We start from the raw sequence: 141141 nt of genomic DNA, 5'->3' as shown, positions 1-141141 counted from the left end.
CTCCCTGGCATCCCAGCTGGGAGAGCTCTGGGAAGGGAGAGAATCAATTTTCCTGGCAAGAAGTAGGTCACATGGCAGCATGTTTTGCCCATTTTTTCTCTGCCAAGCCCCATCCTAACATACCCTTGTCCTCTGCCGATTCTGATAGGCTGGTCTTTTTCCAGAGTGGACTGGGAAACTAGCTAAAAAAATAAAACAATCAACCAGCTTCTGCTCAATGCCAGATGCTGTGCTTTGTAAAAATGGCTCAGGTGAGATCCTGCTGGCCAAGTCAGTAGGAGATTTGCCAGTGGTGTACAGGATGCCACATCAGGCTTTTCCAGCAAGAAGCAGTCTTGGAATTTATTACAGAAAGTATCCTTTCATACTAACAACAACCACCCGCAAGATTTGGTTCCAAAGGAGTCCAAAATGCAGTGTACAGACTGGATGTAGAGGTGTAATGGATTAAGGATGGGAAATGTTTCTTTCGGATTCATTTTCAAGACAGCAGTTTTCCTATTTTTTTATGCCAGGCCAGACACTTCAAAAACTACAGGCATAACTGCTTCATGCTGTAGCCTGAATCGCTTCAACCATTCTGTCAGAGACATCCTCCCTGCACTAGTAATTTTCATCCCTCCTCTACCTCAGTTCACCTATATGCAGAATACAGCTAATAACATCCCCTCAAGTAAAGCACCTTCCATTGACTGTCTTGCTGAATATCGTGGTCAGCTGTTTTGGTCGTGGACTATTTTTTACCCCATGAATTACTGGGCAGCATCCAGCATAACTGGGAACTCTCAGTACTCCTATAATAAAAGAAGTACTTGTAACACTGGCACCATTCATAAGGCAGCATGCCATCCTAACCACCAGCTTAACCCATCAGCTCTCGGCACATTCCCAGGTTTAGGCTTGGAATCTTGATGACTATGACAGACCACCAGGATACATGTCCAGCTGTTAGGATGTGCTTCTTTCCCCTTCCTCTGACAGGTACCAGGCTACCAGAGTCTAAGCAGCAACCTGCAAGATGGCTCAAGGCTTCCACTGGGAGACCATTTCCTATGCCAGCAAGCAGTGCCTGGCATCTTCCATGGCTCACTCCTGCTCACTGTCATTTGTATTCCAAAATTAAGCCTCAAAATTAATGAGGAGATTAACTTAGAGAATAAGATTCAAAGTTCTAGGTTGCTGCAAACAAGACACCTTGGATTAATCAGCATACATGTTTAAAACAGATTATAATGACTGGTGGTGTCAAAGTGGAGCTGAAAAATACAGTTTATAAAAGCGCTGGATTAAGCAGGCAGCTTCATGGCATCAGGCAAAGCAGAGGGAATAACTGCATCACTGAAAAGCATACACGTCTGCTTAACTCTGACTCAAAAAGATGCATATGCCTGTGTCCAAATTTGCATCTGATTGGCTTTGTTCTTAAAAAAGATACTCGAGTGTTTTGCTGTACTTCAGCATGACACAAGAAACAGGCGTGCAGTACCAAAGCAAGCACAAGCCACATCAATGCATGTGCAAAAGACCAAAGGCTTTGCACTTATTGTGTGAAATATGATTATTACCAAAAGGCAAGTGCACATGCAAAAAGATTTCTAGTGCACTCAATGTGATTTGCCAGTGTGTCGCATGCTGATCAACACAGCACACTGCAGTCCTAATTCTGGAGTCCTTAAAATCAACTGTGCACTACAGCTGCATATGATAAGTGCTTCACTGTCGGATTTTCCTTACTTCAGATTTGTTCCTCTTTGGACATCTTTCTAAGTTGGTTTTATTTTATGAACTGTTTTAGTTGCTTGAGTCTCTTTTCATTCATGTTAGCAGACCAGTCAGAGCAGGGACTAGCAATGGGGCTCTGGTCTTCCCTATGACACTGACTTTCCAGCAATCATTGGGCAAGCTACTGAAACTCTGGGACTACTGAGGATTAAAGGCGCTTTATGCTCTCCTGCCAAAACTGGGGTGACAGGAAGTGGATGTGACTTCAGTTTGCTGTAAAGTTTCTTTTGCTTGTGAAAAGGGCATTTCTAGGTCTCCCTCTCTCCCTGCCTCCATTTATCCAGGTCCCTGTTGATTGTGGGAAGTGTGGTGGGTTTCCACTAGCGCTTTTGTTGTATTTTCTTCCTCTGGTTGAGGAAAGGAAGTGATGGAGCACCTTGGTGGGCACTCAACAGCCAGCCAAGGTCAACCCATGGCAGTTTGCTTCTACTGGGCTCTCTGTTCCTGTTTTTTCCTTCTTGCATGTTTCTTGTACCCCATCGCTTTTGAAAGTTTCTACCTCTCCGTTCCTGTCTTTTAACTTCTCACTTAAGTCTCTTGAACCCAGTCGCTTTTTAAATTTTCTTGCAACCTCTCTCTTGCTCTCCCCCTCCCTGACCTAATTTTAATTTCTTGCCTATGTTTCTCGTCTCCTGTTGTTTTTCACATTTTTGCCTGCATCCCTTTACGCAGGTCCATATACCTATTCTTTTAATTCTTGTACCCTTTCACATTTAAAATATTCTTTCTGCTTTTCCCTCTGTCCATCTCCCTGTCTCTAGTTCTTAATTCTTCCCTCTGTGTCCTCTACCCAACCACTTCTTCAGTTTTGCTTCTTCCATCTGTCACCCTGCCCCCATGTGTTATTTCTTGCCTGTGTTTCCCGTACTCCATCGCTTTTTGAAATATTTGTTCTACATGTGTTTCTATTTGGCTCCCTGTTTCTATTTTTAATTTCTTGCCTATGTTTCTTTTCCCCTGTTGCTTTAGAATTTGTCCCTGGCCCTTGTTTTGCCTCTGTCTCGTCAGTCCCTTCTGCCTCACTCCCCATCTCTCCCATTTGTCTCTCAGTCCCTATTTTCTGGTGCAATCTCTCAGCTCTCCTCTCTACACCCTTGTCCCCCTCTCCATCCCTCTCTTGTTCATGGTGTCCCATTTTCTGGCTCCCTCTCCCAATTTCTTAATGCTTTCCCGTGTTTCTTGTGCCTCACTGCATTGCAATTTCTCTTTCTCATTTTCCCTCCCTCTGGCACCCTGTCCCTCCTTTTTTAATTCCTCTCTCTGTCCTGTATGCTCTCACTTAAAAAAAAAAAAAATTCTTCCTCAATTTTCTTCTATCCACCTCCCCGACCCTATTTTTAAATTATTTCTGTTTCTTGTACCCTGTTGCTCTTAAAGATTTCTATCTACTTTTATCCCACATCCTGTCTTTATTTTTTAATTATGCCTTATCTTTCCTTACCACCATCCTTTTAAATTTTTCTTTCTCTGTCTCCATTTTTGTTGGCTGTCACTTTCTGTATTTTTATATCTTTCCCCTTTATTTCCCTAATCCCTATTGCTTACACTGTATTTTCTACATCTACTCTTTGCTTTTTGATATCTTAAGTTTTAACTTTTTCTTTTTCTTCAGTGCCTTTGCTTTATAGATTTTTCTTTCTACTTCTCCATTACTATTTTTATTTTTTTCCCTTATTTCCTTAATCCCCATCACTTTTAAAAGTTTCTGTCTACAGACTTGCTTGTCTGTGTTTCACTGTCACGGTTTGGCTGGTCCAGAATCACAGCCCAGCAATGCTCAGCAGGCTGTTAGCAGTTTGAGTCAGCTACAGGTGTAGCCCGGACCATTGTGTCATGCTCAGTATAAAGCGGGAAGGTTTGCTGAGGAAGGGGATCTCCCGCGGGGCTCCTGCAGGGCTCTCTCCTTTCCCTGCTTCTCCTTGCTCCCGAGGACCCCTCTCCTGTCGATCGTGGCTGCTGCACGTTCATTTGGCCCAGTGTAACTTTGCATGCCTCTGTTGGTAGTGGTGCTGTCTCGTTAAACCCGATTTCACTTCGACCCGCAGGTCTCCTCCCCTTTTCTCGACGCCCCTCCCTGGCTAGTGAGGGGTCATCGGGGGACAGGGCAGCTGTTGCCGTGTAGCCCCGGACACGGGCTGGAGGGGCACGTTCGCTGCCTTTTCTGTCCATCGCCCCCGGATTTCCTCAGAGCCCGCGCTTCTTAAATGGGCTTTCTGCGCGTTTCAGTTCGCTTTGCGGCGCTCTGCTGCCACCATGCGGCCAAGGGCAGGTACTGCAGCCCCGACCCGCGCATGCGCGGTGTCGCTCGCTGTTTCCACGCTGCCGTTCGCCCGCAGCGGCCATGCGAGACCGCGGGGGCTGCCTGGCGCCGTCTGCTGCCTCCCGGTAAGGCAGCCCCGCTGCCGCTCCGCGGGCGCGGGGCCGGCGCTGCCGTTCTGCCCCTCGCCCTCTGCCCGTTCGCGCGCCGGCTCCGGCCCCTCCGGCGCGTCGGTGGTGGGCGGGGCAAGCGCGTGCCGGGCAAACGCGTGCCCGGCAGCAGCACGGCGGCGCGCCGGGGGAGGGCCGAGGCCACCGGTGAGGCGAGCGAGTCATCCCTTTCGGCGGGTGCGCGGGGTCTCCTGGTCGGCGGCGGCCCGGAGGTGCCGTCCCGCTCCCTTCTCCCGCCCCTGGTGCGCGTGCTTTGGCGCTGCCCAGCGGTGCTCCCGCCCGCCCAGGGGTGTGTCTTCCATGCTCCCCCCGCCCGGCAGGGGGCGCGCTTTGCCGCATCCCCCCGTCCTGGTGGGCGCGTGTTCCTGCATCCTGTCGCGCCGCCGGAAGCGTCACTTCCGCCTCTCTCCCCGCCCCTCCGGGGCGCGTGGCTTCCTGCACTCTCCGGTGCACCGCCCGGCAGTGCGAGTCGCGGCAGGAGCGGCGCGGTCACCGAACGTTGCGGGGCTGGGGCTGGGGCTGCGGCTGGGGCTCTTCTGGCTCGGGCTCCGCCGGGGGAGCGGGTGAGTGGGGAGCGGGCGATCGACCGGTGGGTCCCGGGGAAAGCCGTGAGGCGGGCGGCCAGGCCGGCGGGGCCCGTGTCGGAGGCGCGGAGCGGGGGGGGGCTGCGGGCGGAGCCGCGCCGTGTGGGAAGGAGCGGGGGGGAGCCGCGCCGTGGGGGGGAGGGTGGGGAGGGCGATGTCCCCGCAGGGCCGGAAGCCGGGCAGGCGCCTCTCGCGACACGGCGGGAGCGGCGGTCCCGGGGCGCGGCGCTGCCGGGCTGCCCTGCCGGTGCGCCGGAGCGGGCCGGGCGGTGCTCGCCGGTGTCTGGGGCGGGGCGGCGGGGCCTGCTCGGTGCCGGGCAAAGGGGACGGAAAGGGGCCGGCTGGGGCTCCAGGGGGCCCTGCCCGGCCCCTCGGGCAGAACCTTGCTCGGTCTTCTCGCCGCTGGCCGGGCGACCTGACCAAGAGGTTCCTGTTCCGCCGCCTCTTCCCGGCGTCGCGTTCCGCGTCCCACGAGGGAGATCCCGCGCGGGCGGATGCGGTCGGTGCTTGGGCGATGGCCCACGTGGGGCTGGGGGAGCGCGGAGGGGCCAGGGCGAGTGGAAGGGCCCCGCCGCCCCTCCCCACCCAAGCCCGGGGCAGAGAAGCTGGAGACAAAACGCCGTTAATGGAGCACGGTTCGTTCCCCGGGAGGTCTCTTGGGAGTCGAGAGTGGTTTTTTTTTCCGGGCCGAGGAACAGACTTTCCTCCGTGGTAAGTGCAGAGCTGCCTGTTGCCGCCTTGAGAGTTTCTCTTCTCGTGGTTCACCCTGATTTTATGGGTGGGGTGGAGATGGCTTTTTATTTTTAGATGCCCGAGTACATTGTCAGTAACCTGTGGTGTGAGGACAGTGAACTCTTGAGCACCTAGATGCCGGTAGAAATGTAACCAAAGACACAGGATGGACAGTGATGTTTAAACTTGGTTTATAGTCGATTTGGTTTTTTCATTAGAGTGTTGATGACTGCTTGTCCTGTGGTTCAGTCCACATGCTATTCCGTGGAGCCCTCAGTCTGGGACTTTTATGTGTTAAAAAAAAAAAGCTTGTCCTTCAAAAAAAAGAACTAGTCCTTCGTAGGACTGAGGTATAGACTTGGGGAGTCTCTTAAAGACGTGATCAGAATTAAAGCTGGATTTCACTTAACGTTGCTGCTGTTTGTCTTTGCTTTTGTTACTGTCCCCACCGCTCCGTCATGATTGGGAGCTCCGAATCATGCCCTTTTTTTTTTTTCCAATTTGTAATGCCTTTCTCCCCCCTGCCCCTCTCCTAGGACTGTAGCGTACAGACCCTTCATTTAAACGTTAGTTTGTTTCCTCACAATTGAGTTCTGATGATTGAAATCACAGAAATTACACCTGTCTGTCTTACAGATTCGGAGTATTTCTGAACATGTACCCTCACAGACAAATGCTGTGGGGATACGCATCTTCTGCACTTCATCCTCCAGCAGGACAATCCGCCGAGACGGGGACGAGCTGTGAAGGGGCAGTTTCTGCAAGGAGGCGGTTGACAAGGACAGGTGGGTCGCTGTACATTTTAAGGATAGTATTCGATTTGGGATGTCTAGGGTGAGGAAACCCTGGCTCTGTGTAGGCTTGAGAAAAGGTGCGTAGTTATCTGTGTCGATCTAAGGAAGGGAGTTCTGGTGAGACTGAAGCTGCCAATGAGTCAGAAGGAGGAAAAAAAAGAAAAAAAAAAAAAAAGGCAGAAAGCACCCAGTTTTCTATGAAAACCAAAATCTCTAGTGGCCTGTCTCAACAGCTGTACCAAAGATGATGCAAAATGCTTTTTCCTCCACTCGGTTGTAGTCATTGCAAACCTTCGCCGAAATAGGAAGCTTTTGATTCCTAGCCCGCTTTGTGCTAAAAGGTGGCTTGTTTTTTTTTTTTTTCCTCTCTCAGCAGACTATCAACTGGCATCATTTCACCATGGTGACCCTTTCTTCTGCCCTGGAGGTACAAGACTGGCCCAGAGGATCCCGAGTGGCCTGCAAGGACAAGGTACATCTGCCCCGTGCGTCTGCATTTTTCCCCAGGTACTTGTAGTACGGACTTTAAAGTGAACGTGAAGAACGTGCCAGCTCTCCTTCTCTAGTTTTGATAGGAAGTGCTTCAGCAGAAACACTCAAAATAAGATCTGTTCTGGAGCACGTTGTGCCTGTGTGAAGTGTACTCCCCTCCGTTTATTTGCTCTTCCTGAGAGTGTGCGTAGCTTTCTGTTTTGTGTGCTTGCTGAGAAACGATTCTGTGAGAATCGTGTGGTGCTGAAAGGGGAAAGAAACTGTGTGTCAGAGTTTGGATGTTCTGAAGAAATGGACTGTGTTCCAGATAAAAGCTTTCTCCTTTTTCAGTCCTTAAGTGTTTAAAATATCTCATAGGGGTACGTGAAAACCTGACTGAGATACTGACATCTGTACTAAGAGCAATCAAGGTCGTGGGTTGGGGTTTTTTTTGTGTTGTGTTGTTTTGTTTTGTTGTTTGGGGTTTTTTTGCTTGTTTGGTGGGTTTTTTCCCCCCACCTCTCTCTGGCAAATCTTCCAGTCCTGTTTGGTAGCCTTAAGCATTGCAGAACTGGGTAGTTGATTTCTGCATTGTGTCGTCATCCCTGTCCGTCATCGTCCCGTCCGTGTGTGTGTCGTGTGTGTGTGTGTGTCCCAAAGTAAAATAGTATGGGGATCTCTTATCTTACTAATTTTTTATAAGTTTCATTTCTGATAGGAAAAAACCCCAAACAGTTCATGTTGTGTAATATACAAATGAACTTGCCTTGTTTAAACTGTAACCGCCCGCGAGCTTCAGGGTACAATTGAAGAGGGTGTTTAAGCAATTCGGTATTTCTTCTATGTGTTTAAAAAGAGAGGCTGCTGAATGTTATGGGTGGTTTTCCCCATATTTGGAGGGAGCACTCCAAAGTACTTTATTTCTGTCTGGCTTTCGGTGGTGCATTTCCCTGGCCATTTGGTGGCATCTCTCCTGGGCGGTGCAGCTGCCCAGATGTCCCTCCTAATGGTGTAATGCACAAGAAACCCCCCAGTCGGATGGGAGCGGTGTATTTTGGAGACAGGTGATTTAATGGTATCTGCTTGCAGCTGGGTGAGTGCAGTTAACGCAAACATCAAATCAAATACTTTGGTAGTGTAAGCATTTTTGTTGGATGTACATGAACATCCACGTGCTTTTTCGGTATAAAGTGAACGACTGAGATTTGTTCTTTCTTTAAAGAACGTTTTAAACATGACTTTGTTATGTTTATTTAGAGTTTTACACTTCACTCTGCAGATTTATTGACTGAGCAAGCGAGACGTGCAGCAGCAGCGGCGGTGGCGCAAGGGCTGTAGCTGTTGTGGTGAGTCCGAGGATGGTACGAGGTCTTCATGCGGTCTCACGGGCGGGGGGGGGGGGGGGTGTGTATCTCCCCCCAGGGGTGCTGTGAGAAAGGGACGAGACGTTTTCCAGCACTATCAAGGGTGTTTGCTTTTATGCTGAGAATGCTTTCAAAATTGTATTGATGAGTCTTAGTATTGATTTTTTTTTTTTAAATTTTTTTTTAAGCGTACCGATGGCTCTGGCTTTGAACAGATGTGTTGTAGTTTGAGCTGACCTCCTTTAGCTCAACTGCTATCCTATCCCTCATTCTCACTGAATTCTTCTGCTTTCTCCTGTGTTACTTTTCTCATATGCTGAGACATAACTTGGGATTTTTGTTCTTGAGCTGCCGTGTTGTGTCTGGTGCTGCTCGGCAGCTCCCCCTGCCCAGGTTTGCCTGCCGGCCGTTCAGCGTGCTCGCCCGGCGGCGCCAGCCCTGCGGCCGGAGGCTCCTGGCTCTGTCTCCAGCGGGGACCTGCGGGTGCTGCAGCCGGGGCTGTCCGGTGGGGAGAGTCCGGGGCCCAGAGGGTCTCCTCCCCGCTGTTCTGCCCGCCCCCGCCCCCCCCATCCCTGTCGTCCGTCGTGTCGTCCCGTCCCGTCCCCCCCGTCCCCCCCCCAAGTGATTCCCATGGAGATGTTGCCCCATGCGAGGTTTTTGCGGGACGTGCCCCCGAACCCCCTGCCCTCCGACCTTGTGCCCCCTCCGCCCCACCATGCTCGGCACCGCCCTCCCACCGCCCCTCGGGTGCCGCCTGCACCCGCCGACTTGCCCCTCGCCCCCAGCCCAAGCTCAGACCCGCCCCTTCCCCGCTCCCGCCCCGCCGGGGGCGTGTCCTCCCGCCCCAGGGGCGCGGGGCCGGCGGGCGCTCGGCGCGCAACGCGCGGGGCTGCAGCGTCGGGGCCGCCCCGGGCACGCGCCGCCCGGCGGGCACTGCTGCCGCGCGGCCAAAGCGCGGTCCCGCAGCGCGGCGGTCGCGCGCCGGGCGTGGACCTTCCGGCGCGCCGGCGGCGGCTCGCGCATGCGCGGTGCGCGAGAGCAGCATGGCGGCGGGTGAGGGGCGAGGCCGGCGGTGAGGCGAGCGAGCTCCTTCGGCTGGTGCGGGAGTCTCTGCTGGCCGCTGGCCGCCGGGGGTGGCGGGACGGGAAGCCTCAAGGCCCGTGCTGCGGCGGGCAGCCCCGGGGAGCTCCCGGGAGCTGGTGGGAGGGAAGAGGGGAAGGAGGCGGACGCCCCTCCAGGCGCCGGGTGCCTTCCCAACTCGCCAGAGCTCCCCTTGAGCCTTCCCCGGCCCCGCTGGCCCTGCGCAGCTGCCTCCAGCTCCAGCACCTCCCCTGCAGCCTGTCTCCCCAGGTCATCCTGTTGTGATGGCAGCAAGCTGGCCCTCGGATGCACTTGATTCTGCCTTAACGTGGATGCCATTAGCTGCAGTGCAGGGAAAAAGTGGCATCTCCAGAAGCTGCTGTGGAAGGAGGCGATTTGGCCGGGGATGATCGACGGTCATAATGGTCACTGATTCTCCTTGTCTCCCAGAGGCTGCACTGAGGGCACAGGTGTCCCTTCCTCCCCTGAGGATGCTGTTGTCTGCACCCGCCTCGGTCTTGCCTGGGTTGTCTCTGCCTGACCTCGCTCTCGTCGCGGCGTGGGGGCAAAAAGGGGCGGGCGGAGCGCTTGCTGGCTGTGGGCAGTGGACAGGAGCTGCTGCGGCTGAAGCTGGAGAGGCCAGAGAAAGGTAAAGAAGAAGGAATCAGAGGCCGGCCGGCCGGCAGCTGCCTCCCACCGCAGGCAAGCGGAGAGTCCATGTGCGTAACCCACGGCGTGGTACGGCCGTGTGACGCATGAACGAGCGAGGCTACATGTCTAGGAAGCCTTGTCTCGCAAGAGTTGAGACAGCCATGTAATCTTTTAGGTGGAGAACCACCATGTGACCGGAGCTGCAGAAGAGGAAGGGAGGAGAGGAAGAGAAGGAAGCGTCTGAACGGGCAAATTCTCCTGGCAGCACTGAGAACAAGGGATGCGGTGAGTCCTGGGCCCTCGGGGCCCCATCGCCCCACTTGTGTGTCCCAGGCCCTCCCTATCCCCCTCCCCTGGCCCCCTGTCTTTCACATGGTGCTGTGATTTCCCCCTTGCCCGCCCCCGTCTTTTTTTTTTTTTTTTTTTTTTTCCCTCCCCTGTCTCAGTCTCTCTCTGTCCAGCTCCTGGTCTCTAATTTTAAATTCCCCTCTCTCTCTGGAAGCCTGTCAGGACTTTTCTCTGTCTGGCTCTCTGTCCCTGTTGTTTAATTCCTTCCTGTGTGCCCTTTTAGGCCTCACCATTTTTATTTGCTCGGTCTCTCTTGGTCCAGCACAAGATCCGGATTTTTTAAAATTCCTCCCTCTCTGCCCTGCAGCCTGTCGCTTTCGAAGTTCGTGTTGCGATTTCATTCCTTTTGCCGTCTCTCCCTGCTGGGATTTTTCAATTCCTCCCTGTCTGTCTCGCAGCCCGTTGTTGCTTTCTTGTTCTCTCTGTCTCTGTTGGGCTCCCTGTCCCTGTCTTGACCCACTTCTAAAAATGCCTTCCTCTCTGCCTCGTATGCATTGTTCTTGAAACTTCCGTTTCCCGACGTCTCTCTGTAGGTTGCTCCTGGTCCCAGATGTTTATTTCTTCCCTCTCTGTCCTGTGGCCTGTTGCGATTTGGTGTTTCTGCGTGTCTCCTGTTCCCGGCTCTCGGTCCCCGTTTTTCAGTTTCTCTCTCTCAGCCCTGTAGCCCACTGCTGTTATCTGTCTGTCCTCATCTCTCTCTGGCCAGTTGCCTCTCCCCACATATGTGGTTCCTCCCTCTGCCCTGTGGCCCGTCACTGGTTTTCCGTTCTCTGTCCTGCTCCTTTTCCCCGAGTCTTCAGTTGCTCCCTCTCTGTCCTGTAGCCCATCAAGGGGCTTTGTTTCTTTCTCCATCGCTCCCTGTCCGTCTCCCTGCCCCATCTTTTTAATCCTTCCCTTGCTGCCGTGTGGCGGCTCCCCGCTATCTTCCCTTTCTTCATATCTCTCTCTGGACGGCTCCCGCTTCCCTGTTTTTCAGTTTCTTCCTTCTGGGCCCTGTAGCCTGTGGTGATTGTGCTGCTTTCTCCTTCTCTCTGTCCGGCTGTGGATCCCATTTCTTTAATTCCTCCTGCTTCTCCCTGTAGCCTGTCTTTCTGTCTGCCCTCTCCCCCTTTATCTGTCTCCCCACTCCACCTCTGGCGCCCTGTCCCTGTGTTTTAATTCTTCCCTTTCTGCCCTCCAGCTGTTGCTGTGCTTCCTGCGTGTGTCACACTGGGTCCGGCCCCTCATCTCTGTCTTTTCATTCCTCCCGCTCCTCCCTGGAGCTTGTCGCTGTCATTTTCTTTTGCTGTTGCTCTGTCTGGCTCCAGATCCTCGCAGCTTCCCCCCACCCCTGCCCCGCCTCGTTGCTCCTGGCTGTTTTTTCTGTCTCGATCTCTCTGTGCCTGGCTCTGGCTCCCTGTTGTTTCACTCCTCCCTCTCTGTCCTGTAGCCCATCGGCACATTTTCTTTCGTTGGGCTCTCTTTGGCCGTTTCCCTGTCCCTGTTGTTCAGTTTCTTCCTTCTCAGCCCTGTAGTGTGCCGTGATTCTTTTTCTTTCTCCCCCTCTCCCAGCTCCCAGTCCCTCCCTTTTAATTCCTCCCTCTCCGTCCTGTTGCCTGTCAGGAGTCGTGTGTCCTGGAGTCCCCGGCCCACCCCCCCCCCCCCCAGCCCCTTCTCACTTTCGCACTTCCTGTCCGTGTTTTTTAATTCCTCCTCCTTTGCTGTGTAGCCTGTTGCTTTTTTCTTTTCTCCATCTCTGTGTCTCAGTGCCCCCATTTTTTAATTCTTACTCTCTGCCCTCTACCCTACCCCTATTTTCACCTTTCTCTGACCCTCTGTATCCAGCTCCCTGTCCCTATCGATTATTTTCTCCCTCTTACTCCTGCACCCGCTGCTATTCCCTGCTGTCGCCATCCCTCTCTGTTCAGCTCTCTGTCCCCAGATTTTAATTCCTTCTTCTGCCCCTCCGTAGCCTGTCTGGATTTTCCCCCTGCTCTCTGTCTGGCTCCCTCTCTCTGCCTTTTCATTCCACATTCTCTGTCCCATAGCCCCAGGCTATTTGTCTGTGTTTCTCAGTCTCTTCTGTCTGGCTCCCTGCTGCTGTTTTTTCTTTCCTCCTTATTTGTCTCATAGCCCATCACTGTTTCGTGGTTTGTTTTTTTTTTTTCTGTCTCTTTGTCCAGCTCCCAGTCCCTGCTCTTGAATTCCTCTTCCCTGTAGCCCGCTGCTGTTTTTTTCTGTTCTCGATCACGCTCTGTCTGGTCCCCTGTCCCTGTTGGTCAATTCTTCCTTCTCTGCCCTGCAGCCCCTGCAGTCTTGTACTTTTTTCTGTCTCTCTCTGGCCGGAGCTCTGTTGCTGCTCATGAGTTCCTCCCTCTCTGCCCTGTAGCCTGTTGCTTTTGTCCTTTCTCCGTCTCGCTTTCTCTGGCTCCCTGATGACGCTATTTTAATATTCCCTCCCTTTTTGTATGAATCGCTATACTTTTTGCTCTCCAGCTTTTTTTTTTTTTTTTCCTGGCTCCCCGGCTCTATTTTTTAATTCTTCCACCTGTAGTGTGTAGCTCTGTGGTTTGTACCGTGTTGTTGTTCCCCCCACCCCCGCCCCTTCCCTCCATCGTTGGCTGTCTTGGCTCCCTGTCCCTGTTGTTTCATCCTCCCTCTCTGCCCTGTTCTTTGTTGTCTTTCTCCATGTGTCTCGGTCCAGCTTCCTGCCCCTGTTCTTCTTTCCTTCCTCTCTGTCGTGCTGCCTGTCCCAGTTTTGTCCTGCGTCTCCGTCCTCCTTTGTCGGTCTCTGCCCTGCTCCCTTCTCCCTCTATCTGCTGCCTCTCTTCTTCTCTCCCTGCTGCTTCTTTCTCCACCTGTCGGGCTCCCTGTCCCTGTCTTTCTCTCGCCATCCTGTTCCCTGCCTCAGGCGCTCTCGCTGCATCCGCTACCTGCGTGACTGAAGAAACGTTCGCAGTCTCCTTTGCCCTCCCAGCTGCGTTTGCAGTCCCTTCACAGCAGGCGAGGGGCTGTGAGGGAGCCCAGGGGAGGAGGTGCTGCGCTGCGGGGGTCGAGTGATGGCCCCCCGCTCCTGCGGCACGGCCCAGCCCTCGCCACAGCCGCCGCACGAGCTGTGGGCTCGTTGCCAGGGCCGCATGGCTGCCTGCGGGCGTCCGGCTCGGGCACCATGCTCAGCGCTGCATCCGGCGAGCAGCAGGCTGTCCTGCCGGCGGGCGCCGCCGGTAACGGCCGCGCGATGCTGCAGGGCCTGTGGGATGGGGCCGCCGTGCCCGCTGCCACTTCCCCGTGAGGAAAGGCCGCTGCTGCCCCCTGGGCACAGGGCTGGTGGGCGTGCTCTTTTCACCCACCTGGCTCCCTGACCCCGTTTTCCTTCCACAGACCAGGACTCTGTGTCCTTTCTTTATCTGTGTCTCCCCCTCTCTGTTCTTTTCCCGGTACCTCTCTTTCTCTGCTCCTCAGTTCCTCTCCCTCACCTTATTTTTCTCTTTCTGTTCCTCTGCCCAGCTCCCCATGGCTGTGTTTTCGTTCTCCGTACCTGCTGCCCCAGCGTGGACTGCCGAGCGGTCCCAGGGAAGGGTGAGTGGACGGGCTCTGAGCCCCAGAGCAGGCGTGTTCCTCGCACTTAGATGGGTTTGCAAATAAACCCTCGCTCTGTCTCCTTTGTACTTGCTGAGCAGCGGTCAGAGAGTCCAGGGGAGCAGGTACACAGCGGGGGTAAGGGGCCATGGCTGCAGCTGCGGGCTGGTGCCGGAGGAGCCCCGGAGGGAGCCAGCGAGGCTGATGGCGATGGCCGCTCTGTGTCATGGGGCCGCAGCCCCAGGGGATGGTGCTGCTAGGGCACGCCTGCCCGAGAGTGCCGACAGCAGACGTCGGGCCCCGTCAGGGCAGCTCCCAGGGGTTTTGTGAGCTGGTGGAGAGGAAGGAGGAAGAGGGGCAGATGGCTGCCTCCGGGCACCTGGAGGCCTTCCCACCCCCTGGAAAAGTGCTCCAGCCTGCGCGCCCCATGCAGCTGCCCACAGCTCCAGCACCTGTCCCGTAGCCCCTGACCACCCCAGACCCTGCCCTCGCAGCAGCAAGCTGACCCGCGAACGTGCTTTATTGCCCCATAAGCACGGGTGCCGTTGGCAATGGTCTGGGGCAGGAGGGGGCGTCTCCAGGAGCTCCTGCAGAAGGAGGGGTTCCTGCCTGGGGAAAGGGGTGGCCGTCGCTGTGGACAACAGTTGGCCGTTCTTTGTGTCTCCCAGGGGCAGCGCTGAGGACTTGGTTGCCGGTTCCTCCCCGGGGATGTTGCTGACTGCACCTGGCTCAGGTTTGTGTCCTTATTCTCCCAGTTAAAGCGGTTCCGTTAGTTTAATTCCCTGCCCGGTCACGTTGCTGGTGCCGCAGATACCTGCAGTAGAAGAGCAGGTGTCGGCCTTTGCGGTACGGGTCGCTGTCTTTGCTCAGTGCTTTGTACCCCGTGACACGGAGGCAGGTGAGGAAACTCCCCGCTGCTCCTCCGGCCGCCCTTGTGTCTGCTGGGGGTCGCCCCAGCCCCTTTCCCAGGGGATTGCAGGAAGGGTGGTGAGCAGGGCCCCGGGTGTACGAGCCCTGGCCTCTGCACAGGGAGCCCGTTCTGCTCCGGGGCTGCTGCGGTGCGGGCGCTCCGCTGGTCTGGTCGCTGGCGGCAGCTCTTGGAGCCGGCTGGGCTGCGCGGGCGTCGGGGGTTTGCTCACGGCAAGAAGCGGAGGCGTCGGTGTGAGGGAAGAGTTTCGAGACCGGCCGAGGTTCGGCTGTAGGCATAGTAGGAAGTACCCTTTTATGCAGTTGTTTTTGTTGTTTCAGGCTGGCGGTTTTCCGCTGAGGGTTTGGGGGTGGCAAAATGGTTTAATAGCCTGCCATTTTTTTTTTTTAAATTTTAGATGCATTGCATTTTTTTGGAATTCCTGACTATGGGAGATGGAACCTTGTTTTTTTTCCCCACCGTTTTTACTGTGTGCTGTGTAAGTTGCTGATGTCTTGATCTATGCTCTTTTTTCTCTCTTAATAGGACTGATGGTGAAATTGTCCAGCGAGGGTTAGGGTGAGCATCTTGTACTCGCCTGTATACGGAGCTTGAGAGTTTCTCGAGAAGGCATCTTCCCCAGAACTTCTCAGAGAAGAGGGTCTGCGTTCTTTGCGCTGGTAACAGTCTCCAGCCAGGGTCTGTCTTCTGTCGTAGGCCCGGGCACGCGAGCCTTCCCATGACTCCGTTTCTGACTTTTTCATGACGCGCCTGATGAGACGTGTCGTAGTGCCGGTCACAGCAGTTACGTTTCCGTGTAGTTTTTCACCTGTTGTGTGTTTAGCACCGGTTTCTGTGGTTGTAAGGTGCCTGTGTTAGATCTTTCAGCCGCCGTGGTTTTTCCGTCAGCTGACCGCCGCTGTGATTCCTTGAGGGGTTCAGTGGTAAGGAGGCGGTCGGTGGTGCTTGTTCCGTGTGCGCTATACTGCACATTAATGAGGTCTCGATGCTCCGGAGGTTTATTCTTTTGCGGTAGGCGGGCGCATCGGTAGCCGCACCGAGGGTCTCGTGCTCCTCGACTCACCGGGGTACCGCCGACCGAGCGCTCCCCGTCTCGCGCGAGAAGCTCCACACACAGATCTGTCCAGCACGTCTCGTGTCCGAGAAGGTGACGAGTGGTCCAGGATGCGCTGGGGTATCCGCTGTCGAGCGGTCTGTTCTCACGGAGCCCTCTTCTGGGACGACGACTTCTCCGCGTCCTGTGGATGTTGGGTCTTGGGGCCCGGCTTCTCGCGCGTCCACCGTTGCGGTTGCGGCCGCGGCCGTATCTTTTCGTCAGGGGCCGTGGCATTTGACTTCCGGGGTGGAAGGTGCTAAGGGTCGTACGCGTAGGGCCAGGTGTTGCTTTGGCTTTGGTTTTCTGTGATGGCTGGCTGGCTGTTGTTGGAGTCTAGAGGGTATTCCTACATGGAAAGGAGATCTCCGGAACCGTTAAGCTGTTGCTCCGCAGCCGGGTGACTCGTTCGATGCCGTTTTCAGATGCAGTGAGACGAGCCGTGCACCAAAGGGTTAGAGGAGGGGCGGGGGAGCGGCCATAAGAAGGTGGGTTGGCACGCAGTGTCAGCGGGCAGATGCGGCCGATGGCTGTGTGAGCAGCTGACAGGTCTTGGTAGGTTTGTTGTATTCCAAAGGCACGAAGTAGCGAGCGAAGCAGGGTATCGGCACTGCGGGTGGCTGGGGCGAGGTGAGCTGGGACTGGTGGGCTGCAGCAGAGAAGTTACTTTTCAGGCGTTGTGTCGTTTGTGAAGTTTATAAGCATCCCTTATGGGTTGTGTTTTACAGGTGGTACCGGAGCCTCAACGCGGCAGCTGGCAGAGGTAGGGTGGGTGGGCGGCCGAGGTAGAGGAGGAGGAGAGGGGAATGGGCACGGGCAGGCTGTGGTTTCGGGCGGTATCTCAGCACGTGCCTTTTGTTTTGGCTTTCGCAGGTCACGCACGTAGCCTCGGAGGGGCGAAGCTGCGCGCCGACCAGCGGCCTGAGGAGGCGAGGCGGTTGTCAGCCGGGCCGGCGTCCAAGAGCGGAGCATCCTGCGGCAGCTCGGTCAAGCGTTTCTGTGCGTTTGTGCAGGTGTTACGCAGCTGCCTTTGGAGTTGGGTAAGCTTTTGAGGTGGTGAGCTAAGGAGCAGCAAGGAGGAGCGTGGGGCTGGTGATTTCTCCCAAGCGTGACGGTATTTCTCTGTCTGTTGCTACCTTAGGGGGGCCGCAAGCGATGACAGCTGCAGCGTCCAACACGGGAATCGGTGCGGAGCAGTTGAGCGGAAGACCACGTTCCTTTTGAGGAGGAGGGTGTTTCGAGGAGGTCTGTGGTGACCCGTGTGACAGCTACCACTGTCAGCGGTGTGTGTGGTTTTTTTTTTTTTTTTTCTGTAGGCGATGAGGAGGAACGTGGCAACTGCAGGAGTAATCAGGTTAGTTGATGTGGTTTCTGCTGAGGATGGACGCGGATCCCCAGCCCTCTGGAAATGAAGCTGAGGGACCAGGGACCGTTGTCCTGCAGTGCGTAACTTTGATTTCAGTTGGAAAAGGGATTTTCCTGGAATGGAAATCTTTCTCCTTCAAAGAAATTGCGTTGTACGAACTGCCTGTCGGACTCTGTGTGCTTGGCTGTAGAAGTCATGAGCAGTGAGACTTTTTGCCCTCTTTTGAAAAACAAAACAACAGCAAAGTCAATTTGTTTCCAAAGACTGAAGCACAGCAAGTGTTCCAAAAGTGGATGGCGTCACTGGTCTTTACATTCTTGGTTGCAACGGTCGAGATACGATTAAAAAATGTTCCTCTGCGTGCTTTGGTACAGCCAGAAGCCTTAGTGCATCTGCCAGTCCTGTTCGGTGGCCTTACCTGTTGCAGCCCTGGGGATTTGAATTTCTTTTTTTTTTTTTTCTTTTTAATGAGTAAAACCATGTGGGGGATCTATTATTTCACTGATCTTTTCCTGTCATATATGAAACTCTAGAGAAAGTTAAAATTGTATAATTGGCAGAATGACTAACGCGGTTTAAACTCGCTGCCGAATCAGTACAGCATGTAATGTATGAGGTGTACTTAAGCGGTCAGGGGTTTCTCTAACTCTTTCCAAGCCAGAGGCAGCTGCATGTTACTGAGTTTCTTCCCTGTGTTTTGACAGAGCGCTCTGAAGTACTTGGTTTCTAATCATGTGACATGATAGAACAAGGTGGGGCAGGAGCAGAGTCAATTAACAACTGTGTATTTTGGAGACAGGTGTAAGCATAGATCTAGATGGGGGTGTACAGCCTTGTTCTGCAGCAGCGCTCTAAGGAAGGGCATCAAACATGAGCAAGAGCAGTTGCTTTTCTGCTAAGAAGGGGTTGGAAATCGTATCTGTTTGTCTTTCTATGGAGTGTTAAGTATTCAAATCACTCTGGTTTGTAGAGGATGTGTCTGTATTTCGGGCTGGTCTCCTTCAGTTCGACTGCTCTCCTGTCCCTCGTTCTATTGAATTCCTCTCCTTGCTTCTGTGTTGTTCTTCTAATGTGCTGAACTATGGCTGGGGCCTTTTGTTTCCCGATGTCTTGCTGTGAGTGTCCGGTGCTGCGCAGCAGCTCGCCCCCCCCCCCCCAGGTTTGCCTGCCGGTGGCTCAGCACTCTCGCCCCGCGGGGCCAGCTCTGTCTCTGTCCAAGCTTTCTGCCACGGCTGTCCGGTGGGGAAAGGGGCAGTTGTTGCTCTGGGGAGCCCGTCCGGGCGTGGTCCGAGACGGGGAACGTGGCAGAGCCGAGTGCGAGCAAGAGCCATGGCACCGTCCTTTGGCGGACGCCCTGCCACCCCTCTGCTGTGCGGCAGCCGGCGTCGATGATCTGGCGGGGGGCAGGCATCGAGCATGGATTCTGTCTCGTGGGCTGTGGCAGGTGAGTGCTCGTCTGTGGGTTATGCCGGGGAGAGCCGTTGGTGTCGGTCATCCCCCACCCCTCTCCGGGTCCCCCTGTACCCCCAGTGTCAGAGAAAGACGCAGGTGCTGCTGCGCCGCTGTGACCGCACGGGGGTGCTGCGTGAAACGGCGCTTTGTGCTGCCTGCGCGTGGGGGGTGTGCGGTACTGCAGGCCGGGGTACGCGCATGCGCGCTGGCGGCCGCCCGCGGCGCGCTCTGCTACCACGATTTGACTAGGGTTGGGTACTGGGGCGTGGTACACGCGCGTGTGCGGTGACACCGATTTGTGGCGCTCTCTGCTGCCACCCTGTGACCAAAAAGCAGTACTGCAGCCCCGAAGGCGCTGCCGCGCTCCCTGCTGCCACCCTGTGACCGAAAGTCGGTACTGCAGGCCCAGCGGAGCTTTCCGCGCTCCCTGCTGCCACCCTATGACCAAAAAGCGGTTATGCAGCCCCGGCGGCGCTGCCGCGCACCCTGCTGCCACCCTGTGACCAAAAGACGGTACTGCAGCTCCGGGTGCGCGCTGCCGCGCTCTCTCCTGCTACCGCCTACAGTGAGTGGGCTACGCACCGGACGCTCTCACCTTTGTGCCCCGCGGCGGCCCCTTCCCCTGGGGATGTTTGGAAAGGCAGTGGGCGGGGCCTGGGGTAGATGAGTCCCGGGCTCTGCCCAGGGAGCTCCTTCTGTGCGAGGTGAGAGCTGTGGGATTGGGCAAGCTCCAGCAGCACCCACAGTAGAGAGAGCCCTGGGATGCAGCTTGGGCTTTTTTTTTTTATTATTTGTCAGCAGTTTCATACGGAGTGTTAAGGGGTGATGAGAGGGTTCTAAAACACACAGCTTTTTTAACTGACAGTTTTGCTGTGGTTTTGTTCTAGGTTGTCCTGGGTTACAGTGCAAAATGTGCCAAAAGAAAAAAATATTCTATTACCATCTTCAGGAGCTGTTGAGACCAGGTGGGGCGGTGCTCTCTGCCTCCCCCCCCCCCCCCGGACTATCTCCTGTTACTGGGCACAACAATGCCTTATCGCCTGACTCATCGATAACTCGCTCCTGGACTATCTCCTGTTAATGGCCCATCAAGGAACTGCCTCACGACTCCCCATCCCATTGTGAGATGCTCCGCCCGGGGGGGGGGGGGGGGGGGGGGGGGGCGGGGGGCGGGGGGGAAGGAGCCAAGCAGTCCATGCCAAATAAAAACAGAGATTTTGAACACCCTAGCAGCCTTCTTCCAGTGGATTCCCAGAGGAGCTTTTCCCCCCACTGGAGTTCCAGAGGACAAGAGCTACCTACCTACCACTGGACCTTCGGAGGAAGACCAGACTCTTTTACCTGATTGCTGCTTCCACAGAACTACATCCATCGCTTCAGGAGGACTGCAGCCAGCATCTTATCGGACTGCTACTGCCACCCTAACAGGGTGTCAGGTTGTATTCCTGACTCTGTCAGTGTAAACCAGTGGGTTGTTTGTTTTTTCCCTGCCTTGTGTTATATATATATATATATATATATATATATATTTATATATATATATATATTAGTAAAGAACTGTTATTCCTATTCCCCATATCTTTGCCTGAACGCCCGTTAATTTCAAAATTATAATAATTTGGAGGGAAGGGGGTTGCACTTTCCATTTCAAGGGAGGCTCCTGCCTTCCTCCACAGACACCTGTCTTTCAAACCAAGACATAGGTGCACTGGATTTTCCTGGAATTCTGAACTTCCTGCAGGATGGCAACTTGTTTTTTGTGACAAGGGTTTGTGATCCCATTTCCTTTCCTAGGACTGAAGGTGAGATTATCGAGTAGCATGAGGATGTGCACCACATCTGCACCTGTCTATGCCCCCCCATACCCCTGTCTCTGCCTTCAGGTGGGGTTTTTCCCATGCCACCCCGATCTTTGTGGCCTTGACTCCCGTGTGTGTGCCTGGCCCTACTTGTCATGTCCCTGCCTCCCATGGGCCTGCCTTGCCTGCTTTTTTTCACGGTAGGGATGGACAACGACAAGAGTATATGTAAGAAGGCAGTCTTTATTAAGTTGCAAAAACCAAGATGGCTGAGATGGTGCAGCAGAAAAAGCGTACCCTTTTATAACCTTTCTTATCTGTCCACCTGTTCATGCACTAAGGCTGCTAAAATGATTCGCTCAATAGCTTTGTCCATTCACCTCCATTCACATAATGATTGGCTGGAGCTCCTACTGTATTTCTCACTGTACCTACTGTTCTCTTGCCAAGTTTCTGCTCTGTGGTATTACTTGCTCAGTCTCTTCTTGCTCAATCTCTTATAACTTCCTCAAACTTGTTTACAACATTCTTCATCCACTTCTTCTGTCTTTTCAAGGGTATACTGGAATGCTGTCAAGGTCAACTTCATCTTCCTCAATCAGGTTATCCCTGACAGATTTTTGTACCCACTTTATGGGTGTGCATAGCTCACACCCTATCCTCCCCCTGTGCACCTGCCTTCCTCCCCCCCCCCCCGCCCCCCCACCATGGGTGTGCCTTGCACCTGCCTCCCATTACCATGTTTTGTGTCCCCCCCCCCCCTTGTCCCTGCTCCATGCACCTGCCTTGCCCCCACCGCTACAAGAAGTGCTGCTCCAGATGCAAACTGTTTTAAACAAACTGTTTGCATTCCAAACTTCGCTCTGGCACTTCCTTGGGCCCAAAATGCCATCACCAGTAGATATCAGGGGGAATGAGGGGCACCCAGCAGGGACACCCTGAAGTCTCATGGTTTCCATCAGGCTTTCCCAAGGGCAGGGGTGGGTGGGAGAGTGGAAAAGCAGTATCGCTTTTTACATTTTCTTCCTACATCTCCCTCTTCAGAGCTCCTTGTCCCTGGGTGCTTGTTCTTGCCTGTGGCCCCTGTTCCTGATGGGCTCCAGGTGTGGCCAGTGGGGCTAATAACAGGGCCGGCCCTCCTGTGGGCTATAAAGGGGCTGCCTGAGGGAGCTGATAAAGGGGAACTGGCTGAGGAGGTAGCTGGAGGTACCTCCAGAATGGAATGGCTGGTCCCTGTGGTAAGGAAGGATCCCCCTGAGCTGTCCATGATGGAGCAGACCACCAGCACACGTTGCTGGCAGCTTGGTGCCTGCATCGGCTGTGTGTGTGAGCCGCTGGCCAGCCTGGCAGTGGAGGGGAGTTGAGAGAAAAGTGTTGGGGTGCTGAAGATCTGAGCTGGTGCCAGGAGCTGGGGTGAGTCACACGTTCTCCTGTGTGTGTCCCGGTCCACCTCTGCTGCCCTGCCTGCCGCTCCTTCTGCTGCCTGGGAAAGGGCTGCCCAGGGATGGGGAGGGCCAGCAATGGCTTTCTGTCCTGGCCCCTTTGCTGTGGGAGCCTGATGGACAGCCTAACACCTTCCTGATTGCACTGGGGCTTCCCCTCAAGCCAGGGGGAGAGGCAGGGCTGGAAGAAAGTGGAGGCTGAGATGGGGTGCGAAGTCAGGGAAAATGTGGAAGTCAAGATGGGGGTGGAAATGGTGTCACTTTTTACATTGTCTTTGTAAGGCTCCCTCTTTTTGTCTTCCTGACCCTATGTGTTAGTTCTTGCCTCTGTTTCTTTTCCCCTATTGCTTTACAATATTCCGCTGTCCCTTGTCTTGTCCCTGCTTTGTGGTCCTGCTGGTCCCTTTGGCCTCTCTCTCCTGCTCCTCCTCGCTCTTATGTATTCCTCCATCTCTCCCTGGGTTTTTTGCTCAGTGTCCCAGTACTCCTCTCTCTATGCTACTGTCCTGCTCCCTGTCCCTCTCCTGTTTGCAGCATCCCGTTTACTGGCTGCCTGTCCCCCACCTCTTCTCTACCTTCCTCCTGCTTTTTCCCTTCTCTCCTGCTGCGTTTGCTGTGTTTGCACACCGAGCCTTGTAGCCAGCTAAGTGCCAGGATTTGTTCTGGGCAGAGGTGAGTAAACTTTTCCTGCCTCCTCTGTGCCCCTGGATGGTATTCAAGCCCCTGGGTGCAGAGCTCGTGGCTGTGGGCAGGTGCTGGGGAGGGGGCCATGTGCTGTGGGGCTTTGCCCAGGCCCCTGTTCCTGATGGGCTCCAGCTGGGGCAGGTGTGGCCACTGAGGCTAATGATGGGGCTGGCCCTACTTTGGGCTATGAAGGGGGCTGCCTGGGCATGCCTGCCTGCAGGAGCTGGCTGAGGAGTCAAACCAAGGGGCTTCCACAGGCAACTGTCTCCAGCTGGTCCCTGTGGCAAGGAAGGATCCCTCCCACCCATCCACAACAGAGAATGCCACCATAACACAGCACCAGGACCTTGGCGCCTCTGTTGGCTGCACACGTGTGAGCTGCTGCATGTCCAGGAAACCTCGTGAGAGAAGTGCATTGAGTCACCCACCGCCTGCTCCTAAGGTCAGGCAGCTGGCACTGTGGAGGAGGAAGGGGCAGAGACAGAGAGAAAAGCCTCGGGGCGGTGAAGGTCTGCCGTTGGCACCAGGAGCCACGTGTCCCCTCGTGTGTGTCCAGGGCCATCCCTGCCCCGGTTCTCTGGATCTCTGCCTGCCTCCTTGCCTGTCCCTGCCTCTGTCTGCCTTTCAGGCTGTCTAGTTCCCCAAAGCTTTTTGCTCTTTTGCTAGCATTGCCCTGTAAAGTGTCACCTTCTACCTTTCCTTTCTATGTCGTTTCCTTTCTGGCACCCCACCAGCTCTGATTTCATTCTTCCTCATTGCTTGTGAAACTGGCATTTCTAGGTCCCCTCTCTCCGTGTCTCAGTTTACCCAGTTGCCTATGATTTTGGGAAGGGTGGTGGTTGGGGCCTGGGGTAGATGAGCCCTGAACTCTCCCAGGAAGCTCCTTCTTACGTGCGAGGCAAGAACTCTGGGACTAGGCAGGGTCCAGCAGCACCCACAGTAGAAAGTGCCCTGGGATGAAGCTTGGGCTTTTTTTTTTTCTTGTTTTTATGTCAGCAGTTTCCTAGGGGGTGTTCAGGGGTGACAGGAGGGTTTTAAAACACACAGCCTTTTTTTTAACTGATAGTTTTGGTGCTGTTTTGTTCTAGGTGCACTGGATTTTCCCGGAATTCTGAACTTCCTGCAGGATGGCAACTTGTTTTTTGTGAGGAGTGTTTGTGACCGCATTTCCCTTCCTAGGACTTGAAGGTGAGACTATCGAGCAGCCGTGAGGATGCGCACCACGTCTGCACCTGTCTATGCCCCCCCGTACCCCTGTCTCCGCCTTCAGGTGGGGTTTTTCCCATGCCACCCCCAACTCGGTGGCCTTGCTAAGGGTGGGTGTGCCTGGCCCCAAATCCACCCGGCGCCTCCCCCCCGCCGTGAGCGTGCCTTGCTGCTGTTCTTCGGCACTGGCCACTGTAGGTGTGCCCTGCTTGCCCCCCCCCCCCCCGACCCCCCCCCGTGTGCCTTTTCTGCCCCGGCACCGCCCCCCCCCGTGGGCGTGCCCTGCTTCCCCGCGCCCCGCCCCGGCACCGCTCCCCCCGTGGGAGTGCCTTGCTGCTTTGCACCTCGCCCCAGCACCGCCCCCCCCCATGGCCTCGCCGACAGTGGCTGTGCCCTGCCCGGCCCCCACCCCCTCCCCTTCCCGGGTTTGCCTTTGTTATTCTGCACCCCACCCCAGCACCGCCCCCCCCGGGCGTGACTTTTTTGCCCCATGCCCCACCCTCCTGTTGGCGTGCCTTGCTGCCCCCCCCCCCCCCCCGGCCCCGCCCCCCCCTTGTGTCCCATCCCCACCACTTGCCCGGGGGCGGGGCCTGGGGTATATGAGCCTCGGCCTCTGCTCAGGGAGCTCATTCTGCTCTGGGGCTGCTGGCGCTGGCAGCTCCAGACCCAGCTGCCTCTGCGGGCATGGGGCTTCGGGCGCGGACAGGAGCGCAGGCGGCTGCGGCAGGGAAGAGCTGCGGCCGGGGACACCAGGCCACCCCTGTACTCCTCAGGCCCCCATCGGCTCCAGCCCCTCAGCGAGGACCAGATGTGCTCCTGGGCCTGGCCAGGCCCTGCCGGGACGCGTTCCCCCCCGTCGGGCCCCCTGCCACCAGCTACGCCGAGCGCTGCTGCCTCTGCCCGGCCCCGGGGGCGCCGGGGCCAGAGGTTGTCGTCCCCAAGTGGGGTCACAGCATCTTTTGGGGGGGGTCGATGGCACCGACGCCGAGCCATCCTGCAGCCTGGCTTTGCACCGCAGGCATCTCTGTAAGCTGTCCGAGTTCCTCCCTCCCCTTCGTGTGCCCCTCAGTCCCCTCCATTTCCCATCCAGGCACCAGAATTAATCTGCGTGACAAGTGGCCTTCTCAGAACCACAGGCCTTCAAAGGGCCTTCTCTCACCTGCCTAGTCCTCTCAGAAGGACACGGGCGTTGCTCTGTGTGGACTCATTTGTCTTTCCTGGCACCTCTCCTGAGGTGCCTTGTCACTTGTTTTGGTTCGAGTCGCTTCAGTGTTACTTAAGGTGCTTGGTACAGTTCCTGATGCTGTGGGGTTCTTTTCCCCGACGGTTTTTCCTTGGTTTTGGTTTTTGGTTTGGGTTCGGTTTGGTTTCAACCCTATCCTGAGGTTTTCTGTCCTTTGGGACTTATTTCTGTTGAGGGAGGCAGATGGAGAAAAGTAGGAGTCTCAGTGTCTTACAACTGCTGGTGATCTACAATATTCCCTTTGCAACCAGAGAGCTCTGAGAGGAGGATTCTTGCAGGCTGTCATTCGGCTTTGTCATTCGGTCCCGTCCAGAATGTAGCGCTGGTACAAGTTCTGCAACAGACAGGAACGGGTCTAGCCTTGTTACGCGGGCTTTCTTTTTCCTTGCAGGTCGGACTTGAGACTTGCAATGGCCTTTTCCTTCGCTAAAAAAACACGCCCCGGACTCGCCGCAGACTCGGCAGCGTCGCGGATTTCGCCGGACCGCGCCGCTGGCAGAGCCGGCGGCCGACGGGGTCGCGGGCGCTCGGCACTGCGTCGGCCGGAGGCTCCCGTTGGCGCAGCAGCGACGGTCGGGGGCGGCGCAGCTGGACAGCCGGAGGTTTGGTGTCGCGGCGTATCTGCTGTGCGCGGGTTCGCTTCCCCGGGATTTTGGGCTGCTCTGGAAAAACGGGTGGCGGAGCCGGAGAGAAGAGCGGGCGGTGGCTACAGGCCGAGTCGCCGCTCGGGGAGGTTGCGCTCCGCGGAGCTTCAAGCTTTGGAGACGGAGTGCAAAACCGTCGAGCGTCCCAAGTGGACCGCGGCAGGCGTCCTGGCTCCGGTCGCGTCGAGGCGCTCCGGTGGTTTTTCCTGGGGAATTCCAAAGTGGTCAGTTTCTATTAGTTTAATTTTTACCGCTCGTTTACGTCAAAACGTTTAAAATAAAAATGTCCGTCACAGTAACCAGAATAGTCTTTGGGAGCAAATACTGCCCGTCGTCCGCTCTAGCTATTGCTTCCCGCTTTGCAGACAGTACTTACTCCCCATTGATGTAATCAAAGGGCAAGCAGCAGAATGTCAACAACAGAGCACTAACTGGAAGTAATAGCTGTAGCGAAACAACTCTAACAGGAAAAGAAAAAAATCACGCGTCCTAGTTAATCCACTTTGTGGTAAAGTCACAAAATATTAGAGCGCGCCTAAAGAGAAGAAATATTACCTAGGGTTGAGTAATGACTAAATTTAGTGGCAGATGTTACTTAATGAACCGGGCAGTAATGATTCCCGGTCCGTATTGCAATTCAAAAAATGAATAGTTTAGAGACCCTCTTGAAGTGATAAAGACAGAAAACTAATTGGGAGTCGTTAACAGCTCCATTTAAACATAACCACTGCTAAACCAATTGAACTGGAAACTAATTGGGAGGCTCTAACGCTTAAACGATCACACCGCTGTAAGCAAGCTGGGAGGCAACAGTGACTCCTGCTTAGAACCAAAAGAGTAATCGAAGCTTTAGATCTTTAGATAAAGAGAAATAAAAAAAGGAATCGTTCAATAACGGCTCCGTTTAAACGTAGGTACTAAAAGAATTCCCGGGCGGTGGTGAACTAACATAACGCTAAAAGATTTAGATTTAAAATAAAAGGAAAATTAGAAAACCAACAGGGAGTCACGACTGCCAAAATTTAAACATAGCCGTTGGGGGGGGGAGGAGGGGACGGGTACCAATTCCTTCCAAGTAGAGCTAAAAGAAAAAACCGACGCCCATTAAATCCAACGAACAAAAACTTAGATTTCATTTTAGAAACAGATCGAACGCTAACTGGGCATCATGAATGCCCGTTTAACAATACTAGCCATCTTAAACTGATGCATTAAAGATACCCCCGCAGCACCATCAGATGAAAATTTTCTCCTTGGGAAGCAGAAATAGAATACCAATTGGGAGCAGTTTAGAGTAACGGTCGTCGTGAACGTACCCCTAATTCGTGTCCTAATTCACAATCCGAAACCGTGATTTCCAACGGTAATGAACCTTTTCCTCTTGTGTCAGTCGGGTGCCTGCGCTTTGCTCCTGCTCCCTTCAGCAGCGGTACACGGAGCGCTCACCGGCTGTGAGCCGTTCGTTCAGCGGCTTTTTGTACCAGTCAACTCTTCAATCGGGCCATTTAAATAACAGACTATTCTCTCAAATTCCAGCTCAAACGCGTGGCACGAATTAACGGCGCCCGAGGACCACGCCATTTACTAGTGCCGCCCCGGAGCTGAGCCTGCTTATTGCGAGGCTCTTCTCGCAAGAGCCCCTCACGCACGCACGCACGCCCGCACGCCCGCAGGTCCCGTCTGCGGTGCTCCGCGCCGGCCTAACCGCAGACCGGCAGGGCGGGCGGAGAAACTGCCCGGAAGCCGTGGAGAGCGAGACGGATTCGAGAGCGAGACGGATTCAACAGCGATTCCTGCCGAAACACGCAAGGAACGCAGCTCTGCACGGCGGGGCGGCGGCCTGTCCCCTCCTGGCCGCGCGGCCCCATCCCCGCCGCGGGCAGCCTCAGCCTTCAGAAGATGGCGGCGCCATACCCCCCCCCCCCCCGCCCCCCTCCAAGCACCGGCCGCAGCTCCGGAGAGAAACGACGTGGATGCGGCCCCGAGACAGCGGCGCCGCCACCGCGGCCGCCGTCGGCACTCGTTTCGCGGGGGACTCACCGGCTCCTCCGGGGCTCCGGCAGGCTCCCGCCGCTTCCCCGCGGTCCTCCATGATGCCGGAAGTGCCCCTCAGTCCTCCGAACTTGCGCTCTATGGGCCCGCAGTCCTCCAGGATGCCCAAGTGCCGGTTCGGTGCGGGGGGCCCTGGAGTAGATGAGCCCCGGGCTCTGCCCAGGGAGCTCCTTCTGGGCGAGAGCTGTGGGACTGGGCAGGGTCCAGCGGCACCCACAGGAGAGAGTGCCCTGGGCTGCAGCTTGGGTTTTGGTGGGGTTTTTTTGGTTTGGTTTTTTTTTTTTTTTTACGTCGGCAGTTTCCTACGGGGTGTTCAGGGGTGACAGGAGGGTTTTAAAACACACAGCCTTTTTTTAACTGATAGTTTTGGTGCTGTTTTGTTCTAGGTGCACTGGATTCTCCCAGAATTCTGAACTTCCTGCAGGATGGCAACTTGTTTTTTGCGAGGAGTGTTTGTGACCGCATTTCCCTTCCTCGGACTTGAAGGTGAGAATATCGAGCAGCCGTGAGGATGCGCACCACGTCCGCACCTGTCTATGCCCCCCCATCCCTCCGTCCGTGGCTGCAGGTGGGATTTTTCCCATGCCACCCCCAACTCGGTGGCCTTGCCAAGGGTGGGTGTGCCTGGCCCTACTTCTCGTGTCCCTGCCTCCAATGGGTGTGCTTTGCCTGCTTTGTGTTCCCTCTTTATGGGTGTGCATAGCTCACACTGTTGTCCTCGCCCTGTGCTTCTGCCTTGCACCTGCCTCCCATGGGCATGCATTGTCCCCCCCTTGTCTCTGCTCCATGCAGCTGCCTTGCCCCCACCTCTCCAAGTATTGCTGCTCCAGGTTTACAGCACGAATAAACTGTTAGCATTCCGAACTTTGCTCTGGCACTTCCTTGGGCCCCAAATCCCTAAGACTACCGCAAAATGCCATCACCAGTAGATGTCAGGGGGAATGAGGGGCACCCAGCAGGGACACCCTGAAGTCTCATGGTTTCCATCAGGCTTTCCCAAGGGCAGAGGTGGGTGGGAGAGTGGAAAAGCAGCATTACTTTTTACGTTTTCTTCCTACATCTCCCTCTTCTGAGCTCCTTGTCCCTGGGTGTTTGTTCTTGCCTGTGGCCCCTGTTCCTGATGGGCTCCAGGTGTGGCCAGTGGGGCTAATGGCATGACTGGCCCTGCTGTGGACTATAAAGGGGCTGCCTGAGGGAGCTGGTAAAGGGGAACTGGCTGAGGAGGAGCTGGAGGTACCTCCAGCATGGAATGGCTGGTCCCTGTGGTGAAGAAGGGTTCCTCTGAGCTGTCCGTGATGGAGCAGACCACCAGCATGTGTTGCCAAGAGCTTGGTGCCTGCATCGGCTGTGTGTGAGCCGCTGGCCAGCCTGGCAGTGGAGGGGAGTTGAGAGAAAAGTGTTGGGGCACTGAAGGTCTGAGCCGGTGCTGGGAGCTGGGGTGAGTCACATGTTCTCCCATGCACATCCTGGTCCATCTCTGCTGCCCTGCCTGTCGCTCCTTCCGCTGCCTGGGAAAGGGCTGCCCAGGGATGGGGAGCGCTAACGATGGCTTTCTGTCCTGGCCACTTTGCTGTGGAAGCCTGCCAGGCACCCTGCTGCCATTCCGATGGCACTGGGGCTTCCCCTCAAGCCAGGGGGAGGTGGCAGGGCTGGAAGAAAGTGGAGGCTGAGATGGGGTGCGAAGTCAGGGAAAATGTGGAAATCAAGAGTGGGTGGAAATGGTGTCACTTTTTACATTGTCTTTGTAAGGCTCCCTCTTTTTGTCTTCCTGACCCTATGTGTTAGTTCTTGCCTCTGTTTCTTTTCCCCTATTGCTTTACAATATTTGCCTGTCCCTCGTCTTGTCCTTGCCTTGTGGTCCTGCTGGTGCCTTTGGACTCTTTCTCCTGCTCCTCCTCTCTCTTATGTATTCCTCCACCTCTCCCTGGGTTTTTTGCTCAGTGTCCCAGTACTCCTCTCTCTATGCTACTGTCCTGCTCCCTGTCCCTCCCCTGTTTGCAGCATCCCGTTTACTGGCTGCCTGTCCCCCACCTCTTCTCTATCTTCCTCCTGTTTTTTCCCTTCTCTCCTGCTGTCCTGCTGCGTTTGAGCACTGAGCCTTGTAGCCAGCTCAGTGCCAGGATTTGTTCTGGGCAGAGGTGAGTAAACTTTTCCTGCCTCCTCTGTGCCCCTGGATGGTATTCAAGCCCCTGGGTGCAGAGCTCGTGGCTGTGAGCAGGTGCCAGGGAGGGGGCCATGTGCTGTGGGGATTTGGCCAGGCCCCTGTTCCTGACGGGCTCCAGCTGGGGCAGGTGTGGCCAGTGAGGCTAATGATGGGGCTGGCCCTGCTTTGGGCTAGGAAGGGGGCTGCCTGGGCATGCCTGCCTGCAGGAGGTGGCTGAGGAGTCAAACCAAGGGGCTTCCACAGGCAGCTGTCTCTAGCCGGTCCCTGTGGCAAGGAAGGATCCCTCCCAGCCGTCCCCAACAGAGCACGCCACCAGCACACGACACCAGGACCTTGGCGGCTCTGTTGGCCACACGTGTGAGCTGCTGCATGTCCAGGAAACCTCGTGAGAGAAGTGCATTGAGTCACGCACCGCTTACTCCTAAGGTCAGGCAGCTGGCACTGTGGAGGAGGAAGGGGCAGAAGCAGAGAGAAAAGCCTCGGGGCGGTGAAGGTCTGCCGTTGGCACCAGGAGCCACGTGTCCCCTCGTGTGTGTCCGGGCCCATCCCTGCCCTGGTTCTGCAGGTCTCTGCCTGCCTCCTTGCCTGTCCCTGCTTCTGTCTGCCTTTCAGGCTGTCTAGTTCCCCAAAGCTTTTTGCTCTTCTGCTAGCATTGCCCTGTAAAGTATCACCTTCTACCTTTCCTTTCTATGTCTCTTCCTTTCTGGCACCCCACCAGCTCTGATTTCATTCTTCCTCGTTGCTTGTGACAATGGCATTTCTAGGTCTCCCTCTCTCGGTGTCTCCGTTTATTCAGTTCCCTGTGATTGTGGGAAGGGTGGTGGTCGGGGTCTGGGTCTCTGCTCAGGGAGCTCATTCTGCTCTGAGGTTGCTGTGGTGTGGGTGCTCTGTTGGTGCTATCAGCGGTGGCAGTTTGGGAGCTGGCTGGGCTGTGTGGGTATTGCGGTTTGGACACGGAGAGAAGCAGAAGCATCTGAGGTAAGAGTTGTGGGACTGGGCGAGGTCCAGCAGCACATAGAGAGTGCCATTGGATGCCGGTTTGTTGGTTTTGATGTCAGCAATTTTATACTGAGTGTTCAGGGGTGGCAAGATACTTTAAAAACACAGAATTTTTTTTAACTGAATTTTTTTTGTTCTAGCTGCACTGGATTTTCCTGGAACTCTGGACTTCATGCAGGATGTAACCTTGTTTTTTTCCCTAGTTTGGCTGACAGCTTTTCCCTTAATAGGACTGAAGGTGAGATTATTAGGTATTAGAATGTGCAACATGTATGCACCTGTATATGCCACTCCCTATCCACCTGTCCATGCCTCATTCAGAAGATGGCGGCGCCATACCCCCCCCCCCCCCCCCCCCCCCCCCTCCAAGCACCGTCCGCAGCTCCGGAGAGAAATGACGCGGATGCGGCCCCGAGACGGCGGTGCCGCCACCGCGGCCGCCGTCGGCACTCGTTTCGCGGGGGACTCACCGGCTCCTCCAGGGCTCCGGCAGGCTCCCGCCGCTTCCCCGCGGTCCTCCATGATGCCGGAAGTGCCCCTCAGTCCTCCGAACTTGCGCTCTATGGGCCCGCAGTCCTCCAGGATGCCCAAGTGCCGGTTCGGTGCGGGGGGCCCTGGAGTAGATGAGCCCCGGGCTCTGCCCAGGGAGCTCCTTCTGGGCAAGGCGAGAGCTGTGGGACTGGGCAGGGTCCAGCGGCATCCACAGGAGAGAGCGCCCTGGGATGCAGCTTGGGTTTTGGGTGTGTTTTTTTTGGTTTTTTTTTCTTTTTTTTTTTTTTTTTACGTCGGCAGTTTCCTACGGGGTGTTCAGGGGTGACAGGAGGGTTTTAAAACACATAGCCTTTTTTTTAACTGATAGTTTTGGTGCTGTTTTGTTCTAGGTGCACTGGTTTTTCCCGGAATTCTGAACTTCCTGCAGGATGGCAACTTGTTTTTTGTGAGGAGTGTTTGTGACCGCATTTCCCTTCCTGGGACTTGAAGGTGAGACTATCGAGCAGCCGTGAGGATGCGCACCACGTCTGCACCTGTCTATGCCCCCCCATCCCTCCGTCTTGCGGCTATACGTCGGGTCATCTTCTGAGCTATACGTCGGGACGTCTGTTGGTCTCTACGTCGGAACGTATGTTGGTTTCTACGTCTGGCTTGACGTTAATTTCAGCTCTACTTCGGAATGTCTTTTGGGATATACGTCGGGACGTGTGTTGGGCTCTATGTCGGGACATCTCTCGGGCTCTACGTCAGGACGTCTTTTAGGCTCTACGTCCGGCTGTAGCTCACTTTCGGCTCTACGTCGGAACGTCTGTTGGTCTCTACTTCGATATGTCTGGCTTGAGCTCGCTTTCGGCTCTATGTCGGGACGTATGTTGAGTTCTACAACTGGACATGTGTTGGGCTCTGCGTCGGGACGTCTGTTAGGCTCTATGTCGGGACATCTCTTGGGCTCTACGTCGGGACATCTGTTGGGATCAACGTCGGGACGTTTGTTGGGTTGTAGGTCGGGAAGTCTGGCTTGAGCTTGCTTTCGCCTCTAAGTCGGGACGTCTGTTGGGCTCTACATCTGGTTTAGCTTACTTTCAGCTCTGCGTCGGGACGTGCGTTGGGCTCTGCGTCTGTAGTTAGCTTACTTTCAGCTCTGCGTCGGGACGTGCGTTGGGCTCTGCGTCGGGACGTGCGTTGGGCTCTGCGTCGGGACGTGCGTTGGGCTCTGCGTCGGGACGTGCGTTGGGCTCTGCGTCGGGACGTGCGTTGGGCTCTGCGTCGGGACGTGCGTTGGGCTCTGCGTCGGGACGTGCGTTGGGCTCTGCGTCGGGACGTGCGTTGGGCTCTGCGTCGGGACGTGCGTTGGGCTCTGCGTCGGGACGTGCGTTGGGCTCTGCGTCGGGACGTGCGTTGGGCTCTGCGTCGGGACGTGCGTTGGGCTCTGCGTCGGGACGTGCGTTGGGCTCTGCGTCGGGACGTGCGTTGGGCTCTGCGTCGGGACGTGCGTTGGGCTCTGCGTCGGGACGTGCGTTGGGCTCTGCGTCGGGACGTGCGTTGGGCTCTGCGTCGGGACGTGCGTTGGGCTCTGCGTCGGGACGTGCGTTGGGCTCTGCGTCGGGACGTGCGTTGGGCTCTGCGTCGGGACGTGCGTTGGGCTCTGCGTCGGGACGTGCGTTGGGCTCCGCGTCGGGACGTGCGTTGGGCTCCGCGTCGGGATTTAGCTTACTTTCAGCTCTACGTCGGGACGTGCGTTGGGCTCTAATTTTATTGTTAGCTCACTTTCAGCTCTACTTCGGAACTTCTCTTGGCCTCTGCGTCGGGACGTGCGTTGGGCTCTGCGTCGGGACGTGCGTTGGGCTCTGCGTCGGGACGTGCGTTGGGCTCTGCGTCGGGACGTGCGTTGGGCTCTGCGTCGGGACGTGCGTTGGGCTCTGCGTCGGGACGTGCGTTGGCCTCTGCGTCGGGACGTGCGTTGGCCTCTGCGTCGGGACGTGCGTTGGCCTCTGCGTCGGGACGTGCGTTGGGCTCTGCGTCGGGACGTGCGTTGGCCTCTGCGTCGGGATTTAGCTTACTTTCAGCTCTACGTCGGGACGTGCGTTGGCCTCTACGTCGGGACGTGCGTTGGCCTCTACGTCGGGACGTGCGTTGGCCTCTGCGTCGGGATTTAGCTTACTTTCAGCTCTACGTCGGGACGTGCGTTGGGCTCTACGTCGGGATTTAGCTTACTTTCAGCTCTGCGTCGGGACGTGCGTTGGGCTCTGCGTCGGGATTTAGCTTACTTTCAGCTCTGCGTCGGGACGTGCGTTGGGCTCTGCGTCGGGACGTGCGTTGGGCTCTGCGTCGGGATTTAGCTTACTTTCAGCTCTGCGTCGGGAAGTGCGTTGGGCTCTGCGTCGGGATTTAGCTTACTTTCAGCTCTGCGTCGGGACGTGCGTTGGGCACTGCGTCGGGACGTGCGTTGGGCGCTGCGTCGGGACGTGCGTTGGGCGCTGCGTCGGGACGTGCGTTGGGCGCTGCGTCGGGACGTGCGTTGGGCGCTACGTCGGGATTTAGCTTCCTTTCAGCTCTACGTCGGGACGTGCGTTGGGCTCTACGTCGGGACGTGCGTTGGGCTCTACGTCGGGACGTGCGTTGGGCTCTACGTCGGGACGTGCGTTGGGCTCTACGTCGGGACGTGCGTTGGGCTCTACGTCGGGACGTGCGTTGGGCTCTACGTCGGGACGTGCGTTGGGCTCTACGTCGGGACGTGCGTTGGGCTCTACGTCGGGACGTGCGTTGGGCTCTACGTCGGGACGTGCGTTGGGCTCTACGTCGGGACGTGCGTTGGGCTCTACGTCGGGACGTGCGTTGGGCTCTACGTCGGGACGTGCGTTGGGCTCTACGTCGGGACGTGCGTTGGGCTCTACGTCGGGACGTGCGTTGGGCTCTACGTCGGGACGTGCGTTGGGCTCTACGTCTGTAGTTAGCTAACTTTCAGCTCTACGTCGGGACGTGCGTTGGGCTCTACGTCTGTAGTTAGCTAACTTTCAGCTCTACGTCGGGACGTGCATTGGGCTCTACGTCTGTAGTTAGCTAACTTTCAGCTCTACGTCGGGACGTGCATTGGGCTCTACGTCTGTAGTTAGCTAACTTTCAGCTCTACGTCGGGACGTGCGTTGGGCTCTACGTCGGGACGTGCGTTGGGCTCTACGTCGGGACGTGCGTTGGGCTCTACGTCGGCATTTAGCTTACTTTCAGCTCTACGTCGGGACGTGCGTTGGGCTCTACGTCGGCATTTAGCTTACTTTCAGCTCTACGTCGGGACGTGCGTTGGGCTCTACGTCGGCATTTAGCTTACTTTCAGCTCTACGTCGGGACGTGCGTTGGGCTCTACGTCGGCATTTAGCTTACTTTCAGCTCTACGTCGGGACGTGCGTTGGGCTCTACGTCGGGACGTGCGTTGGGCTCTACGTCGGGACGTGCGTTGGGCTCTACGTCGGGACGTGCGTTGGGCTCTACGTCGGGACGTGCGTTGGGCTCTACGTCGGGACGTGCGTTGGGCTCTACGTCGGGATTTAGCTTACTTTCAGCTCTACGTCGGGACGTGCGTTGGGCTCTACGTCGGGATTTAGCTTACTTTCAGCTCTACGTCGGGACGTGCGTTGGGCTCTACGTTGGCATTTAGCTTACTTTCAGCTCTACGTCGGGACGTGCGTTGGGCTCTATATCAGGATTTATCTTACTTTCAGCTCTACGTCGGGACGTGTGTTGCGCTCTACGTCTGGACGTCTGTTGGGCTCTACATCAGGATTTAACTTACATTCAGCTCTACGTCGGGACGTGTGTTGGGCTCTACGTCGGGACGTGTGTTGGGCTCTACATCAGGATTTAACTTAATTTCAGCTCTACGTCGGGACGTGTGTTGGGAATACGTCGGGACGTGTGTTTGGCTCTACGTCGGGACGTGTGTTGGGCTCTACGTCGGACGTGTGTTGGGCTCTACGTCGGGACGTGTGCTGGGCTCTACGTCGGGACGTGTGCTGGGCTCTACGTCGGGACGTGTGCTGGGCTCTACGTCGGACGTGTGCTGGGCTCTACGTCGGGACGTGTGTTGGGCTCTACGTCGGGACGTGTGTTGGGCTCTACGTCGGGACGTGTGTTGGGCTCTACGTCGGGACGTGTGTTGGGCTCTACGTCGGGACGTGTGTTGGGCTCTACGTCGGGACGTGTGTTGGGCTCTACGTCGGGACGTGTGTTGGGCTCTACGTCAGGATTATCTTACATTCAGCTCTACGTCGGGACGTGTGTTGGGCTCTACGTCTGGACGTGTGTTGGGCTCTACGTCTGGACGTGTGTTGGGCTCTACATCAGGATTTAGCTTACTTTCAGCTCTACGTCGGGACGTGTGTTGGGCTCTACGTCGGGACGTGTTTTGGACTCTACATCAGGATTTAACTTACTTTCAGCTCTACGTCGGGAGGTGTGTTGGGAATACGTCGGGACGTGTGTTGGGCTCTACGTCGGGACGTGTGTTGGGCTCTACGTCGGGACGTGTGTTGGGCTCTACGTCGGGACGTGTGTTGGGCTCTACGTCGGGACGTGTGTTGGGCTCTACGTCGGGACGTGTGTTGGGCTCTACGTCGGGACGTGTGTTGGGCTCTACGTCGCGACGTCTGTTGGGCTCTACGTCGGGACGTGTGTTGGGCTCTACGTCGGGACGTGTGTTGGGCTCTACGTCGCGACGTCTGTTGGGCTCTACGTCGGGACGTGTGTTGGGCTCTACGTCGGGACGTGTGTTGGGCTCTACGTCGGGACGTGTGTTGGGCTCTACATCCGGACGTGTGTTGGGCTCTACTTCGGGGTTTAGCTTACATTCACCTCTACGTCGGGACGTGTATTGAGCTCCACGTTGGGACGTGTGTTGGGCTGTACGTCGGGATGTGTGTTGGGCTCTACATCAGGGTTTAGCTTACTTTCAGCTCTACGTCGGGACGTGTGTTGGGCTCTACGTCGGGACGTGTGTTGGGCTCTACGTCGGGACGTGTGTTGGGCTCTACGTCGGGACGTCTGTTGGGCTCTACGTCGGGACGTCTGTTGGGCTCTACGTCGGACGTGCGTTGGGCTCTACGTCGGGACGTCTGTTGGGCTCTACATCAGGATTTATCTTACTTTCAGCTCTACGTCGGGACATGCGTTGGGCTCTACGTCGGGACGTGTGTTGGGCTCTACGTCTGGATTTAGCTTACTTTCAGCTCTACGTCGCGACGTGTGTTGGGCTCTGCGTCGTGACGTGTGTTGGGCTCTACATCAGGATTTAGCTTACTTTCAGCTCTACGTCGGGACGTGTGTTGGGCTCTACTTCGGGACGTGTTTTGGGCTCTACGTGGGGACGTGTGATGGGCTCTACGTGGGGACGTGTGATGGGCTCTACGTGGGGACGTGTGATGGGCTCTACGTGGGGACGTGTGTTGGGCACTACGTCGGGACGTGTGTTGGGCTCTACGTCGGGACGTGTGTTCGGCTCTAGTTTGGGACGTGTGTTGGGCTCTATATCAGGATTTAGCTTAATTTCAGCTCTACGTCGGGACGTGTGTTGGGCTCTACGTCGGGACGTGTGTTGGGCTCTACGTCGGGACGTGTGTTGGGCTCTACGTCGGGATGTGTGTTGGGCTCTACGTCGGGACGTGTGTTGGGCTCTACATCAGGATTTAGCTTACTTTCAGCTCTATGTCGGGACGTGTGTTGGGCTCTATGTCGGGACGTGTGTTGGGCTCTACATCAGGATTTAGCTGACTTTCAGCTCTACTTCGGGACGTGTGTTGGGCTCTACCTCGGGACGTGTGTTGGGCTCTACCTCGGGACGTGTGTTGGGCTCTACCTCGGGACGTGTGTTGGGCTCTACATCAGGATTTATCTTACTTTCAGCTCTACGTCAGGACGTGTGTTGGGCTCTATGTCTGGACGTGTTTTGGGCTCTACATCAGGATTTAACTTACATTCAGCTCTTCGTTGGGACGTGTGTTGGGCTCTACGTCGGGACGTCTGTTGGGCTCTACGTTGGGACGTTTGTTGGGCTCTACGTGGGGGTTTAGCATACATTCAGCTGTACGTCGGGACGTGTGTTGGGCTCTACGTCGGGACGTGGGTTGGGCCCTACGTCGGGACGTCTGTTGGGCTATACGTCGGGATGTGTGTTGGGCTCTATGTCGGGACTTCTGTTGGGCTCTGCGTCGGGACGTGTGTTGGGCTCTGCATCACGATTTAGCTGACTTTCAGCTCTACGTGGGACGTGTGTTGGGCTCTGCATCACGATTTAGCTGACTTTCAGCTCTACGTCGGGACCTGTGTTGTTCTCTATGTCGGGACGTGTGTTGGGCTCTACATCTGGATTTAGTTTACTTTCAGCTCTACGTCGCGACGTGTGTTCGGCTCTGCGTCGTGACGTGTGTTGGGCTCTACATCAGGATTTAGCTTACTTTCAGCTCTACGTCGGGACGTGTGTTGGGCTCTACATCAGGATTTAGCTTACTTTCAGCTCTACGTCGGGACGTGTGTTGGGCTCTACGTGGGGACGTGTGTTGGGCTCTACGTGGGGACGTGTGTTGCGCTCTACGTCGGGACCTGAGTTGGGCTCTACTTCGAGACGTGTGTTGTGCTCTATATCAGGATTTAGCTTACTTTCAGCTCTATGTCGGGACATGTGTTGGGCTCTACGTCGGGACGTGTGTTGGGCTCTACATCAGGATTTAGCTTACTTTCAGCACTACGTCGGGATGTGTGTTGGGCTCTACTCAGGACGTGTGTTGGGCTCTACGTCGGGACGTGTGTTGGGCTCTACGTCTAGACGTGTGTTGGGCTCTACATCAGGATTTAGCTTCCTTTCAGCTCTATGTCGGGACGTGTGTTGGGCTCTACGTCGGGACGTGTGTTGGGCTATACAACAGGATTTAGCTGACTTTCAGCTCTACTTCGGGACGTGTGTTGGGCTCTACGTCGGACGTGTGTTGGGCTCTACGTCGGACGTGTGTTGGGCTCTACGTCGGACGTGTGTTGGGCTCTACGTCGGACGTGTGTTGGGCTCTACGTCGGACGTGTGTTGGGCTCTAGGTCGGGACGTGTGTTGGGCTCTACGTCGGACGTGTGTTGGGCTCTAGGTCGGGACGTGTGTTGGGCTCTACGTCGGACGTGTGTTGGGCTCTAGGTCGGGACGTGTGTTGGGCTCTACGTCGGGACGTGTGTTGGGCTCTACATCAGGATTTAGCTTACTTTCAGCTCTACGTCGGGACGTGTGTTGGGCTCTACGTCGGGATGTGTGTTGGGCTCTACGTCGGGACGTGTGTTGGGCTCTACTGCGGGACGTGTGTTGTGCTCTACATCAGCATTTAGCTTACTTTCAGCTCTACGTCGGGACGTGTGTTCGGCTCTGCGTCGTGACGTGTGTTGGGCTCTACATCAGGATTTAGCTTACTTTCAGCTCTACGTCGGGACGTGTGTTGGGCTCTACATCAGGATTTAGCTTACTTTCAGCTCTACGTCGGGACGTGTGTTGGGCTCTACGTGGGGACGTGTGTTGGGCTCTACGTGGGGACGTGTGTTGCGCTCTACGTCGGGACCTGAGTTGGGCTCTACTTCGAGACGTGTGTTGTGCTCTATATCAGGATTTAGCTTACTTTCAGCTCTACGTCGGGACATGTGTTGGGCTCTACGTCGGGACGTGTGTTGGGCTCTACATCAGGATTTAGCTTACTTTCAGCACTACGTCGGGATGTGTGTTGGGCTCTACTCAGGACGTGTGTTGGGCTCTACGTCGGGACGTGTGTTGGGCTCTACGTCTAGACGTGTGTTGGGCTCTACATCAGGATTTAGCTTCCTTTCAGCTCTATGTCGGGACGTGTGTTGGGCTCTACGTCGGGACGTGTGTTGGGCTATACAACAGGATTTAGCTGACTTTCAGCTCTACTTCGGGACGTGTGTTGGGCTCTACGTCGGACGTGTGTTGGGCTCTACGTCGGACGTGTGTTGGGCTCTACGTCGGACGTGTGTTGGGCTCTACGTCGGACATGTGTTGGGCTCTACGTCGGACGTGTGTTGGGCTCTAGGTCGGGACGTGTGTTGGGCTCTACGTCGGACGTGTGTTGGGCTCTAGGTCGGGACGTGTGTTGGGCTCTAGGTCGGGACGTGTGTTGGGCTCTACGTCGGGACGTGTGTTGGGCTCTACGTCGGGACGTGTGTTGGGCTCTACGTCGGGACGTGTGTTGGGCTCTACATCAGGATTTAGCTTACTTTCAGCTCTACGTCGGGATGTGTGTTGGGCTCTACGTCGGGATGTGTGTTGGGCTCTACGTCGGGACGTGTGTTGGGCTCTACTGCGGGACGTGTGTTGTGCTCTACATCAGCATTTAGCTTACTTTCAGCTCTACGTCGGGACGTGTGTTGGGCTCTACATCAGGATTTAGCTTACTTTCAGCTCTACGTCGGGACGTGTGTTGGGCTCTACGTCGGGACGTGTGTTGGGCTCTACGTCGGACGTGTGTTGGGCTCTACGTCGGACGTGTGTTGGGCTCTACATCAGGATTTATCTTACTTTAAGCTCTACGTCGGGACGTGTGTTGGGCTCTATGTCTGGACGTGTGTTGGGATCTACATCAGGATTAACTTACATTCAGCTCTACGTCGGGATGTGTGTTGGGCTGTACGTCTGGACGTGTGTTGGGCTCTACATCAGGATTTAGCTTACTTTCAGCTCTACGTCGGGACGTGTGTTGGGCTCTACGTCGGGACGTGTGTTGGGCTCTACGTCGGGACGTGTGTTGGGCTCTACGTCGGGACGTGTGTTGGGCTCTACGTCGGGACGTGTGTTGGGCTCTACGTCGGGACGTGTGTTGGGCTCTACGTGGGGACGTGTGTTGGGCTCTACGTGGGGACGTGTGTTGGGCTCTACGTGGGGACGTGTGTTGGGCTCTACGTGGGGACGTGTGTTGCGCTGTACGTCGGGACGTGTGTTGTGCTCTACATCAGGATTTAGCTTACTTTCAGCTCTACGTCGGGACATGTGTTGGGCTCTACGTCGGGACGTGTGTTGGGCTCTACATCAGGATTTAGCTTACTTTCAGCTCTACGTCGGGATGTGTGTTGGGCTCTACTCAGGACGTGTATTGGGCTCTACGTCGGGACGTGTGTTGGGCTCTACGTCTAGACGTGTGTTGGGCTCTACATCAGGATTTAGCTTACTTTCAGCTCTATGTCGGGACGTGTGTTGGGCTCTACGTCGGGACGTGTGTTGGGCTCTACAACAGGATTTAGCTGACTTTCAGCTCTACTTCGGGACGTGTGTTGGGCTCTACGTCGGACGTGTGTTGGGCTCTACGTCGGACGTGTGTTGGGCTCTACGTCGGACGTGTGTTGGGCTCTACGTCGGACGTGTGTTGGGCTCTAGGTGGGGACGTAGGTTGGGCTCTACGTCGGGACGTGTGTTGGGCTCTACATCAGGATTTAGCTTACTTTCAGCTCTACGTCGGGACGTGTGTTGGGCTCTACGTCGGGATGTGTGTTGGGCTCTACAACAGGATTTAGCTGACTTTCAGCTCTACTTCGGGACGTGTGTTGGGCTCTACGTCGGACGTGTGTTGGGCTCTACGTCGGACGTGTGTTGGGCTCTACGTCGGACGTGTGTTGGGCTCTACGTCGGACGTGTGTTGGGCTCTACGTCGGACGTGTGTTGGGCTCTACGTCGGACGTGTGTTGGGCTCTACGTCGGACGTGTGTTGGGCTCTACGTCGGGACGTGTGTTGGGCTCTACGTCGGGACGTGTGTTGGGCTCTACGTCGGGACGTGTGTTGGGCTCTACGTCGGGACGTGTGTTGGGCTCTACATCAGGATTTAGCTTACTTTCAGCTCTACGTCGGGATGTGTGTTGGGCTCTACGTCGGGATGTGTGTTGGGCTCTACGTCGGGACGTGTGTTGGGCTGTACTGCGGGACGTGTGTTGTGCTCTACATCAGGATTTAGCTTACTTTCAGCTCTACGTCGGGACGTGTGTTGGGCTCTACGTCGGGACGTGTGTTGGGCTCTACGTCGGGACGTGTGTTGGGCTCTACGTCGGACGTGTGTTGGGCTCTACATCAGGATTTATCTTACTTTAAGCTCTACGTCGGGACGTGTGTTGGGCTCTATGTCTGGACGTGTGTTGGGATCTACATCAGGATTAACTTACATTCAGCTCTACGTCGGGACGTGTGTTGGGCTGTACGTCTGGACGTGTGTTGGGCTCTACATCAGGATTTAGCTTACTTTCAGCTCTACGTCGGGACGTGTGTTGGGCTCTACGTGGGGACGTGTGTTGGGCTCTACGTGGGGACGTGTGTTGGGCTCTACGTGGGGACGTGTGTTGGGCTCTACGTGGGGACGTGTGTTGGGCTCTACGTGGGGACGTGTGTTGGGCTCTACGTGGGGACGTGTGTTGGGCTCTACGTGGGGACGTGTGTTGGGCTCTACGTGGGGACGTGTGTTGGGCTCTACATCAGGATTTAGCTTACTTTCAGCTCTACGTCGGGACATGTGTTGGGCTCTACGTCGGGACGTGTGTTGGGCTCTACATCAGGATTTAGCTTACTTTCAGCTCTACGTCGGGATGTGTGTTGGGCTCTACTCAGGACGTGTATTGGGCTCTACGTCGGGACGTGTGTTGGGCTCTACGTCTAGACGTGTGTTGGGCTCTACATCAGGATTTAGCTTACTTTCAGCTCTATGTCGGGACGTGTGTTGGGCTCTACGTAGGGACGTGTGTTGGGCTCTACAACAGGATTTAGCTGACTTTCAGCTCTACTTCGGGACGTGTGTTGGGCTCTACGTCGGACGTGTGTTGGGCTCTACGTCGGACATGTGTTGGGCTCTACGTCGGACATGTGTTGGGCTCTACGTCGGACGTGTGTTGGGCTCTACGTGGGGACGTGTGTTGCGCTCTACGTCGGGACGTGTGTTGGGCTCTACTTCGAGACGTGTGTTGTGCTCTACATCAGGATTTAGCTTACTTTCAGCTCTACGTCGGGACATGTGTTGGGCTCTACGTCGGGACGTGTGTTGGGCTCTACATCAGGATTTAGCTTACTTTCAGCTCTACGTCGGGATGTGTGTTGGGCTCTACTCAGGATGTGTGTTGGGCTCTACTCAGGATGTGTGTTGGGCTCTACTCAGGACGTGTGTTGGGCTCTACGTCGGGACGTGTGTTGGGCTCTACGTCTAGACGTGTGTTGGGCTTACATCAGGATTTAGCTTACTTTCAGCTCTACGTCGGGACGTGTGTTGGGCTCTACGTGGGGACGTGTGTTGGGCTCTACGTGGGGACGTGTGTTGGGCTCTACGTGGGGACGTGTGTTGCGCTCTACGTCGGGACCTGAGTTGGGCTCTACTTCGAGACGTGTGTTGTGCTCTATATCAGGATTTAGCTTACTTTCAGCTCTACGTCGGGACATGTGTTGGGCTCTACGTCGGGACGTGTGTTGGGCTCTACATCAGGATTTAGCTTACTTTCAGCTCTACGTCGGGATGTGTGTTGGGCTCTACTCAGGACGTGTGTTGGGCTCTACGTCGGGACGTTTGTTGGGCTCTACGTCTAGACGTGTGTTGGGCTCTACATCAGGATTTAGCTTCCTTTCAGCTCTATGTCGGGACGTGTGTTGGGCTCTACGTCGGGACGTGTGTTGGGCTCTACAACAGGATTTAGCTGACTTTCAGCTCTACTTCGGGACGTGTGTTGGGCTCTACGTCGGACGTGTGTTGGGCTCTACGTCGGACGTGTGTTGGGCTCTAGGTCGGGACGTGTGTTGGGCTCTAGGTCGGGACGTGTGTTGGGCTCTAGGTCGGGACGTGTGTTGGGCTCTACGTCGGGACGTGTGTTGGGCTCTACATCAGGATTTAGCTTACTTTCAGCTCTACGTCGGGACGTGTGTTGGGCTCTACGTCGGGATGTGTGTTGGGCTCTACGTCGGGACGTGTGTTGGGCTCTACTGCGGGACGTGTGTTGTGCTCTACATCAGGATTTAGCTTACTTTCAGCTCTACGTCGGGACGTGTGTTGGGCTCTACATCAGGATTTAGCTTACTTTCAGCTCTACGTCGGGACGTGTGTTGGGCTCTACGTCGGGACGTGTGTTGGGCTCTACGTCGGACGTGTGTTGGGCTCTACGTCGGACGTGTGTTGGGCTCTACATCAGGATTTATCTTACTTTAAGCTCTACGTCGGGACGTGTGTTGGGCTCTATGTCTGGACGTGTGTTGGGATCTACATCAGGATTAACTTACATTCAGCTCTACGTCGGGACGTGTGTTGGGCTGTACGTCTGGACGTGTGTTGGGCTCTACATCAGGATTTAGCTTACTTTCAGCTCTACGTCGGGACGTGTGTTGGGCTCTACGTCGGGACGTGTGTTGGGCTCTACGTCGGGACGTGTGTTGGGCTCTACGTCGGGACGTGTGTTGGGCTCTACGTGGGGACGTGTGTTGGGCTCTACGTGGGGACGTGTGTTGGGCTCTACGTGGGGACGTGTGTTGGGCTCTACGTGGGGACGTGTGTTGGGCTCTACATCAGGATTTAGCTTACTTTCAGCTCTACGTCGGGACATGTGTTGGGCTCTACGTCGGGACGTGTGTTGGGCTCTACATCAGGACGTGTGTTGGGCTCTACGTCGGGACGTGTGTTGGGCTCTACGTCTGGACGTGTGTTGGGCTCTACATCAGGATTTAGCTTACTTTCAGCTCTATGTCGGGACGTGTGTTGGGCTCTACGTCGGGACGTGTGTTGGGCTCTACAACAGGATTTAGCTGACTTTCAGCTCTACTTCGGGACGTGTGTTGGGCTCTACGTCGGACGTGTGTTGGGCTCTACGTCGGACGTGTGTTGGGCTCTACGTCGGACGTGTGTTGGGCTCTACGTCGGACGTGTGTTGGGCTCTACGTCGGACGTGTGTTGGGCTCTACGTCGGACGTGTGTTGGGCTCTACGTCGGACGTGTGTTGGGCTCTACGTCGGACGTGTGTTGGGCTCTACGTCGGACGTGTGTTGGGCTCTACGTCGGACGTGTGTTGGGCTCTACGTCGGACGTGTGTTTGGCTCTAGGTGGGGACGTAGGTTGGGCTCTACTTCGGGACGTGTGTTGGGCTCTACATCAGAATTTAGCTTACTTTCAGCTCTACGTCGGGACGTGTGTTGGGCTCTACGTCGGGACGTGTGTTGGGCTCTACGTCGGGACGTGTGTTGGGCTCTACGTCGGGACGTGTGTTGTGCTCTACATCAGGATTTAGCTTACTTTCAGCTCTACGTCGGGACGTGTGTTGGGCTCTACATCAGGATTTAGCTTGCTTTCAGCTCTACGTCGGGACGTGTGTTGGGCTCTACGTCGGGACGTGTGTTGGGCTCTACGTCGGACGTGTGTTGGGCTCTACGTCGGACGTGTGTTGGGCTCTACGTCGGACGTGTGTTGGGCTCTACATCAGGATTTAACTTACTTTCAGCTCTACGTCGGGACGTGTGTTGGGCTCTACGTCGGGACGTGTGTTGGGCTCTACGTCGGGACGTGTGTTGGGCTCTACGTCGGGACGTGTGTTGGGCTCTACGTCGGGACGTGTGTTGGGCTCTACGTCGGGACGTGTGTTGGGCTCTACGTCGGGACGTGTGTTGGGCTCTACGTCGGGACGTGTGTTGGGCTCTACGTCGGGACGTGTGTTGGGCTCTACGTCGGGACGTGTGTTGGGCTCTACGTCGGGACGTGTGTTGGGCTCTACGTCGGGACGTGTGTTGGGCTCTACGTCGGGACGTGTGTTGGGCTCTACGTCGGGACGTGTGTTGGGCTCTACGTCGGGACGTGTGTTGGGCTCTACGTCGGGACGTGTGTTGGGCTCTACGTCGGGACGTGTGTTGGGCTCTACGTCGGGACGTGTGTTGGGCTCTACGTCGGGACGTGTGTTGGGCTCTACGTCGGGACGTGTGTTGGGCTCTACGTCGGGACGTCTGTTGGGCTCTACGTCGGGACGTGTGTTGGGCTCTACGTCGGGACGTCTGTTGGGCTCTACGTCGGGACGTCTGTTGGGCTCTACATCGGGAATTAGCTTACTTTCAGCTCTACGTCGGGACGTGTGTTGGGCTCTACGTCGGGACGTGTGTTGGGCTCTACGTCGGGACGTGTGTTGGGCTCTACATTAGGGTTTAGCTTACTTTCAGCTCTACGTCGGGACGTGTGTTGGGCTCTACATCCGGACGTGTGTTGGGCTCTACGTCGGGGTTTAGCTTACATTCAGCTCTACGTCGGGAGGTGTGTTGGGCTCTACGTCGGGACGTGTGTTGGGCTCTACATCAGGATTTAACTTACTTTCAGCTCTACGTCGGTACGTGTGTTCGGAATACGTCGGGACGTGTGTTGGGCTCTACGTCTGGACGTCTGTTGGGCTCTACATCAGTATTTAACTTACATTCAGCTCTACGTCGGGACGTGTGTTGGGCTCTATTTCGGGACGTGTGTTGGGCTCTACGTCGGGACGTGTGTTGTGCTCTACGTCGGGACGTGTGTTGCGCTCTACTTCGAGACGTGTGTTGTGCTCTACATCAGGATTTAGCTTACTTTCACCTCTACGTCGGGACGTGTGTTGTGCTCTACATCAGGATTTAGCTTACTTTCACCTCTACGTCGGGACGTGTGTTGGGCTCTACATCAGGATTTAGCTTACTTTCAGCTCTACGTCGGGACGTGTGTTGGGCTCTACGTCGGGACGTGTGTTGGGCTCTACGTTTGGACATGTGTTGGGCTCTACCTCGGGACGTGTGTTGGGCTCTACATCAGGATTTAGCTTACTTTCAGCTCTATGTCGGGACGTGTGTTGGGCTCTACGTCGGGACGTGTGTTGGGCTCTACGTCGGGACGTGTGTTGGGCTCTACGTCGGGACGTGTGTTGGGCTCTACGTCGGGACGTGTGTTGGGCTCTACGTCGGGACGTGTGTTGGGCTCTACGTCGGGACGTGTGTTGGGCTCTACGTCGGGACGTGTGTTGGGCTCTACGTCGGGACGTGTGTTGGGCTCTACGTCGGGACGTGTGTTGGGCTCTACGTCGGGACGTGTGTTGGGCTCTACGTCGGGACGTGTGTTGGGCTCTACGTCGGGACGTGTGTTGGGCTCTACGTCGGGACGTGTGTTGGGCTCTACGTCGGGACGTGTGTTGGGCTCTACGTCGGGACGTGTGTTGGGCTCTACGTCGGGACGTGTGTTGGGCTCTACGTCGGGACGTGTGTTGGGCTCTACATCAGGATTTAGCTGACTTTCAGCTCTACGTCGGACGTGTGTTGGGCTCTACGTCGGACGTGTGTTGGGCTCTACGTCGGGACGTGTGTTGGGCTCTACATCAGGATTTATCTTACTTTCAGCTCTACGTCGGGACGTGTGTTGGGCTGTACGTCTGGACGTGTGATGGGCTCTACATCAGGATTTAACTTACATTCAGCTGTACGTCGGGACTTGTGTTGGGCTCTACGTCGGGACGTGTGTTGGGCTCTACATCAGGATTTAGCTGACTTTCAGCTCTACGTCGGACGTGTGTTGGGCTCTACGTCGGACGTGTGTTGGGCTCTACGTCGGGACGTGTGTTGGGCTCTACATCAGGATTTAGCTTACTTTCAGCTCTACGTCGGGACGTGTGTTGGGCTCTACGTCGGGACATGTGTTGGGCTCTACGTCGGGACGTGTGTTGGGCTATACGTCGGGACGTGTGTTGGGCTCTACATCAGTATTTAGCATACTTTCAGCTCTACGTCGGGACGTGTGCTGGGCTCTACGTCGGGACGTGTGCTGGGCTCTACGTCGGGACGTGTGCTGGGCTCTACGTCGGGACGTGTGCTGGGCTCTACGTCGGGACGTGTGCTGGGCTCTACGTCGGGACGTGTGCTGGGCTCTACGTCGGGGTTTAGCTTACATTCAGCTCTACGTCGGGACGTATGTTGGGCTCTGCGTCGGGACGTCTGTTGAGCTCTACGTCGGGACGTCTGTTGGGCTCTACGTCGGGACGTCGGTTGGGCTCTTCGTGGGGGTTTAGCATACATTCAGCTCTACGTCGGGACGTGTGTTGGGCTCCACGTCGGGACGTGTGTTGGGCTCCACGTCGGGACGTGTGTTGGGCTCTACGTCGGAACGTGTGTTGGGCTCTACGTCGGAACGTGTGTTGGGCTCTATGTCTGTAGTTAGCTAACTTTCATCTCTACGTCGGGACGTGTGTTGGGCTCTACGTCGGGACTTGTGTGGGGCTCTACGTCGAGACGTGTGTTGGGCTCTACGTCGGGAAGTGTGATGGGCTCTACGTCGGGAAGTGTGTTGGGCTCTACTTCAGGACTTAGCTTCCTTTCAGCTCTACGTCGGGACGTGTGTTGGGCTCTACGTTGGGACGTGTGTTGGGCTCTACATCAGGAGTTAGCTTACTTTCTGCTCTACGTCGGGACGTGGGTTGTGTTGTACGTCGGGACGTGTGCTGGGATCTACGTCGGGACGTGTGCTGGGCTCTACGTCGGGACGTGTGCTGGGCTCTACGTCGGGACGTGTGCTGGGCTGTACGTCGGGGTTTAGGTTACATTCAGCTCTACGTCGGGAAGTGTGTTGGGCTCTACGTCGGGAAGTGTGTTGGCTCTAAGTCGGAACGTGTGTTGGGCTTTACGTCGGGAAGTGTGTTGGGCTCTACATCAAGATTTAGCTTCCTTTCAGCTCTACGTCGGGACGTGTGTTGGGCTCTACGTCGGGACGTGTGTTGGGCTCTACGTCGGGATGTGTGTTGGGCTCTACGTCGGGACGTCTGTTGGGCTCTACGTCGGGACGTGTGTTGGGCTCTACATCAGGATTTAGCTTACTTTCAGCTCTACGTCGGGACGTGTGTTGGGCTCTACGTCGGGAAGTGTGTTGGGCTCTACGTCGGGAAGTGTGTTGGGGTCTACGTCGGGAAGTGTGTTGGGCTCTACATCAAGATTTACCTTCCTTTCAGCTCTACGTCGGGACGTGTGTTGGGCTCTACGTCGGGACGTGTGTTGGGCTCTACGTCGGGACGTGTGTTGGGCTGTACGTCGGGACGTGTGTTGGGCTCTACATCAGGATTTAGCTTACTTTCAGCTCTACGTCGGGACGTGTGTTGGGCTCTACGTCGGGACGTGTGTTGGGCTCTACGTGGGGTTTTAGCATACATTCAGCTCTACGTTGGGACGTGTGTTGGGCTCCATGTCGGGACGTGTGTTTGGCTCCATGTCGGGACGTGTGTTGGGCTCCATGTCAGGACGTGTGTTGGGCTCTACCTCGGAACGTGTGTTGGGCTCTACCTCGGAACGTGTGTTGGGCTCTACCTCGGAACGTGTGTTGGGCTCTACGTGGGGACGTGTGTTGGGCTCTACGTGGGGACGTGTGTTGGGCTCTACGTGGGGACGTGTGTTGGGCTCTACGTGGGGACGTGTGTTGGGCTCTACGTCGGGACGTGTGTTGGGCTCTACGTCGGGACGTGTGTTGGGCTCTACGTCGGGACGTGTGTTGGGCTCTACATCAGCATTTAGCTGACTTTCATCTCTACTTCGGGACGTGTGTTGGGCTCTACGTCGGGACGTGTGTTGGGCTCTACGTCGGGACATGTGTTGGGCTCTACATCAGGATTTAGCTTACTTTCAGCTCTACGTCGGGACGTGTGTTGGTCTCTACGTCGGGCTGTGTGTTGGGCTCTACGTCGGGACGTGTGTTGGGCTCTATTTCGGGACGTGTGTTGTGCTCTACATCAGGATTTAGCTTACTTTCAGCTCTACGTCGGGACGTGTGTTGGGCTCCACATCAAGATTTAGCTTACTTTCAGCTCTACGTCGGGACGTGTGTTGGGCTCTACGTCGGGACGTGTGTTGGGCTCTACATCAGGATTTAACTTACATTCAGCTCTTCGTCGGGACGTGTGTTGGGCTCTACGTCGGGACGTGTGTTGGGCTTTACTTCAGGATTTAACTTACTTTCAGCTCTACGTCGGGACGTGTGTTGGGAATACGTTGGGACGTGTGTTGGGCTCTATGTCGGGACGTCTGTTGGGCTCTACGTCGGGACGTGTGTTGTGCTCTACGTCGGGACGTGCGTTGGGCTCTACGTCTGTAATTAGCTAACTTTCAGGTCTACGTCGGGACGTGCGTTGGGCTCTACGTCGGGACGTGCGTTGGGCTCTACGTCGGGACGTGCGTTGGGCTCTACGTCGGGACGTGCGTTGGGCTCTACGTCGGGACGTGCGTTGGGCTCTACGTCGGGATTTAGCTTACTTTCAGCTCTATGTCGGGACGTGCGTTGGGCTCTATGTCGGGACGTGCGTTGGGCTCTATGTCGGGACGTGCGTTGGGCTCTACGTCTGTAATTAGCTAACTTTCAGGTCTACGTCGGGACGTGCGTTGGGCTCTACGTCGGGACGTGCGTTGGGCTCTACGTCGGGACGTGCGTTGGGCTCTACGTCGGGACGTGCGTTGGGCTCTACGTCGGGACGTGCGTTGGGCTCTACGTCGGGATTTAGCTTACTTTCAGCTCTATGTCGGGACGTGCGTTGGGCTCTATGTCGGGACGTGCGTTGGGCTCTATGTCGGGACGTGCGTTGGGCTCTACGTCGGGACGTGCGTTGGGCTCTACGTCGGGACGTGCGTTGGGCTCTACTTCGGGACGTGCTTTGGGCTCTACGCCTGTAGTTAGCTAACTTTCAGCTCTACGTCGGGACGTGCGTTGGCCTCTACTTCGGGACGTGCGTTGGCCTCTACGTGGGGATTTAGCTTACTTTCAGCTCTACGTCGGGACGTGCTTTGGCCTCTACGTCGGGATTTAGCTTACTTTCAGCTCTACGTCGGGACGTGCGTTGGGCTCTACGTCGGGATGTGCGTTGGGCTCTACGTCGGGACGTGCGTTGGGCATTACGTCGGGACGTGCGTTGGGCTCTACGTCTGTAGTTAGCTAACTTTCAGTTCTACGTCGGGACGTGCGTTGGGCTCTACGTCGGCATTTAGCTTACTTTCAGCTCTACGTCGGGACGTGCGTTGGGCTCTACGTCGGGACGTGCGTTGGGCTCTACGTCGGGACGTGCGTTGGGCTCTACGTCGGGATTTAGCTTACTTTCAGCTCTACGACGGGATGTGCGTTGGGCTCTACGTCGGGACGTGCGTTGGCCTCTACGTCGGGACGTGCGTTGGGCTCTACGTCGGGATTTAGCTTACTTTCAGCTCTATGTCGGGACGCGCGTTGGCCTCTACGTCGGGACGCGCGTTGGCCTCTACGTCGGGACGCGCGTTGGCCTCTACGTCGGGATTTAGCTTACTTTCAGCTCTACGTCGGGACGTGCTTTGGCCTCTACGTCGGGATTTAGCTTACTTTCAGCTCTACGTCGGGACGTGCGTTGGGCTCTACGTCGGGACGTGCGTTGGCCTCTACGTCGGGATTTAGCTTACTTTCAGCTCTACGTCGGAACGCGCGTTGGGCTCTACGTCGGGACGCGCGTTGGGCTCTACGTCGGGACGCGCGTTGGGCTCTACGTCGGGACGCGCGTTGGGCTCTACGTCGGGACGCGCGTTGGGCTCTACGTCGGGACGCGCGTTGGGCTCTACGTCGGGATGTGCGTTGGGCTCTACGTCTGTAGTTAGCTAACTTTCAGCTCTACGTCGGGACGTGCGTTGGGCTCTACGTCGGGACGTGCGTTGGGCTCTACGTCGGGACGTCGTTGGGCTCTACGTCGGGACGTGCGTTGGGCTCTACGTCGGGATTTAGCTTACTTTCAGCTCTACGTCGGGACGTGCGTTGGGCTCTACGTCGGGACGTGCGTTTGGCTCTACGTCGGGACGTGCGTTGGGCTCTACGTCTGTAGTTAGCTAACTTTCAGCTCTACGTCGGGACGTGCGTTGGGCTCTACCTCGGGACGTGCGTTGGGCTCTACGTCGGGATTTAGCTTACTTTCAGCTCTATGTCGGGACGCGCGTTGGCCTCTACGTCGGGACGCGCGTTGGCCTCTACGTCGGGACGCGCGTTGGCCTCTACGTCGGGATTTAGCTTACTTTCAGCTCTACGTCGGGACGTGCTTTGGCCTCTACGTCGGGATTTAGCTTACTTTCAGCTCTACGTCGGGACGTGCGTTGGGCTCTACGTCGGGACGTGCGTTGGCCTCTACGTCGGGATTTAGCTTACTTTCAGCTCTACGTCGGGACGCGCGTTGGGCTCTACGTCGGGACGCGCGTTGGGCTCTACGTCGGGACGCGCGTTGGGCTCTACGTCGGGATGTGCGTTGGGCTCTACGTCTGTAGTTAGCTAACTTTCAGCTCTACGTCGGGACGTGCGTTGGGCTCTACGTCGGGACGTGCGTTGGGCTCTACGTCGGGACGTCGTTGGGCTCTACGTCGGGACGTGCGTTGGGCTCTACGTCGGGATTTAGCTTACTTTCAGCTCTACGTCGGGACGTGCGTTGGGCTCTACGTCGGGACGTGCGTTTGGCTCTACGTCGGGACGTGCGTTGGGCTCTACGTCTGTAGTTAGCTAACTTTCAGCTCTACGTCGGGACGTGCGTTGGGCTCTACCTCGGGACGTGCGTTGGGCTCTACGTCGGGATTTAGCTTACTTTCAGCTCTACGTCGGGACGTGCGTTGGTCTCTACGTCGGGACGTGCGTTGGTCTCTACGTCGGGACGTGCGTTGGGCTCTACGTCGGGATTTAGCTTACTTTCAGCTCTACGTCGGGACGTGCGTTGGGCTCTACGTCGGGACGTGCGTTGGGCTCTACGTCGGGACGTGCGTTGGGCTCTACGTCGGGACGTGCGTTGGGCTCTACGTCGGGACGTGCGTTGGGCTCTACGTCGGGACGTGCGTTGGGCTCTACGTCTGTAGTTAGCTAACTTTCAGCTCTACGTCGGGACGTGCGTTGGGCGCTACGTAGGGACGTGCGTTGGGCTCTACGTCGGGACGTGCGTTGGGCTCCACGTCGGGACTTAGCTTACTTTCAGCTCTACGTCGGGACGTGCGTTGGGCTCTACGTCGGGACGTGCGTTGGGCTCTACGTCGGGACGTGCGTTGGGCTCTACGTCTGTAATTAGCTAACTTTCAGGTCTACGTCGGGACGTGCGTTGGGCTCTACGTCGGGACGTGCGTTGGGCTCTACGTCGGGATTTAGCTTACTTTCAGCTCTACGGCGGGACGTGCGTTGGGCTCTACGGCGGGACGTGCGTTGGGCTCTACGTCGGGACGTGCGTTGGGCTCTACGTCGGGACGTGCGTTGGGCTCTACGTCGGGACGTGCGTTGGGCTCTACGTCGGGATTTAGCTTACTTTCAGCTCTACGTCGGGACGTGCGTTGGGCTCTACGTCGGGACGTGCGTTGGGCTCTACGTCGGGACGTGCGTTGGGCTTTACGTCGGGACGTGCGTTGGGCTCTACGTCTGTAGTTAGCTAACTTTCGGCTCTACGTCGGGACGTGTGTTGGGCTCTACGTCGGACGTGTGTTGGGCTCTACGTCGGACGTGTGTTGGGCTCTAGGTCGGGACGTGTGTTGGGCTCTAGGTCGGGACGTGTGTTGGGCTCTAGGTCGGGACGTGTGTTGGGCTCTACGTCGGGACGTGTGTTGGGCTCTACATCAGGATTTAGCTTACTTTCAGCTCTACGTCGGGACGTGTGTTGGGCTCTACGTCGGGATGTGTGTTGGGCTCTACGTCGGGACGTGTGTTGGGCTCTACTGCGGGACGTGTGTTGTGCTCTACATCAGCATTTAGCTTACTTTCAGCTCTACGTCGGGACGTGTGTTGGGCTCTACATCAGGATTTAGCTTACTTTCAGCTCTACGTCGGGACGTGTGTTGGGCTCTACGTCGGGACGTGTGTTGGGCTCTACGTCGGACGTGTGTTGGGCTCTACGTCGGACGTGTGTTGGGCTCTACATCAGGATTTATCTTACTTTAAGCTCTACGTCGGGACGTGTGTTGGGCTCTATGTCTGGACGTGTGTTGGGATCTACATCAGGATTAACTTACATTCAGCTCTACGTCGGGATGTGTGTTGGGCTGTACGTCTGGACGTGTGTTGGGCTCTACATCAGGATTTAGCTTACTTTCAGCTCTACGTCGGGACGTGTGTTGGGCTCTACGTCGGGACGTGTGTTGGGCTCTACGTCGGGACGTGTGTTGGGCTCTACGTGGGGACGTGTGTTGGGCTCTACGTGGGGACGTGTGTTGGGCTCTACGTGGGGACGTGTGTTGGGCTCTACGTGGGGACGTGTGTTGCGCTGTACGTCGGGACGTGTGTTGGGCTCTACATCAGGATTTAGCTTACTTTCAGCTCTACGTCGGGACATGTGTTGGGCTCTACGTCGGGACGTGTGTTGGGCTCTACATCAGGATTTAGCTTACTTTCAGCTCTACGTCGGGATGTGTGTTGGGCTCTACTCAGGACGTGTATTGGGCTCTACGTCGGGACGTGTGTTGGGCTCTACGTCTAGACGTGTGTTGGGCTCTACATCAGGATTTAGCTTACTTTCAGCTCTATGTCGGGACGTGTGTTGGGCTCTACGTCGGGACGTGTGTTGGGCTCTACAACAGGATTTAGCTGACTTTCAGCTCTACTTCGGGACGTGTGTTGGGCTCTACGTCGGACGTGTGTTGGGCTCTACGTCGGACATGTGTTGGGCTCTACGTCGGACGTGTGTTGGGCTCTAGGTGGGGACGTAGGTTGGGCTCTACGTCGGGACGTGTGTTGGGCTCTACATCAGGATTTAGCTTACTTTCAGCTCTACGTCGGGACGTGTGTTGGGCTCTACGTCGGGATGTGTGTTGGGCTCTACAACAGGATTTAGCTGACTTTCAGCTCTACTTCGGGACGTGTGTTGGGCTCTACGTCGGACGTGTGTTGGGCTCTACGTCGGACGTGTGTTGGGCTCTACGTCGGACATGTGTTGGGCTCTACGTCGGACGTGTGTTGGGCTCTACGTCGGACGTGTGTTGGGCTCTAGGTCGGGACGTGTGTTGGGCTCTACGTCGGGACGTGTGTTGGGCTCTACATCAGGATTTAGCTTACTTTCAGCTCTACGTCGGGATGTGTGTTGGGCTCTACGTCGGGATGTGTGTTGGGCTCTACGTCGGGACGTGTGTTGGGCTGTACTGCGGGACGTGTGTTGTGCTCTACATCAGGATTTAGCTTACTTTCAGCTCTACGTCGGGACGTGTGTTGGGCTCTACGTCGGGACGTGTGTTGGGCTCTACGTCGGGACGTGTGTTGGGCTCTACGTCGGACGTGTGTTGGGCTCTACGTCGGACGTGTGTTGGGCTCTACATCAGGATTTATCTTACTTTAAGCTCTACGTCGGGACGTGTGTTGGGCTCTATGTCTGGACGTGTGTTGGGATCTACATCAGGATTAACTTACATTCAGCTCTACGTCGGGACGTGTGTTGGGCTGTACGTCTGGACGTGTGTTGGGCTCTACATCAGGATTTAGCTTACTTTCAGCTCTACGTCGGGACGTGTGTTGGGCTCTACGTGGGGACGTGTGTTGGGCTCTACGTGGGGACGTGTGTTGGGCTCTACGTGGGGACGTGTGTTGGGCTCTACGTGGGGACGTGTGTTGGGCTCTACGTGGGGACGTGTGTTGGGCTCTACGTGGGGACGTGTGTTGGGCTCTACGTGGGGACGTGTGTTGGGCTCTACGTGGGGACGTGTGTTGGGCTCTACGTGGGGACGTGTGTTGGGCTCTACGTGGGGACGTGTGTTGGGCTCTACGTGGGGACGTGTGTTGGGCTCTACGTGGGGACGTGTGTTGGGCTCTACGTGGGGACGTGTGTTGGGCTCTACGTGGGGACGTGTGTTGGGCTCTACATCAGGATTTAGCTTACTTTCAGCTCTACGTCGGGACATGTGTTGGGCTCTACGTCGGGACGTGTGTTGGGCTCTACGTCGGGACGTGTGTTGGGCTCTACATCAGGATTTAGCTTACTTTCAGCTCTACGTCGGGATGTGTGTTGGGCTCTACTCAGGACGTGTATTGGGCTCTACGTCGGGACGTGTGTTGGGCTCTACGTCTAGACGTGTGTTGGGCTCTACATCAGGATTTAGCTTACTTTCAGCTCTATGTCGGGACGTGTGTTGGGCTCTACGTAGGGACGTGTGTTGGGCTCTACAACAGGATTTAGCTGACTTTCAGCTCTACTTCGGGACGTGTGTTGGGCTCTACGTCGGACGTGTGTTGGGCTCTACGTCGGACATGTGTTGGGCTCTACGTCGGACGTGTGTTGGGCTCTACGTGGGGACGTGTGTTGCGCTCTACGTCGGGACGTGTGTTGGGCTCTACTTCGAGACGTGTGTTGTGCTCTACATCAGGATTTAGTTTACTTTCAGCTCTACGTCGGGACATGTGTTGGGCTCTACGTCGGGACGTGTGTTGGGCTCTACATCAGGATTTAGCTTACTTTCAGCTCTACGTCGGGATGTGTGTTGGGCTCTACTCAGGACGTGTGTTGGGCTCTACTCAGGACGTGTGTTGGGCTCTACGTCGGGACGTGTGTTGGGCTCTACGTCTAGACGTGTGTTGGGCTTACATCAGGATTTAGCTTACTTTCAGCTCTACGTCGGGACGTGTGTTGGGCTCTACGTGGGGACGTGTGTTGGGCTCTACGTGGGGACGTGTGTTGGGCTCTACGTGGGGACGTGTGTTGGGCTCTACGTGGGGACGTGTGTTGGGCTCTACGTGGGGACGTGTGTTGGGCTCTACGTGGGGACGTGTGTTGCGCTCTACGTCGGGACCTGAGTTGGGCTCTACTTCGAGACGTGTGTTGTGCTCTATATCAGGATTTAGCTTACTTTCAGCTCTACGTCGGGACATGTGTTGGGCTCTACGTCGGGACGTGTGTTGGGCTCTACATCAGGATTTAGCTTACTTTCAGCTCTACGTCGGGATGTGTGTTGGGCTCTACTCAGGACGTGTGTTGGGCTCTACGTCGGGACGTTTGTTGGGCTCTACGTCTAGACGTGTGTTGGGCTCTACATCAGGATTTAGCTTCCTTTCAGCTCTATGTCGGGACGTGTGTTGGGCTCTACGTCGGGACGTGTGTTGGGCTCTACAACAGGATTTAGCTGACTTTCAGCTCTACTTCGGGACGTGTGTTGGGCTCTACGTCGGACGTGTGTTGGGCTCTACGTCGGACGTGTGTTGGGCTCTAGGTCGGGACGTGTGTTGGGCTCTACGTCGGGACGTGTGTTGGGCTCTACATCAGGATTTAGCTTACTTTCAGCTCTACGTCGGGACGTGTGTTGGGCTCTACGTCGGGATGTGTGTTGGGCTCTACGTCGGGACGTGTGTTGGGCTCTACTGCGGGACGTGTGTTGTGCTCTACATCAGGATTTAGCTTACTTTCAGCTCTACGTCGGGACGTGTGTTGGGCTCTACATCAGGATTTAGCTTACTTTCAGCTCTACGTCGGGACGTGTGTTGGGCTCTACGTCGGGACGTGTGTTGGGCTCTACGTCGGACGTGTGTTGGGCTCTACGTCGGACGTGTGTTGGGCTCTACATCAGGATTTATCTTACTTTAAGCTCTACGTCGGGACGTGTGTTGGGCTCTATGTCTGGACGTGTGTTGGGATCTACATCAGGATTAACTTACATTCAGCTCTACGTCGGGACGTGTGTTGGGCTGTACGTCTGGACGTGTGTTGGGCTCTACATCAGGATTTAGCTTACTTTCAGCTCTACGTCGGGACGTGTGTTGGGCTCTACGTGGGGACGTGTGTTGGGCTCTACGTGGGGACGTGTGTTGGGCTCTACGTGGGGACGTGTGTTGGGCTCTACGTGGGGACGTGTGTTGGGCTCTACGTGGGGACGTGTGTTGCGCTGTACGTCGGGACGTGTGTTGGGCTCTACTTCGAGACGTGTGTTGTGCTCTACATCAGGATTTAGCTTACTTTCAGCTCTACGTCGGGACATGTGTTGGGCTCTACGTCGGGACGTGTGTTGGGCTCTACATCAGGACGTGTGTTGGGCTCTACGTCGGGACGTGTGTTGGGCTCTACGTCTAGACGTGTGTTGGGCTCTACATCAGGATTTAGCTTACTTTCAGCTCTATGTCGGGACGTGTGTTGGGCTCTACGTCGGGACGTGTGTTGGGCTCTACAACAGGATTTAGCTGACTTTCAGCTCTACTTCGGGACGTGTGTTGGGCTCTACGTCGGGACGTGTGTTGGGCTCTACAACAGGATTTAGCTGACTTTCAGCTCTACTTCGGGACGTGTGTTGGGCTCTACGTCGGACGTGTGTTGGGCTCTACGTCGGACGTGTGTTGGGCTCTACGTCGGACATGTGTTGGGCTCTACGTCGGGACGTGTGTTGGGCTCTACATCAGGATTTAGCTTACTTTCAGCTCTACGTCGGGACGTGTGTTGGGCTCTACGTCGGGACGTGTGTTGGGCTCTACGTCGGGACGTGTGTTGGGCTCTACTGCGGGACGTGTGTTGTGCTCTACATCAGGATTTAGCTTACTTTCAGCTCTACGTCGGGACGTGTGTTGGGCTCTACATCAGGATTTAGCTTGCTTTCAGCTCTACGTCGGGACGTGTGTTGGGCTCTACGTCGGGACGTGTGTTGGGCTCTACGTCGGACGTGTGTTGGGCTCTACGTCGGACGTGTGTTGGGCTCTACGTCGGACGTGTGTTGGGCTCTACATCAGGATTTAACTTACTTTCAGCTCTACGTCGGGACGTGTGTTGGGAATACGTCGGGACGTGTGTTGGGCTCTACGTCGGGACGTGTGTTGGGCTCTACGTCGGGACGTGTGTTGGGCTCTACGTCGGGACGTGTGTTGGGCTCTACGTCGGGACGTGTGTTGGGCTCTACGTCGGGACGTGTGTTGGGCTCTACGTCGGGACGTCTGTTGGGCTCTACATCGGGAATTAGCTTACTTTCAGCTCTACTTCGGGACGTGTGTTGGGCTCTACGTCGGGACGTGTGTTGGGCTCTACATTAGGGTTTAGCTTACTTTCAGCTCTACGTCGGGACGTGTGTTGGGCTCTACATCCGGACGTGTGTTGGGCTCTACGTCGGGGTTTAGCTTACATTCAGCTCTACGTCGGGAGGTGTGTTGGGCTCTACGTCGGGACGTGTGTTGGGCTCTACATCAGGATTTAACTTACTTTCAGCTCTACGTCGGTACGTGTGTTCGGAATACGTCGGGACGTGTGTTGGGCTCTACGTCTGGACGTCTGTTGGGCTCTACATCAGTATTTAACTTACATTCAGCTCTACGTCGGGACGTGTGTTGGGCTCTATTTCGGGACGTGTGTTGGGCTCTACGTCGGGACGTGTGTTGTGCTCTACGTCGGGACGTGTGTTGCGCTCTACTTCGAGACGTGTGTTGTGCTCTACATCAGGATTTAGCTTACTTTCACCTCTACGTCGGGACGTGTGTTGGGCTCTACATCAGGATTTAGCTTACTTTCAGCTCTACGTCGGGACGTGTGTTGGGCTCTACGTCGGGACGTGTGTTGGGCTCTACGTTTGGACATGTGTTGGGCTCTACCTCGGGACGTGTGTTGGGCTCTACATCAGGATTTAGCTTACTTTCAGCTCTATGTCGGGACGTGTGTTGGGCTCTACGTTGGGACGTGTGTTGGGCTCTACGTTGGGACGTGTGTTGGGATTTACGTCGGGACGTGTGTTGGGCTCTACATCAGGATTTAGCTGACTTTCAGCTCTACGTCGGACGTGTGTTGGGCTCTACGTCGGACGTGTGTTGGGCTCTACGTCGGGACGTGTGTTGGGCTCTACATCAGGATTTATCTTACTTTCAGCTCTACGTCGGGACGTGTGTTGGGCTGTACGTCTGGACGTGTGATGGGCTCTACATCAGGATTTAACTTACATTCAGCTGTACGTCGGGACTTGTGTTGGGCTCTACGTCGGGACGTGTGTTGGGCTCTACATCAGGATTTAGCTGACTTTCAGCTCTACGTCGGACGTGTGTTGGGCTCTACGTCGGACGTGTGTTGGGCTCTACGTCGGACGTGTGTTGGGCTCTACGTCGGGACGTGTGTTGGGCTCTACATCAGGATTTAGCTTACTTTCAGCTCTACGTCGGGACGTGTGTTGGGTTCTACGTCGGGACGTGTGTTGGGCTCTACGTCGGGACGTGTGTTGGGCTCTACGTCGGGACGTGTGTTGGGCTCTACGTCGGGACGTGTGTTGGGCTCTACATCAGTATTTAGCATACTTTCAGCTCTACGTCGGGACGTGTGCTGGGCTCTACGTCGGGACGTGTGCTGGGCTCTACGTCGGGACGTGTGCTGGGCTCTACGTCGGGACGTGTGCTGGGCTCTACGTCGGGGTTTAGCTTACATTCAGCTCTACGTCGGGACGTATATTGGGCTCTGCGTCGGGACGTCTGTTGAGCTCTACGTTGGGACGTCTGTTGGGCTCTACGTCGGGACGTTGGTTGGGCTCTTCGTGGGGGTTTAGCATACATTCAGCTCTACGTCGGGACGTGTGTTGGGCTCCACGTCGGGACGTGTGTTGGGCTCCACGTCGGGACGTGTGTTGGGCTCTACGTCGGAACGTGTGTTGGGCTCTACGTCGGAACGTGTGTTGGGCTCTATGTCTGTAGTTAGCTAACTTTCATCTCTACGTCGGGACGTGTGTTGGGCTCTACGTCGGAACGTGTGTGGGGCTCTACGTCGAGACGTGTGTTGGGCTCTACGTCGGGAAGTGTGTTGGGCTCTACGTCGGGAAGTGTGATGGGCTCTACGTCGGGAAGTGTGTTGGGCTCTACTTCAGGACTTAGCTTCCTTTCAGCTCTACGTCGGGACATGTGTTGGGCTCTACGTTGGGACGTGTGTTGGGCTCTACATCAGGAGTTAGCTTACTTTCTGCTCTACGTCGGGACGTGGGTTGTGTTGTACGTCGGGACGTGTGCTGGGCTCTACGTCGGGACGTGTGCTGGGCTCTACGTCGGGACGTGTGCTGGGCTCTACGTCGGGACGTGTGTTGGGCTCTACGTCGGGACGTGTGCTGGGCTGTACGTCGGGGTTTAGGTTACATTCAGCTCTACGTCGGGAAGTGTGTTGGCTCTAAGTCGGAACGTGTGTTGGGCTTTACGTCGGGAAGTGTGTTGGGCTCTACATCAAGATTTAGCTTCCTTTCAGCTCTACGTCGGGACGTGTGTTGGGCTCTACGTCGGGATGTGTGTTGGGCTCTACGTCGGGACGTCTGTTGGGCTCTACGTCGGGACGTGTGTTGGGCTCTACATCAGGATTTAGCTTACTTTCAGCTCTACGTCGGGACGTGTGTAGGGCTCTACGTCGGGACGTGTGTAGGGCTCTACGTCGGGAAGTGTGTTGGGCTCTACGTCGGGAAGTGTGTTGGGGTCTACGTCGGGAAGTGTGTTGGGCTCTACATCAAGATTTACCTTCCTTTCAGCTCTACGTCGGGACGTGTGTTGGGCTCTACGTCGGGACGTGTGTTGGGCTCTACGTCGGGACGTGTGTTGGGCTGTACGTCGGGACGTGTGTTGGGCTCTACATCAGGATTTAGCTTACTTTCAGCTCTACGTCGGGACGTGTGTTGGGCTCTACGTCGGGACGTGTGTTGGGCTCTACGTGGGGTTTTAGCATACATTCAGCTCTACGTTGGGACGTGTGTTGGGCTCCACGTCGGGACGTGTGTTTGGCTCCATGTCGGGACGTGTGTTGGGCTCCATGTCAGGACGTGTGTTGGGCTCTACCTCGGAACGTGTGTTGGGCTCTACCTCGGAACGTGTGTTGGGCTCTACGTGGGGACGTGTATTGGGCTCTACGTGGGGACGTGTGTTGGGCTCTACGTGGGGACGTGTGTTGGGCTCTACGTCGGGACGTGTGTTGGGCTCTACGTCGGGACGTGTGTTGGGCTCTACATCAGCATTTAGCTGACTTTCATCTCTACTTCGGGACGTGTGTTGGGCTCTACGTCGGGACGTGTGTTGGGCTCTACGTCGGGACATGTGTTGGGCTCTACATCAGGATTTAGCTTACTTTCAGCTCTACGTCGGGACGTGTGTTGGTCTCTACGTCGGGCTGTGTGTTGGGCTCTACGTCGGGACGTGTGTTGGGCTCTATTTCGGGACGTGTGTTGTGCTCTACATCAGGATTTAGCTTACTTTCAGCTCTACGTCGGGACGTGTGTTGGGCTCCACATCAAGATTTAGCTTACTTTCAGCTCTACGTCGGGACGTGTGTTGGGCTCTACGTCGGGACGTGTGTTGGGCTCTACATCAGGATTTAACTTACATTCAGCTCTTCGTCGGGACGTGTGTTGGGCTCTACGTCGGGACGTGTGTTGGGCTTTACTTCAGGATTTAACTTACTTTCAGCTCTACGTCGGGACGTGTGTTGGGAATACGTTGGGACGTGTGTTGGGCTCTATGTCGGGACGTCTGTTGGGCTCTACGTCGGGACGCGCGTTGAGCTCTACGTCGGGACGCGCGTTGGGCTCTACGTCGGGACGCGCGTTGGGCTCTACGTCGGGACGCGCGTTGGGCTCTACGTCGGGATTTACCTTACTTTTAGCTCTACGTCGGGACGTGCGTTGGGCTCTACGTCGGGACGTGCGTTGGGCTCTACGTCGGGACGTGCGTTGGGCTCTACGTCTGTAGTTAGCTAACTTTCAGCTCTACGTCGGGACGTGCGTTGGGCTCTACGTCGGGACGTGCGTTGGGCTGTACGTCGGGACGCGCGTTGGGCTCTACGTCGGGACGCGCGTTGGGCTCTACGTCGGGACGCGCGTTGGGCTCTACGTCGGGATTTAGCTTAGTTTTAGCTCTACGTCGGGACGTGCGTTGGGCTCTACGTCGGGACGTGCGTTGGGCTCTACGTCTGTAGTTAGCTAACTTTCAGCTCTACGTTGGGACGTGCGTTGGGCTCTACGTCGGGACGTGCGTTGGGCTCTACGTCGGGATTTAGCTTACTTTCATCTCTACGTCGGGACGTGCGTTGGCCTCTACGTCGGGACGTGCGTTGGCCTCTACGTCGGGACGTGCGTTGGCCTCTACTTCAGGATTTAGCTTACTTTCAGCTCTACGTCGGGCGTGCGTTGGCCTCTACGTCGGGATTTAGCTTACTTTCAGCTCTACGTCGGGACGTGCGTTGGCCTCTACGTCGGGATTTAGCTTACTTTCAGCTCTACGTCGGGACGTGCTTTGGCCTCTACGTCGGGATTTAGCTTACTTTCAGCTCTACGTCGGGACGTGCGTTGGGCTCTACGTCGGGACGTGCGTTGGGCGTTACGTCGGGACGTGCGTTGGGCTCTACGTCTGTAGTTAGCTAACTTTCAGTTCTACGTCGGGACGTGCGTTGGGCTCTACGTCGGGACGTGTGTTGGGCTCTATGTCGGGACATCTCTCGGGCTCTACGTCAGGACGTCTTTTAGGCTCTACGTCCGGCTGTAGCTCACTTTCGGCTCTACGTCGGAACGTCTGTTGGTCTCTACTTCGATATGTCTGGCTTGAGCTCGCTTTCGGCTCTACGTCGGGACGTATGTTGAGTTCTACAACTGGACATGTGTTGGGCTCTGCGTCGGGACGTCTGTTAGGCTCTACGTCGGGACATCTCTTGGGCTCTACGTCGGGACATCTCTTGGGCTCTACGTCGGGACATCTGTTGGGATCAACGTCGGGACGTTTGTTGGGTTGTAGGTCGGGAAGTCTGGCTTGAGCTTGCTTTCGCCTCTAAGTCGGGACGTCTGTTGGGCTCTACATCTGGTTTAGCTTGCTTTCGGCTCTGCGTCGGGACGTGCGTTGGGCTCTGCGTCGGGACGTGCGTTGGGCTCTGCGTCGGGACGTGCGTTGGGCTCTGCGTCGGGACGTGCGTTGGGCTCTGCGTCGGGACGTGCGTTGGGCTCTGCGTCGGGACGTGCGTTGGGCTCTGCGTCGGGACGTGCGTTGGGCTCTGCGTCGGGACGTGCGTTGGGCTCTGCGTCGGGACGTGCGTTGGGCTCTGCGTCGGGACGTGCGTTGGGCTCTGCGTCGGGATTTAGCTTACTTTCAGCTCTGCGTCGGGACGTGCGTTGGGCTCTGCGTCGGGATTTAGCTTACTTTCAGCTCTACGTCGGGACGTGCGTTGGGCTCTACGTCGGGACGTGCGTTGGGCTCTACGTCGGGACGTGCGTTGGGCTCTACGTCGGGACGTGCGTTGGGCTCTACGTCGGGACGTGCGTTGGGCTCTACGTCGGGACGTGCGTTGGGCTCTACGTCGGGACGTGCGTTGGGCTCTACGTCGGGACGTGCGTTGGGCTCTACGTCGGGACGTGCGTTGGGCTCTACGTCGGGATTTAGCTTACATTCAGCTCTACGTCGGGACGTGCGTTGGGCTCTACGTCGGGACGTGCGTTGGGCTCTACGTCGGGACGTGCGTTGGGCTCTACGTCGGGACGTGCGTTGGCCTCTACGTCGGGACGTGCGTTGGCCTCTACGTCGGGACGTGCGCTGGGCTCTACGTCGGGACGTGCGTTGGCCTCTACGTCGGGACGTGCGTTGGCCTCTACGTCGGGACGTGCGTTGGCCTCTACGTCTGTAGTTAGCTTACTTTCGGCTCCACGTCGGGACGTGCGTTGGCCTCTACGTCGGGATTTAGCTTACTTTCGGCTCTACGTCGGGACGTGCGTTGGGCTCTACGTCGGGACGTGCGTTGGGCTCTACGTCGGGACGTGCGTTGGGCTCTACGTCGGGACGTGCGTTGGGCTCTACGTCGGGACGTGCGTTGGCCTCTACGTCGGGATTTAGCTTACTTTCAGCTCTACGTCGGGACGTGCGTTGGGCTCTACGTCGGGACGTGCGTTGGCCTCTACGTCGGGATTTAGCTTACTTTCAGCTCTACGTCGGGACGTGCGTTGGCCTCTACGTCGGGACGTGCGTTGGCCTCTACGTCGGGATTTAGCTTACTTTCAGCTCTACGTCGGGACGTGCGTTGGCCTCTACGTCGGGACGTGCGTTGGCCTCTACGTCGGGACGTGCGTTGGCCTCTACGTCGGGACGTGCGTTGGCCTCTACGTCGGGACGTGCGTTGGCCTCTACGTCGGGACGTGCGTTGGCCTCTACGTCGGGACGTGCGTTGGCCTCTACGTCGGGACGTGCGTTGGCCTCTACGTCGGGACGTGCGTTGGCCTCTACGTCGGGACGTGCGTTGGCCTCTACGTCGGGACGTGCGTTGGCCTCTACGTCGGGACGTGCGTTGGCCTCTACGTCGGGATTTAGCTTACATTCAGCTCTACGTCGGGATTTAGCTTACATTCAGCTCTACGTCGGGATTTAGCTTACATTCAGCTCTACGTCGGGATTTAGCTTACATTCAGCTCTACGTCGGGATTTAGCTTACATTCAGCTCTACGTCGGGATTTAGCTTACATTCAGCTCTACGTCGGGATTTAGCTTACATTCAGCTCTACGTCGGGATTTAGCTTACATTCAGCTCTACGTCGGGATTTAGCTTACATTCAGCTCTACGTCGGGATTTAGCTTACATTCAGCTCTACGTCGGGATTTAGCTTACATTCAGCTCTACGTCGGGATTTAGCTTACATTCAGCTCTACGTCGGGACGTGCGTTGGCCTCTACGTCGGGACGTGCGTTGGCCTCTACGTCGGGACGTGCGTTGGCCTCTACGTCGGGACGTGCGTTGGCCTCTACGTCGGGACGTGCGTTGGCCTCTACGTCGGGACGTGCGTTGGCCTCTACGTCGGGACGTGCGTTGGCCTCTACGTCGGGATTTAGCTTACATTCAGCTCTACGTCGGGACGTGCGTTGGCCTCTGCGTCGGGATTTAGCTTACTTTGAGCTCTGCGTCGGGACGTGCGTTGGGCTCTGCGTCGGGATTTAGCTTACTTTGAGCTCTGCGTCGGGACGTGCGTTGGGCTCTGCGTCGGGACGTGCGTTGGGCTCTGCGTCGGGACGTGCGTTGGGCTCTGCGTCGGGACGTGCGTTGGGCTCTGCGTCGGGATTTAGCTTACTTTCAGCTCTGCGTCGGGACGTGCGTTGGGCTCTACGTCGGGACGTGCGTTGGGCTCTACGTCGGGACGTGCGTTGGGCACTACGTCGGGACGTGCGTTGGCCTCTGCGTCGGGATTTAGCTTACTTTCAGCTCTGCGTCGGGACGTGCGTTGGGCTCTGCGTCGGGATTTAGCTTACTTTCAGCTCTGCGTCGGACGTGCGTTGGGCTCTGCGTCGGGATTTAGCTTACTTTCAGCTCTGCGTCGGGACGTGCGTTGGCCTCTGCGTCGGGATTTAGCTTACTTTCAGCTCTGCGTCGGGACGTGCGTTGGGCTCTGCGTCGGGACGTGCGTTGGGCTCTGCGTCGGGATTTAGCTTACTTTCAGCTCTGCGTCGGGACGTGCGTTGGGCTCTGCGTCGGGATTTAGCTTACTTTCAGCTCTGCGTCGGGACGTGCGTTGGGCTCTGCGTCGGGATTTAGCTTACTTTCAGCTCTGCGTCGGGACGTGCGTTGGCCTCTGCGTCGGGACGTGCGTTGGGCTCTACGTCGGGACGTGCGTTGGGCTCTGCGTCGGGACGTGCGTTGGGCTCTGCGTCGGGACGTGCGTTGGGCTCTGCGTCGGGACGTGCGTTGGGCTCTGCGTCGGGATTTAGCTTACTTTCAGCTCTGCGTCGGGACGTGCGTTGGGCTCTACGTCGGGACGTGCGTTGGGCACTACGTCGGGACGTGCGTTGGCCTCTGCGTCGGGATTTAGCTTACTTTGAGCTCTGCGTCGGGACGTGCGTTGGGCTCTGCGTCGGGATTTAGCTTACTTTGAGCTCTGCGTCGGGACGTGCGTTGGGCTCTGCGTCGGGACGTGCGTTGGGCTCTGCGTCGGGACGTGCGTTGGGCTCTGCGTCGGGACGTGCGTTGGGCTCTGCGTCGGGATTTAGCTTACTTTCAGCTCTGCGTCGGGACGTGCGTTGGGCTCTACGTCGGGACGTGCGTTGGGCTCTACGTCGGGACGTGCGTTGGGCACTACGTCGGGACGTGCGTTGGCCTCTGCGTCGGGATTTAGCTTACTTTCAGCTCTGCGTCGGGACGTGCGTTGGGCTCTGCGTCGGGATTTAGCTTACTTTCAGCTCTGCGTCGGACGTGCGTTGGGCTCTGCGTCGGGATTTAGCTTACTTTCAGCTCTGCGTCGGGACGTGCGTTGGCCTCTGCGTCGGGATTTAGCTTACTTTCAGCTCTGCGTCGGGACGTGCGTTGGGCTCTGCGTCGGGACGTGCGTTGGGCTCTGCGTCGGGATTTAGCTTACTTTCAGCTCTGCGTCGGGACGTGCGTTGGGCTCTGCGTCGGGATTTAGCTTACTTTCAGCTCTGCGTCGGGACGTGCGTTGGGCTCTGCGTCGGGATTTAGCTTACTTTCAGCTCTGCGTCGGGACGTGCGTTGGCCTCTGCGTCGGGACGTGCGTTGGGCTCTACGTCGGGACGTGCGTTGGGCTCTGCGTCGGGACGTGCGTTGGGCTCTGCGTCGGGACGTGCGTTGGGCTCTGCGTCGGGACGTGCGTTGGGCTCTGCGTCGGGATTTAGCTTACTTTCAGCTCTGCGTCGGGACGTGCGTTGGGCTCTACGTCGGGACGTGCGTTGGGCACTACGTCGGGACGTGCGTTGGCCTCTGCGTCGGGATTTAGCTTACTTTCAGCTCTGCGTCGGGACGTGCGTTGGGCTCTGCGTCGGGATTTAGCTTACTTTCAGCTCTGCGTCGGGACGTGCGTTGGGCTCTGCGTCGGGATTTAGCTTACTTTCAGCTCTGCGTCGGGACGTGCGTTGGCCTCTGCGTCGGGATTTAGCTTACTTTCAGCTCTGCGTCGGGACGTGCGTTGGGCTCTGCGTCGGGACGTGCGTTGGGCTCTGCGTCGGGATTTAGCTTACTTTCAGCTCTGCGTCGGGACGTGCGTTGGGCTCTGCGTCGGGATTTAGCTTACTTTCAGCTCTGCGTCGGGACGTGCGTTGGCCTCTGCGTCGGGATTTAGCTTACTTTGAGCTCTACGTCGGGACGTGCGTTGGGCTCTACGTCGGGACGTGCGTTGGGCTCTACGTCGGGACGTGCGTTGGGCTCTACGTCGGGACGTGCGTTGGGCTCTACGTCGGGACGTGCGTTGGGCTCTACGTCGGGACGTGCGTTGGGCTCTACGTCGGGATTTAGCTTACTTTCGGCTCCACGTCGGGACGTGCGTTGGGCTCTACGTCGGGATTTAGCTTACTTTCGGCTCCACGTCGGGACGTGCGTTGGCCTCTACGTCGGGATTTAGCTTACTTTCGGCTCCACGTCGGGACGTGCGTTGGCCTCTACGTCGGGATTTAGCTTACTTTCGGCTCCACGTCGGGACGTGCGTTGGCCTCTACGTCGGGATTTAGCTTACTTTCGGCTCCACGTCGGGACGTGCGTTGGCCTCTACGTCGGGATTTAGCTTACTTTCGGCTCCACGTCGGGACGTGCGTTGGCCTCTACGTCGGGATTTAGCTTACTTTCGGCTCCACGTCGGGACGTGCGTTGGCCTCTACGTCGGGATTTAGCTTACTTTCGGCTCCACGTCGGGACGTGCGTTGGCCTCTACGTCGGGATTTAGCTTACTTTCGGCTCCACGTCGGGACGTGCGTTGGGCTCTACGTCGGGACGTGCGTTGGGCTCTACGTCGGGACGTGCGTTGGGCTCTACGTCGGGACGTGCGTTGGGCTCTACGTCGGGACGTGCGTTGGGCTCTACGTCGGGACGTGCGTTGGGCTCTACGTCGGGACGTGCGTTGGCCTCTACGTCGGGATTTAGCTTACTTTCAGCTCTACGTCGGGACGTGCGTTGGCCTCTACGTCGGGACGTGCGTTGGCCTCTACGTCGGGACGTGCGTTGGCCTCTACGTCGGGACGTGCGTTGGCCTCTACGTCGGGACGTGCGTTGGCCTCTACGTCGGGACGTGCGTTGGCCTCTACGTCGGGACGTGCGTTGGCCTCTACGTCGGGATTTAGCTTACATTCAGCTCTACGTCGGGACGTGCGTTGGCCTCTACGTCGGGATTTAGCTTACATTCAGCTCTACGTCGGGACGTGCGTTGGCCTCTACGTCGGGATTTAGCTTACTTTCAGCTCTACGTCGGGACGTGCGTTGGCCTCTACGTCGGGATTTAGCTTACTTTCAGCTCTACGTCGGGACGTGCGTTGGCCTCTACGTCGGGATTTAGCTTACTTTCAGCTCTACGTCGGGACGTGCGTTGGCCTCTACGTCGGGATTTAGCTTACATTCAGCTCTACGTCGGGACGTGCGTTGGCCTCTACGTCGGGATTTAGCTTACTTTCAGCTCTACGTCGGGACGTGCGTTGGCCTCTACGTCGGGACGTGCGTTGGCCTCTACGTCGGGACGTGCGTTGGCCTCTACGTCGGGACGTGCGTTGGCCTCTACGTCGGGACGTGCGTTGGCCTCTACGTCGGGACGTGCGTTGGCCTCTACGTCGGGATTTAGCTTACATTCAGCTCTACGTCGGGACGTGCGTTGGCCTCTACGTCGGGACGTGCGTTGGCCTCTACGTCGGGACGTGCGTTGGCCTCTACGTCGGGATTTAGCTTACTTTCAGCTCTGCGTCGGGACGTGCGTTGGGCTCTACGTCGGGATTTAGCTTACTTTGAGCTCTGCGTCGGGACGTGCGTTGGGCTCTGCGTCGGGACGTGCGTTGGGCTCTGCGTCGGGACGTGCGTTTGGCTCTGCGTCGGGATTTAGCTTACTTTCAGCTCTGCGTCGGGACGTGCGTTGGGCTCTACGTCGGGACGTGCGTTGGGCACTACGTCGGGACGTGCGTTGGCCTCTGCGTCGGGATTTAGCTTACTTTCAGCTCTGCGTCGGGACGTGCGTTGGGCTCTGCGTCGGGATTTAGCTTACTTTCAGCTCTGCGTCGGGACGTGCGTTGGGCTCTGCGTCGGGATTTAGCTTACATTCAGCTCTGCGTCGGGATGTGCGTTGGCCTCTGCGTCGGGATTTAGCTTACTTTCAGCTCTGCGTCGGGACGTGCGTTGGGCTCTGCGTCGGGACGTGCGTTGGGCTCTGCGTCGGGATTTAGCTTACTTTTAGCTCTGCGTCGGGACGTGCGTTGGGCTCTGCGTCGGGATTTAGCTTACTTTCAGCTCTGCGTCGGGACGTGCGTTGGCCTCTGCGTCGGGATTTAGCTTAATTTCAGCTCTGCATCGGGACGTGCGTTGGCCTCTGCGTCGGGACGTGCGTTGGCCTCTGCGTCGGGACGTGCGTTGGCCTCTGCGTCGGGACGTGCGTTGGCCTCTGCGTCGGGACGTGCGTTGGCCTCTGCGTCGGGATTTAGCTTACTTTCAGCTCTGCGTCGGGACGTGCGTTGGCCTCTGCGTCGGGACGTGCGTTGGGCTCTACGTCGGGACGTGCGTTGGCCTCTGCGTCGGGAGTTAGCTTACTTTCAGCTCTGCGTCGGGACGTGCGTTGGCCTCTGCGTCGGGATTTAGCTTACTTTCAGCTCTGCGTCGGGACGTGCGTTGGCCTCTGCGTCGGGACGTGCGTTGGCCTCTGCGTCGGGACGTGCGTTGGCCTCTGCGTCGGGACGTGCGTTGGCCTCTGCGTCGGGATTTAGCTTACTTTCAGCTCTGCGTCGGGACGTGCGTTGGCCTCTGCGTCGGGACGTGCGTTGGGCTCTGCGTCGGGATTTAGCTTACTTTCAGCTCTGCGTCGGGACGTGCGTTGGGCTCTGCGTCGGGATTTAGCTTACTTTCAGTTCTGCGTCGGGACGTGCGTTGGCCACTGCGTCGGGATTTAGCTTACTTTCAGCTCTGCGTCGGGACGTGCGTTGGCCTCTGCGTCGGGACGTGCGTTGGCCTCTGCGTCGGGACGTGCGTTGGCCTCTGCGTCGGGACGTGCGTTGGCCTCTGCGTCGGGACGTGCGTTGGCCTCTGCGTCGGGACGTGCGTTGGCCTCTGCGTCGGGACGTGCGTTGGCCTCTGCGTCGGGACGTGCGTTGGCCTCTGCGTCGGGATTTAGCTTACTTTCAGCTCTACGTCGGGACGTGCGTTGGGCTCTGCGTCGGGACGTGCGTTGGCCTCTGCGTCGGGATTTAGCTTACTTTCAGCTCTACGTCGGGACGTGCGTTGGGCTCTGCGTCGGGACGTGCGTTGGGCTCTGCGTCGGGACGTGCGTTGGGCTCTGCGTCGGGACGTGCGTTGGGCTCTGCGTCGGGACGTGCGTTGGGCTCTGCGTCGGGACGTGCGTTGGGCTCTACGTCGAGATTTAGCTTACTTTCAGCTCCACGTCGGGACGTGCGTTGGGCTCTACGTCGGGATTTAGCTTACTTTCAGCTCTACGTCGGGACGTGCCTTGGCCTCTACGTCGGGACGTGCCTTGGCCTCTACGTCGGGACGTGCCTTGGCCTCTACGTCGGGACGTGCCTTGGCCTCTACGTCGGGACGTGCCTTGGCCTCTACGTCGGGACGTGCCTTGGCCTCTACGTCGGGACGTGCCTTGGCCTCTACGTCGGGACGTGCCTTGGCCTCTACGTCGGGACGTGCCTTGGCCTGTACGTCGGGACGTGCCTTGGCCTCTACGTCGGGACGTGCCTTGGCCTCTACGTCGGGACGTGCCTTGGCCTCTACGTCGGGACGTGCCTTGGCCTCTACGTCGGGACGTGCCTTGGCCTCTACGTCGGGACGTGCCTTGGCCTCTACGTCTGTAGTTAGCTAACTTTCAGCTCTACGTCGGGACGTGCGTTGGGCTCTACGTCGGGATTTAGCTTACTGTCGGCTCCACGTCGGGACGTGCGTTGGCCTCTACGTCGGGACGTGCGTTGGCCTCTACGTCGGGACGTGCGTTGGCCTCTACGTCGGGACGTGCGTTGGCCTCTACGTCGGGATTTAGCTTACTTTGGGCTCTACGTCGGGATTTAGCTTACTTTGGGCTCTACGTCGGGATTTAGCTTACTTTGGGCTCTACGTCGGGATTTAGCTTACTTTGGCCTCTACGTCGGGACGTGCGTTGGCCTCTACGTCGGGACGTGCGTTGGCCTCTACGTCGGGACGTGCGTTGGCCTCTACGTCGGGACGTGCGTTGGCCTCTACGTCGGGACGTGCGTTGGCCTCTACGTCGGGACGTGCGTTGGCCTCTACGTCGGGACGTGCGTTGGCCTCTACGTCGGGATTTAGCTTACTTTGGGCTCTACGTCGGGACGTGCGTTGGCCTCTACGTCGGGATTTAGCTTACTTTGGGCTCTACGTCGGGACGTGCGTTGGGCTCTACGTCGGGACGTGCGTTGGGCTCTACGTCGGGACGTGCGTTGGGCTCTACGTCGGGACGTGCGTTGGGCTCTACGTCGGGACGTGCGTTGGGCTCTACGTCGGGATTTAGCTTACTTTGGGCTCTACGTCGGGACGTGCGTTGGGCTCTACGTCGGGACGTGCGTTGGGCTCTACGTCGGGACGTGCGTTGGGCTCTACGTCGGGACGTGCGTTGGGCTCTACGTCGGGACGTGCGTTGGCCTCTACGTCGGGACGTGCGTTGGCCTCTACGTCGGGACGTGCGTTGGCCTCTACGTCGGGACGTGCGTTGGCCTCTACGTCGGGACGTGCGTTGGCCTCTACGTCGGGACGTGCGTTGGCTTCTACGTCGGGATTTAGCTTACTTTGGGCTCTACGTCGGGACGTGCGTTGGGCTCTACGTCGGGACGTGCGTTGGGCTCTACGTCGGGACGTGCGTTGGGCTCTACGTCGGGACGTGCGTTGGGCTCTACGTCGGGACGTGCGTTGGGCTCTACGTCGGGACGTGCGTTGGGCTCTACGTCGGGACGTGCGTTGGGCTCTACGTCTGTAGTTAGCTTACTTTCAGCTCTACGTCGGGACGTGCGTTGGGCTCTACGTCGGGACGTGCGTTGGGCTCTACGTCGGGACGTGCGTTGGGCTCTACGTCAGGATTTAGCTTACTTTGGGCTCTACGTCGGGACGTGCGTTGGGCTCTACGTCGGGACGTGCGTTGGGCTCTACGTCGGGACGTGCGTTGGCCTCTACGTCGGGACGTGCGTTGGCCTCTACGTCGGGACGTGCGTTGGCCTCTACGTCGGGACGTGCGTTGGCCTCTACGTCGGGACGTGCGTTGGCTTCTACGTCGGGATTTAGCTTACTTTGGGCTCTACGTCGGGACGTGCGTTGGGCTCTACGTCGGGACGTGCGTTGGGCTCTACGTCGGGACGTGCGTTGGGCTCTACGTCGGGACGTGCGTTGGGCTCTACGTCGGGACGTGCGTTGGGCTCTACGTCGGGACGTGCGTTGGGCTCTACGTCTGTAGTTAGCTTACTTTCAGCTCCACGTCGGGACGTGCGTTGGGCTCTACTTCGGGATTTAGCTTACTTTCAGCTCTACGTCGGGACGTGCGTTGGGCTCTACGTCGGGACGTGCGTTGGGCTCTACGTCGGGACGTGCGTTGGGCTCTACGTCGGGACGTGCCTTGGCCTCTACGTCGGGAAGTGCGTTGGCCTCTACGTCTGTAGTTAGCTAACTTTCAGCTCTACGTCGGGACGTGCGTTGGGCTCTACGTCGGGATTTAGCTTACTTTCAGCTCTACGTCGGGACGTGCGTTGGGCTCTACGTCGGGACGTGCGTTGGGCTCTACGTCGGGACGTGCGTTGGGCTCTACGTCGGGACGTGCGTTGGGCTCTACGTCGGGACGTGCGTTGGGCTCTACGTCTGTAGTTAGCTTACTTTCAGCTCCACGTCGGGACGTGCGTTGGGCTCTACGTCGGGATTTAGCTTACTTACAGCTCCACGTCGGGACGTGCGTTGGCCTCTACGTCGGGATTTAGCTTACTTTCAGCTCCACGTCGGGACGTGCGTTGGCCTCTACGTCGGGACGTGCGTTGGCCTCTACGTCGGGACGTGCGTTGGCCTCTACGTCGGGACGTGCGTTGGGCTCTACGTCGGGACGTGCGTTGGGCTCTACGTCGGGACGTGCGTTGGGCTCTACGTCGGGACGTGCGTTGGGCTCTACGTCGGGACGTGCGTTGGGCTCTACGTCGGGACGTGCGTTGGGCTCTACGTCGGGACGTGCGTTGGGCTCTACGTCGGGACGTGCGTTGGGCTCTACGTCGGGATTTAGCTTACATTCAGCTCTACGTCGGGACGTGCGTTGGGCTCTACGTCGGGACGTGCGTTGGGCTCTACGTCGGGACGTGCGTTGGGCTCTACGTCGGGACGTGCGTTGGGCTCTACGTCGGGACGTGCGTTGGGCTCTACGTCGGGACGTGCGTTGGGCTCTACGTCGGGACGTGCGTTGGGCTCTACGTCTGTAGTTAGCTTACTTTCGGCTCCACGTCGGGACGTGCGTTGGCCTCTACGTCGGGATTTAGCTTACTTTCGGCTCCACGTCGGGACGTGCGTTGGCCTCTACGTCGGGATTTAGCTTACTTTCGGCTCCACGTCGGGACGTGCGTTGGCCTCTACGTCGGGATTTAGCTTACATTCGGCTCCACGTCGGGACGTGCGTTGGCCTCTACGTCGGGACGTGCGTTGGGCTCTACGTCGGGATTTAGCTTACTTTGAGCTCTACGTCGGGACGTGCGTTGGGCTCTACGTCGGGACGTGCGTTGGGCTCTACGTCGGGACGTGCGTTGGGCTCTACGTCGGGACGTGCGTTGGGCTCTACGTCTGTAGTTAGCTTACTTTCAGCTCCACGTCGGGACGTGCGTTGGGCTCTACGTCGGGATTTAGCTTACTTTCAGCTCCACGTCGGGACGTGCGTTGGGCTCTACGTCGGGACGTGCGTTGGGCTCTACGTCGGGACGTGCGTTGGGCTCTACGGCGGGACGCGCGTTGGGCTCTACGTCGGGACGTGCGTTGGGCTCTACGTCGGGATTTAGCTTACTTTTAGCTCTACGTCGGGACGTGCGTTGGGCTCTACGACGGGATTTAGCTTACTTTTAGCTCTACGTCGGGACGTGCGTTGGGCTCTACGTCGGGACGTGCGTTGGGCTCTACGTCGGGACGTGCGTTGGCCTCTACGTCGGGACGTGCGTTGGCCTCTACGTCGGGACGTGCGTTGGGCTCTACGTCGGGACGTGCGTTGGGCTCTACGTCGGGTTTTAGCTTAGTTTCAGCTCTACGTCGGGACGTGCGTTGGGCTCTACGTCGGGACGTGCGTTGGGCTCTACGTCGGGACGTGCGTTGGGCTCTACGTCGGGACGTGCGTTGGGCTCTACGTCGGGACGTGCGTTGGGCTCTACGTCGGGACGTGCGTTGGGCTCTACGTCGGGACGTGCGTTGGGCTCTACGTCGGGACGTGCGTTGGGCTCTACGTCGGGACGTGCGTTGGGCTCTACGTCTGTACTTAGCTAACTTTTAGCTCTACGTCGGGACGTGCGTTGGGCTCTACGTCGGGACGTGCTTTGGGCTCTACGTCGGGACGTGCGTTGGGCTCTACGTCGGGACGTGCGTTGGGCTCTACGTCGGGACGTGCGTAGGGCTTCACGTCTGTAGTTAGCTAACTTTCAGCTCTACGTCGGGACGTGCGTTGGGCTCTACGTCGGGACGTGCGTTGGGCTCTACGTCGGGACGTGCGTTGGGCTCTACGTCGGGACGTGCGTTGGGCTCTACGTCGGGACGTGTGTAGGGCTTCACGTCTGTAGTTAGCTAACTTTCAGCTCTGTTCGGGACGTGCGTTGGGCTCTACGTCGGGACGTGCGTTGGGCTCTACGTCGGGACGTGCGTTGGGCTCTACGTCGGGACGTGCGTTGGGCTCTACGTCGGGACGTGCGTTGGCCTCTACGTCGGGACGTGCGTTGGCCTCTACGTCGGGACGTGCGTTGGCCTCTACGTCGGGACGTGCGTTGGCCTCTACGTCGGGACGTGCGTTGGGCTCTCCGTCGGGATTTAGCTTCCTTTCAGCTCTACGTCGGGACGTGCGTTGGGCTCTACGTCGGGACGTGCGTTGGCCTGTACGTCGGGACGTGCGTTGTGCTCTACGTCGGGATTTAGCTTACTTTCAGCTCTACGCCGGGACGTGCGTTGGGCTCTACGCCGGGACGTGCGTTGGGCTCTACGCCGGGAAGTGCGTTGGGCTCTACGTCGGGACGTGCGTTGGGCTCTACGTCGGGATTTAGCTTACTTTTAGCTCTACGTCGGGACGTGCGTTGGGCTCTACGACGGGATTTAGCTTACTTTTAGCTCTACGTCGGGACGTGCGTTGGGCTCTACGACGGGATTTAGCTTGCTTTTAGCTCTACGTCGGGACGTGCGTTGGGCTCTACGACGGGATTTAGCTTACTTTTAGCTCTACGTCGGGACGTGCGTTGGGCTCTACGTCGGGACGTGCGTTGGGCTCTACGTCGGGACGTGCGTTGGGCTCTACGTCGGGACGTGCGTTGGGCTCTACGTCGGGACGTGCGTTGGGCTCTACGTCGGGACGTGCGTTGGGCTCTACGTCGGGATTTAGCTTACTTTCAGCTCCAAGTCGGGACGTGCGTTGGGCTCTACGTCGGGACGTGCGTTGGGCTCTACGTCGGGACGTGCGTTGGGCTCTACGTCGGGACGTGCGTTGGGCTCTACGTCGGGACGTGCGTTGGGCTCTACGTCGGGACGTGCGTTGGGCTCTACGTCGGGATTTAGCTTACTTTCAGCTCCTAGTCGGGACGTGCGTTGGGCTCTACGTCGGGACGTGCGTTGGGCTCTACGTCGGGACGTGCGTTGGGCTCTACGTCGGGACGTGCGTTGGGCTCTACGTCGGGACGTGCGTTGGGCTCTACGTCGGGACGTGCGTTGGGCTCTACGTCGGGACGTGCGTTGGGCTCTACGTCGGGACGTGCGTTGGGCTCTACGTCGGGACGTGCGTTGGGCTCTACGTCTGTAGTTAGCTAACTTTCAGCTCTACGTCGGGACGTGCGTTGGGCTCTACGTCGGGACGTGCGTTGGGCTCTACGTCGGGACTTGCGTTGGGCTCTACGTCGGGACGTGCGTTGGGCTCTACGTCGGGACTTGCGTTGGGCTCTACGTCTGTAGTTAGCTAACTTTCAGCTCTACGTCGGGACGTGCGTTGGGCTCTACGTCGGGACGTGCGTTGGGCTCTACGTCGGGACGCGCGTTGGGCTCTACATCTGTAGTTAGCTTACTTTCAGCTCCACGTCGGGACGTGCGTTGGGCTCTACGTCGGGACGTGCGTTGGGCTCTACGTCGGGACGTGCGTTGGGCTCTACGTCGGGACGTGCGTTGGGCTCTACGTCGGGACGTGCGTTGGGCTCTACGTCGGGACGTGCGTTGGGCTCTACGTCGGGACGTGCGTTGGGCTCTACGTCTGTAGTTAGCTTACTTTCAGCTCCACGTCGGGACGTGCGTTGGGCTCTACGTCGGGATTTAGCTTACTTTCAGCTCCACGTCGGGACGTGCGTTGGCCTCTACGTCGGGATTTAGCTTACTTTCAGCTCCACGTCGGGACGTGCGTTGGCCTCTACGTCGGGATTTAGCTTACTTTCAGCTCCACGTCGGGACGTGCGTTGGGCTCTACGTCGGGACGTGCGTTGGGCTCTACGTCGGGACGTGCGTTGGGCTCTACGTCGGGACGTGCGTTGGCCTCTACGTCGGGACGTGCGTTGGCCTCTACGTCGGGACGTGCGTTGGCCTCTACGTCGGGATTTAGCTTACATTCAGCTCTACGTGGGGACGTGCGTTGGCCTCTACGTCGGGACGTGCGTTCGGCTCTACGTCGGGATTTAGCTTACTTTGAGCTCTACGTCGGGACGTGCGTTGGGCTCTACGTCGGGACGTGCGTTGGGCTCTACGTCGGGACGTGCGTTGGGCTCTACGTCGGGACGTGCGTTGGGCTCTACGTCGGGACGTGCGTTGGGCTCTACGTCGGGACGTGCGTTGGGCTCTACGTCGGGACGTGCGTTGGCCTCTACGTCGGGATTTAGCTTACATTCAGCTCTACGTCGGGACGTGCGTTGGCCTCTACGTCGGGACGTGCGTTGGGCTCTACGTCGGGATTTAGCTTACTTTGAGCTCTACGTCGGGACGTGCGTTGGGCTCTACGTCGGGACGTGCGTTGGGCTCTACGTCGGGACGTGCGTTGGGCTCTACGTCGGGACGTGCGTTGGGCTCTACGTCGGGACGTGCGTTGGGCTCTACGTCGGGACGTGCGTTGGGCTCTACGTCTGTAGTTAGCTTACTTTCAGCTCCACGTCGGGACGTGCGTTGGGCTCTACGTCGGGATTTAGCTTACTTTCAGCTCCACGTCGGGACGCGCGTTGGGCTCTACGCCGGGACGCGCGTTGGGCTCTACGGCGGGACGCACGTTGGGCTCTACGGCGGGACGCACGTTGGGCTCTACGTCGGGACGTGCGTTGGGCTCTACGTCGGGATTTAGCTTACTTTTAGCTCTACGTCGGGACGTGCGTTGGCCTCTACGTCGGGATTTAGCTTACTTTTAGCTCTACGTCGGGACGTGCGTTGGGCTCTACGTCGGGACGTGCGTTGGGCTCTACGTCGGGACGTGCGTTGGCCTCTACGTCGGGACGTGCGTTGGCCTCTACGTCGGGACGTGCGTTGGCCTCTACGTCGGGACGTGCGTTGGCCTCTACGTCGGGACGTGCGTTGGCCTCTACGTCGGGACGTGCGTTGGGCTCTACGTCGGGACGTGCGTTGGGCTCTACGTCGGGATTTAGCTTAGTTTCAGCTCTACGTCGGGACGTGCGTTGGGCTCTACGTCGGGACGTGCGTTGGGCTCTACGTCGGGACGTGCGTTGGGCTCTACGTCGGGACGTGCTTTGGGCTCTACGTCTGTACTTAGCTAACTTTTAGCTCTACGTCGGGACGTGCGTTGGGCTCTACGTCGGGACGTGCGTTGGGCTCTACGTCGGGACGTGCGTTGGGCTTTACGTCGGGACGTGCGTTGGGTTCTACGTCGGGACGTGCGTAGGGCTTCACGTCTGTAGTTAGCTAACTTTCAGCTCTACGTCGGGACGTGCGTTGGGCTCTACGTCGGGACGTGCGTTGGGCTCTACGTCGGGACGTGCGTTGGGCTCTACGTCGGGACGTGCGTTGGGCTCTACGTCGGGACGTGTGTAGGGCTTCACGTCTGTAGTTAGCTAACTTTCAGCTCTGTTCGGGACGTGCGTTGGGCTCTACGTCGGGACGTGCGTTGGGCTCTACGTCGGGACGTGCGTTGGGCTCTACGTCGGGACGTGCGTTGGGCTCTACGTCGGGACGTGCGTTGGCCTCTACGTCGGGACGTGCGTTGGCCTCTACGTCGGGACGTGCGTTGGCCTCTACGTCGGGACGTGCGTTGGCCTCTACGTCGGGACGTGCGTTGGGCTCTCCGTCGGGATTTAGCTTCCTTTCAGCTCTACGTCGGGACGTGCGTTGGGCTCTACGTCGGGACGTGCGTTGGCCTGTACGTCGGGACGTGCGTTGTGCTCTACGTCGGGATTTAGCTTACTTTCAGCTCTACGCCGGGACGTGCGTTGGGCTCTACGCCGGGACGTGCGTTGGGCTCTACGCCGGGAAGTGCGTTGGGCTCTACGTCGGGACGTGCGTTGGGCTCTACGTCGGGATTTAGCTTACTTTTAGCTCTACGTCGGGACGTGCGCTGGGCTCTACGACGGGATTTAGCTTGCTTTTAGCTCTACGTCGGGACGTGCGTTGGGCTCTACGACGGGATTTAGCTTACTTTTAGCTCTACGTCGGGACGTGCGTTGGGCTCTACGTCGGGACGTGCGTTGGGCTCTACGTCGGGACGTGCGTTGGGCTCTACGTCGGGACGTGCGTTGGGCTCTACGTCGGGACGTGCGTTGGGCTCTACGTCGGGACGTGCGTTGGGCTCTACGTCGGGATTTAGCTTACTTTCAGCTCCAAGTCGGGACGTGCGTTGGGCTCTACGTCGGGACGTGCGTTGGGCTCTACGTCGGGACGTGCGTTGGGCTCTACGTCGGGACGTGCGTTGGGCTCTACGTCGGGACGTGCGTTGGGCTCTACGTCGGGACGTGCGTTGGGCTCTACGTCGGGACGTGCGTTGGGCTCTACGTCTGTATTTAGCTAACTTTCAGCTCTACGTCGGGACGTGCGTTGGGCTCTACGTCGGGACGTGCGTTGGGCTCTACGTCGGGACTTGCGTTGGGCTCTACGTCGGGACTTGCGTTGGGCTCTACGTCGGGACGTGCGTTGGGCTCTACGTCGGGACTTGCGTTGGGCTCTACGTCTGTAGTTAGCTAACTTTCAGCTCTACGTCGGGACGTGCGTTGGGCTCTACGTCGGGACGTGCGTTGGGCTCTATGTCGGGACGCGCGTTGGGCTCTACATCTGTAGTTAGCTAACTTTCAGCTTTACGTCGGGACGTGCGTTGGGCTCTACGTCGGGACGTGCGTTGGGCTCTACGTCGGGACGTGCGTTGGGCTCTACGTCGGGACGTGCGTTGGGCTCTACGTCGGGATTTAGCTTACTTTCATCTCTACGTCGGGACGTGCGTTGGCCTCTACGTCGGGACGTGCGTTGGCCTCTACGTCGGGACGTGCGTTGGCCTCTACGTCGGGACGTGCGTTGGCCTCTACGTCGGGACGTGCGTTGGCCTCTACGTCGGGACGTGCGTTGGCCTCTACGTCGGGATTTAGCTTACTTTCAGCTGTACGTCGGGACGTGCGTTGGGCTCTACGTCGGGACGTGCGTTGGGCTCTACGTCGGGACGTGCGTTGGGCTCTACGTCGGGACGTGCGTTGGGCTCTACGTCGGGACGTGCGTTGGGCTCTACGTCGGGACGTGCGTTGGGCTCTACGTCTGTAGTTAGCTAACTTTCAGCTCTACGTCGGGACGTGCGAAGGGCTCTACGTCGGGACGTGCGAAGGGCTCTACGTCGGGACGCGCGTTGGGCTCTACGTCGGGACGCGCGTTGGGCTCTACGTCTGTAGTTAGCTAACTTTCAGCTCTACGTCGGGACGTGCGTTGGGCTCTACGTCGGGACGTGCGTTGGGCTCTACGTCGGGACGTGCGTTGGGCTCTACGTCGGGACGTGCGTTGGGCTCTACGTCGGGATTTAGCTTACTTTCATCTCCACGTCGGGACGTGCGTTGGGCTTTACGTCGGGACGTGCGTTGGCCTCTACGTCGGGACGTGCGTTGGCCTCTACGTCGGGACGTGCGTTGGCCTCTACGTCGGGACGTGCGTTGGCCTCTACGTCGGGACGTGCGTTGGCCTCTACGTCGGGATTTAGCTTACTTTCAGCTCTACGTCGGGACGTGCGTTGGCCTCTACGTCGGGATTTAGCTTACTTTCAGCTCTACGTCGGGACGTGCGTTGGCCTCTACGTCGGGATTTAGCTTACTTTCAGCTCTACGTCGGGACGTGCGTTGGCCTCTACGTCGGGATTTAGCTTACTTTCAGCTCTACGTCGGGACGTGCGTTGGCCTCTACGTCGGGATTTAGCTTACTTTCAGCTCTACGTCGGGACGTGCGTTGGGCTCTACGTCGGGACGTGCGTTGGGCTCTACGTCGGGACGTGCGTTGGGCTCTACGTCGGGACGTGCGTTGGGCGCTACGTCGGGACGTGCGTTGGGCTCTACGTCGGGACGTGCGTTGGGCGCTACGTCGGGACGTGCGTTGGGCTCTACGTCGGGACGTGCGTTGGGCGCTACGTCGGGACGTGCGTTGGGCGCTACGTCTGTATTTAGCTAACTCTCAGCTCTACGTCGGGACGTGCGTTGGGCTCTACGTCGGGACGTGCGTTGGGCTCTACGTCGGGACGTGCGTTGGGCTCTACGTCGGGACGTGCGTTGGGCTCTACGTCGGGACGTGCGTTGGGCTCTACGTCTGTAGTTAGCTAACTTTCAGATCTACGTCGGGGCGTGCGTTGGGCTCTACATCTGTAGTTAGCTAACTTTCAGGTCTACGTCGGGACGTGCGTTGGGCTCTACGTGGGGACGTGCGTTGGGCGCTAGGTCTGTAGTTAGCTAACTTTCAGCTCTACGTCGGACGTGCGTTGGGCTCTACGTCGGGACGTGCGTTGGGCTCTACGTCGGGATTTAGCTTACTTTCAGCTCTACGTCGGGACGTGCGTTGGGATCTACGTCGGGATTTAGGTTACTTTCAGCTCTACGTCGGGACGTGCGTTGGGCTCTACGTTTGTAGTTAGCTAACTTTCAGCTCTACGTCCGTAGTTAGCTAACTTTCAGCTCTACGTCGGGACGTGCGTTGGGCTCTACGTCGGGACGTGCGTTGGGCTCTACGTCGGGACGTGCGTTGGGCTCTACGTCGGGATTTAGCTTACTTTCATCTCTACGTCGGGACGTGCGTTGGGCTCTACGTCGGGACGTGCGTTGGGCTCTACGTCGGGACGTGCGTTGGGCTCTACGTCGGGACGTGCGTTGGGCTCTACGTCGGGACGTGCGTTGGGCTCTACGTCTGTAGTTAGCTAACTTTCAGCTCTACGTCGGGACGCGCGTTGGTCTCTACGTCGGGACGCGCGTTGGTCTCTACGTCGGGACGCGCGTTGGTCTCTACGTCGGGACGCGCGTTGGGCTCTACGTCGGGACGCGCGTTGGGCTCTACGTCGGGACGCGCGTTGGGCTCTAATTCGGGACGCGCGTTGGGCTCTACGTCGGGACGCGCGTTGGGCTCTACGTCGGGACGCGCGTTGGGCTCTACGTCGGGGTTTAGCTTACTTTCAGCTCTACGTCGGGACGCGCGTTGGGCTCTTCGTCTGTAGTTAGCTAACTTTCAGCTCTACGTCGGGACGCGCGTTGGGCTCGACGTCGGGACGCGCGTTGGGCTCGACGTCGGGACGCGCGTTGGGCTCGACGTCGGGACGCGCGTTGGGCTCTACGTCGGGACGCGCGTTGGGCTCTACGTCGGATTTAGCTTACTTTTAGCTCTACGTCGGGACGTGCGTTGGGCTCTACGTCGGGACGTGCGTTGGGCTCTACGTCGGGACGTGCGTTGGGCTCTACGTCGGGACGTGCGTTGGGCTCTACGTCTGTAGTTAGCTAACTTTCAGCTCTACGTCGGGACGTGCGTTGGGTTCCACGTCGGGACGTGCGTTGGGCTCTACGTCGGGACGTGCGTTGGGCTCTACGTCGGGACGTGCGTTGGGCTCTACGTCGGGACGTCTTTGGGCTCTACGTCGGGACGTGCGTTGGGCTCTACGTCGGGATTTAGCTTACTTTCAGCTCTACATCGGGACGTGCGTTGGGCTCTACGTCGGGACGTGCGTTGGGCTCTACGTCGGGACGTGCGTTGGGCTCTACGTCGGGACGTGCGTTGGGCTCTACGTCGGGACGTGCGTTGGGCTCTACGTCTGTAGTTAGCTAACTTTCAGCTCTACGTCGGGACGTGCGTTGGGCTCTACGTCGGGACGTGCGTTGGGCTCTACGTCGGGACGTGCGTTGGGCTCTACGTCGGGACGTGCGTTGGGCTCTACGTCGGGACGTGCGTTGGGCTCTACGTCTGTAGTTAGCTAACTTTCAGCTCTACGTCGGGACGTGCGTTGGGCTCTACGTCGGGACGTGCGTTGGGCTCTACGTCGGGACGTGCGTTGGGCTCTACGTCGGGACGTGCGTTGGGCTCTACGTCGGGACGTGCGTTGGGCTCTACGTCTGTAGTTAGCTAACTTTCAGCTCTACGTCGGGACGTGCGTTGGGCTCTACGTCGGGACGTGCGTTGGGCTCTACGTCGGGACGTGCGTTGGGCTCTACGTCGGGACGTGCGTTGGGCTCTACGTCGGGACGTGCGTTGGGCTCTACGTCGGGATTTAGCTTACTTTCAGCTCTACGTCGGGACGTGCGTTGGCCTCTACGTCGGGATTGAGATTACTTTCAGCTCTACGTCGGGACGTGCGTTGGCCTCTACGTCGGGATTGAGATTACTTTCAGCTCTACGTCGGGACGTGCGTTGGCCTCTACGTCGGGATTTAGATTACTTTCAGCTCTACGTCGGGACGTGCGTTGGGCTCTACGTGGGGACGTGCGTTGGACGCTAGGTCTGTAGTTAGCTAACTTTCAGCTCTACGTCGGACGTGCGTTGGGCTCTACGTCGGGACGTGCGTTGGGCTCTACGTCGGGATTTAGCTTACTTTCAGCTCTACGTCGGGACGTGCGTTGGGATCTACGTCGGGATTTAGGTTACTTTCAGCTCTACGTCGGGACGTGCGTTGGGCTCTACGTCTGTAGTTAGCTAACTTTCAGCTCTACGTCCGTAGTTAGCTAACTTTCAGCTCTACGTCGGGACGTGCGTTGGGCTCTACGTCGGGACGTGCGTTGGGCTCTACGTCGGGATTTAGCTTACTTTAATCTCTACGTCGGGACGTGCGTTGGGCTCTACGTCGGGACGTGCGTTGGGCTCTACGTCGGGACGTGCGTTGGGCTCTACGTCGGGACATGCGTTGGGCTCTACGTCTGTAGTTAGCTAACTTTCAGTTCTACGTCGGGACGTGCGTTGGGCGCTACGTCGGGACGTGCGTTGGGCTCTACGTCGGGACGTGCGTTGGCCTCTACGTCGGGATTTAGCTTACTTCCAGCTCTACGTCGGGACGTGCGTTGGGCTCTACGTAGGGACGTGCGTTGGGCTCTACGTCGGGACGTGCGTTGGGCTCTACGTCTGTAGTTAGCTAACTTTCAGATCTACGTCGGGACGTGCGTTGGGCTCTACATCTGTAGTTAGCTAACTTTCAGCTCTACGTCGGGACGTGTGTTGGGCTCTACGTGGGGACGTGCGTTGGGCGCTAGGTCTGTAGTTAGCTAACTTTCAGCTCTACGTCGGACGTGCGTTGGGCTCTACGTCGGGACGTGCGTTGGTCTCTACGTCGGGATTTAGCTTACTTTCAGCTCTACGTCGGGACGTGCGTTGGGATCTACGTCGGGATTTAGGTTACTTTCAGCTCTACGTCGGGACGTGCGTTGGGCTCTACGTCTGTAGTTAGCTAACTTTCAGCTCTACGTCCGTAGTTAGCTAACTTTCAGCTCTACGTCGGGACGTGTGTTGGGCTCTACGTCGGGACGTGCGTTGGGCTCTACGTCGGGACGTGCGTTGGGCTCTACGTCGGGACGTGCGTTGGGCTCTACGTCGGGATTTAGCTTACTTTCATCTCTACGTCGGGACGCGCGTTGGGCTCTACGTCGGGACATGCGTTGGGCTCTACGTCGGGACGTGCGTTGGGCTCTACGTCGGGACATGCGTTGGGCTCTACGTCTGTAGTTAGCTAACTTTCAGTTCTACGTCGGGACGTGCGTTGGGCTCTACGTCGGGATTTAGCTTACTTTCAGCTCTACGTCGGGACGTGCGTTGGCCTCTACGTCGGGACGTGCGTTGGGCTCTACGTCGGGACGTGCGTTGGGCTCTACGTCGGGACGTGCGTTGGGCTCTACGTCGGGACGTGCGTTGGGCTCTACGTCGGGACGTGCGTTGGGCTCTATGTCTGTAGTTAGCTAACTTTCAGCTCTACGTCGGGACGTGCGTTGGGCTCTACGTCGGGACGTGCGTTGGGCTCTACGTCGGGACGTGCGTTGGGCTCTACGTCGGGACGTGCGTTGGGCTCTACGTCGGGACGTGCGTTGGGCTCTACGTCGGGATTTAGCTTACTTTCAGCTCTACGTCGGGACGTGCGTTGGGCTCTACGTCTGTAGTTAGCTAACTTTCCGATCTACGTCGGGACGTGCGTTGGGCTCTACGTCTGTAGTTAGCTAACTTTCAGATCTACGTCGGGACGTGCGTTGGGCTCTACGTCTGTAGTTAGCTAACTTTCAGATCTACGTCGGGACGTGCGTTGGGCTCTACGTCTGTAGTTAGCTAACTTTCAGCTCTACGTCGGGACGTGCGTTGGGCTCTACGTCGGGACGTGCGTTGGGCGCTAGGTCTGTAGTTAGCTAACTTTCAGCTCTACGTCGGGACGTGCGTTGGGCTCTACGTCGGGACGTGCGTTGGGCGCTAGGTCTGTAGTTAGCTAACTTTCAGCTCTACGTCGGGACGTGCGTTGGGCTCTACGTCGGGATTTAGCTTACTTTCAGCTCTACGTCGGGACGTGCGTTGGGCTCTACGTCGGGACGTGCGTTGGGCTCTACGTCGGGACGTGCGTTGGGCTCTACGTCGGGACGTGCGTTGGGCTCTACGTCTGTAGTTAGCTAACTTTCATTTCTACGTCGGGACGTGCGTTGGGCTCTACGTCTGTAGTTAGCTAACTTTCAGTTCTACGTCGGGACGTGCGTTGGGCTCTACGTCGGGATTTAGCTTAATTTCAGCTCTACGTCTGGACGTGCGTTGGGCTCTACGTCGGGATTTAGCTTACTTTCAGCTCAACGTCGGGACGTGCGTTGGGCTCAACGTCGGGACGTGCGTTGGGCTCAACGTCGGGACGTGCGTTGGGCTCTACGTCGGGACGTGCGTTGGGCTCTACGTCGGGACGTGCGTTGGGCTCTACGTCGGGACGTGCGTTGGGCTCTACGTCTGTAGTTAGCTAACTTTCAGCTCTACGTCGGGACGTGAGTTGGGCTCTACGTGGGGACGTGCGTTGGGCGCTAGGTCTGTAGTTAGCTAACTTTCAGCTCTACGTCGGACGTGCGTTGGGCTCTACGTCGGGACGTGCGTTGGGCTCTACGTCGGGATTTAGCTTACTTTCAGCTCTACGTCGGGACGTGCGTTGGGATCTACGTCGGGATTTAGGTTACTTTCAGCTCTACGTCGGGACGTGCGTTGGGCTCTACGTCTGTAGTTAGCTAACTTTCAGCTCTACGTCCGTAGTTAGCTAACTTTCAGCTCTACGTCGGGACGTGCGTTGGGCTCTACGTCGGGACGTGCGTTGGGCTCTACGTCGGGATTTAGCTTACTTTGATCTCTACGTCGGGACGTGCGTTGGGCTCTACGTCGGGATTTAGCTTACTTTCATCTCTACGTCGGGACGTGCGTTGGGCCCTACGTCGGGACGTGCGTTGGGCCCTACGTCGGGACGTGCGTTGGGCTCTACGTCGGGACGTGCGTTGGGCTCTACGTCGGGACGTGCGTTGGGCTCTACGTCGGGACGTGCGTTGGGCTCTACGTCGGGACGTGCGTTGGGCTCTACGTCGGGACGTGCGTTGGGCTCTACGTCTGTAGTTAGCTAACTTTCAGTTCTACGTCGGGACGTGCGTTGGGCTCTACGTCGGGATTTAGCTTACTTTCAGCTCTACGTCGGGACGTGCGTTGGGCTCTACGTCTGTAGTTAGCTAACTTTCAGCTCTACGTCTGTAGTTGGCTAACTTTCAGCTCTACGTCGGGACGTGCGTTGGGCTCTACGTCGGGACGTGCGTTGGGCTCTACGTCGGGACGTGCGTTGGGCTCTACGTCGGGACGTGCGTTGGGCTCTACGTCTGTAGTTAGCTAACTTTCAGCTCTACGTCGGGACGTGCGTTGGGCTCTACGTCGGGACGTGCGTTGGGCTCTACGTCGGGACGTGCGTTGGGCTCTACGTCGGGACGTGCGTTGGGCTCTACGTCGGGACGTGCGTTGGGCTCTACGTCTGTAGTTAGCTAACTTTCAGCTCTACGTCGGGACGTGCGTTGGGCTCTACGTCGGGACGTGCGTTGGGCTCTACGTCGGGACGTGCGTTGGGCTCTACGTCGGGACGTGCGTTGGGCTCTACGTCGGGACGTGCGTTGGGCTCTACGTCGGGACGTGCGTTGGGCTCTACGTCTGTAGTTAGCTAACTTTCAGCTCTACGTCGGGACGTGCGTTGGGCTCTACGTCGGGACGTGCGTTGGGCTCTACGTCGGGACGTGCGTTGGGCTCTACGTCGGGACGTGCGTTGGGCTCTACGTCGGGACGTGCGTTGGGCTCTACGTCGGGATTTAGCTTACTTTCAGCTCTACGTCGGGACGTGCGTTGGCCTCTACGTCGGGATTGAGATTACTTTCAGCTCTACGTCGGGACGTGCGTTGGCCTCTACGTCGGGATTGAGATTACTTTCAGCTCTACGTCGGGACGTGCGTTGGCCTCTACGTCGGGATTTAGATTACTTTCAGCTCTACGTCGGGACGTGCGTTGGGCTCTACGTGGGGACGTGCGTTGGACGCTAGGTCTGTAGTTAGCTAACTTTCAGCTCTACGTCGGACGTGCGTTGGGCTCTACGTCGGGACGTGCGTTGGGCTCTACGTCGGGATTTAGCTTACTTTCAGCTCTACGTCGGGACGTGCGTTGGGATCTACGTCGGGATTTAGGTTACTTTCAGCTCTACGTCGGGACGTGCGTTGGGCTCTACGTCTGTAGTTAGCTAACTTTCAGCTCTACGTCCGTAGTTAGCTAACTTTCAGCTCTACGTCGGGACGTGCGTTGGGCTCTACGTCGGGACGTGCGTTGGGCTCTACGTCGGGATTTAGCTTACTTTAATCTCTACGTCGGGACGTGCGTTGGGCTCTACGTCGGGACGTGCGTTGGGCTCTACGTCGGGACGTGCGTTGGGCTCTACGTCGGGACATGCGTTGGGCTCTACGTCTGTAGTTAGCTAACTTTCAGTTCTACGTCGGGACGTGCGTTGGGCGCTACGTCGGGACGTGCGTTGGGCTCTACGTCGGGACGTGCGTTGGCCTCTACGTCGGGATTTAGCTTACTTCCAGCTCTACGTCGGGACGTGCGTTGGGCTCTACGTAGGGACGTGCGTTGGGCTCTACGTCGGGACGTGCGTTGGGCTCTACGTCTGTAGTTAGCTAACTTTCAGATCTACGTCGGGACGTGCGTTGGGCTCTACATCTGTAGTTAGCTAACTTTCAGCTCTACGTCGGGACGTGTGTTGGGCTCTACGTGGGGACGTGCGTTGGGCGCTAGGTCTGTAGTTAGCTAACTTTCAGCTCTACGTCGGACGTGCGTTGGGCTCTACGTCGGGACGTGCGTTGGTCTCTACGTCGGGATTTAGCTTACTTTCAGCTCTACGTCGGGACGTGCGTTGGGATCTACGTCGGGATTTAGGTTACTTTCAGCTCTACGTCGGGACGTGCGTTGGGCTCTACGTCTGTAGTTAGCTAACTTTCAGCTCTACGTCCGTAGTTAGCTAACTTTCAGCTCTACGTCGGGACGTGCGTTGGGCTCTACGTCGGGACGTGCGTTGGGCTCTACGTCGGGACGTGCGTTGGGCTCTACGTCGGGATTTAGCTTACTTTCATCTCTACGTCGGGACGCGCGTTGGGCTCTACGTCGGGACATGCGTTGGGCTCTACGTCGGGACGTGCGTTGGGCTCTACGTCGGGACATGCGTTGGGCTCTACGTCTGTAGTTAGCTAACTTTCAGTTCTACGTCGGGACGTGCGTTGGGCTCTACGTCGGGATTTAGCTTACTTTCAGCTCTACGTCGGGACGTGCGTTGGCCTCTACGTCGGGACGTGCGTTGGGCTCTACGTCGGGACGTGCGTTGGGCTCTACGTCGGGACGTGCGTTGGGCTCTACGTCGGGACGTGCGTTGGGCTCTACGTCGGGACGTGCGTTGGGCTCTATGTCTGTAGTTAGCTAACTTTCAGCTCTACGTCGGGACGTGCGTTGGGCTCTACGTCGGGACGTGCGTTGGGCTCTACGTCGGGACGTGCGTTGGGCTCTACGTCGGGACGTGCGTTGGGCTCTACGTCGGGACGTGCGTTGGGCTCTACGTCGGGATTTAGCTTACTTTCAGCTCTACGTCGGGACGTGCGTTGGGCTCTACGTCTGTAGTTAGCTAACTTTCCGATCTACGTCGGGACGTGCGTTGGGCTCTACGTCTGTAGTTAGCTAACTTTCAGATCTACGTCGGGACGTGCGTTGGGCTCTACGTCTGTAGTTAGCTAACTTTCAGATCTACGTCGGGACGTGCGTTGGGCTCTACGTCTGTAGTTAGCTAACTTTCAGCTCTACGTCGGGACGTGCGTTGGGCTCTACGTCGGGACGTGCGTTGGGCGCTAGGTCTGTAGTTAGCTAACTTTCAGCTCTACGTCGGGACGTGCGTTGGGCTCTACGTCGGGACGTGCGTTGGGCGCTAGGTCTGTAGTTAGCTAACTTTCAGCTCTACGTCGGGACGTGCGTTGGGCTCTACGTCGGGATTTAGCTTACTTTCAGCTCTACGTCGGGACGTGCGTTGGGCTCTACGTCGGGACGTGCGTTGGGCTCTACGTCGGGACGTGCGTTGGGCTCTACGTCGGGACGTGCGTTGGGCTCTACGTCTGTAGTTAGCTAACTTTCATTTCTACGTCGGGACGTGCGTTGGGCTCTACGTCTGTAGTTAGCTAACTTTCAGTTCTACGTCGGGACGTGCGTTGGGCTCTACGTCGGGATTTAGCTTAATTTCAGCTCTACGTCTGGACGTGCGTTGGGCTCTACGTCGGGATTTAGCTTACTTTCAGCTCTACGTCGGGACGTGCGTTGGGCTCAACGTCGGGACGTGCGTTGGGCTCTACGTCGGGACGTGCGTTGGGCTCTACGTCGGGACGTGCGTTGGGCTCTACGTCGGGACGTGCGTTGGGCTCTACGTCGGGACGTGCGTTGGGCTCTACGTCTGTAGTTAGCTAACTTTCAGCTCTACGTCGGGACGTGAGTTGGGCTCTACGTGGGGACGTGCGTTGGGCGCTAGGTCTGTAGTTAGCTAACTTTCAGCTCTACGTCGGACGTGCGTTGGGCTCTACGTCGGGACGTGCGTTGGGCTCTACGTCGGGATTTAGCTTACTTTCAGCTCTACGTCGGGACGTGCGTTGGGATCTACGTCGGGATTTAGGTTACTTTCAGCTCTACGTCGGGACGTGCGTTGGGCTCTACGTCTGTAGTTAGCTAACTTTCAGCTCTACGTCCGTAGTTAGCTAACTTTCAGCTCTACGTCGGGACGTGCGTTGGGCTCTACGTCGGGACGTGCGTTGGGCTCTACGTCGGGACGTGCGTTGGGCTCTACGTCGGGATTTAGCTTACTTTGATCTCTACGTCGGGACGTGCGTTGGGCTCTACGTCGGGATTTAGCTTACTTTCATCTCTACGTCGGGACGTGCGTTGGGCTCTACGTCGGGACGTGCGTTGGGCCCTACGTCGGGACGTGCGTTGGGCTCTACGTCGGGACGTGCGTTGGGCTCTACGTCGGGACGTGCGTTGGGCTCTACGTCGGGACGTGCGTTGGGCTCTACGTCTGTAGTTAGCTAACTTTCAGTTCTACGTCGGGACGTGCGTTGGGCTCTACGTCGGGATTTAGCTTACTTTCAGCTCTACGTCGGGACGTGCGTTGGGCTCTACGTCTGTAGTTAGCTAACTTTCAGCTCTACGTCTGTAGTTGGCTAACTTTCAGCTCTACGTCGGGACGTGCGTTGGGCTCTACGTCGGGACGTGCGTTGGGCTCTACGTCGGGACGTGCGTTGGGCTCTACGTCGGGACGTGCGTTGGGCTCTACGTCTGTAGTTAGCTAACTTTCAGCTCTACGTCGGGACGTGCGTTGGGCTCTACGTCGGGACGTGCGTTGGGCTCTACGTCGGGACGTGCGTTGGGCTCTACGTCGGGACGTGCGTTGGGCTCTACGTCTGTAGTTAGCTAACTTTCAGCTCTACGTCGGGACGTGCGTTGGGCTCTACGTCGGGACGTGCGTTGGGCTCTACGTCGGGACGTGCGTTGGGCTCTACGTCGGGACGTGCGTTGGGCTCTACGTCTGTAGTTAGCTAACTTTCAGCTCTACGTCGGGACGTGCGTTGGGCTCTAGGTCGGGACGTGCGTTGGGCTCTAGGTCGGGACGTGCGTTGGGCTCTACGTCGGGACGTGCGTTGGGCTCTACGTCTGTAGTTAGCTAACTTTCAGCTCTACGTCGGGACGTGCGTTGGGCTCTACGTCGGGACGTGCGTTGGGCTCTACGTCGGGACGTGCGTTGGGCTCTACGTCGGGACGTGCGTTGGGCTCTATGTCGGGACGCGCGTTGGGCTCTACGTCTGTAGTTAGCTAACTTTCAGCTCTACGTCGGGACGTGCGTTGGGCTCTACGTCGGGACGTGCGTTGGGCTCTACGACGGGACGTGCGTTGGGCTCTACGTCGGGACGTGCGTTGGGCTCTACGTCGGGACGTGCGTTGGGCTCTACGTCGGGACGTGCGTTGGGCTCTACGTCGGGATTTAGCTTACTTTCATCTCTACGTCGGGACGCGCGTTGGGCTCTACGTCGGGACATGCGTTGGGCTCTACGTCGGGACGTGCGTTGGGCTCTACGTCGGGACATGCGTTGGGCTCTACGTCTGTAGTTAGCTAACTTTCAGTTCTACGTCGGGACGTGCGTTGGGCTCTACGTCGGGATTTAGCTTACTTTCAGCTCTACGTCGGGACGTGCGTTGGGCTCTACGTCGGGACGTGCGTTGGGCTCTACGTCGGGACGTGCGTTGGGCTCTACGTCGGGACGTGCGTTGGGCTCTACGTCGGGACGTGCGTTGGGCTCTATGTCTGTAGTTAGCTAACTTTCAGCTCTACGTCGGGACGTGCGTTGGGCGCTACGTCGGGACGTGCGTTGGGCTCTACGTCGGGACGTGCGTTGGGCGCTACGTCGGGACGTGCGTTGGGCTCTACGTCGGGACGTGCGTTGGGCTCTACGTCGGGACGTGCGTTGGGCTCTACGTCGGGATTTAGCTTACTTTCAGCTCTACGTCGGGACGTGCGTTGGGCTCTACGTCTGTAGTTAGCTAACTTTCCGATCTACGTCGGGACGTGCGTTGGGCTCTACGTCTGTAGTTAGCTAACTTTCCGATCTACGTCGGGACGTGCGTTGGGCTCTACGTCTGTAGTTAGCTAACTTTCAGATCTACGTCGGGACGTGCGTTGGGCTCTACGTCTGTAGTTAGCTAACTTTCAGCTCTACGTCGGGACGTGCGTTGGGCTCTACGTCGGGACGTGCGTTGGGCGCTAGGTCTGTAGTTAGCTAACTTTCAGCTCTACGTCGGGACGTGCGTTGGGCTCTACGTCGGGACGTGCGTTGGGCGCTAGGTCTGTAGTTAGCTAACTTTCAGCTCTACGTCGGGACGTGCGTTGGGCTCTACGTCGGGATTTAGCTTACTTTCAGCTCTACGTCGGGACGTGCGTTGGGCTCTACGTCGGGACGTGCGTTGGGCTCTACGTCGGGACGTGCGTTGGGCTCTACGTCGGGACGTGCGTTGGGCTCTACGTCTGTAGTTAGCTAACTTTCATTTCTACGTCGGGACGTGCGTTGGGCTCTACGTCTGTAGTTAGCTAACTTTCAGTTCTACGTCGGGACGTGCGTTGGGCTCTACGTCGGGATTTAGCTTAATTTCAGCTCTACGTCGGGACGTGCGTTGGGCTCTACGTCGGGATTTAGCTTACTTTCAGCTCTACGTCGGGACGTGCGTTGGGCTCAACGTCGGGACGTGCGTTGGGCTCTACGTCGGGACGTGCGTTGGGCTCTACGTCGGGACGTGCGTTGGGCTCTACGTCGGGACGTGCGTTGGGCTCTACGTCTGTAGTTAGCTAACTTTCAGCTCTACGTCGGGACGTGCGTTGGGCTCTACGTGGGGACGTGCGTTGGGCGCTAGGTCTGTAGTTAGCTAACTTTCAGCTCTACGTCGGACGTGCGTTGGGCTCTACGTCGGGACGTGCGTTGGGCTCTACGTCGGGATTTAGCTTACTTTCAGCTCTACGTCGGGACGTGCGTTGGGATCTACGTCGGGATTTAGGTTACTTTCAGCTCTACGTCGGGACGTGCGTTGGGCTCTACGTCTGTAGTTAGCTAACTTTCAGCTCTACGTCCGTAGTTAGCTAACTTTCAGCTCTACGTCGGGACGTGCGTTGGGCTCTACGTCGGGACGTGCGTTGGGCTCTACGTCGGGATTTAGCTTACTTTCATCTCTACGTCGGGACGTGCGTTGGGCTCTACGTCGGGACGTGCGTTGGGCCCTACGTCGGGACGTGCGTTGGGCTCTACGTCGGGACGTGCGTTGGGCTCTACGTCGGGATTTAGCTTACTTTCATCTCTACGTCGGGACGTGCGTTGGGCTCTACGTCGGGACGTGCGTTGGGCCCTACGTCGGGACGTGCGTTGTGCTCTACGTCGGGACGTGCGTTGGGCTCTACGTCGGGACGTGCGTTGGGCTCTACGTCGGGACGTGCGTTGGGCTCTACGTCTGTAGTTAGCTAACTTTCAGTTCTACGTCGGGACGTGCGTTGGGCTCTACGTCGGGATTTAGCTTACTTTCAGCTCTACGTCAGGACGTGCGTTGGGCTCTACGTCTGTAGTTAGCTAACTTTCAGCTCTACGTCTGTAGTTAGCTAACTTTCAGCTCTACGTCGGGACGTACGTTGGGCTCTACGTCGGGACGTGCGTTGGGCTCTACGTCGGGACGTGCGTTGGGCTCTACGTCGGGACGTGCGTTGGGCTCTACGTCTGTAGTTAGCTAACTTTCAGCTCTACGTCGGGACGTGCGTTGGGCTCTACGTCGGGACGTGCGTTGGGCTCTACGTCGGGACGTGCGTTGGGCTCTACGTCGGGACGTGCGTTGGGCTCTACGTCGGGACGTGCGTTGGGCTCTACGTCGGGACGTGCGTTGGGCTCTACGTCGGGACGTGCGTTGGGCTCTACGTCTGTAGTTAGCTAACTTTCAGCTCTACGTCGGGACGTGCGTTGGGCTCTACGTCGGGACGTGCGTTGGGCTCTACGTCGGGACGTGCGTTGGGCTCTACGTCGGGACGTGCGTTGGGCTCTACGTCGGGACGTGCGTTGGGCTCTACGTCTGTAGTTAGCTAACTTTCAGCTCTACGTCGGGACGTGCGTTGGGCTCTACGTCGGGACGTGCGTTGGGCTCTACGTCGGGACGTGCGTTGGGCTCTACGTCGGGACGTGCGTTGGGCTCTACGTCGGGATGTGCGTTGGGCTCTACGTCTGTAGTTAGCTAACTTTCAGCTCTACGTCGGGACGTGCGTTGGGCTCTACGTCGGGACGTGCGTTGGGCTCTACGTCGGGACGTGCGTTGGGCTCTACGTCGGGACGTGCGTTGGGCTCTATGTCGGGACGCGCGTTGGGCTCTACGTCTGTAGTTAGCTAACTTTCAGCTCTACGTCGGGACGTGCGTTGGGCTCTACGTCGGGACGTGCGTTGGGCTCTACGTCGGGACGTGCGTTGGGCTCTACGTCGGGACGTGCGTTGGGCTCTACGTCGGGACGTGCGTTGGGCTCTACGTCGGGATTTAGCTTACTTTCATCTCTACGTCGGGACGTGCGTTGGGCTCTACGTCGGGACGTGCGTTGGCCTCTACGTCGGGACGTGCGTTGGCCTCTACGTCGGGACGTGCGTTGGCCTCTACGTCGGGACGTGCGTTGGCCTCTACGTCGGGATTTAGCTTACTTTCAGCTCTACGTCGGGACGTGCGTTGGCCTCTACGTCGGGATTTAGCTTACTTTCAGCTCTACGTCGGGACGTGCGTTGGGCTCTACGTCGGGACGTGCGTTGGGCTCTACGTCGGGACGTGCGTTGGGCTCTACGTCGGGACGTGCGTTGGGCTCTAAGTCTGTAGTTAGCTAACTTTCAGCTCTACGTCGGGACGTGCGTTGGGCTCTACGTCGGGACGTGCGTTGGGCTCTACGTCGGGACGTGCGTTGGGCTCTACGTCGGGACGTGCGTTGGGCTCCACGTCGGGATTTAGCTTACCTTCAGCTCTACGTCGGGACGTGCGTTGGGCTCTACGTCGGGACGTGCGTTGGGCTCTACGTCTGTAGTTAGCTAACTTTCAGATCTACGTCGGGAAGTGCGTTGGGCTCTACATCTGTAGTTAGCTAACTTTCAGCTCTACGTCGGGACGTGCGTTGGGCTCTACGTGGGGACGTGCGTTGGGCGCTAGGTCTGTAGTTAGCTAACTTTCAGCACTACGTCGGACGTGCGTTGGGCTCTACGTCGGGACGTGCGTTGGGCTCTACGCCGGGATTTAGCTTACTTTCAGCTCTACGTCGGGACGTGCGTTGGGATCTACGTCGGGATTTAGGTTACTTTCAGCTCTACGTCGGGACGTGCGTTGGGCTCTACGTCTGTAGTTAGCTAACTTTCAGCTCTACGTCCGTAGTTAGCTAACTTTCAGCTCAACGTCCGTAGTTAGCTAACTTTCAGCTCTACGTCGGGACGTGCGTTGGGCTCTACGTCGGGACGTGCGTTGGGCTCTACGTCGGGATTTAGCTTACTTTCATCTCTACGTCGGGACGTGCGTTGGGCTCTACGTCGGGACATGCGTTGGGCTCTACGTCGGGACGTGCGTTGGGCTCTACGTCGGGACGTGCGTTGGGCTCTACGTCGGGACGTGCGTTGGGCTCTACGTCGGGACGTGCGTTGGGCTCTACGTCTGTAGTTAGCTAACTTTCAGTTCTACGTCGGGACGTGCGTTGGGCTCTACGTCGGGATTTAGCTTACTTTCAGCTCTACGTCGGGACGTGCGTTGGGCTCTACATCTGTAGTTAGCTAACTTTCAGCTCTACGTCTGTAGTTGGCTAACTTTCAGCTCTACGTCGGAACGTGCGTTGGGCTCTACGTCGGGACGTGCGTTGGGCTCTACGTCGGGACGTGCGTTGGGCTCTACGTCGGGACGTGCGTTGGGCTCTACGTCTGTAGTTAGCTAACTTTCAGCTCTACGTCGGGACGTGCGTTGGGCTCTACGTCGGGACGTGCGTTGGGCTCTACGTCGGGACGTGCGTTGGGCTCTACGTCGGGACGTGCGTTGGGCTCTACGTCGGGACGTGCGTTGGGCTCTACGTCTGTAGTTAGCTAACTTTCAGCTCTACGTCGGGACGTGCGTTGGGCTCTACGTCGGGACGTGCGTTGGGCTCTACGTCGGGACGTGCGTTGGGCTCTACGTCGGGACGTGCGTTGGGCTCTACGTCGGGACGTGCGTTGGGCTCTACGTCTGTAGTTAGCTAACTTTCAGCTCTACGTCGGGACGTGCGTTGGGCTCTAGGTCGGGACGTGCGTTGGGCTCTACGTCGGGACGTGCGTTGGGCTCTACGTCTGTAGTTAGCTAACTTTCAGCTCTACGTCGGGACGTGCGTTGGGCTCTACGTCGGGACGTGCGTTGGGCTCTACGTCGGGACGTGCGTTGGGCTCTATGTCGGGACGCGCGTTGGGCTCTACGTCTGTAGTTAGCTAACTTTCAGCTCTACGTCGGGACGTGCGTTGGGCTCTACGTCGGGACGTGCGTTGGGCTCTACGACGGGACGTGCGTTGGGCTCTACGTCGGGACGTGCGTTGGGCTCTACGTCGGGACGTGCGTTGGGCTCTACGTCGGGACGTGCGTTGGGCTCTACGTCGGGATTTAGCTTACTTTCATCTCTACGTCGGGACGCGCGTTGGGCTCTACGTCGGGACATGCGTTGGGCTCTACGTCGGGACGTGCGTTGGGCTCTACGTCGGGACATGCGTTGGGCTCTACGTCTGTAGTTAGCTAACTTTCAGTTCTACGTCGGGACGTGCGTTGGGCTCTACGTCGGGATTTAGCTTACTTTCAGCTCTACGTCGGGACGTGCGTTGGGCTCTACGTCGGGACGTGCGTTGGGCTCTACGTCGGGACGTGCGTTGGGCTCTACGTCGGGACGTGCGTTGGGCTCTACGTCGGGACGTGCGTTGGGCTCTACGTCGGGACGTGCGTTGGGCTCTATGTCTGTAGTTAGCTAACTTTCAGCTCTACGTCGGGACGTGCGTTGGGCGCTACGTCGGGACGTGCGTTGGGCTCTACGTCGGGACGTGCGTTGGGCGCTACGTCGGGACGTGCGTTGGGCTCTACGTCGGGACGTGCGTTGGGCTCTACGTCGGGACGTGCGTTGGGCTCTACGTCGGGATTTAGCTTACTTTCAGCTCTACGTCGGGACGTGCGTTGGGCTCTACGTCTGTAGTTAGCTAACTTTCCGATCTACGTCGGGACGTGCGTTGGGCTCTACGTCTGTAGTTAGCTAACTTTCCGATCTACGTCGGGACGTGCGTTGGGCTCTACGTCTGTAGTTAGCTAACTTTCAGATCTACGTCGGGACGTGCGTTGGGCTCTACGTCTGTAGTTAGCTAACTTTCAGCTCTACGTCGGGACGTGCGTTGGGCTCTACGTCGGGACGTGCGTTGGGCGCTAGGTCTGTAGTTAGCTAACTTTCAGCTCTACGTCGGGACGTGCGTTGGGCTCTACGTCGGGACGTGCGTTGGGCGCTAGGTCTGTAGTTAGCTAACTTTCAGCTCTACGTCGGGACGTGCGTTGGGCTCTACGTCGGGATTTAGCTTACTTTCAGCTCTACGTCGGGACGTGCGTTGGGCTCTACGTCGGGACGTGCGTTGGGCTCTACGTCGGGACGTGCGTTGGGCTCTACGTCGGGACGTGCGTTGGGCTCTACGTCTGTAGTTAGCTAACTTTCATTTCTACGTCGGGACGTGCGTTGGGCTCTACGTCTGTAGTTAGCTAACTTTCAGTTCTACGTCGGGACGTGCGTTGGGCTCTACGTCGGGATTTAGCTTAATTTCAGCTCTACGTCGGGACGTGCGTTGGGCTCTACGTCGGGATTTAGCTTACTTTCAGCTCTACGTCGGGACGTGCGTTGGGCTCAACGTCGGGACGTGCGTTGGGCTCTACGTCGGGACGTGCGTTGGGCTCTACGTCGGGACGTGCGTTGGGCTCTACGTCGGGACGTGCGTTGGGCTCTACGTCTGTAGTTAGCTAACTTTCAGCTCTACGTCGGGACGTGCGTTGGGCTCTACGTGGGGACGTGCGTTGGGCGCTAGGTCTGTAGTTAGCTAACTTTCAGCTCTACGTCGGACGTGCGTTGGGCTCTACGTCGGGACGTGCGTTGGGCTCTACGTCGGGATTTAGCTTACTTTCAGCTCTACGTCGGGACGTGCGTTGGGATCTACGTCGGGATTTAGGTTACTTTCAGCTCTACGTAGGGACGTGCGTTGGGCTCTACGTCTGTAGTTAGCTAACTTTCAGCTCTACGTCCGTAGTTAGCTAACTTTCAGCTCTACGTCGGGACGTGCGTTGGGCTCTACGTCGGGACGTGCGTTGGGCTCTACGTCGGGATTTAGCTTACTTTCATCTCTACGTCGGGACGTGCGTTGGGCTCTACGTCGGGACGTGCGTTGGGCTCTACGTCGGGACGTGCGTTGGGCTCTACGTCGGGATTTAGCTTACTTTCATCTCTACGTCGGGACGTGCGTTGGGCTCTACGTCGGGACGTGCGTTGGGCCCTACGTCGGGACGTGCGTTGGGCTCTACGTCGGGACGTGCGTTGGGCTCTACGTCGGGACGTGCGTTGGGCTCTACGTCGGGACGTGCGTTGGGCTCTACGTCTGTAGTTAGCTAACTTTCAGTTCTACGTCGGGACGTGCGTTGGGCTCTACGTCGGGATTTAGCTTACTTTCAGCTCTACGTCAGGACGTGCGTTGGGCTCTACGTCTGTAGTTAGCTAACTTTCAGCTCTACGTCTGTAGTTAGCTAACTTTCAGCTCTAGGTCGGGACGTGCGTTGGGCTCTACGTCGGGACGTGCGTTGGGCTCTACGTCGGGACGTGCGTTGGGCTCTACGTCGGGACGTGCGTTGGGCTCTACGTCTGTAGTTAGCTAACTTTCAGCTCTACGTCGGGACGTGCGTTGGGCTCTACGTCGGGACGTGCGTTGGGCTCTACGTCGGGACGTGCGTTGGGCTCTACGTCGGGACGTGCGTTGGGCTCTACGTCTGTAGTTAGCTAACTTTCAGCTCTACGTCGGGACGTGCGTTGGGCTCTACGTCGGGACGTGCGTTGGGCTCTACGTCGGGACGTGCGTTGGGCTCTACGTCGGGACGTGCGTTGGGCTCTACGTCGGGACGTGCGTTGGGCTCTACGTCTGTAGTTAGCTAACTTTCAGCTCTACGTCGGGACGTGCGTTGGGCTCTACGTCGGGACGTGCGTTGGGCTCTACGTCGGGACGTGCGTTGGGCTCTACGTCGGGACGTGCGTTGGGCTCTACGTCGGGATGTGCGTTGGGCTCTACGTCTGTAGTTAGCTAACTTTCAGCTCTACGTCGGGACGTGCGTTGGGCTCTACGTCGGGACGTGCGTTGGGCTCTACGTCGGGACGTGCGTTGGGCTCTACGTCGGGACGCGCGTTGGGCTCTACGTCTGTAGTTAGCTAACTTTCAGCTCTACGTCGGGACGTGCGTTGGGCTCTACGTCGGGACGTGCGTTGGGCTCTACGTCGGGACGTGCGTTGGGCTCTACGTCGGGACGTGCGTTGGGGTCTACGTCGGGACGTGCGTTGGGCTCTACGTCGGGATTTAGCTTACTTTCATCTCTACGTCGGGACGTGCGTTGGGCTCTACGTCGGGACGTGCGTTGGCCTCTACGTCGGGACGTGCGTTGGCCTCTACGTCGGGACGTGCGTTGGCCTCTACGTCGGGATTTAGCTTACTTTCAGCTCTACGTCGGGACGTGCGTTGGCCTCTACGTCGGGATTTAGCTTACTTTCAGCTCTACGTCGGGACGTGCGTTGGGCTCTACGTCGGGACGTGCGTTGGGCTCTACGTCGGGACGTGCGTTGGGCTCTACGTCGGGACGTGCGTTGGGCTCTACGTCGGGACGTGCGTTGGGCTCTAAGTCTGTAGTTAGCTAACTTTCAGCTCTACGTCGGGACGTGCGTTGGGCTCTACGTCGGGACGTGCGTTGGGCTCTACGTCGGGACGTGCGTTGGGCTCTACGTCGGGACGTGCGTTGGGCTCCACGTCGGGATTTAGCTTACCTTCAGCTCTACGTCGGGACGTGCGTTGGGCTCTACGTCGGGACGTGCGTTGGGCTCTACGTCTGTAGTTAGCTAACTTTCAGATCTACGTCGGGAAGTGCGTTGGGCTCTACATCTGTAGTTAGCTAACTTTCAGCTCTACGTCGGGACGTGCGTTGGGCTCTACGTGGGGACGTGCGTTGGGCGCTAGGTCTGTAGTTAGCTAACTTTCAGCACTACGTCGGACGTGCGTTGGGCTCTACGTCGGGACGTGCGTTGGGCTCTACGCCGGGATTTAGCTTACTTTCAGCTCTACGTCGGGACGTGCGTTGGGATCTACGTCGGGATTTAGGTTACTTTCAGCTCTACGTCGGGACGTGCGTTGGGCTCTACGTCTGTAGTTAGCTAACTTTCAGCTCTACGTCCGTAGTTAGCTAACTTTCAGCTCAACGTCCGTAGTTAGCTAACTTTCAGCTCTACGTCGGGACGTGCGTTGGGCTCTACGTCGGGATTTAGCTTACTTTCATCTCTACGTCGGGACGTGCGTTGGGCTCTACGTCGGGACATGCGTTGGGCTCTACGTCGGGACGTGCGTTGGGCTCTACGTCGGGACGTGCGTTGGGCTCTACGTCGGGACGTGCGTTGGGCTCTACGTCGGGACGTGCGTTGGGCTCTACGTCTGTAGTTAGCTAACTTTCAGTTCTACGTCGGGACGTGCGTTGGGCTCTACGTCGGGATTTAGCTTACTTTCAGCTCTACGTCGGGACGTGCGTTGGGCTCTACGTCGGGACGTGCGTTGGGCTCTACGTCGGGACGTGCGTTGGGCTCTACGTCGGGACGTGCGTTGGGCTCTACGTCGGGACGTGCGTTGGGCTCTACGTCTGTAGTTAGCTAACTTTCAGCTCTACGTCGGGACGTGCGTTGGGCTCTACGTCGGGACGTGCGTTGGGCTCTACGTCGGGACGTGCGTTGGGCTCTACGTCGGGACGTGCGTTGGGCTCTACGTCGGGATTTAGCTTACTTTCATCTCTACGTCGGGACGTGCGTTGGGCTCTACGTCGGGACGTGCGTTGGGCTCTACGTCGGGACGTGCGTTGGGCTCTACGTCGGGACGTGCGTTGGCCTCTACGTCGGGACGTGCGTTGGCCTCTACGTCGGGATTTAGCTTACTTTCAGCTCTACGTCGGGACGTGCGTTGGCCTCTACGTCGGGATTTAGCTTACTTTCAGCTCTACGTCGGGACGTGCGTTGGCCTCTACGTCGGGATTTAGTTTACTTTCAGCTCTACGTTGGGACGTGCGTTGGGCTCTACGTTGGGACGTGCGTTGGGCTCTACGTCGGGACGTGCGTTGGGCTCTACGTCGGGACGTGCGTTGGGCTCTACGTCGGGACGTGCGTTGGGCTCTATGTCTGTAGTTAGCTAACTTTCAGCTCTACGTCGGGACGTGCGTTGGGTGCTACGTCGGGACGTGCGTTGGGCTCTACGTCGGGACGTGCGTTGGGCTCCACGTCGGGATTTAGCTTACTATCAGCTCTACGTCGGGACGTGCGTTGGGCTCTACGTCGGGACGTGCGTTGGGCTCTACGTCTGTAGTTAGCTAACTTTCAGCTCTACGTGGGGACATGCGTTGGGCGCTAGGTCTGTAGTTAGCTAACTTTCAGCTCTACGTCGGACGTGCGTTGGGCTCTACGTCGGGACGTGCGTTGGGCTCTACGTCGGGATTTAGCTTACTTTCAGCTCTACGTCGGGACGTGCGTTGGGATCTACGTCGGGATTTAGGTTACTTTCAGCTCTACGTCGGGACGTGAGTTGGGCTCTACGTCTGTAGTTAGCTAACTTTCAGCTCTACGTCCGTAGTTAGCTAACTTTCAGCTCTACGTCGGGACGTGCGTTGGGCTCTACGTCGGGACGTGCGTTGGGCTCTACGTCGGGACGTGCGTTGGGCTCTACGTCGGGATTTAGCTTACTTTCATCTCTACGTCGGGACGTGCGTTGGGCTCTACGTCGGGACATGCTTTGGGCTCTACGTCGGGACATACTTTGGGCTCTACGTCGGGACGTGCGTTGGGCTCTACGTCGGGACATGCGTTGGGCTCTACGTCTGTAGTTAGCTAACTTTCAGTTCTACGTCGGGACGTGCGTTGGGCTCTACGTCGGGATTTAGCTTACTTTCAGCTCTACGTCGGGACGTGCGTTGGGCTCTACGTCGGGACGTGCGTTGGGCTCTACGTCGGGACGTGCGTTGGGCTCTACGTCGGGACGTGCGTTGGGCTCTACGTCGGGACGTGCGTTGGGCTCTACGTCGGGACGTGCGTTGCGCTCTATGTCTGTAGTTAGCTAACTTTCAGCTCTACGTCGGGACGTGCGTTGGGCGCTACGTCGGGACGTGCGTTGGGCTCTATGTCGGGACGTGCGTTGGGCTCTATGTCGGGACGTGCGTTGGGCTCTACGTCGGGACGTGCGTTCGGCTCTACGTCGGGATTTAGCTTACTTTCAGCTCTACGTCGGGACGTGCGTTGGGCTCTACGTCTGTAGTTAGCTAACTTTCCGATCTACGTCGGGACGTGCGTTGGGCTCTACGTCTGTAGTTAGCTAACTTTCAGATCTACGTCGGGACGTGCGTTGGGCTCTACGTCTGTAGTTAGCTAACTTTCAGCTCTACGTCGGGACGTGCGTTGGGCTCTACGTCGGGACGTGCGTTGGGCGCTAGGTCTGTAGTTAGCTAACTTTCAGCTCTACGTCGGGACGTGCGTTGGGCTCTACGTCGGGACGTGCGTTGGGCGCTAGGTCTGTAGTTAGCTAACTTTCAGCTCTACGTCGGGACGTGCGTTGGGCTCTACGTCGGGATTTAGCTTACTTTCAGCTCTACGTCGGGACGTGCGTTGGGCTCTACGTCGGGACGTGCGTTGGGCTCTACGTCGGGACGTTCGTTGGGCTCTACGTCGGGACGTGCGTTGGGCTCTACGTCGGGATTTAGCTTACTTTCATCTCTACGTCGGGACGTGCGTTGGGCTCTACGTCGGGACGTGCGTTGGGCTCTACGTCGGGACGTGCGTTGGGCTCTACGTCGGGACGTGCGTTGGGCTCTACGTCGGGACATGCGTTGGGCTCTACGTCTGTAGTTAGCTAACTTTCAGTTCTACGTCAGGACGTGCGTTGGGCTCTACGTCTGTAGTTAGCTAACTTTCAGTTCTACGTCGGGACGTGCGTTGGGCTCTACGTCGGGATTTAGCTTACTTTCAGCTCTACGTCGGGACGTGCGTTGGGCTCAACGTCGGGACGTGCGTTGGGCTCTACGTCGGGACGTGCGTTGGGCTCTACGTCTGTAGTTAGCTAACTTTCAGCTCTACGTCGGGACGTGCGTTGGGCTCTACGTGGGGACGTGCGTTGGGCGCTAGGTCTGTAGTTAGCTAACTTTCAGCTCTACGTCGGACGTGCGTTGGTCTCTACGTCGGGACGTGCGTTGGGCTCTACGTCGGGATTTAGCTTACTTTCAGCTCTACGTCGGGTCGTGCGTTGGGCTCTACGTCGGGATTTAGGTTACTTTCAGCTCTACGTCGGGACGTGCGTTGGGTTCTACGTCTGTAGTTAGCTAACTTTCAGCTCTACGTCCGTAGTTAGCTAACTTTCAGCTCTACGTCGGGACGTGCGTTGGGCTCTACGTCGGGACGTGCGTTGGGCTCTACGTCGGGACGTGCGTTGGGCTCTACGTCGGGACGTGCGTTGGGCTCTACGTCGGGATTTAGCTTACTTTCATTTCTACGTCGGGACGTGCGTTGGGCTCTACGTCGGGACGTGCGTTGGGCTCTACGTCGGGACGTGCGTTGGGCTCTACGTCGGGACGTGCGTTGGGCTCTACGTCTGTAGTTAGCTAACTTTCAGTTCTACGTCGGGACGTGCGTTGGACTCTACGTCGGGATTTAGCTTACTTTCAGCTCTACGTCGGGACGTGCGTTGGGCTCTACGTCGGGACGTGCGTTGGGCTCTACGTCGGGACGTGCGTTGGGCTCTACGTCGGGACGTGCGTTGGGCTCTACGTCTGTAGTTAGCTAACTTTCAGCTCTACGTCGGGACGTGCGTTGGGCTCTACGTCGGGACGTGCGTTGGGCTCTACGTCGGGACGTGCGTTGGGCTCTACGTCGGGACGTGCGTTGGGCTCTACGTCGGGACGTGCGTTGGGCTCTACGTCTGTAGTTAGCTAACTTTCAGCTCTACGTCGGGACGTGCGTTGGGCTCTACGTCGGGACGTGCGTTGGGCTCTACGTCGGGACGTGCGTTGGGCTCTACGTCGGGACGTGCGTTGGGCTCTACGTCGGGACGTGCGTTGGGCTCTACGTCTGTAGTTAGCTAACTTTCAGCTCTACGTCGGGACGTGCGTTGGGCTCTACGTCGGGACGTGCGTTGGGCTCTACGTCGGGACGTGCGTTGGGCTCTACGTCGGGACGTGCGTTGGGCTCTACGTCTGTAGTTAGCTAACTTTCAGCTCTACGTCGGGACGTGCGTTGGGCTCTACGTCGGGACGTGCGTTGGGCTCTACGTCGGGACGTGCGTTGGGCTCTACGTCGGGACTTGCGTTGGGCTCTACGTCTGTAGTTAGCTAACTTTCAGCTCTACGTCGGGACGTGCGTTGGGCTCTACGTCGGGACGTGCGTTGGGCTCTACGTCGGGACGTGCGTTGGGCTCTACGTCGGGACGTGCGTTGGGCTCTACGTCGGGACGTGCGTTGGGCTCTACGTCGGGACGCGCGTTGGGCTCTACGTCTGTAGTTAGCTAACTTTCAGCTCTACGTCGGGACGTGCGTTGGGCTCTACGTCGGGACGTGCGTTGGGCTCTACGTCGGGACGTGCGTTGGGCTCTACGTCGGGACGTGCGTTGGGCTCTACGTCGGGATTTAGCTTACTTTCATCTCTACGTCGGGACGTGCGTTGGGCTCTACGTCGGGACGTGCGTTGGCCTCTACGTCGGGACGTGCGTTGGCCTCTACGTCGGGACGTGCGTTGGCCTCTACGTCGGGATTTAGCTTACTTTCAGCTCTACGTCGGGACGTGCGTTGGCCTCTACGTCGGGATTTAGCTTACTTTCAGCTCTACGTCGGGACGTGCGTTGGCCTCTACGTCGGGATTTAGCTTACTTTCAGCTCTACGTCGGGACGTGCGTTGGCCTCTACGTCGGGATTTAGCTTACTTTCAGCTCTACGTCGGGACGTGCGTTGGCCTCTACGTCGGGATTTAGCTTACTTTCAGCTCTACGTCGGGACGTGCGTTGGGCTCTACGTCGGGATTTAGTTTACTTTCAGCTCTACGTCGGGACGTGCGTTGGGCTCTACGTCGGGACGTGCGTTGGGCTCTACGTCGGGACGTGCGTTGGGCTCTACGTCGGGACGTGCGTTGGGCTCTACGTCGGGACGTGCGTTGGGCTCTATGTCTGTAGTTAGCTAACTTTCAGCTCTACGTCGGGACGTGCGTTGGGCGCTACGTCGGGACGTGCGTTGGGCTCTACGTCGGGACGTGCGTTGGGTTCTACGTCGGGACGTGCGTTGGGCTCCACGTCGGGATTTAGCTTACTTTCAGCTCTACGTCGGGATGTGCGTTGGTCTCTACGTCGGGACGTGCGTTGGGCTCTACGTCTGTAGTTAGCTAACTTTCAGATCTACGTCGGGACGTGCGTTGGGCTCTACATCTGTAGTTAGCTAACTTTCAGCTCTACGTCGGGACGTGCGTTGGGCTCTACGTGGGGACGTGCGTTGGGCGCTAGGTCTGTAGTTAGCTAACTTTCAGCTCTACGTCGGACGTGCGTTGGGCTCTACGTCGGGACGTGCGTTGGGCTCTACGTCGGGATTTAGCTTACTTTCAGCTCTACGTCGGGACGTGCGTTGGGATCTACGTCGGGATTTAGGTTACTTTCAGCTCTACGTCGGGACGTGCGTTGGGCTCTACGTCTGTAGTTAGCTAACTTTCAGCTCTACGTCCGTAGTTAGCTAACTTTCAGCTCTACGTCGGGACGTGCGTTGGGCTCTACGTCGGGACGTGCGTTGGGCTCTACGTCGGGATTTAGCTTACTTTCATCTCTACGTCGGGACGTGCGTTGGGCTCTACGTCGGGACATGCGTTGGGCTCTACGTCGGGACGTGCGTTGGGCTCTACGTCGGGACGTGCGTTGGGCTCTACGTCTGTAGTTAGCTAACTTTCAGTTCTACGTCGGGACGTGCGTTGGGCTCTACGTCGGGATTTAGCTTACTTTCAGCTCTACGTCGGGACGTGCGTTGGGCTCTACGTCGGGACGTGCGTTGGGCTCTACGTCGGGACGTGCGTTGGGCTCTACGTCGGGACGTGCGTTGGGCTCTACGTCGGGACGTGCGTTGGGCTCTATGTCTGTAGTTAGCTAACTTTCAGCTCTACGTCGGGACGTGCGTTGGGCGCTACGTCGGGACGTGCGTTGGGCTCTACGTCGGGACGTGCGTTGGGCTCTACGTCGGGATTTAGCTTACTTTCAGCTCTACGTCGGGACGTGCGTTGGGCTCTACGTCTGTAGTTAGCTAACTTTCCGATCTACGTCGGGACGTGCGTTGGGCTCTACGTCTGTAGTTAGCTAACTTTCCGATCTACGTCGGGACGTGCGTTGGGCTCTACGTCTGTAGTTAGCTAACTTTCAGATCTACGTCGGGACGTGCGTTGGGCTCTACGTCTGTAGTTAGCTAACTTTCAGCTCTACGTCGGGACGTGCGTTGGGCTCTACGTCGGGACGTGCGTTGGGCGCTAGGTCTGTAGTTAGCTAACTTTCAGCTCTACATCGGGACGTGCGTTGGGCTCTACGTCGGGACGTGCGTTGGGCGCTAGGTCTGTAGTTAGCTAACTTTCAGCTCTACGTCGGGACGTGCGTTGGGCTCTACGTCGGGACGTGCGTTGGGCTCTACGTCGGGACGTGCGTTGGGCTCTACGTCGGGACGTGCGTTGGGCTCTACGTCGGGATTTAGCTTACTTTCATCTCTACGTCGGGACGTGCGTTGGGCTCTACGTCGGAACGTGCGTTGGGCTCTACGTCGGAACGTGCGTTGGGCTCTACGTCGGGACATGCGTTGGGCTCTACGTCTGTAGTTAGCTAACTTTCAGTTCTACATCGGGACATGCGTTGGGCTCTACGTCTGTAGTTAGCTAACTTTCAGTTCTACGTCGGGACGTGCGTTGGGCTCTACGTCGGGATTTAGCTTACTTTCAGCTCTACGTCGGGACGTGCGTTGGGCTCTACGTCGGGACGTGCGTTGGGCTCTACGTCGGGACGTGCGTTGGGCTCTACGTCGGGACGTGCGTTGGGCTCTACGTCTGTAGTTAGCTAACTTTCAGCTCTACGTCGGGACGTGCGTTGGGCTCTACGTCGGGACGTGCATTGGGCTCTATGTCTATAGTTAGCTAACTTTCAGCTCTACGTCGGGACGTGCGTTGGGCTCTATGTCTGTAGTTATCTAACTTTCAGCTCTACGTCCGGACGTGCGTTGGGCTCTACGTCGGGATTTAGCTTACTTTGAGCTCTACATCGGGACGTGCGTTGGGCTCTACGTCGGGACGTGCGTTGGGCTCTACGTCGGGACGTGCGTTGGGCTCTACGTCTGTAGTTAGCTAACTTTCAGCTCTACGTCGGGACGTGCGTTGGGCTCTACGTCGGGACGTGCGTTGGGCTCTACGTCGGGACGTGCGTTGGGCTCTACGTCGGGACGTGCGTTGGGCTCTATGTCTATAGTTATCTAACTTTCAGCTCTACGTCGGGACGTGCGTTGGGCTCTATGTCTGTAGTTAGCTAACTTTCAGCTCTACGTCCGGACGTGCGTTGGGCTCTACGTCGGGATTTAGCTTACTTTCAGCTCTACGTCGGGACGTGCGTTGGGCTCTACGTCGGGACGTGCGTTGGGCTCTACGTCGGGACGTGCGTTGGGCTCTACGTCTGTAGTTAGCTAACTTTCAGCTCTACGTCGGGACGTGCGTTGGGCTCTACGTCGGGACGTGCGTTGGGCTCTACGTCTGTAGTTAGCTAACTTTCAGTTGTACGTCGGGACGTGCGTTGGGCTCTACGTCTGTAGTTAGCTAACTTTCAGCTCTACGTCGGGACGTGCGTTGGGCTCTACGTCTGTAGTTAGCTAACTTTCAGCTCTACGTCGGGACGTGCGTTGGGCTCTACGTCTGTAGTTAGCTAACTTTCAGCTCTACGTCGGGACGTGCGTTGGGCTCTACGTCTGTAGTTAGCTAACTTTCAGATCTACGTCGGGACGTGCGTTGGGCTGTACGTCGGGACGTGCGTTGGGCTGTATGTCGGGACATGCGTTGGGCTCTACGTCGGGACGTGCGTTGGGCTCTACGTCTATAGTTAGCTAACTTTCAGCACTACGTCGGAACGTGCGTTGAGCTCTACGTCGGGACGTGCGTTGGGCTCTACGTCTATAGTTAGCTAACTTTCAGGTCTACGTCGGGACGTGCGTTGGGCTCTACGTCGGGACGTGCGTTGGGCGCTACGTCGGGACGTGCGTTGGGCGCTACGTCGGGACGTGCGTTGGGCTCTACGTCGGGACGTGCGTTGGTCTCTACGTCTATAGTTAGCTAACTTTCAGCTCTACGTTGGGACGTGCATTGGGCTCTACGTCGGGACGTGCGTTGAGCTCTACGTCGGGACGTGCGTTGGGCTCTACGTCTATAGTTAGCTAACTTTCAGCTCTACGTCGGGACGTGCATTGGGCTCTACGTCGGGACGTGCGTTGGGCTCTACGTCTGTAGTTAGCTAACTTTCAGCTCTACGTCGGGACGTGCGTTGGGCTCTACGTCTGTAGTTAGCTAACTTTTAGCTCTACGTCGGGACGTGCGTTGGGCTCTACGTCTGTAGTTAGCTAACTTTCAGCTCTACGTCGGGACGTGCGTTGGGCTCTACGTCTGTAGTTAGCTAACTTTCAGCTCTACGTCGGGACGTGCGTTGGGCTCTACGTCTGTAGTTAGCTAACTTTCAGATCTACGTTGGGACGTGCGTTGGGCTGTACGTCGGGACGTGCGTTGGGCTGTATGTCGGGACGTGCGTTGGGCTCTACGTCGGGACGTGCGTTGGGCTCTACGTCTATAGTTAGCTAACTTTCAGGTCTACGTTGGGACGTGCGTTGGGCGCTACGTTGGGACGTGCGTTGGGCGCTACGTCGGGACGTGCGTTGGGCTCTATGTCGGGACGTGCGTTGGTCTCTACGTCTATAGTTAGCTAACTTTCAGCTCTACGTTGGGACGTGCATTGGGTCTACGTCGGGACGTGCGTTGAGCTCTACGTCGGGACGTGCGTTGGGCTCTACGTCTATAGTTAGCTAACTTTCAGCTCTACGTCGGGATGTGCATTGGGCTCTACGTCGGGACGTGCGTTGGGCTCTACGTCTATAGTTAGCTAACTTTCAGCTCTTCGACGGGACGTGCGTTGGGCTCTACGTCTGTAGTTAGCTAACTTTCAGCTCTACGTCGGGACGTGCGTTGGGCTCTACGTCGCGACGTGCGTTGGGCTCTACGTCGGGACGTGCGTTGGGCTCTACGTCGGGACGTGCGTTGGGCTCTACGTCTGTAGTTAGCTAACTTTCTGCTCTACGTCGGGACGTGCGTTGGGCTCTACGTCTGTAGTTAGCTAACTTTCAGCTCTACGTCGGGACGTGCGTTGGGCGCTACGTCGGGACGTGCGTTGGGCGCTACGTCGGGACGTGCGTTGGGCGCTACGTCGGGACGTGCGTTGGGCTCTACGTCGGGACGTGCGTTGGGCTCTACGTCGGGACGTGCGTTGGGCTCTACGTCGGGACGTGCGTTGGGCTCTACGTCGGGACGTGCGTTGGGCTCTACGTCAGGATTTAGCTTAATTTCAGCTCTACGTCCGGACGTGCGTTGGGCTCTACGTCGGGATTTAGCTTACTTTCAGCTCTACGTCGGGACGTGCGTTGGGCTCTACGTCGGGACGTGCGTTGGGCTCTACGTCGGGACGTGCGTTGGGCTCTACGTCGGGACGTGCGTTGGGCTCTACGTCTGTAGTTAGCTAACTTTCAGCTCTACGTCGGGACGTGCGTTGGGCTCTACGTCTGCAGTTAGCTAACTTTCAGCTCTACGTCGGGACGTGCGTTGGGCTCTACGTCGGGACGTTCGTTGGGCTCTACGTCGGGACGTGCGTTGGGCTCTACGTCGGGACGTGCGTTGGGCTCTATGTCTATAGTTAGCTAACTTTCAGCTCTACGTCGGGACGTGCGTTGGGCTCTACGTCGGGACGTGCGTTGGGCTCTACGTCGGGACGTGCGTTGGGCTCTATGTCTATAGTTAGCTAACTTTCAGCTCTACGTCGGGACGTGCGTTGGGCTCTATGTCTGTAGTTAGCTAACTTTCAGCTCTACGTCCGGACGTGCGTTGGGCTCTACGTCGGGATTTAGCTTACTTTCAGCTCTACGTCGGGATTTGCGTTGGGCTCTACGTCGGGACGTGCGTTGGGCTCTACGTCTGTAGTTAGCTAACTTTCAGCTCTACGTCGGGACGTGCGTTGGGTTGTACGTCGGGACGTGCGTTGGGCTGTACGTCGGGACGTGCGTTGGGCTCTACGTCGGGACGTGTGTTGGGCTCTACGTCGGGACGTGCGTTGGGCTCTACGTCTATAGTTAGCTAACTTTCAGCACTACGTCGGAACGTGCGTTGAGCTCTACGTCGGGACGTGCTTTGGGCTCTACGTCTATAGTTAGCTAACTTTCAGGTCTACGTCGGGACGTGCGTTGGGCGCTACGTTGGGACGTGCGTTGGGCTCTACGTCGGGACGTGCGTTGGGCTCTACGTCTATAGTTAGCTAACTTTCAACTCTACGTTGGGACGTGCATTGGGCTCTACGTCGGGACGTGCGTTGAGCTCTACGTCGGGACGTGCGTTGGGCTCTACGTCTATAGTTAGCTATCTTTCAGCTCTACGTCGGGACGTGCGTTGGGCTCTACGTTGGGACGTGCGTTGGGCTCTACGTCGGGACGTGCGTTGGGCTCTACGTTGGGACGTGCGTTGGGCTCTACGTCTGTAGTTAACTAACTTTCAGCTCTACGTCGGGACGTGCGTTGGGCTCTACGTCTGTAGTTAGCTAAATTTCAGCTCTACGTCGGGACGTGCGTTGGGCTCTACGTCGGGACGTGCGTTGGGCTCTACGTCGGGACGTGCGTTGGGCTCTACGTCGGGACGTGCGTTGGGCTCTACGTCTGTAGTTAGCTAAATTTCTGCTCTACGTCGGGACGTGCGTTGGGCTCTACGTCTGTAGTTAGCTAACTTTCCGATCTACGTCGGGACGTGCGTTGGGCGCTACGTCGGGACGTGCGTTGGGCTCTACGTCGGGACATGCGTTGGGCTCTACGTCGGGACGTGCGTTGGGCTCTACGTCGGGACGTGCGTTGGGCTCTACGTCGGGATTTAGCTTACTTTCAGCTATACGTCGGGACGTGCGTTGGCCTCTACGGCGGGATTTAGCTTACTTTCAGCTTTACGTCGGGACGTGCGTTGGCCTCTACGTCGGGATTTAGCTTACTTTCAGCACTACGTCGGGATTTAGCTAACTTTCAGCTCTACGTCGGGACGTGCGTTTGGCGCTACGTCGGGACGTGCGTTAGGCTCTACGTCGGGACGTGCGTTGGGCTCTACGTCGGGACGTGCGTTGGGCTCTACGTCGGGACGTGCGTTGGGTCTACGTCGGGACGTGCGTTGGGCTCTACGTCGGGACGTGCGTTGGGCTCTACGTCGGGACGTGCGTTGGGCTCTACGTCTGTAGTTAGCTAACTTTCAGCTCTACGTCGGGACGTGCGTTGGGCTCTACGTCTATAGTTAGCTAACTTTCAGCTCTACGTCGGGACGTGCGTTGGGCGCTACGTCGGGACGTGCGTTAGGCTCTACGTCGGGACGTGCGTTGGGCTCTACGTCGGGACGTGCGTTGGGCTCTACGTCGGGACGTGCGTTGGGCTCTACGTCTGTAGTTAGCTAACTTTCAGTTGTACGTCGGGACGTGCGTTGGGCTCTACGTCGGGATTTAGCTTACTTTCAGCTCTACGTCGGGACGTGCGTTGGGCTCTACGTCGGGACGTGCGTTGGGCTCTACGTCGGGACGTGCGTTGGGCTCTACGTCTGTAGTTAGCTAACTTTCAGCTTTACGTCGCGACGTGCGTTGGGCTCTACGTCTGTAGTTAGCTAACTTTCAGCTCTACGTCCGTAGTTAGCTAACTTTCAGCTCTACGTCGGGACGTGCGTTGGGCTCTACGTCGGGACGTGCGTTGGGCTCTACATCGGGACGTGCGTTGGGCTCTACATCGGGACGTGCGTTGGGCTCTACGTCTGTAGTTAGCTAACTTTCCGTTCTACGTCGGGACGTGCGTTGGGCTGTATGTCGGGATTTAGCTTACTTTCATCTCTACGTCGGGACGTGCGTTGGGCTCTACATCGGGACGTGCGTTGGGCTCTACGTCTGTAGTTAGCTAACTTTCCGTTCTACGTCGGGACGTGCGTTGGGCTCTATGTCGGGATTTAGCTTACTTTCAGCTCTACGTCGGGACGTGCGTTGGGCTCTACGTCGGGACGTGCGTTGTGCTCTACGTCGGGACGTGCGTTGGGCTCTACGTCGGGACGTGCGTTTGCTCTACGTCGGGACGTGCGTTGGGCTCTACGTCGGGACGTGCGTTGGGCTCTACGTCGGGATTTAGCTTACTTTCAGCTCTAAGTCGGGACGTGCGTTGGGCTCTACGTCGGGACGTGCGTTGGGCTCTACGTCGGGACGTGCGTTGGGCTCTACGTCTGTAGTTAGCTAACTTTCAGCTCTACGTCGGGACGTGCGTTGGGCTCTCCGTCGGGACGTGCGTTGGGCTCTACGTCGGGACGTGCGTTGGGCTCTACGTCGGGACGTGCGTTGGGCTCTACGTCGGGATTTAGCTTACTTTCAGCTCTACGTCGGGACGTGCGTTGGGCTCTACGTCGGGATTTAGCTTACTTTAAGCTCTACGTCGGGACGTGCGTTGGGCTCTACGTCTGTAGTTAGCTAACTTTCAGCTCTACGTCGGGACGTGCGTTGGGCGCTACGTCGGGACGTGCGTTGGGCGCTACGTCGGGATTTAGCTTACTTTCAGCTCTACGTCGGGACGTGCGTTGGGCTCTACGTCGGGACGTGCGTTGGGCTCTACGACTGTAGTTAGCTAACCTTCAGCTCTACATCGGGACGTGCGTTGGGCTCTACGTCTGTAGTTAGCCAACTTTCAGCTCTACGTCGGGACGTGCGTTGGGCTCTACGTCGGTAAGTGCGTTGGGCTCTACGTCGGGATTTAGCTTACTTTCAGGTCTACGTCGGGACGTGCGTTGGGCTCTACGTCGGGACGTGCGTTGGGCTCTACGTCGGGACGTGCGTTGGGCTCTACGTCGGGACGTGCGTTGGGCTCTACGTCTGTAGTTAGCTAACTTCCAGCTCTACGTCGGGACGTGCATTGGGCTCTACGTCTGTAGTTAGCTAACTTTCAGCTCTACGTCCGTAGTTAGCTAACTTTCAGCTCTACGTCCGTAGTTAGCTAACTTTCAGCTCTACGTCGGGACGTGCGTTGGGCTCTACGTCGGGACGTGCGTTGGGCTCTACTTCGGGACGTGCGTTGGGCTCTACGTTGGGATTTAACTTACTTTCAGCTCTACGTCGGGACGTGCGTTGGGCTCTACGTCTGTAGTTAACTAACTTTCAGCTCTGTGTCGGGACGTGCTTTGGGCTCTACGTCGGGACGCGCGTTGGGATCTACGTCGGGACGTGCGTTGGGCTCTACGTCTGTAGTTAGCTAACCTTCAGCTCTACGTCGGGACATGCGTTGGGCTCTACGTCGGGACGTGCGTTGGGCTCTACGTCGGGACGTGCGTTGGGCTCTACGTCTGTAGTTAGCCAACTTTCAGCTCTACGTCGGGACGTGTGTTGGGCTCTACATCGGGACGTGCGTTGGGCTCTACGTCGGGACGTGCGTTGGGCTCTACATCGGGATTTAGCTTACTTTCAGCTCTACGTCGGGACGTGCGTTGGCCTCTACGTCGGGATTTAGCTTACTTTCAGCTCTACGTCGGGACGTGCGTTGGGCTCTACGTCGGGACGTGCGTTGGGCTCTACGTCGGGACGTGCGTTGGGCTCTACGTCGGGACGTGCGTTGGGCTCTACGTCGGGACGTGCGTTGGGCTCTACGTCTGTAGTTAGTTAACTTTGAGCTCTACGTCGAACGTGCGTTGGGCTCTACGTCTGTAGTTAGCTATCTTTCAGCTCTACGTCGGGACGTGCGTTGGGCTCTACGTCGAGACGTGCGTTGGGCTCTACGTTGGGACGTGCTTTGGGCTCTACGTCGGGACGTGCGTTGGCATCTACTTCGGGACGTGCGTTGGGCTCTACGTCGGGACGTGCATTGGGCTCTACGTCTGTAGTTAGCTAACTTTCAGCTCTACATCGGGACGTGCGTTGGGCTCTACGTCTGTAGTTAGCTAACTTTCAGCTCTACGTCGGGACGTGCGTTGGGCTCTACGTCTGTAGTTAGCTAACTTTCAGCTGTACGTCGGGACGTGCGTTGGGCGCTACGTCGGGACGTGCGTTGGGCTCTACGTCGAGACGTGCGTTGGGCTCTACGTTGGGACGTGCGTTGGGCTCTACGTCGGGATTTAGCTTACTTTCAGCTCTACGTCGGGACGTGCGTTGGCATCTACTTCGGGACGTGCGTTGGGCTCTACGTCAGGACGCGCGTTGGGCTCTACGTCGGGACGTGCGTTGGCTTCTACGGCGGGACGTCCGTTGGCCTCTACGTCGGGACGTGCGTTGGCCTCTACGTCGGGGTTTAGCTTACTTTCAGCTCTACGTCGGGACGCGCGTTGGCCTCTAATTCGGGACGCGCGTTGGCCTCTAATTCGGGACGCGCGTTGGCCTCTACGTCGGGACGTGCGTTGGGCTCTATGTCTGTAGTTAGCTAACTTTCAGCTCTACGTCGGGACGTGCGTTGGGCTCTACGTCGGGACGTGCGTTGGCCTCTACGTCGGGATTTAGCTTACTTTCAGCTCCACGTCGGGACGTGCGTTGGGCTCTACGTCGGGACGCGCGTTGGGCTCTACGTCGGGACGCGTGTTGGGCTCTACATCGGGACGCGTGTTGGGCTCTACGTCGGGACGCGCGTTGGGCTCTACGTCTGTAGTTAGCTAACTTTTAGCTCTACGTCGGGACGTGAGTTGGGCGCTACGTCGGGATTTAGCTTACTTTCAGCTCTACGTCGGGACGTGCGTTGGGCTCTACGTCGGGACGTGCGTTGGGCTCTACGTCGGGACGTGCTTTGGGCTCTACGTCGGGACGCGCGTTGGGCTCTACGTCGGGACGTGCGTTGGGCTCTACGTCTGTAGTTAGCTAACCTTCAGGTCTACATCGGGACGTGGTTTGGGCTCTACGTCGGGACGTGCGTTGGGTTCTACGTCGGGACGTGCGTTGGGCTCTACGTCTGTAGTTAGCCAACTTTCAGCTCTACGTCGGGACGTGTGTTGGCCTCTACGTCGGGACGTGCGTTGGGCTCTACGTCGGGACGTGCGTTGGGCTCTACGTCGGGATTTAGCTTACTTTCAGCTCTACGTCGGGACGTGCGTTGGCCTCTACGTCGGGATTTAGCTTACTTTCAGCTCTACGTCGGGACGTGCGTTGGGCTCTACGTCGGGACGTGCGTTGGGCTCTATTCAAGACGTGTGTTGGGCTCTACGTCTGTAGTTAGCTAACTTTGAGCTCTACGTCGGGACGTGCGTTGGGCTCTACGTCTGTAGTTAGCTAACTTTCAGCTCTACGTCGGGACGTGCGTTGGGCGCTACGTCGGGACACGCGTTGGGCTCTACGTCGAGACGTGCGTTGGGCTCTACGTTGGGACATGCGTTGGGCTCTACGTCGAGACGTGCGTTGGGCTCTACGTTGGGACGTGCGTTGGGCTCTACGTCGGGATTTAGCTTACTTTCAGCTCTACGTCGGGACGTGCTTTGGGCTCTACGTCGGGACGTGCGTTGGCATCTACGTCGGGACGTGCGTTGGCATCTACTTCGGGACGTGCGTTGGGCTCTACGTCGGGACGTGCGTTGGGCTCTACGTCGGGACGTGCGTTGGCCTCTACGGCGGGACGTGCGTTGGCCTCTACGTCGGTATTTAGCTTACTTTAAGCTCTACGTCGGGTCGTGCGTTGGGCTCTACGTCGGGACGTGCGTTGGGCTCTACGTCGGGACGTGCGTTGGGCTCTACGTCTGTAGTTAGCTAACCTTCAGCCCTACATCTGGACGTGCGTTGGGCTCTACGTCGGGACGTGCGTTGGGCTCTACGTCGGGACTTGCGTTGGGCTCTACGTCGGGATTTAGCTTACTTTCAGCTCTACGTCGGGACGTGCGTTGGGCTCTACGTCGGGACGCGCGTTTGGCTCTACGTCGGGATTTAGCTTACTTTCAGCTCTACGTCGAGACGTGCGTTGGCCTCTACGTCGGGATTTAGCTTACTTTCAGCTCTACGTCGGGACGTGCGTTGGCCTCTACGTCGGGATTTAGCTTACTTTCAGCTCTACGTCGGGACGTGCGTTGGCCTCTACGTCGGGACGTATGTTGGGCTCTACGTCTGTAGTTAGCTAACTTTGAGCTCTACGTCGGGACGTGCATTGGGCTCTACGTCTGTAGTTAGCTAACTTTCAGCTCTACGTCGGGACGTGCGTTGGGCTCTATGTCTGTAGTTAGCTAACTTTCAGCTCTACGTCGGGTCGTGCGTTGGGCTCTATGTCTGTAGTTAGCTAACTTTCAGCTCTATGTCGGGACGTGTGTTGGGCGCTACGTCGGGACGTGCGTTGGGCTCTACGTCGAGACGTGCGTTGGGCTCTACGTCGGGATTTAGCTTACTTTCAGCTCCACGTCGGGACGTGCGTTGGGCACTACGTCGGGACGCGCGTTGGGCTCTACGTCGGGACGCGCGTTGGGCTCTACGTCGGGACGCGCGTTGGGCTCTACGTCGGGACGCGCGTTGGGCTCTACGTCGGGACGCGCGTTGGGCTCTACGTCGGGACGCGCGTTGGGCTCTACGTCTGTAGTTAGCTAACTTTTAGCTCTGCGTCGGGACGTGCGTTGGGCGCTACGTCGGGATTTAGCTTACTTTCAGCTCTACGTCGGGACGTGCGTTGGGCTCTACGTCGGGACGTGCGTTGGGCTCTACGTCGGGACGTGCTTTGGGCTCTACGTCGAGACGCGCGTTGGGCTCTACGTCGGGACGCGCGTTGGGCTCTACGTCGGGACGTGTGTTGGGCTCTACGTCGGGACGTGCGTTGGGCTCTACGTCGGGACGTGCGTTGGGCTCTACGTCTGTAGTTAGCCAACTTTCAGCTCTACGTGGGGACGTGTGTTGGGCTCTACGTGGGGACGTGCGTTGGGCTCTACGTCGGGATTTAGCTTACTTTCAGCTCTACGTCGGGACGTGCGTTGGCCTCTACGTCGGGATTTAGCTTACTTTCAGCTCTACGTCGGGACGTGCGTTGGGCTCTACGTCGGGACGTGCGTTGGGCTCTACGTCGGGACGTGCGTTGGGCTCTACGTCGGGACGTGCGTTGGGCTCTACGTCGGGACGTGTGTTGGGCTCTACGTCTGTAGTTAGCTAACTTTGAGCTCTACGTCGGGACGTGCGTTGGGCTCTACGTCTGTAGTTAACTAACTTTCAGCTCTACGTCGGGACGTGTGTTGGGCTCTACGTCGGGACGTGCGTTGGGCTCTACGTCGAGATGTGCGTTGGGCTCTACGTTGGGACGTGCGTTGGGCTCTACGTCGAGACGTGCGTTGGGCTCTACGTTGGGACGTGCGTTGGGCTCTACGTCGGAATTTAGCTTACTTTCAGCTCTACGTCGGGACGTGCTTTGGGCTCTACGTCGGGACGTGCGTTGGCATCTACTTCGGGACGTGCGTTGGGCTCTACGTCGGGACGTGCGTTGGGCTCTACGTCGGGACGTGCGTTGGCCTCTACGGCGGGACGTGCGTTGGCCTCTACGTCGGGATTTAGCTTACTTTCAGCTCTACGTCGGGACGTGCGTTGGGCTCTACGTCGGGACGTGCATTGGGCTCTACGTCGGGATGTGCGTTGGGCTCTACGTCGGGACGCGCGTTGGGCTGTACGTCTGTCGTTAGCTAACTTTCAGCTCTACGTCGGGACGTGAGTTGGGCTCTACGTCGGGACGTGCGTTGGGCTCTACGTCGGGACGTGCGCTGGGCTCTACGTCGGGACGTGCGTTGGGCTCTACGTCGGGATTTAGCTTACTTTCAGCTCCACGTCGGGACGCGCGTTGGGCTCTACGTCGGGACGCGCGTTGGGCTCTACGTCGGGACGCGCGTTGGGCTCTACGTCGGGACGCGCGTTGGGCTCTACGTCGGGACGCGCGTTGGGCTCTACGTCGGGACGCGCGTTGGGCTCTACGTCGGGACGCGCGTTGGGCTCTACGTCCGGACGCGCGTTGGGCTCTACGTCTGTAGTTAGCTAACTTTTAGCTCTACGTCGGGACGTGCGTTGGGCGCTACGTCGGGATTTAGCTTACTTTCAGCTCTACGTCGGGACGTGCGTTGGGCTCTACGTCGGGACGTGCGTTGGGCTCTACGTCGGGACGTGCGTTGGGCTCTACGTCGGGACGTGCGTTGGGCTCTACGTCGGGACGTGCGTTGGGCTCTACGTCGGGACGTGCGTTGGGCTCTACGTCGGGACGTGCGTTGGGCTCTACGTCTGTAGTTAGCCAACTTTCAGCTCTACGTGGGGACGTGTGTTGGGCTCTACGTGGGGACGTGCGTTGGGCTCTACGTCGGGACGTGCGTTGGGCTCTACGTCGGGATTTAGCTTACTTTCAGCTCTACGTCGGGACGTGCGTTGGCCTCTATGACGGGATTTAGCTTACTTTCAGCTCTACGTCGGGACGTGCGTTGGGCTCTACGTCGGGACGTGCGTTGGGCTCTACGTCGGGACGTGCGTTGGGCTCTACGTCGGGACGTGTGTTGGGCTCTACATCTGTAGTTAGCTAACTTTGAGCTCTACGTCGGGATGTGCGTTGGGCTCTACGTCTGTAGTTAACTAACTTTCAGCTCTACGTCGGGACGTGTGTTGGGCGCTACGTCGGGACGTGCGTTGGGCTCTACGTCGAGACGTGCGTTGGGCTCTACGTTGGGACGTGCGTTGGGCTCTACGTCGGGATTTAGCTTACTTTCAGCTCTACGTTGGGACGTGCTTTGGGCTCTACGTCGGGACGTGCGTTGGCATCTACTTCGGGACGTGCGTTGGGCTCTACGTCGGGACGTGCGTTGGGCTCTACGTCGGGACGTGCGTTGGCCTCTACGGCGGGACGTGCGTTGGCCTCTACGTCGGGATTTAGCTTACTTTCAGCTCTACGTCGGGACGTGCGTTGGCCTCTACGTCGGGATTTAGCTTACTTTCAGCTCTACGTCGGGATGTGCGTTGGGCTCTACGTCGGGACGTGCGTTGGGCTCTACGTCGGGACGTGTGTTGGGCTCTACGTCTGTAGTTAGCTAACTTTGAGCTCTACGTCGGGACGTGCGTTGGGCTCTACGTCTGTAGTTAGCTATCTTTCAGCTCTACGTCGGGACGTGCGTTGGGCGCTACGTCGGGACGTGCGTTGGGCGCTACTTCGGGACGTGCGTTGGGCGCTACGTCGGGATTTAGCTTACTTTCAGCTCTACGTCGGGACGTTCTTTGGGCTCTACGTCGGGACGTGCGTTCGCATCTACTTCGGGACGTGCGTTGGGCTCTACGTCGGGACGTGCGTTGGGCTCTACGTCGGGACGTGCGTTGGCCTCTACGGCGGGACGTGCGTTGGCCTCTACGTCGGGATTTAGCTTACTTTCAGCTCTACGTCGGGACGTGCGTTGGGCTCTACGTCGGGACGTGCATTGGGCTCTACGTCGGGACGTGCATTGGACTCTACGTCGGGATGTGCGTTGGGCTCTACGTCGGGACGCGCGTTGGGCTGTACGTCTGTAGTTAGCTAACTTTCAGCTCTACGTCGGGACGTGCGTTGGGCTCTACGTCGGGACGTGCGTTGGGCTCTACGTCGGGACGTGCGCTGGGCTCTACGTCGGGACGTGCGTTGGGCTCTACGTCGGGATTTAGCTTACTTTCAGCTCCACGTCGGGACGTGCGTTGCGCTCTACGTCGGGACGCGCGTTGGGCTCTACGTCGGGACGCGCGTTGGGCTCTACGTCGGGACGCGCGTTGGGCTCTACGTCTGTAGTTAGCTAACTTTTAGCTCTACGTCGGGACGTGCGTTGGGCGCTACGTCGGGATTTAGCTTACTTTCAGCTCTACGTTGGGACGTGCGTTGGGCTCTACGTCGGGACGCGCGTTGGGCTCTACGTCGGGACGTGCGTTGGGCTCTACGTCGGGACGCGCTTTGGGCTCTATGTCGGGACGTGCGTTGGGCTCTACGTCGGGACGTGCGTTGGGCTCTACGTCGGGACGTGCGTTGGGCTCTACGTCGGGACGTGCGTTGGGCTCTACGTCGGGACGTGCGTTGGGCTCTACGTCTGTAGTTAGCCAACTTTCAGCTCTACGTGGGGACGTGTGTTGGGCTCTACGTGGGGACGTGCGTTGGGCTCTACGTCGGGACGTGCGTTGGGCTCTACGTCGGGATTTAGCTTACTTTCAGCTCTACGTCGGGACGTGCGTTGGCCTCTACGTCGGGATTTAGCTTACTTTCAGCTCTACGTCGGGACGTGCGTTGGGCTCTACGTCGGGACGTGCGTTGGGCTCTACGTCGGGACGTGCGTTGGGCTCTACGTCGGGACGTGCGTTGGGCTCTACGTCGGGACGTGCGTTGGGCTCTACGTCGGGACGTGTGTTGGGCTCTACGTCTGTAGTTAGCTAACTTTGAGCTCTACATCGGGACGTGCGTTGGGCTCTAAGTCTGTAGTTAACTAACTTTCAGCTCTACGTCGGGACGTGTGTTGGGCGCTACGTCGGGACGTGCGTTGGGCTCTACGTCGAGACGTGCGTTGGGCTCTACGTTGGGACGTGCGTTGGGCTCCACGTCGAGACGTGCGTTGGGCTCTACGTTGGGACGTGCGTTGGGCTCTACGTCGGGATTTAGCTTACTTTCAGCTCTACGTCGGGACGTGCTTTGGGCTCTACGTCGGGACGTGCGTTGGCATCTACTTCGGGACGTGTGTTGGGCTCTACGTCGGGACGTGCGTTGGGCTCTACGTCGGGACGTGCGTTGGCCTCTACGGCGGGACGTGCGTTGGCCTCTACGTCGGGATTTAGCTTACTTTCAGCTCTACGTCGGGACGTGCGTTGGGCTCTACGTCGGGACGTGCATTGGGCTCTACGTCGGGATGTGCGTTGGGCTCTACGTCGGGACGCGCGTTGGGCTGTACGTCTGTAGTTAGCTAACTTTCAGCTCTACGTCGGTACGTGCGTTGGGCTCTACGTCGGGACGTGCGTTGGGCTCTACGTCGGGACGTGCGTTGGGCTCTACGTCGGGACGTGCGTTGGGCTCTACGTCTGTAGTTAGCTAACCTTCAGCTCTACGTCGGGACGTGCGTTGGGCTCTACGTCGGGACGTGCGTTGGGCTCTACGTCGGGACGTGCGTTGGGCTCTACGTCTGTGGTTAGCCATCTTTCAGCTCTACGTCGGGACGTGCTTTCGGCTCTACGTCGGGACGTGCGTTGGGCTCTACGTCGGGATTTAGCTTACTTTCGGCTCTACGCCGGGACGTGCGTTGGCCTCTACGTCGGGATTTAGCTTACTTTCAGCTCTACGTCGGGACGTGCGTTGGCCTCTACGTCGGGATTTAGCTTACTTTCAGCTCTACGTCGGGACGTGCGTTGGGCTCTACGTCGGGACGTATGTTGGGCTCTACGTCTGTAGTTAGCTAACTTTGAGCTCTACGTCGGGACGTGCGTTGGGCTCTACGTCTGTAGTTAGCTAACTTTCAGCTCTACGTCGGGACGTGCGTTCGGCTCTACGTCTGTAGTTAGCTAACTTTCAGCTCTACGTCGGGACGTGCGTTGGGCTCTACGTCGGGACGTGCGTTGGGCTCTACGTTGGGACGTGCGTTGGGCTCTACGTCTGTGGTTAGCCATCTTTCAGCTCTACGTCGGGACGTGCGTTCGGCTCTACGTCGGGACGTGCGTTGGGCTCTACGTCGGGATTTAGCTTACTTTCGGCTCTACGTCGGGACGTGCGTTGGCCTCTACGTCGGGATTTAGCTTACTTTCAGCTCTACGTCGGGACGTGCGTTGGGCTCTACGTCGGGACGTGCGTTGGGCTCTACGTCGGGACGTGCGTTGGGCTCTACGTCGGGACGTATGTTGGGCTCTACGTCTGTAGTTAGCTAACTTTGAGCTCTACGTCGGGACGTGCGTTGGGCTCTACGTCTGTAGTTAGCTAACTTTCAGCTCTACGTCGGGACGTGCGTTGGGCTCTACGTCTGTAGTTAGCTAACTTTCAGCTCTACGTCGGGACGTGCGTTGGGCGCTGCGTCAGGACGTGCGTTGGGCTCTACGTTGGGACGTGCGTTGGGCTCTACGTCGGGATGTGCGTTGGGCTCTACGTCGGGACGCGCATTGGGCTGTACGTCTGTAGTTAGCTAACTTTCAGCTCTACGTCGGGACGTGCGTTGGGCTCTATGTCGGGACGTGCGTTGGGCTCTACGTCGGGACGTGCGTTGGGCTCTACGTCTGTAGTTAGCTAACCTTCAGCTCTACATCTGGACGTGCGTTGGGATCTACGTCGGGACGTGCGTTGGGCTCTACGTCGGGACGTGCGTTGGGCTCTACGTCGGGACGTGCGTTGGGCTCTACGTCTGTAGTTAGCCAACTTTCAGCTCTACGTCGGGATGTGCGTTGGGCTCTACGTCGGGACGTGCGTTGGGCTCTACGTCGGGACGTGCGTTGGCCTCTACGTCGGGATTTAGCTTACTTTCAGCTCTACGTCGGGACGTGCGTTGGCCTCTACGTCGGGATTTAGCTTACTTTCAGCTCTACGTCGGGACGTGCGTTGGGCTCTACGTCGGGACGCGTGTTGGGCTCTACGTCGGGACGCGCGTTGGGCTCTACGTCTGTAGTTAGCTAACTTTTAGCTCTACGTCGGGACGTGCGTTGGGCGCTACGTCGGGATTTAGCTTACTTTCAGCTCTACGTCGGGACGTGCGTTGGGCTCTACGTCGGGACGTGCGTAGGGCTCTACGTCGGGACGCGCGTTGGGCTCTACGTCGGGACGTGCTTTGGGCTCTACGTCAGGACGCGCGTTGGGCTCTACGTCGGGACGTGCGTTGGGCTCTACGACTGTAGTTAGCTAAATTTCAGCTCTACGTCGGGACATGCGTTGGGCTCTACGTCTGTAGTTAGCTAACTTTCAGCTCTACGTCGGGACGTGCGTTGGGCTCTACGTCTGTAGTTAGCTAACTTTCAGCTCTACGTCGGGACGTGCGTTGGGCTCTACGTCTGTAGTTAGCTAACTTTCAGCTCTACGTCGGGACGTGCGTTGGGCTCTACGTCTGTAGTTAGCTAACTTTCAGCTCTACGTCGGGACGTGCGTTGGGCTCTACGTCTGTAGTTAGCTAACTTTCAGCTCTACGTCGGGACGTGCGTTGGGCTCTACGTCTGTAGTTAGCTAACTTTCAGCTCTACGTCGGGACGTACGTTGGGCTCTACGTCGGGACGTGCGCTGGGCTCTACGTCGGGATGTGCGTTGGGCTCTACGTCGGGACGTGCGTTGGGCTCTACGTCGGGATTTAGCTTACTTTCAGCTCTACGTCGGGATGTGCGTTGGCCTCTACGTCGGGATGTAGCATACTTTCAGCTCTACGTCGGGACGTGCGTTGGGCTCTACGTCGGGATTTAGCTTACTTTCAGCTCTACGTCGGGACGTGCGTTGGGCTCTACGTCGGGACGTGCGTTGGGCTCTACATCGGGACGTGCGTTGGGCTATACGTCGGGATTTAGCTTACTTTCAGCTCTACGTCGGGACGTGCGTTGGGCTCTACGTCGGGACGTGCGTTGGCCTCTACGTCGGGACGTGCTTTGGCCTCTACGTCGGGATGTGCGTTGGCCTCTACGTCGGGATTTAGCTTACTTTCAGCTCTACGTCGGGACGTGCGTTGGGCGCTACGTCGGGACGTGCGTTGGGCTCTACATCGGGACGTGCGTTGGGCTATACGTCGGGATTTAGCTTACTTTCAGCTCTACGTCGGGACGTGCGTTGGGCTCTACATCTGGACGTGCGTTGGGCTATACGTCGGGATTTAGCTTACTTTCAGCTCTACGTCGGGACGTGCGTTGGGCTCTACGTCGGGACGTGCGTTGGCCTCTACGTCGGGACGTGCTTTGGCCTCTACGTCGGGATGTGCGTTGGCCTCTACGTCGGGATTTAGCTTACTTTCAGCTCTACGTCGGGACGTGCGTTGGGCTCTACGTCGGGACGTGCGTTGGGCTCTACGTCGGGACGTGCGTTGGGCTCTACGTCTGTAGTTAGCCAACTTTCAGCTCTACGTCGGGATGTGCGTTGGGCTCTACGTCGGGACGTGCGTTGGGCTCTACGTCGGGACGTGCGTTGGCCTCTACGTCGGGATTTAGCTTACTTTCAGCTCTACGTCGGGACGTGCGTTGGCCTCTACGTCGGGATTTAGCTTACTTTCAGCTCTACGTCGGGACGTGCGTTGGGCTCTACGTCGGGACGCGTGTTGGGCTCTACGTCGGGACGCGCGTTGGGCTCTACGTCTGTAGTTAGCTAACTTTTAGCTCTACGTCGGGACGTGCGTTGGGCGCTACGTCGGGATTTAGCTTACTTTCAGCTCTACGTCGGGACGTGCGTTGGGCTCTACGTCGGGACGTGCGTAGGGCTCTACGTCGGGACGCGCGTTGGGCTCTACGTCGGGACGTGCTTTGGGCTCTACGTCGGGACGCGCGTTGGGCTCTACGTCGGGACGTGCGTTGGGCTCTACGACTGTAGTTAGCTAAATTTCAGCTCTACGTCGGGACATGCGTTGGGCTCTACGTCTGTAGTTAGCTAACTTTCAGCTCTACGTCGGGACGTGCGTTGGGCTCTACGTCTGTAGTTAGCTAACTTTCAGCTCTACGTCGGGACGTGCGTTGGGCTCTACGTCTGTAGTTAGCTAACTTTCAGCTCTACGTCGGGACGTGCGTTGGGCTCTACGTCTGTAGTTAGCTAACTTTCAGCTCTACGTCGGGACGTGCGTTGGGCTCTACGTCTGTAGTTAGCTAACTTTCAGCTCTACGTCGGGACGTGCGTTGGGCTCTACGTCTGTAGTTAGCTAACTTTCAGCTCTACGTCGGGACGTACGTTGGGCTCTACGTCGGGACGTGCGCTGGGCTCTACGTCGGGATGTGCGTTGGGCTCTACGTCGGGACGTGCGTTGGGCTCTACGTCGGGATTTAGCTTACTTTCAGCTCTACGTCGGGATGTGCGTTGGCCTCTACGTCGGGATGTAGCATACTTTCAGCTCTACGTCGGGACGTGCGTTGGGCTCTACGTCGGGATTTAGCTTACTTTCAGCTCTACGTCGGGACGTGCGTTGGGCTCTACGTCGGGACGTGCGTTGGGCTCTACATCGGGACGTGCGTTGGGCTATACGTCGGGATTTAGCTTACTTTCAGCTCTACGTCGGGACGTGCGTTGGGCTCTACGTCGGGACGTGCGTTGGCCTCTACGTCGGGACGTGCTTTGGCCTCTACGTCGGGATGTGCGTTGGCCTCTACGTCGGGATTTAGCTTACTTTCAGCTCTACGTCGGGACGTGCGTTGGGCGCTACGTCGGGACGTGCGTTGGGCTCTACATCGGGACGTGCGTTGGGCTATACGTCGGGATTTAGCTTACTTTCAGCTCTACGTCGGGACGTGCGTTGGGCTCTACATCTGGACGTGCGTTGGGCTATACGTCGGGATTTAGCTTACTTTCAGCTCTACGTCGGGACGTGCGTTGGGCTCTACGTCGGGACGTGCGTTGGCCTCTACGTCGGGACGTGCTTTGGCCTCTACGTCGGGATGTGCGTTGGCCTCTACGTCGGGATTTAGCTTACTTTCAGCTCTACGTCGGGACGTGCGTTGGGCGCTACGTCGGGACGTGCGTTGGGCGCTACGTCGGGACGTGCGTTCGGCGCTACGTCGGGGTGTGCGTTGGGCGCTACGTCGGGATTTAGCTTACTTTCAGCTCTACGTCGTGACGTGCGTTGGCCTCTATGTCGGGACGTGCGTTGGCCTCTACGTCGGGACGTGCGTTGGCCTCTACGTCGGGATTTAGCTTACTTTCAACTCTACGTCGGGACGTGCGTTGGGCTCTACGTCGGGACGTGCGTTGGGCTCTACGTCGGGATTTAGCTTACTTTCAGCTCTACGTCGGGACGTGCGTTGGGCTCTACGTCGGGACGTGCGCTGGCCTCTACGTCGGGACGTGCGTTGGCCTCTACGTCGGGATTTAGCTTACTTTCAGCTCTACGTCGGGACGTGCGTTGGCCTGTACGTCGGGACGTGCGTTGGCCTCTACGTCGGGATTTAGCTTACTTTCAGCTCTACGTCGGGACGTGCGTTGGCCTCTACGTCGGGATTTAGCTTACTTTCAGCTCTACGTCGCGACGTGCGTTGGGCTCTATGTCTGTAGTTAGCTAAGTTTCAGCTCTACGTCGGGACGTGCGTTGGGCTCTACGTCGGGACGTGCGTTGGGCTCTACGTCGGGACGTGCGTTGGGCTCTACGTCGGGATTTAGCTAACTTTCAGCTCTACGTCGGGATGTGCGTTGGGCTCTACGTCGGGACGTGCGTTGGGCTCTACGTCGGGACGTGCGTTGGGCTCTACGTCGGGACGTGCGTTGGGCGCTACGTCGGGATTTAGCTTACTTTCAGCTCTACGTCGGGACGTGCGTTGGGCGCTACGTCGGGATTTAGCTTACTTTCAGGTCTACGTCGGGACGTGCGTTGGGCTCTACGTCGGGATTTAGCTTACTTTCAGCTCTACGTCGGGAAGTGCGTTGGCCTCTACGTCGGGACGTGCGTTGGCCTCTACGTCGGGATTTAGCTTACTTTCAGCTCTACGTCGGGACGTGCGTTGGCCTCTACATCGGGACGTGCGTTGGGCTCTACGTCGGGACGTGCGTTGGGCTCTACGTCTGTAGTTAGCTAACTTTCAGCTCTACGTCGGGACGTGCGTTGGGCTCTACGTCGGGACGTGCGTTGGGCTCTACGTCGGGACGTGCGTTGGGCTCTACGTCGGGATTTAGCTTACTTTCAGCTCTACGTCGGGACGTGCGTTGGCCTCTACGTCGGGACGTGCGTTGTCCTCTACGTCGGGACGTGCGTTGGCCTCTAAGTCGGGACGTGCGTTGGCCTCTACGTCGGGACATGCGTTGGGCGCTACATCGGGACGTGCGTTGGGCTCTACGTCGGGACGTGCGTTGGGCTCTACGTCGGGACGTGCGTTGGGCTCTACGTCTGTAGTTAGCTAACTTTCTGCTCTACGTCGGGACGTGCTTTGGGCTCTACGTCTGTAGTTAGCTAAATTTCAGTTCTACGTCGGGACGTGCGTTGCTCTCTACGTCGGGACGTGCGTTGGCCTCTACGTCGGGACGTGCGTTAGCCTCTACTTCGGGACGTGCGTTGGGCTCTACGTCTGTAGTTAGCTAACTTTCAACTCTACGTCGGGACGCGCGTTGGGCTCTTCGTCTGTATTTAGCTAACTTTCAGCTCTACGTCGGGACGTGCATTGGGCTCTATGTCTGTAGTTAGCTAACTTTCAGCTCTACGTCGGGACGTGCGTTGGGCACTACGTCGGGACGTGCGTTGGGCGCTACGTCGGGATTTAGCTTACTTTCAGCTCTACGTCGGGACGTGCGTTCGGCTCTACGTCGGGACGTGCGTTGGGCTCTACGTCGGGACGTGCGTTGGGCTCTACGTCGGGATTTAGCTTACATTAAGCTCTACGTCGGGACGTGCGTTGGGCTCTACGTCGGGACGTGCGCTGGCCTCTACGTCGGGACGTGCGCTGGCCTCTACGTCGGGACGTGAGCTGGCCTCTACGTCGGGACGTGCGCTGGCCTCTACGTCGGGACGTGCGCTGGCCTCTACGTCGGGACGTGCGTTGGCCTCTACGTCGGGATTTAGCTTACTTTCAGCTCTACGTCGGGACGTGCGTTGGCCTGTACGTCGGGACGTGCGTTGGCCTCTACGTCGGGATTTAGCTTACTTTCAGCTCTACGTCGGGACGTGCGTTGGGCTCTACGTCGGGATTTAGCTTACTTTCAGCTCTACGTCGGGACGTGCGGTGGGCTCTACGTCGGGACGTGCGTTGGGCTCTACGTCGGGACGTGCGTTGGGCTCTACGTCGGGACGTGCGTTGGGCTCTACGTCGGGATTTAGCTTACTTTCAGCTCTACGTCGGGACGTGCGTTGGCCTCTACGTCGGGACGTGCGTTGGCCTCTACGTCGGGATTTAGCTTACTTTCAGCTCTACGTCGGGACGTGCGTTGGCCTCTACGTCGGGACGTGCATTTGTCTCTACGTCGGGATTTAGCTTACTTTCAGCTCTACGTCGGGACGTGCGTTGGGCTCTACGTCGGGATTTAGCTTACTTTCAGCTCTACGTCGGGACGTGCGTTGGGCTCTGCGTCGGGACGTGCGTTGGGTTCTACGTCGGGATTTAGCTTACTTTCAGCTCTACGTCGGGACGTGCGTTGTCCTCTACGTCGGGACGTGCGTTGGGCTCTACGTCGGGATTTAGCTTACTTTCAGCTCTACGTCGGGACGTGCGTTGGCCTCTATGTCGGGACGTGCGTTGGCCTCTACGTCGGGACGTGCGTTGGCCTCTAATTCGGGACGTGCGTTGGCCTCTACGTCGGGACGTGCGTTGGCCTCTACGTCGGGACGTGCGTTGGCCTCTACGTCGGGATTTAACTTACTTTCAGCTCTACGTCGGGACGTGCGTTGGGCTCTACGTCGGGACGTGCGTTGGGCTCTACGTTTGTAGTTAGCTAACTTTCAGCTCTACGTCGGGACGTGCGTTGGGCTCTACGTCTGTAGTTAGCTAACTTTCAGCTCTACGTCGGGACGTGCGTTTGGCGCTACGTCGGGACGTGCGTTGGGCTCTACGTCGGGACGTGCGTTGGGCTCTACGTCGGGATTTAGCTTACTTTCAGCTCTACGGCGGGACGTGCGTTGGCCTCTACGTCGGGACGTGCGTTGGCCTCTAGGTCGGGACGTGCGTTGGCCTCTACGTCGGGACGTGCGTTGACCTCTACGTCGGGACGTGCGTTGGGCTCTACGTCGGGATTTAGCTTTCTTTCAGCTCTACGTCGGGACGTGCGTTGTCCTCTACGTCGGGACGTGCGTTGGGCTCTACGTCGGGATTTAGCTTACTTTCAGCTCTACGTCGGGACGTGCGTTGGCCTCTACGTCGGGACGTGCGTTGGCCTCTAAGTCGGGATTTAGCTTACTTTCAGCTCTACGTCGGGACGTGCGTTGGCCTCTACATCGGGACGTGCGTTGGCCTCTACGTCGGGATTTAGCTTACTTTCAGCTCTACGTCGGGACGTGCGTTGGGCTCTACGTCGGGACGTGCATTGGGCTCTACGTCGGGACGTCCGTTGGGCTCTACGTCGGGATTTAGCTTACTTTCAGCTCTACGTCGGGACGTGCGTTGGCCTATAAGTCGGGACGTGTGTTGGCCTCTACGTCGGGACGTGCGTTGGCCTCTACGTCGGGATTTAACTTACTTTCAGCTCTACGTCGGGACATGCATTGGGCGCTACGTCGGGACGTGCGTTGGGCTCTACGTCGGGACGTGCGTTGGGCTCTACGTCTGTAGTTAGCTAACTTTCTGCTCTACGTCGGGACGTGCGTTGGGCTCTACGTCTGTAGTTAGCTAAATTTCAGTTCTACTTCGGGACGTGCGTTGGGCGCTACGTCGGGACGTGCGTTGGGCTCTACGTCGGGACGTGCGTTGGCCTCTACGTCGGGACGTGCGTTGGCCTCTACTTTGGGACGTGCGTTGGGCTCTACGTCTGTAGTTAGCTAACTTTCAGCTCTACGTCGGGACGTTCGTTGGGCTCTTCGTCTGTAGTTAGCTAACTTTCAGCTCTACGTCGGGACGTGCATTGGGCTCTATGTCTGTAGTTAGCTAACTTTCAGCTCTACGTCGGGACGTGCGTTGGGCACTACGTCGGGACGTGCGTTGGGCGCTACGTCGGGATTTAGCTTACTTTCAGCTCTACGTCGGGACGTGCGTTCGGCTCTACGTCGGGACGTGCGTTGGGCTCTACGTCGGGACGTGCGTTGGGCTCTACGTCGGGATTTAGCTTACATTAAGCTCTACGTCGGGATGTGCGTTGGGCTCTACGTCGGGACGTGCGCTGGCCTCTACGTCGGGACGTGTGCTGGCCTCTACGTCGGGACGTGCGCTGGCCTCTACGTCGGGACGTGCGTTGGCCTCTACGTCGGGATTTAGCTTACTTTCAGCTCTACGTCGGGACGTGCGTTGGGCTCTACGTCGGGACGTGCGTTGGGCTCTACGTCGGGATTTAGCTTACTTTCAGCTCTACGTCGGGACGTGCGTTGGGCTCTACGTCGGGATTTAGCTTACTTTCAGCTCTACGTCGGGACGTGCGTTGGGCTCTACGTCGGGACGTGCGTTGGGCTCTACGTCGGGATTTAGCTTACTTTCAGCTCTACGTCGGGACGTGCGTTGGCCTCTACGTCTGTAGTTAGCTAACTTTCAGCTCTACGTCGGGACGGGCGTTGGGCTCTACGTCTGTAGTTAGCTAAATTTCAGCTCTACGTCGGGACGTGCGTTGGGCGCTACGTCGGGACGTGCGTTGGGCTCTACGTCGGGACGTGCGTTGGGGTCTGCGTCGGGACGTGCGTTGGGCTCTACGTCGAGACGTGCGTTGGGCTCTACGTCGGGATTTAACTTACTTTCAGCTCTACGTCGGGACGTGCGTTGGCCTCTACGCCGGGACGTGCGTTGTCCTCTACGTCGGGACGTGCGTTGGCCTCTAATTCGGGACGTGCGTTGGCCTCTACGTCGGGACGTGCGTTGGCCTCTACATCGGGATTTAGCTTACTTTCAGCTCTACGTCGGGACGTGCGTTAGGCTCTACGTCGGGACGTGCGTTGGGCTCTACGTCGGGATTTAGCTTACTTTCAGCTCTACGTCGGGACGTGCGTTGGCCTCTACGTCGGGATGTGCGTTGGCCTCTACGTCGGGATTTAGCTTACTTTCAGCTCTACGTCGGGACGTGCGTTGGCCTCTACGTCGGGACGTGCGTTGGCATCTACGTGGGGATTTAGCTTACTTTCAGCTCTACGTCGGGACGTGCGTTGGGCTCTACGTCGGGTTTTAGCTTAGTTTCAGCTCTACGTCGGGACGTGCGTTGGGCTCTACGTAAGGACGTGCATTGGGCTCTATGTCTGTAGTTAGCTAACTTTCTGCTCTACGTCGGGACGTGCGTTGGGCTCTACGTCTGTAGTTAGCTAACTTTCAGCTCTACGTCGGGACGTGCGTTGGGCGCTACGTCGGGACGTGCGTTGGGCTCTACGTCGGGACGTGCTTTGGGCTCTACGTCGGGACGTGCGTTCGCCTCTACGTCGGGACGTGCGTTGGCCTCTACGTCGGGATTTAGCTTACATTCAGCTCTACGTCGGGACGTGCGTTGGGCTCTACGTCGGGACGTGCGTTGGGCTCTACGTCGGGACACGCGTTGGGCTCTACGTCGGGACACGCGTTGGGCTCTACGTCTGTAGTTAGCTAACTTTCAGCTCTATGTCGGGACGCGCGTTTGGCTCTTCGTCTGTAGTTAGCTAACTTACAGCTCTACATCGGGACGTGCGTTGTGCTCTACGTCGGGACGTGCGTTGGGCTCTACGTCGGGTTTAGCTTACTTTCAGCACTACGTCGGGACGTGCGTTGGGCTTTACGTCGGGACGTGCGTTGGGCTCTACGTCGGGATTTAGCTTCCTTTCAGGTCTACGTCGGGACGTGCGTTGGGCTCTACGTCGGGACGTGCGTTGGGCTCTACGTCGGGACGTGCGTTTGGCTCTACGTCTGTAGTTAGCTAACTTTCAGCTCTACGTCGGGACGTGCGTTGGGCTCTACGTCTGTAGTTAGCTAACTTTCAGCTCTACGTCGGGACGTGCGTTGGGCTCTACGTTTGTAGTTAGCTAACTTTCAGCTCTACGTCGGGACGTGTGTTGGGCGCTACGTCGGGACGTGCGTTGGGCGCTACGTCGGAACGTGCGTTGGGCTCTACGTCGGGACGTGCGTTGGGCTCTACGTCGGGACGTGCGTTGGGCTCTACGTCTGTAGTTACCTAACCTTCAGCTCTACATCTGGACGTGCGTTGGGCTCTACGTCGGGATTTAGCTTACTTTCAGATCTACGTCGGGACGTGCGTTGGGCGCTACGTCGGGACGTGCGTTGGGCGCTACGTCGGGACGTGTGTTGGGCGCTACTTCGGGACGTGCGTTGGGCGCTACGTCGGGATTTAGCTTACTTTCAGCTCTACGTCGGGACGTGCGTTGGGCTCTATGTCGGGACGTGCGTTGGGCTCTACGTCGGGATTTAGCTTACTTTCAGCTCTACGTCGGGACGTGCGTTGGGCTCTACGTCGGGACGTGCGTTGGGCTCTACGTCGGGATTTAGCTTACTTTCAGCTCTACGTCGGGACGTGCGTTGGCCTCTACGTCGGGACGTGCGTTGGCCTCTACGTTGGGATTTAGCTTACTTTCAGCTCTACGTCGGGACGTGCGTTGGGCTCTACGTCGGGACATGCGTTGTGCTCTACGTCTGGACGTGCGTTGGGCTCTACGTCTGTAGTTAGCTAACTTTCAGCTCTACGTCGGGACATGCGTTGCGCTCTACGTCGGGACGTGCGTTGGGCTCTACGTCGGGATTTAGCTTACTTTCAGCTCTATGTCGGGACGTGCGTTGTTCTCTACGTCGGGACGTGCGTTGGCCTCTACGTCGGGATTTAACTTACTTTCAGCTCTACGTCGGGACGTGCGTTGGGCTCTACGTCGGGATGTGCGTTGGGCTCTACGTTTGTACTTAGCTAACTTTCAGCTCTACGTCGGGACGTGCGTTGGGCTCTACGTCTGTAGTTAGCTAACTTTCAGCTCTACGTCGGGACGTGCGTTTGGCGCTACGTCGGGACGTGCGTTGGGCTCTACGTCGGGACGTGCGTTGGGCTCTACGTCGGGACGTGCGTTGGGCTCTACGTCGGGATTTAGCTTACTTTCAGCTCTACGTCGGGACGTGCGTTGGCCTCTACGTCGGGACGTGCGTTGGCCTCTAGGTCGGGACGTGCGTTGGCCTCTACGTCGGGACATGCGTTGGCCTCTACGTCGGGACGTGCGTTGGGCTCTACGTCGGGACGTGCGTTGGGCTCTACGTCGGGACGTGCGTTGGGCTCTACGTCGGGATTTAGCTTACTTTCAGCTCTACGTCGGGACGTGCGTTGTCCTCTACGTCGGGACGTGCGTTGGGCTCTACGTCGGGATTTAGCTTACTTTCAGCTCTACGTCGGGACGTGCGTTGGCCTCTACGTCGGGACGTGCGTTGGCCTCTACGTCGGGATTTAGCTTACTTTCAGCTCTACGTCGGGACGTGCGTTGGCCTCTACATCGGGACGTGCGTTGGCCTCTACGTCGGGATTTAGCTTACTTTCAGCTCTACGTCGGGACGTGCGTTGGGCTCTACGTCGGGACGTGCATTGGGCTCTACGTCGGGACGTCCGTTGGGCTCTACGTCGGGATTTAGCTTACTTTCAGCTCTACGTCGGGACGTGCGTTGGCCTCTACGTCGGGACGTGCGTTGTCCTCTACGTCGGGACGTGCGTTGGCCTCTAAGTCGGGACGTGCGTTGGCCTCTACGTCGGGACGTGCGTTGGCCTCTACGTCGGGATTTAACTTACTTTCAGCTCTACGTCGGGACATGCATTGGGCGCTACGTCGGGACGTGCGTTGGGCTCTACGTCGGGAAGTGCGTTGGGCTCTACGTCTGTAGTTAGCTAACTTTCTGCTCTACGTCGGGACGTGCGTTGGGCTCTACGTCTGTAGTTAGCTAAATTTCAGTTCTACTTCGGGACGTGCGTTGGGCGCTACGTCGGGACGTGCGTTGGGCTCTACGTCGGGACGTGCGTTGGCCTCTACGTCGGGACGTGCGTTGGCCTCTACTTCGGGACGTGCGTTGGGCTCTACGTCTGTAGTTAGCTAACTTTCAGCTCTACGTCGGGACGTGCGTTGGGCTCTTCGTCTGTAGTTAGCTAACTTTCAGCTCTACGTCGGGACGTGCATTGGGCTCTATGTCTGTAGTTAGCTAACTTTCAGCTCTACGTCGGGACGTGCGTTGGGCACTACGTCGGGACGTGCGTTGGGCGCTACGTCGGGATTTAGCTTACTTTCAGCTCTACGTCGGGACGTGCGTTCGGCTCTACGTCGGGACGTGCGTTGGGCTCTACGTCGGGACGTGCGTTGGGCTCTACGTCGGGATTTAGCTTACATTAAGCTCTACGTCGGGATGTGCGTTGGGCTCTACGTCGGGACGTGCGCTGGCCTCTACGTCGGGACGTGTGCTGGCCTCTACGTCGGGACGTGCGCTGGCCTCTACGTCGGGACGTGCGTTGGCCTCTACGTCGGGATTTAGCTTACTTTCAGCTCTACGTCGGGACGTGCGTTGGGCTCTACGTCGGGACGTGCGTTGGGCTCTACGTCGGGATTTAGCTTACTTTCAGCTCTACGTCGGGACGTGCGTTGGGCTCTACGTCGGGATTTAGCTTACTTTCAGCTCTACGTCGGGACGTGCGTTGGGCTCTACGTCGGGACGTGCGTTGGGCTCTACGTCGGGATTTAGCTTACTTTCAGCTCTACGTCGGGACGTGCGTTGGCCTCTACGTCTGTAGTTAGCTAACTTTCAGCTCTACGTCGGGACGGGCGTTGGGCTCTACGTCTGTAGTTAGCTAACTTTCAGCTCTACGTCGGGACGTGCGTTGGGCGCTACGTCGGGACGTGCGTTGGGCTCTACGTCGGGACGTGCGTTGGGGTCTGCGTCGGGACGTGCGTTGGGCTCTACGTCGAGACGTGCGTTGGGCTCTACGTCGGGATTTAACTTACTTTCAGCTCTACGTCGGGACGTGCGTTGGCCTCTACGCCGGGACGTGCGTTGTCCTCTACGTCGGGACGTGCGTTGGCCTCTAATTCGGGACGTGCGTTGGCCTCTACGTCGGGACGTGCGTTGGCCTCTACATCGGGATTTAGCTTACTTTCAGCTCTACGTCGGGACGTGCGTTAGGCTCTACGTCGGGACGTGCGTTGGGCTCTACGTCGGGATTTAGCTTACTTTCAGCTCTACGTCGGGACGTGCGTTGGCCTCTACGTCGGGATGTGCGTTGGCCTCTACGTCGGGATTTAGCTTACTTTCAGCTCTACGTCGGGACGTGCGTTGGCCTCTACGTCGGGACGTGCGTTGGCATCTACGTGGGGATTTAGCTTACTTTCAGCTCTACGTCGGGACGTGCGTTGGGCTCTACGTCGGGTTTTAGCTTAGTTTCAGCTCTACGTCGGGACGTGCGTTGGGCTCTACGTAAGGACGTGCATTGGGCTCTATGTCTGTAGTTAGCTAACTTTCTGCTCTACGTCGGGACGTGCGTTGGGCTCTACGTCTGTAGTTAGCTAACTTTCAGCTCTACGTCGGGACGTGCGTTGGGCGCTACGTCGGGACGTGCGTTGGGCTCTACGTCGGGACGTGCTTTGGGCTCTACGTCGGGACGTGCGTTCGCCTCTACGTCGGGACGTGCGTTGGCCTCTACGTCGGGATTTAGCTTACATTCAGCTCTACGTCGGGACGTGCGTTGGGCTCTACGTCGGGACGTGCGTTGGGCTCTATGTCGGGACACGCGTTGGGCTCTACGTCGGGACACGCGTTGGGCTCTACGTCTGTAGTTAGCTAACTTTCAGCTCTATGTCGGGACGCGCGTTTGGCTCTTCGTCTGTAGTTAGCTAACTTACAGCTCTACATCGGGATGTGCGTTGTGCTCTACGTCGGGACGTGCGTTGGGCTCTACGTCGGGTTTAGCTTACTTTCAGCACTACGTCGGGACGTGCGTTGGGCTTTACGTCGGGACGTGCGTTGGGCTCTACGTCGGGATTTAGCTTCCTTTCAGGTCTACGTCGGGACGTGCGTTGGGCTCTACGTCGGGACGTGCGTTGGGCTCTACGTCGGGACGTGCGTTTGGCTCTACGTCTGTAGTTAGCTAACTTTCAGCTCTACGTCGGGACGTGCGTTGGGCTCTACGTCTGTAGTTAGCTAACTTTCAGTTCTATGTCGGGACGTGCGTTGGGCTCTACGTCTGTAGTTAGCTAACTTTCAGCTCTACGTCGGGACGTGTGTTGGGCGCTACGTCGGGACGTGCGTTGGGCGCTAGGTCGGAACGTGCGTTGGGCTCTACGTCGGGACGTGCGTTGGGCTCTACGTCGGGACGTGCGTTGGGCTCTACGTCTGTAGTTACCTAACCTTCAGCTCTACATCTGGACGTGCGTTGGGCTCTACGTCGGGATTTAGCTTACTTTCAGCTCTACGTCGGGACGTGCGTTGGGCGCTACATCGGGACGTGCGTTGGCCTCTACGTCGGGACGTGCGTTGGGCGCTACGTCGGGATTTAGCTTACTTTCAGCTCTACGTCGGGACGTGCGTTGGGCTCTATGTCGGGACGTGCGTTGGGCTCTACGTCGGGATTTAGCTTACTTTCAGCTCTACGTCGGGACGTGCGTTGGGCTCTACGTCGGGACGTGCGTTGGGCTCTACGTCGGGATTTAGCTTACTTTCAGCTCTACGTCGGGACGTGCGTTGGCCTCTACGTCGGGACGTGCGTTGGCCTCTACGTTGGGATTTAGCTTACTTTCAGCTCTACGTCGGGACGTGCGTTGGGCTCTACGTCGGGACATGCGTTGTGCTCTACGTCTGGACGTGCGTTGGGCTCTACGTCTGTAGTTAGCTAACTTTCAGCTCTACGTCGGGACATGCGTTGGGCTCTACGTCGGGACGTGCGTTGGGCTCTACGTCGGGACATGCGTTGGGCTCTACGTCGGGATTTAGCTTACTTTCAGCTCTATGTCGGGACGTGCGTTGTTCTCTACGTCGGGACATATGTTGGGCTCTACGTCGGGACGTGCGTTGGGCTCTACATCTGTAGTTAGCTAACTTTCAGCTCTACGTCGGGACGTGCGTTGGTATCTACGTCTGTAGTTAGCTAAGTTTCAGCTCTACGTCGGGACGTGCGTTTGGCGGTACGTCGGGATGTGCGTTGGGCTCTACGTCGGGACGTGCGTTGGGCTGTACGTCGGGACGTGCGTTGGCCTCTACGTCGGGACGTGCGTTGGCCTCTACGTCGGGATTTAGCTTACTTTCAGCTCTACGTCGGGACGTGCGTTGGGCGCTACGTCGGGACGTGTGTTGGGCGCTACTTCGGGACGTCGGTTGGGTTCTACGTCGGGATTTAGCTTACTTTCAGCTCTACTTCGGGACGTGCGCTGGGCTCTATGTCGGGACGTGCATTGGGCTCTACGTCGGGACGTGCGTTGGGCTCTACGTCGTGACGTGCGTTGGGCTCTACGTCGGGATTTAGCTTACTTTCAGCTCTACGTCGGGACGTGCGTTGGCCTCTACGTCGGGACGTGCGTTGGGCTCTACGTCGGGATTTAGCTTACTTTCAGCTCTACGTCGGGACGTGCGTTGGCCTCTACGTCGGGACGTGCGTTGGCCTCTACGTTGGGATTTAGCTTACTTTCAGCTCTACGTCGGGACGTCCGTTGGCCTCTACGTCGGGATTTAGCTTACTTTCAGCTCTACATCGGGACGTGCGTTGGGCTCTACGTCGGGACGTGCGTTGGGCTCTACGTCGGGACGTGCGTTGGTCTCTACGTCTGTAGTTAGCTAACTTTCAGCTCTACGTCGGGACGTGCGTTGGGCTCTACGTCGGGACGTGCGTTGGGCTCTACGTCGGGACGTGCGTTGGGCTCTACGTCGGGATTTAGCTTACTTTCAGCTCTACGTCGGGACGTGTGTTGGGCTCTACGTCGGGACGTGCGTTGGGCTCTACGTCGGGACGTGCGTTGGGCTCTACGTCGGGACGTGCGTTGGGCTCTACGTCGGGATTTAGCTTACTTTCAGCTCTACGTTGGGACTTGTGTTGGGCTCTACGTCGGGACGTGCGTTGGGCTGTACGTCGGGACGTGCGTTGGGCTCTACATCGGGACATGCTTTGGGATATACGTCGGGACGTGCGCTGGGCTCTACGTCGGGACGTGCGTTGGGCTCTACGTCGGGACGTGCGTTGGGCTCTACGTCTGTAGTTAGCTAACTTTCAGCTCTACGTCGGGACGTGCGTTGGGCTCTACGTTGGGACTTTCGTTGGGATCTACGTTGGGACGTGCGTTGGGCTCTACGTCGGGACGTGCGTTGGGCTCTACATCTGTAGTTAGCTAACTTTCAGCTCTACGTCGGGACGTGCGTTGGGCTCTACGTTGGGACTTTCGTTGGGCTCTACGTTGGGACGTGCGTTGGGCTCTACGTCGGGACGTGCGTTGGGCTCTACATCTGTAGTTAGCTAACTTTCAGCTCTACGTCGGGACGTGCGTTGGTCTCTACGTCTGTAGTTAGCTAAGTTTCAGCTCTACGTCGGGACGTGCGTTTGGCGCTACGTCGGGATGTGCGTTGGGCTCTACGTCGGGACGTGCGTTGGGCTGTACGTCGGGACGTGCGTTGGCCTCTACGTCGGGACGTGCGTTGGCCTCTACGTCGGGATTTAGCTTACTTTCAGCTCTACGTCGGGACGTGCGTTGGGCGCTACGTCGGGACGTGCGTTGGGCGCTACTTCGGGACGTCGGTTGGGCTCTACGTCGGGATTTAGCTTACTTTCAGCTCTACTTCGGGACGTGCGTTGGGCTCTACGTCGGGACGTGCGTTGGGCTCTACGTCGGGACGTGCGTTGGGCTCTACGTCGGGACGTGCGTTGGGCTCTACGTCGGGATTTAGCTTACTTTCAGCTCTACGTCGGGACGTGCGTTGGCCTCTACGTCGGGACGTGCGTTGGGCTCTACGTCGGGATTTAGCTTACTTTCAGTTCTACGTCGGGACGTGCGTTGGCCTCTACGTCGGGACGTGCGTTGGCCTCTAAGTTGGGATTTAGCTTACTTTCAGCTCTACGTCGGGACGTCCGTTGGCCTCTACGTCGGGATTTAGCTTACTTTCAGCTCTACATCGGGACGTGCGTTGGCCTCTACGTCGGGACGTGCGTTGGCCTCTACGTCGGGATTTAGCTTACTTTCAGCTCTACGTCGGGACGTGCGTTAGGCTCTACGTCGGGACATGCGTTGGGCTCTACGTCGGGACGTGCGTTGGGCTCTACGTCGGGATTTAGCTAACTTTCAGCTCTACGTCGGGACGTGCGTTGGGCTCTACGTCGGGACGTGCGTTGGGCTCTACGTCGGGACGTGCGTTGGGCTCTACGTCGGGATTTAGCTTACTTTCAGCTCTATGTTGAGACGTGCGTTGGCCTCTACGTCGGGATTTAGCTTACTTTCAGCTCTACGTCGGGACGTGCGTTGGGCTCTACGTCTGTAGTTAGCTAATTTCAGCTCTACGTCGAGACGTGCGTTGGGCTCTACGTCTGTAGTTAGCTAACTTTCAGCTCTACGTCGGGACGTGCGTTGGGCGCTACTTCGGGACGTGCGTTGGGCGCTACGTCGGGATTTAGCTTACTTTCAGCTCTACGTCGGGACGTGCGTTGGGCTGTACGTCGGGACGTGCGTTGGCCTCTACGTCGGGACGTGCGTTGGCCTCTACGTCGGGATTTAGCTTACTTTCAGCTCTACGTCGGGACGTGCGTTGGGCGCTACGTCGGGACGTGTGTTGGGCGCTACTTCGGGACGTCGGTTGGGTTCTACGTCGGGATTTAGCTTACTTTCAGCTCTACTTCGGGACGTGCGCTGGGCTCTATGTCGATACGTGCATTGGGCTCTACGTCGTGACGTGCGTTGGGCTCTACGTCGGGATTTAGCTTACTTTCAGCTCTACGTCGGGACGTGCGTTGGCCTCTACGTCGGGACGTGCGTTGGGCTCTACGTCGGGATTTAGCTTACTTTCAGCTCTACGTCGGGACGTGCGTTGGCCTCTACGTCGGGACGTGCGTTGGCCTCTACGTTGGGATTTAGCTTACTTTCAGCTCTACGTCGGGACGTCCGTTGGCCTCTACGTCGGGATTTAGCTTACTTTCAGCTCTACATCGGGACGTGCGTTGGGCTCTACGTCGGGACGTGCGTTGGGCTCTACGTCGGGACGTGCGTTGGTCTCTACGTCTGTAGTTAGCTAACTTTCAGCTCTACGTCGGGACGTGCGTTGGGCTCTACGTCGGGACGTGCGTTGGGCTCTACGTCGGGACGTGCGTTGGGCTCTACGTCGGGATTTAGCTTACTTTCAGCTCTACGTCGGGACGTGTGTTGGGCTCTACGTCGGGACGTGCGTTGGGCTCTACGTCGGGACGTGCGTTGGGCTCTACGTCGGGACGTGCGTTGGGCTCTACGTCGGGATTTAGCTTACTTTCAGCTCTACGTTGGGACTTGTGTTGGGCTCTACGTCGGGACGTGCGTTGGGCTGTACGTCGGGACGTGCGTTGGGCTCTACATCGGGACATGCTTTGGGATATACGTCGGGACGTGCGCTGGGCTCTACGTCGGGACGTGCGTTGGGCTCTACGTCGGGACGTGCGTTGGGCTCTACGTCTGTAGTTAGCTAACTTTCAGCTCTACGTCGGGACGTGCGTTGGGCTCTACGTTGGGACTTTCGTTGGGCTCTACGTTGGGACGTGCGTTGGGCTCTACGTCGGGACGTGCGTTGGGCTCTACATCTGTAGTTAGCTAACTTTCAGCTCTACGTCGGGACGTGCGTTGGGCTCTACGTTGGGACTTTCGTTGGGCTCTACGTTGGGACGTGCGTTGGGCTCTACGTCGGGACGTGCGTTGGGCTCTACATCTGTAGTTAGCTAACTTTCAGCTCTACGTCGGGACGTGCGTTGGTCTCTACGTCTGTAGTTAGCTAAGTTTCAGCTCTACGTCGGGACGTGCGTTTGGCGCTACGTCGGGATGTGCGTTGGGCTCTACGTCGGGACGTGCGTTGGGCTGTA

Source organism: Leptosomus discolor, chromosome 21 (genome assembly GCF_034619465.1).
Source record: "Leptosomus discolor isolate bLepDis1 chromosome 21, bLepDis1.hap2, whole genome shotgun sequence".
NCBI classification, from domain to species: domain Eukaryota; kingdom Metazoa; phylum Chordata; class Aves; order Leptosomiformes; family Leptosomidae; genus Leptosomus; species Leptosomus discolor.
This window is presented reverse-complemented; position numbering follows the sequence as displayed.